The 128,560-nt window shown below is 37.7% G+C and overlaps 2 protein-coding genes and 1 long non-coding RNA gene across 9 annotated transcripts; 2 read left to right on the forward strand and 1 right to left on the reverse strand.

Annotated features, from left to right (window-relative positions):
* Positions 1–3,516: 3,516 nt before the first annotated feature.
* On the reverse strand, positions 3,517–4,991 carry LOC148079071 (uncharacterized). 4 transcript variants are annotated; one of them, XR_015711372.1, is made up of 4 exons: positions 4,958–4,991; positions 4,328–4,347; positions 4,252–4,287; positions 3,901–3,917 (listed from the first exon to the last, which is right to left on the reverse strand). It is a non-coding gene; the product is annotated as an uncharacterized LOC148079071 (long non-coding RNA). The 4 variants fall into 4 exon arrangements; XR_015711373.1 differs by having other exon boundaries at positions 4,328–4,355; positions 4,958–4,976; XR_015711371.1 differs by lacking the exons at positions 3,901–3,917; positions 4,958–4,991 and adding an exon at positions 3,517–3,538 and having other exon boundaries at positions 4,328–4,369.
* Positions 4,992–36,958: 31,967 nt separating this feature from the next.
* Positions 36,959–55,956, forward strand: opn4xa (opsin 4xa). 3 transcript variants are annotated; one of them, XM_087790533.1, is made up of 10 exons: positions 36,959–37,087; positions 47,688–47,823; positions 49,871–50,004; positions 50,074–50,277; positions 50,343–50,514; positions 51,467–51,628; positions 51,701–51,808; positions 51,871–52,042; positions 54,364–54,503; positions 54,577–55,956. In XM_087790533.1, exons 2-9 carry the CDS (start codon positions 47,690–47,692, stop codon positions 54,487–54,489), a joined length of 1,212 nt encoding a protein of 403 aa, XP_087646659.1. In that variant the 5' UTR covers positions 36,959–37,087; positions 47,688–47,689; the 3' UTR covers positions 54,490–54,503; positions 54,577–55,956. The 3 variants fall into 3 exon arrangements, with proteins under 3 accessions (XP_087646659.1, XP_087646660.1, XP_087646662.1); XM_087790534.1 differs by having other exon boundaries at positions 54,367–54,503; XM_087790536.1 differs by lacking the exon at positions 36,959–37,087 and having other exon boundaries at positions 47,750–47,827.
* Positions 55,957–60,167: 4,211 nt separating this feature from the next.
* pdlim5b (PDZ and LIM domain 5b) lies at positions 60,168–119,308 on the forward strand. Of its 2 annotated transcripts, none has more exons than XM_087790537.1 (13): positions 60,168–60,285; positions 67,289–67,394; positions 87,672–87,823; positions 102,343–102,376; positions 104,423–104,943; positions 109,503–109,648; positions 109,722–109,749; positions 112,630–112,781; positions 114,324–114,480; positions 116,055–116,235; positions 117,271–117,391; positions 117,451–117,566; positions 118,797–119,308. In XM_087790537.1, exons 2-13 carry the CDS (start codon positions 67,296–67,298, stop codon positions 118,884–118,886), a joined length of 1,797 nt encoding a protein of 598 aa, XP_087646663.1. In that variant the 5' UTR covers positions 60,168–60,285; positions 67,289–67,295; the 3' UTR covers positions 118,887–119,308. The 2 variants fall into 2 exon arrangements, with proteins under 2 accessions (XP_087646663.1, XP_087646664.1); XM_087790538.1 differs by having other exon boundaries at positions 104,828–104,943.
* Positions 119,309–128,560: the final 9,252 nt, after the last annotated feature.

The raw sequence follows: 128,560 nt of genomic DNA on the forward strand, positions 1-128,560 counted from the left end.
GGAATAACCTCCTTGGCAGATGTAACTCCTCAAAAGACTCTAAAACACTCGCCTGCACAACACGCTGCACGTTCTCAGCATCTGAGTTGCTTTGATCGAACAAGCTTCTGCGTCCTGCCAGTGCATGCTGGGTAATCCACGGGCTGGCGTTCGCCCTCAAGAAGACAATGAATGAAAAGATGTTAAATAAACAGCAGCTGAAGAAGCAAAGACTCTCAGACTCTTGAGCAGGTTCAGGTTCAGGTTCAGGTTCAGGTTCAGAAAGAAAAACTAAAACTTTTAAAGCTCGACTCGTGAAACATCAACAGAATTTCCACTTTGGAGCTAAAATCTGAGAAAGTTTCCAAGACTTTTTTCCTGGAGGCTGAACCACGACTGCAGGATTCATCAAGCTCACTGGTTCGGAGGCGGGACAGCTACCGACCTCACTCGGGTTCAGGCTCCGCTGCAGGGTCCGGACAAGGACCCTGGACGAGGACTCCGGACGAGGACCCTGGAAGAGGATCCCGGACGAGGACCCCGGACGAGGACCCTGGACGAGGAATCCGGACGAGGACCCCGGACGAGGAATCCGGTTTGGACCCCGGACGAGGACCCCGGACGAGGACTCCAGACGAGGACTCCGGACGAGGACTCCGAACCAGATTTTCTCTTGAATTGACTTCGACTCTGTGAATAAAAATGATTATTATGATAATAATAATTATAATAATGATTATTATAACTTCTCATTGGACTCGGAAACTATTGGAAAATATTCAACTTCAGATTTAAATTTCATTTTCAAAATTATATTATTTGTAAGTGTCTTCAATCAATACATTTAAAAAATAAAACTAAAAAGCTGCTTTCAAGTAAGAGAAATCCTTCCAGACTGTTGCTCCTAAGCTTTGGAACCATCTCTGTGTTTGATGATCTACTGACTCCTTCAAGAAACATCTGTGTTTGATGATCTACTGACTCCTTCAAGAAACATCTGTGTTTGATGATCTACTGACTCCTTCAAGAAACATCTGTGTTTGATGATCTACTGACTCCTTCAAGAAACATCTGTGTTTGATGATCTACTGACTCCTTCAAGAAACATGTGTGTTTGATGATCTACTGACTCCTTCAAGAAACATCTGTGTTTGATGATCTACTGACTCCTTCAAGAAACATCTGTGTTTGATGATCTACTGACTCCTTCAAGAAACATCTGTGTTTGATGATCTACTGACTCCTTCAAGAAACATCTGTGTTTGATGATCTACTGACTCCTTCAAGAAACATCTGTGTTTGATGATCTACTGACTCCTTCAAGAAACATCTGTGTTTGATGATCTACTGACTCCTTCAAGAAACATCTGTGTTTGATGATCTACTGACTCCTTCAAGAAACATCTGTGTTTGATGATCTACTGACTCCTTCAAGAAACATCTGTGTTTGATGATCTACTGACTCCTTCAAGAAACATGTGTGTTTGATGATCTACTGACTCCTTCAAGAAACATCTGTGTTTGATGATCTACTGACTCCTTCAAGAAACATCTGTGTTTGATGATCTACTGACTCCTTCAAGAAACATCTGTGTTTGATGATCTACTGACTCCTTCAAGAAACATCTGTGTTTGATGATCTACTGACTCCTTCAAGAAACATCTCAAGACCCTTTGATTTGTTTCCTTGATTCTCTGAGACTCTTGTGTTTGTCTCTGTGTTATCTTGATCTTTTAAGTATTTAGTTTATTGAATATTGTTTTGATTGTTTAAGCGCTTTGTGACCCTGGTCTGGAAACATCTTTACAAATAAACTTTACTTTACTTAATCGTAAACCTTCACGACTGGAACATTACCTTCACATGTGTGTATCATTGATGAACTTCTTGTAACCAGTGAAACTTTTCTTTCTCCAGTTCTTGTGACTTCACTACAGATTCTCAGCCAAAGCTTCGCCTCCTTCGTGGATAAAAGCAACGACAGCGAGTTTGATTCTGTGGTCGACGGTTAATGACTCAATAAAGAGGTTTAATGTTGAAGCTGCAGCTCAGAGTGTTTGGCAACACTTGACGAGTTTCTCAGTTTAATAATGACGACGAACATGATGCGTTCAAGGACACTGTGTTCATGTGAGGAGAAAAGAAGTCGAAGAATTTAATACTTTAAGATCGATTTGTCAAAATGTGTAAAAGCCTTGAGATGTTCAGTGTTTTTTTTTTAGGATTGTGTTGATACGTATAAATACAACGATATACAGTGATAGTGTAGTAACAAGTATATATGTGTAGTATTGTCCAGTACTTGACTCTGGTGTTGTGATAGTGTAGTAGCAAGTATATATGTGTAGTATTGTCCAGTACTTGACTCTGGTGTTGTAATAGTGTAGTAACAAGTATATATGTGTAGTATTGTCCAGTACTTGACTCTGGTGTTGTGATAGTGTAGTAACAAGTATATATGTGTAGTATTGTCCAGTACTTGACTCTGGTGTTGTGATAGTGTAGTAGCAAGTATATATGTGTAGTATTGTCCAGTACTTGACTCTGGTGTTGTAATAGTGTAGTAACAAGTATATATGTGTAGTATTGTCCAGTACTTGACTCTGGTGTTGTGATAGTGTAGTAACAAGTATATATGTGTAGTATTGTCCAGTACTTGACTCTGGTGTTGTAGTATTTACAGACCACATGACTCTTGACGAAGTCGTAACTACTTTTATTTGTTTTGAAATCAAAATATGTCCAAACATCAGCTGGAATTTACTGTATCCTCTCGTCCTCTATAATAAAATCTTGCTGGATATACATAATATATTTAAATATAAACCATTTAAATTAATGTGATGAAAAATGCAACATGATTTGAAACTTGAGTTTATCAAAATTAAACTTGTTTAACTATATTTATCTTTGTTTAACTAAATGTAGCTTTATTTAGTTATATTTATCCTTATTTTACACTTATTTAACTTGGTTTAACTTTATATATATTTTTTTACATATATTTATCTTTATTAAACTTAATTTATCTTTATTGAACTTTATTGAACTTTCTTGAACTCCTTCATTTTCATATGATCTGTTTTCACGAAGAGTTGTTTGTGTCTCATGTGTGCAGACAGGATGGACAACAGAGGTTTTGTGTGTAGCCATGAGCGGTGAGGTCAGACGACCACAGTTTGATCTCTGACCTCCTCAGTGTGTCACTCAGACAGTGAAGATAACATGGACTGAAAATATGGCGGCGTCTCTGAGACGTTCTTTCTTGAAGTGACGTCACCGTGAGCGAGACGGTCGAGCGTCGATGATGAACCTTCGTGACTCACGAGATCTCATGAGATGATTGAGATGATTGAGATGATGTCGTCATCACGTTTCGTCGTTTCCAGCCTTTGGCTTGATAACTTGTTTCCTAGTTCCCTTCCTTCATACCTTGTTTCCTAGTCTTCTTGTTTTTTTTGTAATGTGTCCTTTCTTGTGTCCTAGCTTCCTTTTCTGTTACCTTATTTCCTATCACATTTCCTTATCATCTAATCTCCTTATTTCCTATTTTCCTTCCTCGTTTACTAGTCTCTGTGCTTGTTCCTCAGTTTCCATTTTCATTTCCTTGTTCCCTTCTTTCTTTCCTCATCCATATTTTTTAGTTTTCTTCCTTGTATCCAAGTTTCTGTTTCTTTCTTAGTTTCCTTTCTCGCTACCTTGTTTCCCTTCTTGTGTTCTTGTCTTCGTTTTTGTTTCCCAAATTTTCTTTCTTTGCTCTTCTCCTCATTTCCTTTCCATGTCCTTGTTTCATGTCCTTTCCTAGCTCGTTTCCTTATTTACTCGTAATTTTGTTTCCATGTTTCCTAGCTCATTTCCTTATTTACTCGTAATTTTGTTTCCATGTTTCCTAGCTCGTTTCCTTATTTACTCGTAATTTTGTTTCCATGTTTCCTAGCTCGTTTCCTTATTTACTCGTAATTTTGTTTCCATGTTTCCTAGCTCGTTTCCTTATTATCTTGTTATTTTGTGTCCTTGTTTCCTAGCTCAATTCCTTGTTATCTTTTTACTCTGTGTCCTTGTTTCCTAATTATCTTGTTACTTTGTTCCCTTATTATCTTGTTACTTTTTTACTTGTTTCCTTATTATCTTGTTACTTTGTTCCTGGTTTCCTATTATACTACCTAGCTCATTTCCTACTTATCTTGTTACTTTATTTCCTTGCTTCCTAGCTAGTTTCCTTGTTATCTTTTTACTTTGTTTCCTTGCTCATCTCCTTATTTACTTGTAACTTTGTTTCCTTGTTTCCTAGCTTGTTTCCTTGTTATCTTGTTACTCTGTGTCCTTGTTTCCTTATTATCTTGTTACCTTGTTTCCTTGTTTCTTAGCTCGTTTCCTTGTTATCTTGTTAATCTGTGTCCTTGTTTCCTTATTATCTTGTTACTTTTTTCCTTGTTTCCTAGCTCATTTCCTTATTATCTTGTTAATTTGTTTGTTTCCTTGCTTTCTAGCTCATCTCCTTGTTACTTTGTTTCCTTATTATCTTGTAATCTTGTTTCCCTGCTTGTTTCCTTGTTATCTTGTTACGTTGTTTCCTTGCTTCCTAGATCGTTTCCTTGTTATCTTGTTACTTTGTGTCCTTGTTTCCTTATTAACTTGTTACTTGGTTTCCTTATTATCTTTTTACTTTGTTTCCTTATTAACTTGTAACTTTGTTTCCTTTTTAACTTGTTACTTTGTTTCCGTATTATCTTGTTACTTTGTTTCCTTATCATCTTGTTACTTTGTTTCCTTTTTAACTTGTTACTTTGTTTCCGTATTATCTTGTTACTTTGTTTCCTTATTAACTTGTTACTTTGTTTCCTTATCATCTTGTTACTTTGTTTCCTTATTAACTTGTTACTTTGTTTCCTTATTATCTTGTTACTTTGTTTCCTTATTAACTTGTTACTTTGTTTCCTTATCTCTTGTTACTTTGTTTCCTAATTATCTTGTTACTTTGTTTCCTTGTTTCCTTATTAACTTGTTACTTTGTTTCCTAATTATCTTGTTACTTTGTTTCCTTGTTTCCATATTAACTTGTTACTTTGTTTCCTAATTATCTTGTTACTTTGTTTCCTTATTAACTTGTTACTTTGTTTCCTAATTATCTTGTTACTTTGTTTCCTTGTTTCCTTATTAACTTGTTACTTTGTTTCCTATTTATCTTGTTACTTTGTTTCCTTGTTTCCTTATTAAATTGTTACTTTGTTTCCTAATTATCTTGTTACTTTGTTTCCTTATTAACTTGTTACTTTGTTTCCTAATTATCTTGTTACTTTGTTTCCTTGTTTCCTTATTAACTTGTTACTTTGTTTCCTTATTGTCTTGTTACTTTGTGTCCTTGCTTCCTAGCTTGTTTTCCTTAATATCCTGTTATCTCGTTTCCTAGAGTGTGACCCGGAGCGAGGTCATGAGTGGAGGGTTCGAGTCCCGCTGAGGTGGTTCATGTCATGTGATCGCGGCCACATTGTGACATTCATTCACTTCCATCTGTTTCGCTGAGACGCTCGGAGCATGTGTTGGCAGCCGAGGAGATGTTTGCTGAGATCCACGGCTGCATGTGTGCGAGTACGAGTGTGTACACGAGTGTGTGTACGAGTGTGTACGAGAGTGTGTACGAGAGTGTGTACACGAGTGTGTACACGAGTGTGTACATGAGCTCACCGGACAGAAGCAGCACTAAAAATAGAAGAGAGGAAGTGAGCGAGGCTGGATCTAAAAGTGGATCCATCTAAAGGTCTGTGTCTGTAGGACTCTCCACATTACAAACCTCTCCTGGACTCATTATTCCCTGTGATCCTCAAACCCACTTGGACTCTGATCTGAGTCTGTTTTTAGACGAACGTGTGAGAAGTTTCTAACTTGGACCAGAGGAACTTTGTTCTCATGAACCTGTGACTCATACTTTGATAATGGAGGAGAAATGTCTTTATTTTCTATCTAGGATTTATGCAGTTTTTCAGTCGACACTTGGAGATTGATTTGTATGAAGTTGGAGGCCTGGACGAGATGATGGTGTTTCTGCAGCCCCGTGGAAATAAATACATCTGAAAAACAAGGGAAAACATACTTAACCATTAAAATCTATACTAACATTATAATCTATATTAACATTATAATCTTTAGTCACAATAGAATCTATTTTAACATTTTAATCTATACTCACATTACAATCTATACTAACATTATAATTTATATTCACAGTATAATCTACACTCACAATATAATATATATTCACAGTATAATTTATATTCACAGTATAATCTATATTTACATTATAATCTATAATAACATTATAATCTATACTCACATTATAATCTATTTTCACAATATAATATATATTCACAGTATAATCTATATTAACATTATAATCTATACTCACATTATAATCTATACTCACAATATAATCTATATTCACATTATAATCTATACTCATATTATAATCTATACTCACATTATAATCTATATTCACATTACAATCTATAATAACATTATAATTTATATTCACATTATAATCTACACTCACAATATAATATATATTCACAGTATAATTTATATTCACATTATAATTAATACTCACATAATCTATATTCACATTATAATCTATACTCAAATTATAATAATTTATTCACAGTATAGTCTATATTTACAATATAATCTATATTCACATTATAATCTATACTCACATTATAATATTTACTTACATTATAATATTGACTCGCATTATAATCTATATTCACATTATAATCTATACTCACATTATAATATTTACTTACATTATAATCTTTAATCACATTATAATCTATACTCACATTATAATATTTACTTACATTATAATCTTTAATCATATTATAATCTATACTCACATTATAATATTTACTTACATTATAATCTTTAATCACATTATAATCTATACTCACATTACAATCTATACTAACATAATCTATACTCACAATATAATCTATACTTACATTATAATATGTATTTACATTATAATATTTACTCATATTATAATCTATACTTACATTATAATCTATAATAACATTATATTCTATAATAACATTATAATCTATATTCACATTTTTCTATCTGGTTTCCAGTCCTTTTCCTAGTTCCCTTCCTTCCTTTTGTTGGTTTCCTTTTTAGTTTCCTAGTTTCTGTTCTCTTGACTTTGAATCCTAGTTTTCCTTATTTTCTTTCTTGTTTTCTACTCTCTTCTTTCCTTTCTCTTTCCTTGTTTCCTATCTTGTCTTCTTTTCTTTTCTCGTCTCCTCATTTCTGTGCTTGTTTCCTAGTTTTTATCTGATTTCCTTGTTTCCGACCATGTTCCCTAGATTTTTGGATGAATATACTTGGGATTATTCTGGGAGCACCAAGAATTCCTTAAAAGCAAAACAACACAAACCGGGAAAAGACTCTTGTTTGACTTTTTAAAAAACTGCTCTTTTTTAAACAAGTTTTTCACTTTTCAAAAGGTTCTCTTCAGACACTAACATGTGACTCTTGTTTCGATCAAGTTCACGCAGAAGATTCACTGAAATAGTAGAAATGAGTGAAATAAAAACTCTACGACATCTTGTTGAAGAGAAACCAGTTCAGACGTCCTGCTGATTCAGCTTCAGATGTTTCTTTCATGAACTTCTTTCAAGAGAATTCTTATTTTTACCATTTTTCTTACGATGGTCCGTGAATATAATGTCGAAATGAAATGGTTCCGCGGCGCAAAAAAGGTTGAGGTCTGTTGCTGTTGAGGGCAGAGCCTGCATGAAGTAGAACCAGCATTACAACTGTTAGTAGAAACTGTTTTATTTGAAAAATAAACATTATAAAAAAAAAATAAAGACGTAAATCTGTTTAGGAAAAGTAAATGTAAAGTCAAAGTGTTTCAGTCGGATGCTAATGTTGAATCAGATGCTAATGTTGAATCAGATGCTAATGTTGAATCAGATGCTAATGTTGAATCAGATGCTAACGTTGAATCAGATGCTAACGTTGAATCAGATGCTAATGTTGAATCAGATGCTAATGTTGAATCAGATGCTAGCGTTGAATCAGATGCTAATGTTGAATCAGATGCTAGCGTTGAATCAGATGCTAAAGTTGAATCAGATGCTAGCGTTGAATCAGATGCTTACGTTGACTCAGATGCTAGCGTTGAATCAGATGCTAATGTTGAATCAGATGCTAATGTTGAATCAGATGCTAACATTGAATCAGATGCTAATGTTGAATCAGATGCTAATGTTGAATCAGATGCTAGCGTTGAATCAGATGCTAAAGTTGAATCAGATGCTAGCGTTGAATCAGATGCTTACGTTGACTCAGATGCTAGCGTTGAATCAGATGCTAAAGTTGAATCAGATGCTAATGTTGAATCAGATGCTAGCGTTGAATCAGATGCTAATGTTGAATCAGATGCTAGCGTTGAATCAGATGCTAATGTTGAATCAGATGCTAGCGTTGAATCAGATGCTAATGTTGAATCAGATGCTAGCGTTGAATCAGATGCTAACGTTGAATCAGGCGCTAACGTTGAATTAGAAGCAAACGTTGAATTAGATGCTAATGTTGAATTAGACGCTAACATTGAATCAGGTGCTACGTTGAATTAGAAGCTAACGTTACACCAGCGATTTATTTTGTAGCTTTATTTTTTGTTCTTTTTATTTGGTTGTGATCGCACCCCTTATCGGTTAGCGCCGACGCTAACGCGTAGAAAGATCGTCTGTCGGGAGTTGAAGCTACTGAAGCTATAAGTTAGTGGGAAAAATACAGCGTTAATGAACAACTTTTGATAAAGTTTAGAAATTAATGTCAATTTAATAAATATTTTCTTGTTTTTTGTGCTTCTTACTATTTGTCAGGTTTTATTTATTTTGTCTTATAACCGCATTTGTCGGCAGTTAGCTACGAAGCTACCGAAGCTAACGAAGCTACCGAAGCTACAGAAGCTACCGAAGCTACCGAAGCTACCGAAGCTACAGAAGCTAACGAAGCTACCGAAGCTACAGAAGCTACCGAAGCTACCGCATACGTAGTAGAAAGCTGGAACAATACACTCTATTAATCCACATTGTAAATCAGAATCTAATGCATTATTTCTATCAGCTTCAGGCTTCAAGTGTAAAGTTTGTTTTGCACAAATTATTCAAGTTTTTTTAAAATAAAGTTTGAGTAAAGTTTTAATAGTGAACTGAACACAGTGTGGGCGTCAATAGTTTAGTCTCTGCGTGACCTTCAGTATATTTTGAAATCTGCCTCAGACACGATGACACACACTGACCACTGCGACACACACTGACCACTGCGACACACACTGACCACTGCGACACACACTGACCACTGCGACACACACACTGACCACTGCGACACACACTGACCACTGCGACACACACTGACCACTGCGACACACACTGACCACCGCGACACACACTGACCACCGCGACACACACTGACCACTGCGACACACACTGACCACTGCGACACACACTGACCACTGCGACACACACTGACCACTGCGACACACACTGACCACTGCTACACACACTGACCACTGCGACACACACTGACCACTGCGACACACACTGACCACTGCGACACACACTGACCACTGCGACACACACACTGACCACTGCGACACACACACTGACCACTGCGACACACACTGACCACCGCGACACACACTGACCACTGCGACACACACACTGACCACTGCGACACACACTGACCACTGCGACACACACACTGACCACTGCGACACACACACTGACCACTGCTACACACACTGACCACTGCGACACACACTGACCACTGCGACACACACTGACCACTGCGACACACACACTGACCACTGCGACACACACACTGACCACTGCTACACACACTGACCACTGCGACACACACTGACCACTGCGACACACACTGACCACTGCGACACACACTGACCACTGCGACACACACACTGACCACTGCTACACACACTGACCACTGCGACACACACTGACCACTGCGACACACACTGACCACTGCGACACACACACTGACCACTGCGACACACACTGACCACTGCGACACACACACTGACCACTGCGACACACACACTGACCACTGCGACACACACACTGACACTTGTTATCTCGTCTCCTTGTTTCATGATCAGTTCACATACTCAGAATTGTGTGTATTTTAGGCACTATTTTCTAGGTTTAATGAAAAGTTTTCTGCTAAAATAACATCTCATCGACTCATAGAGTCAAGATTATCGGCCTTTATTTATTAAACTCATAACATTTTACACTTTTTTTAGCATTTGAAACATTGTTCGTATCAACAAGTGATCGGAGCTAAAGATTCTGACATTTGGAAAACAATCAAATCCGAAGTAGGATTTTCAAATAAACTATAATTATACCATGAAGTCGTTCATTTAAGATTTAAAATATTTTATACTTTAAACAATGTTTAGAACTATGTTCTCAATATATCAATATGATCCGACTTTTTTTTATGCTTTAATATAAGTTTTTCCACTTGAGAAACAGACAAAACAGAAGAAAATTCAACTGAAAAAACTCTAATTTCAAAGTGTTTTTTTTGGACTTTTCTCGTCTAATCCTTGAAGTTGATTAAATCAAAATGAAAGTATTTCAGGTCCTTCCAGTCGTCGCATCATGAAGATGTATCGATACAATCTTCTCCCAAACAACAGGTTCTTCCAGTCGTCGCATCATCAAGATGTATCGATACAATCTTCTCCCAAACAACAGGTTCTTCCAGTCGTCGCATCATCAAGATGTATCGATACAATCTTCTCCCAAACAACAGGTTCTTCCAGTCGTCGCATCATCAAGATGTATCGATACAATCTTCTCCCAAACAACAGGTTCTTCCAGTCGTCGCATCATCAACATGTATCGATACAATCTTCTCCCAAACAACAGGTTCTTCCAGTCGTCGCATCATCAAGATGTATCGATACAATCTTCTCCCAAACAACAGGTTCTTCCAGTCGTCGCATCATCAAGATGTATCGATACAATCTTCTCCCAAACAACAGGTTCTTCCAGTCGTCGCATCATCAAGATGTATCGATACAATCTTCTCCCAAACAACAGGTTCTTCCAGTCGTCGCATCATCAAGATGTATCGATACAATCTTCTCCCAAACAACAGGTTCTTCCAGTCGTCGCATCATCAACATGTATCGATACAATCTTCTCCCAAACAACAGGTTCTTCCAGTCGTCGCATCATCAACATGTATCGATACAATCTTCTCCCAAACAACAGGTTCTTCCAGTCGTCGCATCATCACGATGTATCGATACAATCTTCTCCCAAACAACAGGTTCTTCCAGTCGTCGCATCATCAAGATGTATCGATACAATCTTCTCCCAAACAACAGGTTCTTCCAGTCGTCGCATCATCAAGATGTATCGATACAATCTTCTCCCAAACAACAGGTTCTTCCAGTCGTCGCATCATCAAGATGTATCGATACAATCTTCTCCCAAACAACAGGTTCTCACGATAACGTTCATGGGAAATATCTTCGTTTTTCTCACGTAGAAAAACGTATTTTGTACAATTTACCTCCAAGATTTCACAAACCATTTCACTTTCTCGCTCTGCAGACGACAGGCTGTGGTAGCGTCGCTCCAGGTCCGTCCCGGGGCGTCCACCCGACACGACTCTCTGTTTCCTTTCTTTATTCCTTGTTTTATTTCCCCGTTTTCTTGTTTCCTTTCTTTATTGCTTGTTTTATTTCCCTGTTTCCTTGTTTTATTTCTTGTTTCCTTTCTTTATTTCCTTGTTTTCTTTCTTGTTTCCTTTCTTTATTGCTCGTTTTATTTCCCTGTTTCATTTCTTTATTCCTCGTTTTCTTTCCTGTTTCCTTTCTTTATTGCTCGTTTTCTTTCGTTTCCTTTCTTTATTCCTTGTTTTATTTCTTGTTTCCTTTCTTTATTTCCTTGTTTCCTTTCTTTATTGCTCGTTTTATTTCCCTGTTTCCTTTCTTTATTGCTCGTTTTCTTTCTTGTTTCCTTTCTTTATTGCTCGTTTTCTTTCTTGTTTCCTTTCTTTATTCCTTGTTTTATTTCCCTGTTTCCTTGTTTTCTTTCTTGTTTCCTTTCTTTATTCCTTGTTTTCTTTCCTGTTTCCTTTCTTTATTGCTCGTTTTCTTTCTTGTTTCCTTTCTTTATTCCTTGTTTTATTTCCCTGTTTCCTTGTTTTCTTTCTTGTTTCCTTTCTTTATTCCTTGTTTTCTTTCCTGTTTCCTCTCTTTATTGCTCGTTTTCTTTCTTGTTTCCTCGTTTTATTTCCCCGTTTTCTTGTTTTCTTTCTTGTTTCTTAGTCGACCACCATATTACCAATTTTCCTAGTTTCCTCGTTCCCTTCCTTGTGTCCTAGTTTCTTTACTCATTCCCTAATTTTCCTACTTCTTTCCTCACCTTGTTCACTACCTAAGCGTCGCTCCAGGTCCGTCCCGGGGCGTCCACCCGACACGACGGACAGCTGGACGCCGCCGAAGATGAGACGTTTGCTTGGGCGAGCGTCTTCCTCGGCGACACAGCAACAGGCGCCGCCGGCCTCAGGGTTTGAAAGCGAGGCCTCGAGTTACTGCGACGTCATAAACACTTGTGATGGAGGATCAGTGACGCCTGAGGGAACAAGTTGGAACTCAGTTGTTTTTCATCACTTTAGTCTTTTTTAGATCAATTCGATACTTTTAACATTAAAATGTTTTCTCTTTCGAATTATTTGACCAAGAAAATAAACTGTATATTAAAATAACAAAACATTTTTATTCAATTAATTAAGAAACTGAAACAAATTCAACGTTTAAATATTGAAATTATTGATTGATGAAAAAAAAAAAAAAAAAGCCTTAAAAAACAAAACATTTCATAAAAAAAAATTCAAAGATTTATCATTTGAAATGTTCTACTGACACTTTATTCATCCATCCATCCATCCATCCATCCATCCATCCATCCATCCATTTTCTGAAAATAAAATAAAACATTATTTACATGTTGCCTTGATTTCTTTCTTGTTTCCTTTCTTTATTCCTCGTTTTATTTCCCTGTTTCCTTTTTTTCTTTCCTTATTCCTTGTTTATTTCCCTTTTTTTCTTTCTTGTTTCCTTTCTTTATTCCTCCTTGTATTTCCATGTTTCCTTATTTTCTTTATTGTTTCCCTTCTTTATTCCTTGTTTTATTTATTGTTTCCTTTCTTTATTTCCTTGTTTTCTTTCTTGTTTCCTTTCTTTATTGCTCGTTTTATTTCCCTGTTTCCTTTCTTTATTCCTCGTTTTCTTTCCCTGTTTCCTTTCTTTATTCCTCGTTTTCTTTCCTGTTTCCTTTCTTTATTGCTCGTTTTATTTCCTTGTTTTCTTTCTTGTTTCCTTTCTTTATTCCTTGTTTTATTTCCGTTTCCTTGTTTCCTTTCTTGTTTAATTTCCTTCTTTTCTTTCTTGTTTCCTTTCTTTATTGCTCGTTTTCTTTCTTGTTTCCTCGTTTTATTTCCCCGTTTTCTTGTTTCTTAGTCGACCACCATATTACCAATTTTCCTAGTTTCCTCGTTCCCTTCCTTGTGTCCTAGTTTCTTTACTCATTCCCTAATTTTCCTACTTCTTTCCTCACCTTGTTCACTACCTAACTTCATGTTTTCCACTCGTTTTTTTTGTTACCCTCTTGTGTCCTTGTTTCATTCCTTATCTTCTAGTATTTTTCATGTTTCCTAGTTTCTGTCCTTGTTGCTTTGCTTCCTACTTGCTTCCTTGTTTCCTTTCTTCTTGTATCTTTGTCCAATTAAATTAAATAAAAAACAAAAAAACATCTCCATAAAAACACGTCATAGGTTCCATCCTTGAAGATGTTTCTGAACGTCTACAAACACAGTCGTGTCCTTGTGAAGCTCCTCTGGTGGAGCCTGAACTTCTTCCTGTTTCTCCCCGAAGCTCGTCCTGACCAACAAGGTCGCACTAATTGGAGAAGGAAGTGTTAAGGATGTCTCCGGATCGAGCGTCGGGCTTCAGAGTGACAGCAGCGAAGGCCTGAGATCCTGTTTCTCCTCCGGTTGCCGGTTCTAATCCCGCGCGGCATGTGTGGAGATCAGAGCAGCTTCTCTTACCGGCACATCCAGCGGTCGACGGACGGAGAAGAGAATCTCGGGCCCTTCAAGGAAGCGTCGGCCCCGGACAGCTGTGCGCTCGCCTTGATGTATTTGTGTCACTTACAGAAATACACCGTGACACACACACACACACACACACACACACACACACACACACACACACACACACACACACACACACACACACACACACACACACACACACACACACACACACACACACACACACACACACACACACACACACACACACACATGAAGAAGCGAGGATACGATGTCGCTCAGCTGACGTGAAAGTTGATCGAGACGCTTTGATGCGAGTCACCTTGAAACTCGAGATGTTTCGCTCGATCCACGTGTTTCTCATGAATACACAACTTTTGAAACATTTCTATCGACTCGCAAACTATGAAGGATTTCATCAACAACACAAGTTTGTCACTTTCTGTGTTGAAATGTTTTTTGTTTTTTTTATCATTGAATTCTAAACATTTCATTGAAGAAAAAATGTAATATTTTCAATATAAATGATTTTCTAATTCAACTGATTCAAAAATAAATGTTGTAAATTCAAAATGTATTCATTTGTATTAAATTCAATATAACATTTTTGCTATAATAGTCACCAGACATTATCAACAGAGCACCGAGATACTGGATCAAACTTTCAGCCAATCATGCGACACTTTCATACCGTTTTACCAGAATATTTATTAGAGTAAAACACACACATACAGTATATACAGATGCACGCACACAAATATACATCCACATATACCACGTGAACAGACACACAAAGGCACTAAACGCACACACAAAAGCACGAACATAAACACAAGCACGCACACATACATATGTACACACGCACACAAATAGAAATTACTTGCATAAGCAAACACACACTTACACAAACATAAAAGCACGCACAAACACACAAAAGTACACAAACACATATGTGCCCACACACTAACACACATGCACAAAAACGAACACATTAAAGTATGCACTAACACAAAAGCAGACAAACCGAAACGCACACACAAACATACATACATGGATATATGTACACACACACAAACCCAAGCACACAAATACACACACACATATATATGCACACACACACAAATACACACATATACTGTATATGCACACAAACCAAAACACACACACACAAATGTATACATGTGCACACACACACACACACACACACACACGCACACACACACACATATATATGCACACACACACAAATACACACATATACTGTATATGCACACAAACCAAAAAACACACACAAATGTATAGATGTGCACACACACACACACACACACATATACTGTATATGCACACAAACCAAAACACACACACACAAATGTATACGCGCACACACACACACACACACACACACACACACACACACACACACACACACACACACACACACACACACACACACACACACACACACACACACACACACACACACACACACACACACACACACACACACACACACACACACCTAGTTTGTAAGTCAAAGCAGAAACATGACGAACACGACGAGAAACTCACGAGTCAGCGTTTCTCTGAGCTACAGAAACACCGAGAGGTTCCTGTGTCAGAGTTGGAGGATTATTCTGGAACGAGAACGTGAATCAAAGCGACCTTGAACTTCGTTCCGTCATTAGCGTCGACGACGGAAACAGGAGCCGAGTTTACGAGGAGGCGATCGGTTCTAATCCCGCCGTGATCTAATCAGTCCTGCTGCGAGAACCTGGACCTTCAAGGTCACATGACTGGTCCAGAGACTGGTCTGTTGAAGGAGGAACTCACTCTGAGCTCAAAACATCTTTACTTTAGTGTTTTTGACCCATTTTTGTTGCCTTACATTGTATCTAAACAACCTGAACAAGGTTTGTCTTTAACATTTAAACATGATATCAATGAGCTCCAGAAGGTGGCAGTAGTGAGACACAACTTACTCCACAGGAGGCGAAGAAGAGTTGCTTGAATTCCGACGTAGAACCTTTGAAAGTTGCCTGGATCCAGATGGTGATTCTACACATCACTGACATGTAATCGTCAACATTTTTGAGTTTATTTTGTTTCTCGCAGACGATCAGACAAAATATAACTTGTCGTGATTAATAATACTATTATTTTACATTTTATAATATAATTATACTTACAAATATAATAATAATAATGTTCTTAACGTATCAAACTAGAACTTTTTGTGTTTTTATCTTTTAAGGTGTTACACTTTGAACAAAAACACTTGATCCTAAAAAGCTGAAGTAATATTGACAGTAATAATAAAGTTATTTAAAGATAAATATACGAGTTTATATTGACAACATTTACTTTACAAACTATTCCTAAGTATTTTCAACTCTGGAAATATTATCCAGGTTGTACTTGTGTTTATTGCCACAACTGACGTATACACTGTATATAAATATATATAATACAACACACGGACAGAAGACTTAATATCTCACTTCAGAGAAGTACAAAAACACAACTGTACAACGATTCATGTTAAAAAGTCAACATTTTCACCGATCGAGTGAGAAAGAAACACAACCTTTGTCGATATCTGTGTGTAAATGTTGTATTTATCAATCTTGTCTCACAAGAAAGAAAAACTATTTCCCATAGAGCTGCACGATATTGGAAATATGTGCGATATTTGATATTAGTGTCTTGAATTGCGATATTGATATTAATACAATATTTTTTCTTTCACGTACAAATGTAGCCGCACGCAGGTGAGTACTTCAGTGGAGGTCCGGGGGTTTAAGGAAAACTATGATATTTCCCTTTCGTTTATTTCCGCGTTTCGACATGATGGTAGAAAAATATCTCTTATAACGCTCAGTCTCGCGGGACTTGCATCGGTTTCCCGCCAAACTGAGCGACATCAGAGAGGAGCCACCGGCGCGTCGTGATATCACCAAATCAATAATAAATCCTTGTACACACACACATAACACTTTATAAATGATGCTTACAACTTAGCTCGTTAGCATACGGTGAAGACGGACACATAACACTTTATAAATGATGCTTACAACTTAGCTCGTTAGCATACGGTGAAGACGCACACATAACACTTTATAAATGATGCTTACAACTTAGCTCGTTAGCATACGGTGAAGACGGACACATAACACTTTATAAATGACGCTAACAACTTAGCTCGTTAGCATACGGTGAAGACGGACACATAACACTTTATAAATGACGCTAACAACTTAGCTCGTTAGCATATGGTGAAGACGGACACATAACACTTTATAAATGACGCTAACAACTTAGCTCGTTAGCATACGGTGAAGACGGACACATAACACTTTATAAATGACGCTAACAACTTAGCTCGTTAGCATACGGTGAAGACGGACACATAACACTTTATAAATGACGCTAACAACTTAGCTCGTTAGCATACGGTGAAGACGGACACATAACACTTTATAAATGACGCTAACAACTTAGCTCGTTAGCATACGGTGAAGACGGACACATAACACTTTATAAATGACGCTAACAACTTAGCTCGTTAGCATACGGTGAAGACGCACACATAACACTTTATAAATGACGCTAACAACTTAGCTCGTTAGCATACGGTGAAGACGGACACATAACACTGTTTAAATGACGCTAACAACTTAGCTCGTTAGCATACGGTGAAGACGGACAGGTTTGTTTGGAAGTTCACTATCTTATAAGAAAACAACTGAGACGAGATGAAAAGTTCTTACGATATGTTGCTTTAACAAAGGAGGTTGAAATTTTCACCTTTCAAAATACAATTTATTTAATTCAATTAAAAGAATATTAATAGTTGAAAAACAAAAAACAAAAAATCTAATTTTCAAAATTAGAAATGTTAAATTCCACCTCATCTTATCTTATCTTATCTTATCAATATTCTGATGACTTTCTTCCATAAAAGTTCTCTTTGCTCTTTGTCATGAAGTCTCTGTTGCATGAATGTTTATTTTAACATAAATATGAGACACTAGTTTTCTTGCTGGTAAAAAATTTGTAAATATCAATAGTTTTTCATGTCGTCTCTTCCCTGAAGGTCACAGGAAAGTTCATGCTAATATTACTGATATATATTTAATTGTTAAAGTTATTTATGTGTTTTGACCAGCGAACATCTTTTTAGCGTCACTAACCCCAACTTCAAGTCCCATGATGCAACACAACAGTTGACGAGGTCATAACAGCGCGACACCTCCGGGACACTCGACTACACAACTCGGTCAGCAGGTGTGTGTCAATGACTAGAACATCTTATCAGGTCCAGTCGTTCCGGAAGATAAGAGTGTGTTTGGACGTCGCCATGACGACCACAGAGACTCCAACTTCTTTCAGGTTCATTTTAAAATTCTGGTTCTTACTTTCAGATCTATTCATGGTCAGACCTTCCATCAGTGATCTGATCCAGACTTACACCCCAGCTCGGGCTCTGAGGTCTGTGGATCAGAATCTACTGATGGTTCCTGAACTTCTGGACCAGAGGAGAGAAATCCTTCCAGACTGTTGCTCCTAAGCTTTGGAACCATCTCTGTGTTTGATGATCTACTGACTCCTTCAAGAAACATCTCTGTGTTTGATGATCTACTGACTCCTTCAAGAAACATCTGTGTTTGATGATCTACTGACTCCTTAAAGAAACATCTGTGTTTGATGATCTACTGACTCCTTCAAGAAACATCTGTGTTTGATGATCTACTGACTCCTTCAAGAAACATCTGTGTTTGATGATCTACTGACTCCTTCAAGAAACATCTGTGTTTGATGATCTACTGACTCCTTCAAGAAACATCTGTGTTTGATGATCTACTGACTCCTTCAAGAAACATCTGTGTTTGATGATCTACTGACTCCTTCAAGAAACATCTGTGTTTGATGATCTACTGACTCCTTCAAGAAACATCTGTGTTTGATGATCTACTGACTCCTTCAAGAAACATCTGTGTTTGATGATCTACTGACTCCTTCAAGAAACATCTGTGTTTGATGATCTACTGACTCCTTCAAGAAACATCTTAAGACGTTTTTATTTGTTCAGGCTTTTCCTTGATTTTCTGGAACTCCTGTTGTGTTATCAGTTTTATCTTGACCTTTAAAGTATATACTTTATTCAATATTGTTTTGATTGTTTAAGCGCTTTGTGACCCTGGTCTGGAAAAGATCCTATAAATAATTACTTCTGCATCTATTATTTTACTCTCTTTAAACTGACTGTTTTTCCCACTGTGCTGTTTTATTGCGATGGAAAGATCTTCGTCCATCTTGTCTCAAGTTGTTAAATAAAACTACGTCTTGCCTAAGATTAAACAAGATCTATCTCTCTTAAAGGTCTGGGGGCCTTTGTTTATTCATTGATTGTTTAAAATCTCTGTAAATATCTCACTCTCTCTCTTGTGCTTTTGTTTTCTCTCCACACATTGATCTGTAAACACAGGTTTAGATCTTGACATGATTTATTTTTCATTGATCTGTAAACTTGTGACTGAAGTGATGTAATGATCTGGAAGGAAGCGAAGTTATGAGGGTTTTGTTCCTGAGATGTTTTATTTTAGAATTTTCTTAAATTATTATTTTTATTCATTGTGTAAACATTTCTTCCTCAGAAAAAGCTGCATTTGACTGATCATCTAAAAACGTGACACGTATGTGAAATGCTGCTGATTATTTCAATAAAAACGCTTTGATTAAAAAAAGAAGAAGAAAAGAAGAAACGTTTTTGACGATGAAATCTCATTTTTAAAGTTAAAACGTATAATAATGACTGACTTTGTTTTTATACGTGTTGTTGTATCAATACTCTTGAAAAACCAGAGCCGGTAACAACATACAGAAAAAAAGAACAATGAACTGGTTCATTTTCAAACTGCTCATCTGAACTTTGAACTTTGAACTTTGAACTAGTTCACGTAGAAAGTGACTCAGGCTGTGACTCATGACGAGCAGAGATTCACGACTCATGTCTTCTTGTCTTTCTGTCTGTCGGACATGAAGTCGTGTCGAAGTCGAGTCAAAATAGTCCAAACAGTGAAGTTATCGATCAAAGGTTCTCAGTTTATCGAGTAAAGAACAACATGTCAGAGTATTTTATTTAATGAATGAATTACCTTTAATGTAACTTGTTTTATATGCACTTAATTGATCATTTTATTTCAATTATCTTTTATTATTCATATTCTAGTGTCATCACCACAAAACCAAAAAAACGTGTGTTTACAACTCTGGCAATAAACACAATCTGATTAAAATTTTGATTTATTTAAGTTTATTTCAAGTTTAAGCGACAGTTTCTAAAGGAAATACTTGGTTTTAACTTAAATAACTCGTAGATTTTATTGTTTATTTCGCTGTTTGTGTGTGTGGTTCAGAGACAAGTTGCTGGTTCGACTCCAGCTGTCTCTGGACCTGCCACAGGTTCAAGTTACCGACGTGATGTTCGAGGAAGAATCGGCAGCAACAGTCGAAACAGCTGAGATCACTGGACCATGAATGGACAGACGTGGAGACGACACGTAAACACATCGACGAGGAGTGGGTGACTCACACACACTCACACACACACACACACAGACGCACACACACTCACACACTCACACACACTCACACACACTCACACACACTCACACACAGACGCACACACACTCACACACTCACACACACTCACACACACTCACACACTTTCAAGCGTAGTAAACAAAATCTTCAAATAACACATTTTTACAGGAAACTTTAACACAAATCTGAACAAATAATTAGGAAGTTAAAGCAGTTTCTCTTGAATTGAAAACTTTCATTTCACTTTATTGACGCAAAGAAAACTTTAAATCATTAGATAGTTTATTTTAAAATAGATTTTAAAAAGTTCAAAATAAATGCATTATAAAAAATAGTTAAGTAATAATAAGTTATTCAATAATTAATTAATTCAAATAATAAAATTAATCAAATAATCAAATAAAAAAACATATCAAGTAGATTTAAAACGTAAAAGTTCAAAGAAAACATTAATTTGAACGAATTATTAAGTCATCAGAAAAGTAATTAAAACATTTGAAATTATTTTCCCCAAAAGTACAGTAAGTATAAGTATTTTTAACTGGGATGAAATAAGTGACTAAACATTTTCAATTTTAATTTAACAAACGTTTCACATAAAAAAAGCTTTTTCATTAACATTTCGATTTTTTTTTTATATTATAAGTAAATTCAAATTGATGTTAAATACATCTTGTTGTATAAACAAAGCGAATCCATAAATAAAATTTGAATAATTGTATTGCTTTCTACTTACATTTCCATAGCGTCTAATAATTGATTCATTTATTATGATTGTTATTATTATTTTATTGTGATATTTGTATTGTTTCGTTATAATGTCGTTATCTTATTATACATTTTTACTCTGTGTGTTTATTCTAATACACATTTATGCTCAATATTTGTTCAGAATTGTGCGACAAATAAAGATTTACTTTATCTACACACAAAATTGTATTATTAAATTAATTGTATTAAATATTGTAAACATTCTTTAACATTTTGATTCTACAAGTAGATTAAATTAAATTCTTCTTCTCTTCATGTTTCACAGTTTCATCCGCAACAAACGCACAATAACGTCTAAAATGACGACAAAAGTACTTTGAACGATAAAAAAAAAGTGCTGAGGATCATATTTTTCAAACCTTCACATAATGGAGAAGCTTCTTTGATGCAGAAGCAGACGTGTCGCGATTGAAACGAGATCGTCGCGACGGACAAAAGGACAAACGGCTGCGACGGGATCAGAAGAAAGAGCAGCAGATGGGTCTGGATCACAGGGGCCTCGGGGCCTCGGGGGCCTCAGGGGCCACAGCAGCGACGCTGCAGACCACAAGAAAGACCTGAGCGTCGTGACACATGCTCCAGTTGTGTGTGTGTGTGAGAGTCTGTGTGTGTGTGTGTGTGTGTGTGTGTGTGTGTCTGTGAGTGTGTGTGAGTCACCTTTGGAGTGTCATCATGTTACCGGCTCGCCTGCACAGCATTGTGCGGCGCGGCAGAAGAATGGGAGGCAGATCAGGACGAAGAGCGAGACTCGCCGCCGCGACTTGACTCTTTTGTCTCCTGATCTATCTTTTCTTTGCTCTCCTAAAGTGAGGGATGAAGAAGAAGAAGATCAAAGGAGGAGGAGCCGACGCCGCAGACGCTCGTATCAAAGACCATTCTATGAACGACGCACCTGGACCGTCGGTCGACGGACATCTTTCATGTCGTGTCGCACCAGAGAGTTCGACGGATCTGAGGTTTAAAAAAAAAACACCTCGATACAGACTTTTGTTCTTCGGTTTTCAAGGTCGACTAGTTTAGTCGCAGCTCGACCTTGACGAACTTCATTAAAGAATGTCGTCAGAACATTGAATACGTTCAACGTCTCGAAACAGATTTATTTGAGGTTTTTTCTTGGTTTTCTAAGCATTTATTAAAAAAAAAACAACAACATTAAATTAAATCATTTCTATAATAACATTTGTGTTTTCTCAGGGTCAAGTGAGTAAGTAAGCAATAGTTAAAATACATACTTCAATCAGATCAAGATTACACTGAGACAAACACAAGAGTCTCAGAGAATCAAGGAAAAGCTCAAATAAAAGTGTCTTGAGATGTTTCTTGAAGGAGTCAGTAGATCATCAAACACAGATGTTTCTTGAAGGAGTCAGTAGATCATCAAACACAGATGTTTCTTGAAGGAGTCAGTAGATCATCAAACACAGATGTTTCTTGAAGGAGTCAGTAGATCATCAAACACAGATGTTTCTTGAAGGAGTCAGTAGATCATCAAACATAGATGTTTCTTGAAGGAGTCAGTAGATCATCAAACACAGATGTTTCTTGAAGGAGTCAGTAGATCATCAAACACAGATGTTTCTTGAAGGAGTCAGTAGATCATCAAACACAGATGTTTCTTGAAGGAGTCAGTAGATCATCAAACACACATGTTTCTTGAAGGAGTCAGTAGATCATCAAACACAGATGTTTCTTGAAGGAGTCAGTAGATCATCAAACACAGATGTTTCTTGAAGGAGTCAGTAGATCATCAAACACAGATGTTTCTTGAAGGAGTCAGTAGATCATCAAACACAGAGATGGTTCCAAAGCTTAGGAGCAACAGTCTGGAAGGATTTCTCTCCTCTGGTCCAGAAGTTCAGGAACCATCAGTAGATTCTGAACCACGGACCTCAGAGCCCGAGCTGGGGTGTACGTCTGGATCAGATCACTGATGGAAGGTCTGACCATGAATAGATCTGAAAGTAAGAACCAGAATTTTAAAATGATCCTGAAAGAAACTGGCAGCGAGTGAAGAGTTTGAAGGAGAAATGTGAGTTCTTCTACTAGAGCAGCCAGTGAAGAGTTTGAAGGAGAAATGTGAGTTCTTCTACTAGAGCAGCCAGTGAAGAGTTTGAAGGAGAAATGTGAGTTCTTCTACTAGAGCAGCCAGTGAAGAGTTTGAAGGAGAAATGTGAGTTCTTCTACTAGAGCAGCCAGTGAAGAGTTTGAAGGAGAAATGTGAGTTCTTCTACTAGAGCAGCCAGTGAAGAGTTTGAAGGAGAAATGTGAGTTCTTCTACTAGAGCAGCCAGTGAAGAGTTTGAAGGAGAAATGTGAGTTCTTCTACTAGAGCGGCTCAGAATTCTGGCTGCAGAGTTTAGTATGAACTGCAGGTGAGACACATCCTTCTGGTTTAGACACTAAATAAACTGTTACAATAGTTTTCTGCAGCGTTATCCCTTGTGTTGTCTTTGGGTCAACAACCTCCCTGGCTTCCATAAATACATATTCAGTGGTGCAGGTTGTTTATCTTTACCCTGAGACAACACAAGGTATACCATAAACACATTTGTTTTTCGGGGCCTTCAGGTCACTTTGACAGCGAGGTAACACAAGGGTTCAAAGGTCAACAGGGAAACTAGATCATAGACTTTTTAAAATCACCTTCATTTTCATTAATTTACAATATTTCTGTGATTCAAATACGAACTTGAAAACAAACACAATCTACGATCAGAATATATCTTATATGTAAAATCATTACATTTTTAAATGAGGTCAAACTACATTTTCTTTAGAGATAAAAAGAAGCAAAGAGAAGAAGAAAAGCTTTGGATATTTCTATATTTCTTTCTTATACTATGGATTATTATTAAAACTTTACATGTTTAAACACCAGAACTCAATAACATGATGCAATATTTATATAATAATACTTACGAGGGAAGAAGTACTTCCCCAGGAGGTAAATATTCCAAATAGAAATGAATAATACATCTAAAAAAAATAATTGCACGAAATGAAAAATACAAAAAGTCGGGAAATTATGAATAATAATAATAATAATAATAATAATAGAATAAAGAAGCGCAATTAAAATATCTATAAAACAAATAAATTAGAAATAAAACTTTAAACTGAGATTCATTCGATTCAAAATGTACAAAATACTTGAAACTCCTGAAATAAAAATAAAATCAATTTCAACATTTTTCAAATTCTACACTGAAGCTCATGAAGGCAGTACAATAATAATAATAATAATAATAATAATTATTATTTAAATTTTAAACTGAACACTTGGTTACTTTAATTTCCTAATGAAGGAGTTAAACATTAAACAAAGTGGAAGAATATCTGTGTTATAAGAATATTACATTTAACATTTACACACCAATTGAATTATTACAAAAATATGTATCGCTTAAAACAACCACAACAACAACAATTCAATAATAAAGTATTTAAAATTCAATCTCCAATATTCTTATGACGCTGAAATACCTGCCTTACACCACAGGGGGGCAGCAACTACAACATCATCGTCAGTATGTATGAATTTAATGTAATTCTGATCGACACTCTTGACTGTGCGCAGTAGTTCACGCGCGCACGAGACGCTCCACGTGGTGTCAGAGGTAGCATTGGACCACGAGGTTTCGGATGGCATCACCTTCAGGCTCCGGTTCAAGGTCAGATGCGGAGAAACTCGCAGAATGTTGGCCAGTAATCTTCAGCAACGCGATACTCGCTGTATTAACATGTCTGACATAGAACAACCCGCCGCAGTATCAGTGGCTCCCGGAGATCATTGGAGCCACAATCTGTGTCTGAAACTAACAACACTCGTGTGTGAGTCATGGTGTGTGTGTGTGTGTGTGTGCGTGTGTGTGTGTGTGCTGAGATCACACACGAGTCAGATGTCGTCATATCTCAAGAGTAGATGAAATCAAACGAGGACACATTTAAAAAACGTTATAAATCCTCGAAATTCAACTTTATTCAAAAGTCCATGTGAGACATTAAGTACTTTGCTGCCCTCTAGTGGTCACAGTCATCATGGTCGGTTACAGTCATAAGAAACTTCATTTTAAAACCCATTTATTTCAATATATATTTTATGAAATAAATGTCATTCAGAGGATATTTTCCTAACATTAAGCTTTAAAAACTAGTGTTTCTTATGTTGTATCACGTTAAAATTGGTGCAATAATTACTTGTGTACAATTACACTGGGATATTTACAGATATAGACTCACATTGAAATGCTTTTGTATTTCTAGAAGTACATATTCATGTGTGTATTTACAACTGTATGCACATCAAATGTATGTACTGCATCTTTCAAGAGTATTATTATTATTAAAATAAATCTACTTATTTTCACTTTTGTAACATAGAATAGTTTTACTTTAAGAAGATGTTACTGTCTCCAAATGTTGTGAAATAAAATATATAGAGTAATTTTCCCCGACAAGCATTTCTGGTGAAGCTTGAACACTGGAGATGAAAGAATGTGTTTTTCTGCTTCTCCTGGACTGTGACCTACTTTAAACATCAACTAGTATCAACTCTGGTGTCATTAAACATCAACTAGTATCAACTCTGGTGTCATTAAACATCAACTAGTATCAACTCTGGTGTCATTAAACATCAACTAGTATCAACTCTGGTGTCATTAAACATCAACTAGTATCAACTCTGGTGTCATTAAACATCATCTAGTATCAACTCTGGTGTCATTAAACATCAACTAGTATCAACTCTGCTATCATTAAACATCAACTAGTATCAACTCTGGTGTCATTAAACATCATCTAGTATCAACTCTGGTGTCATTAAACATCAACAAGTATCAACTCTGGTGTCATTAAACATCAACTAGTATCAACTCTGGTGTCATTAAACATCAACTAGTATCAACTCTGGCGTCATTAAACATCATCTAGTATCAACTCTGGTGTCATTAAACATCAACTAGTATCAACTCTGGCGTCATTAAACATCATCTAGTATCAACTCTGGTGTCATTAAACATCAACTAGTATCAACTCTCGTGTCATTAAACATCAACTAGTATCAACTCTGGTGTCATTAAACATCAACTAGTATCAACTCTGGTGTCATTAAACATCAACTAGTATCAACTCTGGTGTCATTATACATCATCTAGTATCAACTCTGGTGTAATTAAACATCAACTAGTATCAACTCTGGTGTCATTAAACATCAACTAGTATCAACTCTGGTGTCATTAAACATCAACTAGTATCAACTCTGGTGTCATTAAACATCATCTAGTATCAACTCTGGTGTCATTAAACATCATCTAGTATCAACTCTGGTGTCATTAAACATCAACTAGTATCGACTCTGGTGTCATTAAACATCAACTAGTATCAACTCTGGTGTCATTAAACATCAACTAGTATCAACTCTGGTGTCATTAAACATCATCTAGTATCAACTCTGGTGTCATTAAACATCAACTAGTATCGACTCTGGTGTCATTAAACATCATCTAGTATCAACTCTGGTGTCATTAAACATTAACTAGTATCAACTCTGGTGTCATTAAACATCAACTAGTATCTCCTCTGGTGTCATTAAACATCAACTAGTATCGACTCTGGTGTCATTAAACATCAACTAGTATCAACTCTGGTGTCATTAAACATTAACTAGTATCAACTCTGGTGTCATTAAACATCAACTAGTATCAACTCTGGTGTCATTAAACATCAACTAGTATCAACTCTGGTGTCATTATACATCAACTAGTATCAACTCTGGTGTCATTATACATCAACTAGTATCAACTCTGGTGTCATTAAACATCAACTAGTATCAACTCTGGTGTCATTATACATCAACTAGTATCAACTCTGGTGTCATTAAACATCAACTAGTATCAACTCTGGTGTCATTATACATCAACTAGTATCAACTCTGGTGTCATTAAACATCAACTAGTATCAACTCTGGTGTCATTAAACATCAACTAGTATCAACTCTCGTGTCATTAAACATCAACTAGTATCAACTCTGGTGTCATTATACATCAACTAGTATCAACTCTGGTGTCATTAAACATCAACTAGTATCAACTCTGGTGTCATTATACATCAACTAGTATCAACTCTGGTGTCATTAAACATCAACTAGTATCAACTCTGGTGTCATTATAAATCAACTAGTATCAACTCTGGTGTCATTAAACATCAACTAGTATCAACTCTGGTGTCATTATACATCAACTAGTATCAACTCTGGTGTCATGTAGTAAATGTTCTTCAAGACGAAGTAACTTCTCATCATGACCATCTTTTATACCTATTACTTTATAAAGTTGCTCTGAAATCTGGACGAACGAGAGGTTACGAGAGTCCATTATGACGTAATAATGGCTTCACTCTATGAATGTATGTTTTTGTGTCTCTGCGCTTGTGTGTATATTGTCCGTACATATATGTGTATGTTTTTGTGTCTGTGTGTATATTTGTGTGTACGTATATATATGTGTATGTTTTGTGTCTGTGTGTATATTTGTGTATACGTATATATGTGTATGTTTTTGTGTCTGTGTGTATGTATATATGTGTATATTTTTGTGTCTTATGTGTACATTTGTGTGTATGTATATATGTGTATGATTTTGTGTCTGTGTGTATGTATATATGTGTATGTTTTTGTGTCTTTGTGTATATTTGTGTGTATGTATACATGTGTATGTTTTTGTGTCTGTGTGTATATTTGTGTATACGTATATATGTGTATGTTTTTGTGTCTGTGTGTATGTATATATGTGTATATTTTTGTGTCTTATGTGTACATTTGTGTGTATGTATATATGTGTATGATTTTGAGTCTGTGTGTATGTATATATGTGTATGTTTTTGTGTCTTTGTGTATATTTGTGTGTATGTATATATGTGTATGTTTTTGTGTCTGTGTGTATATTTGTGTATACGTTTATATGTGTATGTTTTTGTGTCTGTGTGTATGTATATATGTGTATATTTTTGTGTCTTATGTGTACATTTGTGTGTATGTATATATGTGTATGATTTTGTGTCTGTGTGTATGTATATATGTGTATGTTTTTGTGTCTTTGTGTATATTTGTGTGTATGTATATATGTGTATATTTTTGTGTCTGTGTGTATATTTGTATGTACGTATATATTTGTATATTTTTTGTTCAATGTGTATATTTGTGTGTACGTATATATGTGTATGTTTTTGTGTCTGTGTGTATGTATATATGTGTATATTTTTTGTGTCTATGTGTATATTTGTGTGTATGTATATATGTGTATGTTTTTGTGTCTTTGTGTATATTTGTGTGTATGTATATATGTGTATATTTTTGTGTCTGTGTGTATATTTGTATGTACGTATATATTTGTATATTTTTTGTGTCTATGTGTATATTTGTGTGTACGTATATATGTGTATGTTTTTGTGTCTGTGTGTATGTATATATGTGTATATTTTTTGTGTCTATGTGTATATTTGTGTGTATGTATATATGTGTATGTTTTTTGTGTCTGTGTGTATATTTGTGTGTACGTATACACTGTAGACGTGTCTGTTTTTGTGTGTATAATCGTGAGTTACAAGGTTGTGTATTCAGTGACATGACTCTTCCCAGGTGTGTTTGCGGTCACACCTGTTGATGCTGTTAATGTCAACACCTGGATCATGTGACGTCTGAGCTTCAGAGTCTAAAAGAACACGACACTAGAGACACGTGGAATCAAAGATGAAAAACATCAAAACTGTCTCGACACACAAGCAGTTGATTGACGGAGGATCAGCTGCAGATTCTCCTCTGAATGCTGATGCAGCAGAGGATCAGACGGTGATGAAGGACGTGACAACGAGAAGTCACGAACACATCCAGACAAACAAACTGATTTTTACTGCATAAAAACACATTAACAACCTGTTAAAAAAATGACTCTGTATACAGTGTACGGCAGGACTTTGACAAAATATTGATACACACATATAACACTTTATTTTTTCAGGATACCTGTTTAACAGCACAGTTTAAAAAAGTACATTTTGGGATCAAACATCATTTTATTTTTCATCACCATTTTTATTTCAGTGGAAGGTTTGTTCATTTTTGTGCTGCAACTAAACTTACAGCCTACATGGCAGCAGTCTGAAGCTAAAGTAAGAATGAGATCCTGGCGATGACTGAGGACGAGAGGATACAGTGAGTCCAGCAGCTTTAAAAGCTGATGTTTGGACATATTTTGGTTTGAAAACAAATGAAAGTAGTTACGACTTCAAGAGTCATGTGGTCTGTAAATACTACAACACCAGAGTCAAGTACTGGACAATACTACACATATATACTTGTTACTACACTATCACAACACCAGAGTCAAGTACTGGACAATACTACACATATATACTTGTTACTACACTATCACATCACCAGAGTCAAGTACTAGACAATACTACACATATATACTTGTTACTACACTATCATAACACCAGAGTCAAGTACTGGACAATACTACACATATATACTTGTCACTACACTATCACAACACCAGAGTCAAGTACTGGACAATACTACACATATATACTTGTTACTACACTATCACAACACCAGAGTCAAGTACTCGACAATACTACACATATATACTTGTTACTACACTATCACAACACCAGAGTCAAGTACTGGACAATACTACACATATATACTTGTTACTACACTATCACAACACCAGAGTCAAGTACTCGACAATACTACACATATATAGTTGTTACTACACTATCACAACAACAGAGTCAAGTACTGGACAATACTACACATATAGTAATATATTTAGTAAGTAAGTAAGTCATATTTATTTATATAGCTTTTTTCGAGACCAGGGTCACAAAGCGCTTGACAATCAAAACAATACTCAAAAAAGTACATACTTTAAAGATCAAGATAATACTGAGAACAACACAGGAGTTCGAGAAATTCAAGGAAAAGCCTGAACAAATAGAAACGTCTTAAGATGTTTCTTAAAGGAGTCAGTAGATCATCAAGAGCAAAGAGAGAGAAGATTGTTCCAAAGCTTAGGAGCAACAGCCTGAAAAGATTTCTCTCCTCTGGTCCTGAGCCGTGTGCGTGGAACCATAAGTAGATTCTGATCCACAGACCTCAGAGCCCGAGCTGGGGTGTAAGGCTGGATCAGATCAGTGATGTAAGGAGGAGCCTGACCATGAATAGATCTGAAAGTAAGAACCAGAATTTTAAAGTTGATCCTGAAAGAAACTGGAAGCCAGTGAAGAGTTTTAAGGATCGGAGAAATGTGAGTTCTTCTACTTGAGCGGATCAGAATTCTCGCTGCAGAGTTCTGAATCAACTGCAGACGAGACACATCCTTCTTGTTAAGACATGAAAACAAACTGTTACAATAGTCCAGACGAGAAGAAACAAACGAATGGATTATAAGATCCAGATCATGTTCCGACAACATTTTCCTAAGTTTAGAGATTTTTTTTCAGTTGAAGGAAACAGTTTCTGGTCAGTTTTCTTCAGTGTCGAACAAGAGACATGTCTTTATCAAATACAACACCCAGGTTTCTCAGGCTCAGTTTGACAGACTGACCTAAGTCACCCAAGTACTGACTCAACCCTGGAATCTTATCATCAGGAGCAATCACCAGAGTTTCAGTTTTGTCCACATTTAGCTGTAGAGTGTTTTCACTCATTGTTTGATTTCTAGCAAACAATTGACTAAGTTCAGCCTCTGGGGCTCAGTTGGGTCAAAAGAGCAGTAGAGCTGGATGTCATCAGCAAAAATGTGATAAGAAACATCTGGAAATCTCTGAATGATTTTACCGAGGGGAATCAAGTACAGCAAAAACAATAAAGGACCCAGAACAGAACCTTGAGGGACTCCACACAACAGATCTGCCGATTCAGACCTCATTTGATTGGCAGATACACTAAAACTGCGCCCAGAAAGGTAAGATGAGAACCATTCTAACACAGACCCAGACAGTCCCACTTCATCCCTTAGTCTTCTCAGCAGGATCTGGTGATCAACTGTGTCAAAGGCTGAGGACAGATCCAAGAGAACCAGAACAGTGAATTTACCCGAGTCAGCCGACATCATGATGTCACTGGACACTTTCAATAAAGCTGTCTCCGTAGAGTGATGTTTACGGAAGCCAGACTGAAACTTCTCATGGATGTCGCTCTGATCCAAGAACAAAGACAGCTGCTCGGACACCACCTTCTCCAAGATCTTGGACAAGAAAGGGAGCTTAGAAATAGGCCTGAAATTACTGAGGTCAGTTGGGTCTAAGCCTGGTTTTTTGAGCAGAGGCTCCACAATGGCATGTTTAAATGCATTGGGAAAAACCCCTGTGGAAAGGGAGAGGTTCACCATATTGGTAACCCAGGGGCCAATTACATCAAATACTTTGATAAAAAGCCTACAAGGAAGGACGTCATCTGAGCAAGAGGATGGTTTCATCTTGTTCACTAGTGCTGAAATATCACCCAAAGATACAGCAGTGAAGGAGGACCAAGAGGAGGAGATGGGCTCAGAGACAGTAGGGGTTCCAAACAAAGGGGGAGAGATTTTCTCTTTGATCAATTTAATTTTGTCAATGAAAAATCTCAACAATGCATTGCTGTCAGCTTCACAGAAGACCGGCGTGATTTGAGGAGCAGGAGACACGAGAGAATTAATCGTGTCAAACAAAACTTTGGGGTTTTTCCTATTTGCTGTTACCAGTTTTTTGATGTAATCAGATCTAGCAGTTTCTACCATCTCATTGTAAGAAGTCATCAGATCCCTGAGGTGAAGTCTGTGCACCTCAAGTTTAGTGGACTTCCAGAGACGCTCAGTCTTTCGACAAAGTCTCTTCAGACTCAGGAGATCTTCATTTGTCCAAGGGCACAGTTTTTTCTGAATTTTCAAGTTCGATTTAACAGGTTTGATCCAGTATTTCAACACAATGACCAGTGAAACAGTGAATCAAACTGTCCACGTCTGTGCAGTCATCAAAGGAAAGACGGTCAAACATAGCAGAAAAACTGTCTGCAGTATCGGCTGAGATGACACGCCTCTGAGACCTAACTTTCAAAGGCTTAGGTTCAGGGATGTCCAGGTTAAACAAGACAAGAGAATGATCACTCAGATGGACATCATGTACAGATACATTAGAAATGTTCAGGCCAAGAGTAAAAACTAAGTCTTAAATGCCTTTTTGATGAGTGGGTTCAGAAACATGTTGCTCAAAATTAAAGGCTTCAGTTAAAGTTAAAAGTTCTTTAGCAGAACAAGATGTGACGTCATCAACATGAAGATTAAAGTCTCCAAGAATAAGAACAGATTCCATTTGAATAATGGAAGATAAGAAGTCACTAAAGTCTTTCAAGAACATCGCCGCAGGACCAGGCGGACGGTAGATTGACACACAATAGAAAGGTCTTGTAGAACCAACCAAGATCATCTGAGACTCAAAAGAAGTGAATTCCTGTGTCTGAATCACTTTGCAAGAACAACTCTCCCTAAAAACAGTAGCAAGACCTCCTCCACGACCAGAGAGGCGAGGCTTCCCCAGAACAGCGCTCCCTACTGGACAGAGTTTGTTCAGATGAATAAACTCTTCCTCTCTCTGCCAAGTCTCAGAAAGACATAATAAATCCAAATTAACTCTTGTGAAAAGATCATTAAGAATAAAGAATTTATTAGTAATGGAGCGAACATTAAGAAGTCCCACATTCAGCACCGATGACGTCACTGACGACGAAAAAATCTTACCACCTTTCGTTGAGGTCTGGACAGACGGCAGCGCTGATGTGTCATCATTCTCTTCAGCGAGAGGAATGTCGATCAAACATCGATGACGTTCGATGACGTCAGAGTTGTTCCGAGCGATCGCGACTGCACGTCTCATCCTGACCTGAACTCCAGACCGACTCCATCGCTTGTGGAAATCGCCCGAGAGATCAAACGATATTCCACAGAGTCCGAGTCGATGAGAAGCGGAGCCGGAAACACGTTCACCGGACGTTGGTAACGGTCGCGAGTGAAGTCCTCCATCGACTCTCTGATGTTGAAAAGAGCATCACGATCATAGTTCCGAGATGCTTGATACATATCTTAAGTGATATGAGCATAATATCCGGACAAGTAGTCGTTAAAACGACTGTTTTTGGCAATTATTGCAGGAGCTCACGTTTCAAGCAGCCGATCAATGTTACTACTTTGATACTTGTTACTACACTATCACAACACCAGAGTAAAGTACTGGACAATACTACACATATATACTTGTTATTACACTATCACAACACCAGAGTAAAGTACTGGACAATACTACACATATATACTTGTAACTACACTATCACAACACCAGAGTAAAGTACTGGACAATACTACACATATATACTTGTTACTACACTATCACAACACCAGAGTAAAGTACTGGACAATACTACAGATATATACTTGTAACTACACTATCACAACACCAGAGTCAAGTACTGGACAATACTACACATATATACTTGTTACTACACTATCACAACACCAGAGTAAAGTACTGGACAATACTACACATATATACTTGTAACTACACTATCACAACACCAGAGTCAAGTACTGGACAATACTACAGATATATACTTGTTACTACACTATCACAACACCAGAGTCAAGTACTGGACAATACTACAGATATATACTTGTAACTACACTATCACAACACCAGAGTCAAGTACTGGACAATACTACACATATATACTTGTTACTACACTATCACAACACCAGAGTAAAGTACTGGACAATACTACAGATATATACTTGTAACTACACTATCACAACACCAGAGTCAAGTACTGGACAATACTACACATATATACTTGTTACTACACTATCACAACACCAGAGTAAAGTACTGGACAATACTACACATATATACTTGTTATTACACTATCACAACACCAGAGTAAAGTACTGGACAATACTACACATATATACTTGTAACTACACTATCACAACACCAGAGTAAAGTACTGGACAATACTACAGATATATACTTGTTACTACACTATCACAACACCAGAGTAAAGTACTGGACAATACTACACATATATACTTGTTATTACACTATCACAACACCAGAGTAAAGTACTGGACAATACTACACATATATACTTGTAACTACACTATCACAACACCAGAGTAAAGTACTGGACAATACTACAGATATATACTTGTAACTACACTATCACAACACCAGAGTCAAGTACTGGACAATACTACACATATATACTTGTTACTACACTATCACAACACCAGAGTAAAGTACTGGACAATACTACACATATATACTTGTTATTACACTATCACAACACCAGAGTAAAGTACTGGACAATACTACACATATATACTTGTAACTACACTATCACAACACCAGAGTAAAGTACTGGACAATACTACAGATATATACTTGTTACTACACTATCACAACACCAGAGTAAAGTACTGGACAATACTACACATATATACTTGTTATTACACTATCACAACACCAGAGTAAAGTACTGGACAATACTACACATATATACTTGTAACTACACTATCACAACACCAGAGTAAAGTACTGGACAATACTACAGATATATACTTGTTACTACACTATCACAACACCAGAGTAAAGTACTGGACAATACTACAGATATTTACTTGTAACTACACTATCACAACACCAGAGTCAAGTACTGGACAATACTACACATATATACTTGTTACTACACTATCACAACACCAGAGTAAAGTACTGGACAATACTACACATATATACTTGTTACTACACTATCACAACACCAGAGTCAAGTACTGGACAATACTACACATATATACTTGTTACTACACTATCACAACACCAGAGTCAAGTACTGGACAATACTACAGATATATACTTGTAACTACACTATCACAACACCAGAGTCAAGTACTGGACAATACTACACATATATACTTGTTACTACACTATCACAACACCAGAGTAAAGTACTGGACAATACTACAGATATATACTTGTTACTACACTATCACAACACCAGAGTCAAGTACTGGACAATACTACAGATATATACTTGTTACTACACTATCACAACACCAGAGTCAAGTACTGGACAATACTACACATATATACTTGTAACTACACTATCACAACACCAGAGTCAAGTACTGGACAATACTACACAGATATACTTGTTACTACACTATCACAACACCAGAGTAAAGTACTGGACAATACTACAGATATATACTTGTTACTACACTATCACAACACCAGAGTAAAGTACTGGACAATACTACAGATATATACTTGTAACTACACTATCTCAACACCAGAGTCAAGTACTGGACAATACTACACATATATACTTGTTACTACACTATCACAACACCAGAGTCAAGTACTGGACAATACTACAGATATATACTTGCAACTACACTATCACAACGCCAGAGTCAGGTACTGGACAATACTACACATATATACTTGTTACTACACTATCACAACACCAGAGTAAAGTACTGGACAATACTACAGATATATACTTGTTACTACACTATCACAACACCAGAGTCAAGTACTGGACAATACTACAGATATATACTTGTAACTACACTATCACAACACCAGAGTCAAGTACTGGACAATACTACACATATATACTTGTTACTACACTATCACAACACCAGAGTCAAGTACTGGACAATACTACAGATATATACTTGTAACTACACTATCACAACACCAGAGTCAAGTACTGGACAATACTACACATATATACTTGTTACTACACTATCACAACACCAGAGTCAAGTACTGGACAATACTACAGATATATACTTGTAACTACACTATCACAACACCAGAGTCAAGTACTGGACAATACTACACATATATACTTGTTACTACACTATCACAACACCAGAGTAAAGTACTGAACAATACTACACATATATTCTTGTTACTACATGTATGATGATACATATCAACACATCCCTTTTAGTAATTTTCCTTTCTCAATTTCCCCAATTATCATAATAAGGGGCGTGGTTAACTTGACTGACATGTGATTGTATTGTATGTATGTATCACTGAAGCCTCAAACTAAACGACTGTCGTTTCATCAGCCAATCGTGATTCATTTCCATCACAGAGCCCAGATCAGAATGTTGTCTCGTGGAAGAAGTTTCAGGTTCAATCCCAGCTCTGGATAAATAACTACAGACTGGTTTACTGTGATATTTAACTCAAAATTCAAACTTCACTCATTTTCTACTCGCCCTCATGTTGACTAAGGGTTGGATTATTTTCAGAGTACAGTCTCTCTCTATATCCTGGTTCACCTAACGTAGATTTATTTTAGTGTAATTAGTGAAAACCGGATATTTGATCTACTGGGTCACGGATCGAGCGAAGGTCGTCTCACCAGTTTCTCAACGTCGACAATATTCCGGACGACGTGGACACAGATCTCGGTGATAACGATCCCTGCATCGAGGAGTCGGCGGCGCAGAGAACGCGAACGAACGAGGTGATGCTGCTGGTTTTTTTAAATCTGCGATAAGTTTGAACTTTGACAGCGTTTATACAAGAGAGAAAGGTTAATGCGTGTCTGAGAAAAGTGTATAAAAGTGTGTGGTTAGGAGTTTTACTGCCTTAAAAACATGTGAAGTATTTGTAAAAAATAAAGAGGATAACTTTGCGGATCTCGTCTTCTGCCGGGTTTTTTTGTATCCCCGGCGATAAACGAGGAACCATCTGTTCTTTTTAGAGTTATAGACAATAATGTCTTTACGCCGCCCTCGCAATGTATGATCGTGTAAAAATGGTTCTAATGCATTCAAAAGCGTATTTTGTATTTATTATTCATTTACATTTTCACTTTACAACACTAATCTACTTTTTCCCTCCTTTTTGTGTGTAATACTTTGAGTATATATTAATCCCTCAAAATATGTTTTTAAAGTTAGTTGAAGAAATGTTTTGAAAAAAAACTCATATATATACAAGAATAAACGTACAGCTTATCGTATTTTCTGGACTATAAGTGTCAGTTTTTTTTCATAGTTTGTCCGGGGGTGAGATTATACTCTGGAGCGATTTATGTGTGAAATTATGAACACATTATTATATCATTTCACATGTTATTTTCACACTAAGCCACCAGAGGGCGCTCTAGGCCTGTGTTGATCATTTCCACGTAGAAGAGGAAGCATCTTCTACCTCCGGAGTTAGTTAGTTGTTTAAAAGTGACACGAGGATGAAGAGTTATTTGGAGTTACACGGATGGTTTGGTAAACTTGTTAGTTATTGATGCTATAGTTCTCTGAATAACTCTTCATATGTTATGTTAACATACCAGGTTCTCACTTCATGTAACGTAACATTATTCTGTTGTTGCCTCTACTTTTATTTTAAATTGTCTTTCAAGATCACATGTCTGTTCTTGGTGTTGGATTTTATCAAATAAATTTCCCCCAAAAATGCGACTTATACTCCAGTGCGACTTATATATGTTTTTACTTCTTTATTATGCATTTTATGTCTGGAGCGACTTGTACTCCGGAGACACTTATAGTCCGGTATTTAGATTAAAAAAAGAAACGACATAATGACGAATATCCTTATTTTTTAGGGATTTTCTCGTCTTTCTTTCTGCTCGCCGGACCCTAAGAACATTCACAGAATTGAATGTGGCCCCTGAAGAATTATAATTACTGACCCCTGGTATAGACAGTAGACTGGAGCTCGCGATATATACCCAGGGTACTTCCTGTTTGACGTACTGTCATAAAATGGCAGAAAAAAACCCAATTGTAAATGTTTTGCAAATGTATATGGATTTTGTTGTCATTGGAAAAAGACCTGAAAACACGATTGTGTGGAATCAAACATTTGTGATCCGTTTAAAACATTCACGCAAACCTTCTTGTCCTTTCAAACGAAGGAAGTGAAAAAGTAAATACCGTATTTTCCGGACTATAAGTACAAGTCGCACCGACCATAAAATGCATAATAAAGAAGGATTTAAAATAAAACTAGAGGCAACAACAGAATAATGTTACGTTACGTTACATGAAGTGAGAACCTGGTATGTTAACATAACATATGAAGAGTTATTCAGAGAACTATAGCATAAATAACTAACAAGTTTACCAAACCATCCGTGTAACTCCAAATAACTCTTCATCCTCGTGTCACTTTTAAACAACTAACTAACTCCGGAGGTAGAAGATGCTTCCTCTTCTACGTGGAAATGATCAACACAGGCCTAGAGCGCCCTCTGGTGGTTTAGTGTGAGAATAACATGTGAAATGATATACCACTAATAATTTGGTAATAATTTCACACATAAATTGCTCCAGAGTATAATCTCACCCCCGGACAAACTATGACAAAACTGACACTTATAGTCCGGAAAATACGGTAAATAGTTCTAACGCACTTTTATTTTGTATGTATTATTCATTTATATTTTCACTTTTCCCCTCCTTTTTGTGTGTAATATTTGAGTATATATTAATCCCTCAAAATATTTTTTAAAAGTTAGTTGAAGAAATGTTTTGAAAAAAACTCTATTTATCCAAGAATAAAGTTGCGTTATTTTATTTAGCTTAATAAAAGTCACGGCCTAATGACGAATGTCCTTTTTTTGGGGGGGATTTTCTAGTCTTTCTTTTTGCTTGACGGCCCCTAAAAACATTGAATGTGGCCCCTTAAGAATTATAATTGCCCACACCTGTTTAAATGTACAGGCCTAGAGCGCCCTCTTGTGGTTTAGTGTGAAAATAACATGTGAAATGATATACCGCTAATAATGTGGTAATAATTTCACACATAAGTCGCTCCAGAGTATAATCTCACCCCCGGACAAACTATGAAAAAAACTGACACTTATAGTCCGGAAAATACGGTGAGTCTAGATTCTAGATTAGAGATTAGATTAGAGATTGTAACATCGTGTGTCGACGCTGCTCAAAGACACGAGTCGCTCTGGGCTCGTGGACGGAAGACGAAACCGACTTCGGGGAACAATGAACTGTTGAAGAAACGACATTCTTCTTTTTTTTCCTGGAAGTATTCCTACCAGAAGTGAGTCCTGGTAAAAGTATCATCTGATGCGAGACACAGACGGATCTCCAGAGCGAGGGGAACACTGAGGATGTTGTGTTGCCGACTCCTGCTCACTTGTGCATGAGATGATCAACATCGTGAGGCTTTTATCCGAGAGCTCTTCTCACAATCCTTCGTCCCTCGAGACCCGACGCTTCGCTCTGTTGCAACCGTGTAAAAGCTTTTCTGATTTTTTCCAGTTTTTAACAAATCACCTCCAACCCTCCGAGCCCCAGAGGACAGTGACCTCCGGGCTGTGGCGTCCAGCGGCAAATATTGAACTAGATCCACCAACACAATGGCAAAAATAAATATAAGAATATTTGCAATAAATAAACGTATGTTTTACGTTTCAATATTAATCAATTATTTAAAGTTGATTCATATAATTCAAATAAGTAAGAATAGAAGAAAATAAATCAATGTGTGTATGTATTTGTTTGTTTTTGTATTTATGTGTATGTATAAATGTGTATGTTTTTGTGTGTGTATGTTTGTGTGATTGTTTTTAAGTCTGTGTGTGTATGTATGTTTTTGTGTCTGAGTGTGCATGTTTTTTTGTCTTGTATGTTTGTGTGTATTTAAACATGCGTTTGTTTGTGTGTCTGTGTACGTTTGTTTTTGTATTTATGTGTATGTATAAATGTGTATGTTTTTGTGTGTGTATGTTTGTGTGATTGTTTTTAAGTCTGTGTGTGTATGTATGTTTTTGTGTCTGTGTGTGCATGTTTTTTTGTCTTGTATGTTTGTGTGTATTTATACATGCGTTTGTTTGTGTGTCTGTGTACGTTTGTTTTTCCATTTGTGTGTATGTACTGTATATATGTGTATGTTTTTGTATTTTTGTGTATATATATACAGTTTGTGTATGTTTTTGTGTCTGTGTGTGTCTGTTTGTGTGTATGTATATATGTGTTTGTTTTTGTGTCTGTGTGTGTACATTTGTTTTTGTACTTGTGTGTATGTTTATACAATATGTGTATTTTTTGTGTCTGTGTGTGTATGTTTGTGTGTATGTTTTTGTTTCTGTGTGTGTAAGAATAGAAGCTAAAATGAATCAACATGTGAGACATTTTTATAACTTATATACTTATAGTTATATTTGTTTTGTTCTTAGATTCATTTTACACGTTTGTATTTAAGGACAAAGAAATATAAGATGGACAGAATAAGCCTCTCCCACCATTAAACAAAAACAACAATGACAGTGATAAAAAACACACACAAATCAACACAAATGTAAACACAGACATACATAAGCGAGGTTAAATACTTATATAAAATAATAACTAATTAAACACAATCAATTCTTTCACTGAAGTGAATGAATAATACAGATCCTGTTTTAACACAAAACCACTAACAAAACACAAACGTTTTTTTTAATACAGATTTAACCGTCAGGTGTTTTTTATCCACTAGCTAATGTCAAATCTTATGACTATTTTCCATGCGATAATAACAACTATAATTAGTAAAAAAAAAAAGTTATTTTTTCATTCTCCGATTGACAAAAACTGCTATTTTTAAAGATGAAAGTATTTCCTTTAGGTTGACGCACACATTCACGCGTGAACGCACACATGAAGCCCTGATCGATGTGAGAGAGTGTGTGTGATGTGAGTGAGTGTGTGTGACGGGCAGTCAGCAGGGGATTGGTCAGTCGTCGCTCACACACTCTCTCAGGAGAAGATCTGCTCACTGTTGCTCCAGCATGTGAGAGAACGTTACCTTCTCACAGCTTCAGGACCTTTTTAAACTTTTACCAAACGAAGACCACGAAGGGAAAAACTATTGTGTTGCAGCTTCACTTCTGGCACGAGGTAAAAAAAGTTCTCTTTATGCATTTAATATTAACTGTAATATGTGACTTTATTAGCATCTTTTTCCTGCTAAAATGTTATCATAATTCCTCATATGAACAGAAGAATATTCATGTATATGAACCAAGAGAGTCAACTTTTAAACCAGTGGTCGTCAGGGTTGTTAATATTTTTAATAAATAATTAGTTATGTTGATATTTTTGGTCTGACAGTTCTTTTTTTTAAAGGTTTAAAGTCAGTCTGTGACTCTTGACATGTCAGAGGCTCCTCTCATTGAAGTTGACTCAAAAATACATCTAAAAATAATCCAGTATACTAGTGAAAATAAAACACAAACTCTCTATGATTTATGTTATTCCCGGTCTGTGAATACAATGAGGTCATTAAACACGTCCACGATGCAGACAAAAGGTTGGCGACTCCTGTTTTTATAACAAGAATATTCACCTCTAAAACCAGGTGAATTTCAAAGTTCTCCTCCCAAGTGTCATCACTTTCCAAGTATTTGTGGAGACCCTGCGAGGAGGTGAGAGGTTTGTTCTGAGCTCAGTCAGAGGTCCGTGACTCATAGCAGCTCTTCATTCGTTCATGTCGTCGCCTGCAGCTCAAGACTGACGTGATGTTATCTTTGAATTCTAAATCAACGTGGCATGTTGTAGACAGAACTGCTCTATTCTTAGACGCTGTAGGTATTTCTCCTCCTTCTCTGCGTGAAGCAGTTACGATGTCAACTTCATCCTGGATCGACACCATGTTCTCCTCCCAATTTGATGGACCTTAAAAAAACTGCAAGTGATCTTGTGGATTCAATTTGAATGAATGACATATTGTCAAGAATCCGTTGATACGATACGTTTCATGATACAGGGTAAATGATACGAAAAACATATATATATACAGTATATAGTGATACTGTAGTAAGGATATATTTGTAGTATTGTCCAGTACTTGACTCTGGTTTTTTGATAGTGTAGTAACAAGTATATAGTATGTGTAGTATTGTCCAGTACTTGACTCTGGTGTTGTGATAGTGTAGTAACAAGTATATATGTGTAGTATTGTCCAGTACTTGACTCTGGTGTTGTGATAGTGTAGTAACAAGGTATATGTGTAGTATTGTCCAGTACTTGACTCTGATGTTGTGATAGTGTAATAACAAGGATATATGTGTAGTATTTTCCAGTACTTGACTCTGGTGTTGTGATAGTGTAGTAACAAGTATATATGTGTAGTATTGTCCAGTACTTGACTCTGGTGTTGTGATAGTGTAGTAACAAGTATATATGTGTAGTATTGTCCAGTACTTGACTCTGGTGTTGTGATAGTGTAGTAACAAGTATATATGTGTAGTATTGTCCAGTACTTGACTCTGGTGTTGTGATAGTGTAGTAACAAGTATATATGTGTAGTATTGTCCAGTACTTGACTCTGGTGTTGTGATAGTGTAGTAACAAGTATATATCTGTAGTATGGTCCAGTACTTGACTCTGGTGTTGTGATAGTGTAGTAACAAGTATATATGTGTAGTATTGTCCAGTACTTGACTCTGGTGTTGTGATAGTGTAGTAACAAGTATATATGTGTAGTATTGTCCAGTACTTGACTCTGGTGTTGTGATAGTGTAGTAACAAGTATATATGTGTAGTATTGTCCAGTACTTGACTCTGGTGTTGTGATAGTGTAGTAACAAGTATATATGTGTAGTATTGTCCAGTACTTGACTCTGGTGTTGTGATAGTGTAGTAACAAGTATATATGTGTAGTATTGTCCAGTACTTGACTCTGGTGTTGTGATAGTGTAGTAACAAGTATATATGTGTAGTATTGTCCAGTACTTGACTCTGGTGTTGTAGTATTTACAGACCACATGACTCTTGGTTCTTCAAACCAAAATATTTCCAAACATCAGCTTTAAAAGCTGCTGCCATCTAGTGGCCAGAAGTTTAAATGCAACACAAAAATGTGCGTTAAACATTTTAATAAGAAGAAAATTCTAACAATAATTTACAGTTTAATTTAAATATAAACTATAAATTAACAATGATTTGCTTTTAAATGCTGATGATATTGATACGATATGATGAAAAATAACCCTGAAAGCAAAGGTGCCACAGAAAGTGTGCAGTAGGATTGAAGCCATTATTACATCAGACGATGTTTATAAAGTAATACGTTCAAAACATGGTCATGATGACAGAAGATTCAACATTTCAGTTTAACATTAGTCGACCTTAAGCATTATAAGCCTCTGAATAGTGGTTTTAAGATCAAGGAATATATTATCTTATCATAAAAAGACAATTCAAATTAAGATAAATAAAGTCCTTGTTAGTTTAATATTTATCATCAGAAATGTGATGTGATAAATGTAAAAAAAACAACAACAGACGGACACAAATGGAGGGAGTAGAGATAGAAGAGTCAGAGTTGAAGAGGCTCAGGTTGAGGGACTTAAGACCATGACTTGTTAAAAAAGACGGATAGATGGATGGATGGATAGATAGATAAAACTTTATTGATCCCTCTGGAGATATATATGCAGATGCATCGATTAAAAAAAGGAAGTTAACTAGTGAGGTTCAAGGAAGGCATGAAGAGAAAAGAGTGACGAAAATAGATGAAACATTTTTAACGTTTTCTCTGTAACCATGAAACAAAGTTTTCACACCGAGAGCTAACGTGATTTTTACTGGCAGTGTAGCTGGGACACCATCCAGGACATAAATGGGACAAAGTGAATGAATAGTTATTCTAATCCTCATGCTAAATAAAAGTAGTCTTTGGCTCACATTTCTATCCACCACAAGCTGACCCTAAAGAATCTACAACAGAAGGTTTGGTAAAGTTTAAAATCTAGATAATATAATATATATTATATTTGGAATTCAGATGTCCATGTTCAGGGAACTATTTGAACCAGCATTGAAAGTGTAGTAACAAGTATATATGTGTAGTATTGTGGAGTACTTGACTCTGGTGTTGTGATAGTGTAGTAACAAGTATATCTGTGTAGTATTGTGGAGTACTTGACTCTGGTGTTGTGATAGTGTAGTAACACGTATATATGTGTAGTATTGTCCAGTACTTGACTCTGGTGTTGTGATAGTGTAGTAACACGTATATCTGTGTAGTATTGTCCAGTACTTGACTCTGGTGTTGTGATAGTGTAGTAACACGTATATATGTGTAGTATTTTCCAGTAATTGACTCTGGTGTAGTGATAGTGTAGTAACAAGTATATTTGTAGTATTGTCCTGTACTTGACTCTGGTGTTGTGATAGTGTAGTAACAAGGATATATGTGTAGTATTGTCAAGTACTCGTGTTCAGGGAACTATTTGAACCAGCATTGAAAGTGTAGTAACAAGTATATATGTGTAGTATTGTCGAGTACTCGTGTTCAGGGAACTATTTGAACCAGCATTGAAAGTGTAGTAACAAGTATATATGTGTAGTATTGTCGAGTACTCGTGTTCAGGGAACTATTTGAACCAGCATTGAAAGTGTAGTAACAAGTATATATGTGTAGTATTGTCGAGTACTCGTGTTCAGGAAACTATTTGAACCAGCATTGAAAGTGTAGTAACAAGTATATATGTGTAGTATTGTCGAGTACTCGTGTTCAGGGAACTATTTGAACCAGCATTGAAAGTGTAGTAACAAGTATATATGTGTAGTATTGTCGAGTACTCATGTTCAGGAAACTATTTGAACCAGCATTGAAAGTGTAGTAACAAGTATATATGTGTAGTATTGTCGAGTACTCGTGTTCAGGGAACTATTTGAACCAGCATTGAAAGCAGAAGTTAATACAAAAACTCTGAGGACTTTGAGACACAAACTCTCAAGTCAATGTTAGCAACACAAGAATAAGTTTCCCGTCTTGTTCTCTCGAGCTGTGTTTATATATATATTTCAAATGTATGTTTCTCATGTACCTTCCGTCATTTCAATTATGCAGCTCGACACAATCTAAACCGTGTTTTTTTCCTCGTCTGTCAGTCAAATTATTAATGAGCGGCGTGTTTAAGAGCATCTACATCGTGTTATTCTCTCCATCTATAATTCATACGAGTGAAGGAAACTTGTTTATATACGATGAGCGTTGATAATACTCTGAGAAAACGTGTACTCCTGACTCCCATCACATTAACCAACCACAGAAATCCTCTTACAGGCGAGAACGTGCTCATACACACCAGTCCATCATCTAATTGCGGGAATTTAATCACAGCTTTTGAAAATATGTCAGTGTCAGAGTCATGTGCGATGTTTAGATTAAAAAGAAGGACTGGGATTCATTATGAATGACCTGGAAGGCAGGATACGATCAGAGAATCGGCTCCAGAGTTTATGTATTTGAGCCTCTGCCAAGGAGGTTACGGTATGTGTTCATTATCCTCTCTGTATTTGTTAGAAAATATCTTTAAAACTGACTGATTTCAACAAATTGTTAATAATAACACAAGGAACAAACGCCCATCTGGATCCACAAATCCTTTGAAGGATGTCTTCTTCAAGTGTGTGTCATACGAGAGCTCAGGGATTTTCTTCAAATGCTAGAAAAGAACAAGAAAATCTCCTAAAAATTATAATCAGACTTGTTGTTCAACTGTGTAGTATGTGCTACAGCAGCTCAGCAACTACCAAACCAATTACCGTATATTTCGTACTATTAGGTGCATCTTAAGTCCTTGGCTTTTTCAAATAATCGCCTTATGTTTTATTTCTGGTTGTGCCATTTAACCTTGAACCAAAATGCTCAAAGTTCTGTCAATATTGGTGAACTACGGAGCTCTGACAGGCTCTGCAGTATTACTCGAGGCACTGCGGTATTACTCGAGTCTCTGCAGTATTACTCGAGGCTCCGGGGTATTACTCGAGTCTCTGCGGTATTACTCGGGGCTCTGAGGTATTACTCGAGGCTCTGAAGTATAAGTTGAAGCTCTGCAGTATTACTCGAGGCTCCGCGGTATTACTCGAGGCTCTGAAGTATTATTCGAGGCTCTGCAGTATTACTCGAGGCTCTGCAGTATTGCTCGAGGCTCTGCAGTATTATTCGAGGCTCTGCAGTATTACTCGAGGCTCTGCAGTATTGCTCGAGGCTATGCAGTATTACTCGAGCTCTGATGTATTACTCGAAGCTCTGCGGTATTACTCGAGGCTCTGAAGTATTATTCGAGGCTCTGCAGTATTACTCAAGGCTCTGCAGTATTACTCGAGGCTCTGCAGTATTACTCGAGACTCTGCAGTATTACTCCTCAGCAACGAGCCTCGAATAAAACTAGAAGCCGTACTGCGCTTAATGCAACTTATAATTCAGTCACTTTATTGTCCATCAAAATACGTTATTCCGAGTCAAAAGATGGTTATAAAAACTCTCATTTATTTTAACATACCGAAGAGAATATCTGAATCTTTTTCCATCCTGTGACCGGAATAAAAGTAATTGTTCCTAATCAAACGGTTTCATGGCCCGAGAGAGCCCATTATTCTATATTTAACAGTAACCGACGACGATTGGAGGCATTTCATTCCAGGAGTGATTCATTTTTCTGAAGCGATGTACTTCATAACTGAACTAGCGGGAGGTTCTGAAGCCTAGTGGGGGATATTTCTATTTTGAAGGACTTATAAATGCTACTTTGTTACTGCACTATTGATGGCCTCCATGTTTTGAGAAGTGTTGACATGTGATTGATCCAATCGGACACATGCTTGAGTGACAGGTCTAAGAGTCAGACTCGGACTTCAGGACAAGCCAGACGAGCAAAACCAGAGATCCACGAACACAAGCCGCATGAAAGTAGTTTTGATACCAGCTTAACTTTCGAGGGGTCTGTTGTGTCTCCAAAAATTTCCTGTTTAAAAACCTCTAAAAAAAACGTTCGGCGAGAGGAAATGTGAGGATTTCCTTTTCTTTCAAACACAAGTGGAGGCAAGATTGTAGCATTGAAGTCAAAGCTAAACAAATACCGTTGGATGAAGAAAACATTTCTCAAGTCATGAAGATAAACTGAGAATATGTGACGTTAAAACAGAACTGGATCTGACCCGAGGGAGAGTTGGAAGAAGATATGAAAGAGTAGACTGTGTGCTGGTCCTGGAGGGAGGGGGGTTGGATCAGATGAGCCGTCTCAAGGAAATGTCCTCCAGATCTCCCTGGATGCTGACATGCACGTGTGGTGGTTTCAGAAATGGACCTGGATCGAGGATTCTATCGACGGGTGGACGTCTCGGATCACGTTCACTACATCGTGGCCTTCTTCGTGCTGGTGATCGGAGCGGTCGGCGTCTCAGGCAACGCTCTGGTCATGTACGCCTTTTTCTGGTAGGTAAGCTCGCCGCTCTCTGGCACGCAACCACATCCTCACACCCGAAACCCACCGACCCTCCTGGGTTTTTACAAGCTTATCTGCTGCGATGAGTTACTCAGTGAGTTCACTTCCACTTCGCCACATTTGCTTCTTCTAACTGAAGGATCACAAGACCTTTCAAGACCAGTGTGGTTGCATAATCCCTGCACCTCTGGACTTCAACATGTCTTCCAGGTCCTCTGACCTGCAGGACCTTCAGAGTTCAACGCATTTCAGCGTTTGTAAGCAGAGCAATGGTAGCATTTTTATCGGTGCCAAATCAATCCTTTTGAAAACTTTCCAGACATGTTCAGGTGCAGATCTGACTGTTTTTAAATACATGTTGAAGGTCAGTTTTCCAACATATAATGAACGTTTCTTCATGAGGGAAAATAAATGTCATACTGTAATGCAGCATCACACTGAAGCTATGACCTCTGCCCTGCTTTTTGCTCCGTCTATATATATATATATATATATATATATATATATATATATTCATATATGAAACCAATTTTTATTGTTTATATCAACACAGAAAAAAACACTTTCTAATGCTCCGTTGGTTAAAAATCATGCAAAATATGAATCGTACATTTAAAACTATAAAAACATTTTCTTCAGGTTTTATTTCCGCTGCTAACAAACCGCCTCTGGCTATATTATATTTATGTCAGCGAGTGTTTCTAAATGTCATCACAGCTGTCACAGAGTCGTGACACAACATTGTTCACGGAGACCTGAAGGAGTTCAATACGAGGAAGCAGACCTAATGATTTTCTAACTGCCACAAATAAATCAATGTGCTTATGAAGCACCTTGTTAACAGGACTGGAGTAAACAACACGTTTAAACTAAATAATATAGAAATAGAAATGTTTTGGGGAATTGTTTAGGAAAGTTCAATCTGCTGTAGTAGTAGGTTTGGGTATCAATTGAAAATGTTCAGGACCGGTTCTGATACCTTCACTACGATTGTTCCTGAACTAAGATTCTAACAGAAATAAAATGACAAACACATAGTACCTAATCTTGAGTTATATTTTGCCGCTTTGGTAAATTTTCCTTTCCAAGCTGTTTTTCTTGCAAAAAAAACGTTACATAGGAATGTTGATAACAAGTAACACATACATCTGATGTTCACTGGCTTTATTACTTCTCACTTTTCCTCCTGAAAAATCCACCATATTATATTAATTTTGGGTGGGTAAAGAAAATTGGCACCAAAAGACGAAGCATGTTCTGATACTATGTACAGCTGAAAGGCTGTGTACTTTTGGTCGGTGCTACAAAAGAAACAGAGTTCGATACCCAGCCCTCTATGTAATAGACACAAAACGTTGGAACTATGCAACTGCTGGTTGTATTTCTCTCGGATGTGGTGGCATTACTTCCAGGGACCAGACTTTCAAATACAGTCAAAATAAAACAGCGGACTGGTTTGAGATTTGAATCATCTGCAATACATTTCCTAAATTTGCTTGAAAAGGCAAGAAAGCTAATACTGTATTTTCACTTTACTTATGAAATTTGATCGACAGAAGAGCTCAAATATGTCATCATACAGAAAAGGATTTAATTTTAATGCTTTCATTTAAGCCAACATTGGTAAAACTCCCAGCAGGTCACCGGGTCATCACAAGGTCACTTGACAATCACTCAGTTGAATGGAATGCTAGCATGCAGGTGAGATTTAAATAGAGGACTTCATTTTAGAGGTCTGCTTCCTGTATTTTATTAACTTCTCGTTTATCTACTTAAAAGAAACTGATTTTCTGTGCTGGAGGCTTTCATCCTGACGTCATGTACGACCAGTACAATCTTTAAACTCTGATAAAACAGGTTCCACTGATTCTTTCACCTCAGGGTTAAAAGATAGTAACTCAGCTACTTTAATCCCATGATCGATACCAGCGGCTTCAAGGCTGGCGAATATTATCATCTGTGTGTGATTTCATTGATACTTCAGAGACATTTAAATCCATAAGATTGTTGTTGCTGATCTGCACGTATCTTCTGCAGCAACAAGCGTCTACAGACCCCTCCCAATATCTTCATCTTAAATTTGGCAGTCAGCGACTTCCTCATGGCCATCACACAGTCGCCCATCTTCTTCGTCAACTCCCTCTACAAAGGATGGATTTTTGGGGAAACAGGTATTTGTAACCTTTGAGCAAAACCCCATTGTCCGGATTGACCTCGACTTCCTTCCCCGTCACCGGCAGGTTGCAAGATTTACGCCTTCTGCGGAGCTTTGTTTGGAATCACGTCCATGATTAACTTGCTGGCCATCTCTGTCGACCGCTACATCGTCATCAGCAAACCCCTGCAGGCCCTGCACTGGTCCTCCCGGAGGCGGACCTTCTTGATCCTCTCACTGGTTTGGCTCTACTCGCTGGCGTGGAGCCTGGCACCACTTTTAGGATGGAGTGAGTAGGATCGATCGCCGGTCCGTTCTAATCGTTCTCATTTGGTCACATTTGATTTCCCACAGGTTCGTATATACCCGAGGGGTTGATGACTTCGTGCACGTGGGACTACGTGACGTCCACGCCGTCGAACAAGAGCTACACGTTGATGTTGTGCTGTTTTGTGTTCTTCATCCCTCTGGGCATCATCTCCTACTGCTACCTCTGCATGTTTCTGGCCATTCGACAAGCTAGCAGGTGAGTGACCGAAAGATAATTCCAACGATGGCATTTCTTGACTAGAAATCTGAATGGATTTTTGTACTTTTCTTCCCAATTATTCTTATTGCACTGTTATTAATTGTATTAACCGTTTGTTTAGCAAACATTGTATTGTAGAGTAGATTTGCCAAACTGAATTGCACAGCACACAGCAAAAATGAAATTGTGATTCCAATATTAAACACCAACAAAAGATTCCAAATCTCCCTACTATTTAATGCATTTTAAATTGTATTTATTTCAGGTTTTGCTGCACAGTTAAAAAAATACTTGATAAAAGTGGTCAGTGTGTAGCTGTTTACCGGTGCTGTGTCTCAAATCGCATACTTGTGTACTCAAAGTTAGTATTTTTAGTGCAAAAGTGCGTCTCAATTCATAGAATGCAAAATGCAGTGCTCCATACACACTAAATTGTCACTAAAATGCCCACAAAACTGAGTATAGATCGATGGACACCATCTACCCTAAACGGCTCCATCTTAGTGACGTTGTAAACGTTGGAAGTTACGTCATATATACCTGTATATATATATATATATATATATATATATATATATATATCTCGCGAATATTTCGATTCTCAAATTTTTTCTTTATTTCTTTTTCCAAACTTGCAAAACATGCTGCCAGCAGGAGGCGATAGTGTTCAAATAGCTGGTTGCAACTATCGTTAAATAGTAGTAGAAGAAGAAGCTGTTTGTCTGTGGAGAATTAGTTACTAGTTAGTACGTACACTATCCTGATGTATACTTACTTCTAGTATACTAAGAGAAATATGTGATTTGAGACATAGCACTGGTCTTACTTTATGTAGCTGTTGCATGTCTGCTTGTTTTCCTGTGAGCACATATGAGTGACACGTATTTAAAGATTTTTTTTAAAAAGGATAAATAAACATACAATTAACAAACGTTCTTGATATTGGCAGGGACGTGGAAAAGTTAGGAAGCCAGGTGAGAAAGTCTACTCTGATACAGCAGCAGTCCATCAGGACTGAATGGAAGTTGGCCAAGATCGCCTTCGTGGTCATCATAGTCTTTGTGCTTTCTTGGTCACCATACGCATGTGTCACCCTCATCGCCTGGGCTGGGTAAATACACAACCACAAACTTTGCTGCGGTAAACAAACACCAGCTTTACTATACTTTTATTTTTCTTTCAGGTACGCAGGCTCCCTTAATCCGTACTCCAAGGCAGTGCCAGCAGTGATCGCTAAAGCCTCAGCCATATACAATCCCTTCATTTACGCCATCATTCACTCCAACTACAGGTGAGAACCTTCATCAACCAGATTTTTCAAAGAGTCACCGAGTGCGTTTTCTTTTCTTACAGAAAAACTCTGGCTGAAAATGTGCCTTGTCTCCACTTCCTGGCGCAGCCACAAAAAAGAAACTTAATGGCGGTGTCGCACAGTGAAGGCTCTTTCAACCTCATGATGAGTCGACGGTCTTCAGGTTCCAGAACCAAGTTCCAAAGGGTTTCGTCTCTCTCCACAACAGACACAGTAAGTCACACCAAAGGGGGTTTTCAACGTCAGCTCAGGTCAGTTGGGTCTCTAGTCAAGATGTTTCATGGAGATGTTTCATAAAAAAAGAAGAAAAAAAAAAAGAGTTAAAAGGATCAAAACACGGAGACACTTCCGTCGGGTCCGGGTCTTGTACTTCATGTCGTGGAGAAAGATGAACAATCCAGAGTGTGTAACGGGTCGTTTATTCGCCGCTCGAAGTCATAAATAAAATACAAGCTTTCAATTAAGATCGACCGGACCCACGATCTCTCGGTAACTTTACATATCAATAGCCCCGGACAGAAAAGGTACCGAGCTGTAGAAACATCGCTATATTTAAGGCAAATTTGCCGTCCGGGAGGTCGTCTCTTTCCGGCCAAATAGTCCTTTCAAGTTCCTTGTGTCACGATCACCCGCAGATAGACCTCCTGATTTATTTTCTTGTAATCTAATCATTCAAATGTTTCTTGGGCGGGGGTTATCTTCTCTTCCGTCTTTTAACACCCTTTCCTGGGTGTGTCTTGCTTCGTTCTTTGATCTACAATTTAAGATGTGATTTGCAGAGTTCACCGGGTTTCTATTAATATTAGAACCATCCCCATGTTCTTTAGATGTCCTGCGAGGTCATTCAGTAAAGCATGTGCTTAGTTTAGAATCTTTATTTCTATACAAACCTCTATTTATGCGAGTACAATGACAGGCATTCATGTTTTAAACACACACCATTGTGCTACCAATACATTAAGATGCTTTAAATAGACCAGCACAAGACACACTTGTGTCGTAAGACCCCTGAGGTATCAAGTAATAATGTATACATTCCAAAAATGGATATGGAGATATTATAGATATGATCTAGGAAGAAGCCCAGGGGCCACACCCATCTCCCTGAATCCCTAAAAAGCAAAAAATAAAGTAAAAATAATCTGTTTGCAAGCTCATTGCTGATAATGTACTCTTGCTGGTTTGTCGGGTATGTTCGACTCATCACTGATATATCACAGATGCCCAAGACACCTCCGCTGACACCACTCAACGCAGAGGCTATACTCTTAGCCTGTCCTGGATGGAAATACTTCTCAGCCCATCTTTAAGGGAAAGACCTGGGGCGACAAATTTCCGAATCTTCCGCAATCCTATTTTCCAGTCGGTCTGCACTAGGGCGGAACTTAATTTCATTTGGGATATAATCGCGATTTAAAAAAATGTGTTCATTATATCGCAAGGCTTGCAATTTTACTTCATTTTATGTCAATTTCATTTTGGGGCCATCATGAGGTCACGTCACTTACGAGCGGCGCCGAGCAGAACAAGAGAGCGTCGTAAACACGCCGCCTTAACCCGTTGATCAATGACGTAGACAGAAGCTAAAGAGCAGCAGTTTGTGACAACAGTGTGGATAAAATGCTACCAATGTCTCGACAACATGTAGTATCACAAGCAAACTCTTCAAACCTCTGTATGGCTGAAAAAAGTAGTGAGTCGATAACACACGAACAACGAATATGATGATGGCAGCTCAGATGAATGTGTTTTTAACACGTTTACATCCGGACATCGGTTCGTAAATTTGAAATGAGACGTGATCTTGGAGAGACTGCATTTGCGAGCGCTGATGGCAACCACACAATTCAAATTGTATACGTTGCAATATATTAATACATGAATATACTATTTCAGGAGATGCACTTATATATGACAGAGTAACAAGAGCAACTGTCCAAGAATGACCAGTTTTTGCACTTTTCTTAACTCTGCACTGAAGTTGGAATATAAATGTTTACACCACACCTTTAAGCACGTTTTTTTGCAGGAGTTTTAAAGGATTTGCAGTGAATACTTACAAGGCTTCAAGTTATATATTATGTTTGTTTACAACTGTAATTAAAGAAACAATATAAACCTTCTTATTTCAATGTATGCTTCATCTTAAAATCTCTTTATAACTTTATCTTAGCATCACAAACATTTTATTATAAAGTTAATTATTTAATTGCATTAGGGAAAAATGTATGAAGAGAATCTATATTATATACATATATAATCGTTCAGCCCTATAGCGGCACAGAGAGCTTTACTTTTTGCTTTAAGATACAATAAAAAGTTTGATAATGAATTAGCTTTCCATGAGACCCGGAAACTAACATATAACTTCATTACAACACATTATTCTACAACTATTATTAAAATAAAGTGGCAATCATGCAAGATTTAATGAACATGACATGCACCTCACAATGACTTCAACTGACATCTGAAGCACAAATGAATTAAAAATACACGCAATGTACAGAAAAATAATCATTCATCTCTTTCAGCAGGTCTGGAGCGACGTGGAGCTGGACCTAGTTGACCAGAATAACAGTTTAAGGAGTCAGTCTTTCGAAGCCCTGCAAGAAAACGATCCTTCGGGTGACAACGCGCAGGAAAAGAGACCTCAATGACAGGAAGGAGTGAGGTAAGTTCACCCATCAGGTGATTTATTACATTTACAAAGGTTGGCACAATGGCCCTAATTTCACCTTTTTCAGACTGCCGTCCCAGAAACAGGCTAACTGAGGACAGCAAGGTCAAGTCCAGTCCAGTCCACCCCCCCCACGACCGCACCGAGAGGGATAAAGAGTCTTGATGGCTGGAGTGAAGGACAGGAATCGGATGAAGAGGGTGGACATAAGGGGGTAAAAAGAAGTCGGTGATATATGGCCAGTGAACTCAGGACACCGCATGTGTGTGCCAGGATCCCACACAAAGGCTGACCCGCCGGTGAGCTGGACGACACAGAGGCCGGCATACTTGTTTATTCAAACCCGTGACTGCTAACAGGAACCTTGTTGGGACAGACGTCGCCCACCACCAGAGGAGCTGAATGAAGTTTTTCACACATGTCTGAGATGTTTACGGCCAGGAATGCTGTGTTGACCACCATAGCTTTACCACATGTCATGTTGTCCCACTGTTTTAACACAAGCTTGGTCTTTACTCGTGCAATATCAATACTTTAAAATGGACAAAAAGGTTAATCAGAGAATTCTATATATGTCACACTTTCATTTTCATAGAGATCTTTATGTCTGGTTGTGATTCAGCAAAAGTGTGATTGAGGATCGAGTGCAGAAGGTCCCTTGACATTTCTGTTCAACTATATTTAGATATTTCTCCGTAGAACTTGTTCCCAGATCAATTTTGTCACCAAGTGCTGTACTTGTCATTGTTGCTCTCGTCTGAGATCCCCTGAAGGCCAACAATCACCAGACAGCCGTCCACGTGCCAAAGCCATCAACGTGATAACGACAACAACAACAGAAGTCAGTTCAAGTCTGGGTAACATCTCTTGTCGTAACGGTTTATCATACATCGTAATTTATTGGTGTATAAAAGATAAAACATAATAAATCCATAAATAGTCTCTAAATATGACCCTAGGGTTTTTGCATTAGGACTTTTATCCTGTGAGTATTTATTGCCACACAAAGAGATTTAAGAGAAAATAAAGAAAAGTTTGGGAAAAAGTGCCATTATATCAAATAAGAAAAGGTACATCAAATACAATAAAATAATATTTTTAGCATATTTAGCTCCATTTCATACGTTTTTTTTTTACCATTACTCTGAGTTGTTATTCAAAAAAGAGCAACAACACAAAATCCAAAGCAGGCACTATGTAACATCTATTAAGGCAAAAGGAAAAGTCACTTAAATCTACCTGACATCAGCTACACAGTCTTAAACAGATTCATATCAATCAGCAAGTCAAATAAAATAGGCAAAATATCTCAAAGAATTGTCTAAATTACATAATTTTAATGTGATATGCGAGTATACAGAATGGATACATTTTTTTGTGCTTAAACATCTGCTGTGCATTTTCAAATAAATTATTTATTTATTATTTATAAAAATGAAAAGTATAATGGGTCTGTTGGATTGTATGCATAACAGCAAACCTATATGGTCTTAACAACACCAACCGGTGGATTAATATTGTTGGTAGATACATTTTAATAAAGAGGACCATCTTCGCTTTTTCAGTCATGGAACTATTCCTGGGTTCGTCCACATTAACAGGCGGAGGAACCCGGTGTCTTAAACCAGTAAGAAGAATGTCTGGTCCGATGAATTCATTTTTTTTAATCATCTCTGCCTTCTCAACATCATATGTGCATTAACTCACATCTTACTGTTGCTGCTCCTCTTCTTATTCTCTGCCAAGAGCCTAGAAAACGACCCATATTCTGCCACATGTTTGTTCTTTAATGTTGAATAAAATGATCCGTGTTAATGCCTACATGCATGCTTCAACCGAGAGGTATTTCTTTTGTTGCATGTGTTGCAGGAAACAACATTTAAATCGCTCTTACACACAGTATAACACTTGCAAACAGCAGATATGTTTGTAGTGGTTTTGTCTGCCAAGTGTGAGCCACCAAAGATCAATGTTGGTGTTGAAAGGAATTGGCCAAATTTGATCAGTGGCCGATCGATCGGGCTCCACTGATCAAAAAAATATATTATTATCAGTGTTTAGTAAATTTTAAATGCTTTAAGATGTGAATAAAAATGACAGAATTCATTCATTTATTTTCTACCGCTACCATACCTATGGACAATTTCCCCAAGTTCTCAATCAACCGCTGTATGTTTTTTGACTGTGGGAGGAAACCGGAGTACCCGGAGTAAACCCAGGCAACACGGGGAGAACATACTAACCACACACTAAAAGGACAAAAGTTGGCTCGGCCTGGAAGCGAACCAGCAACTCAATATTAAATAAATTCAGCAACCTAAATAAACTAAAAAAAAATGCTAATATTAATTATGTCTTTAAATAAGGAACATTAGATTACAAAACTCCACCGTAAAGAGAAGGTAACGTTGTTGAGAGCAAGGATTATTTGGAGTGATTGTTTCACACCAGAAGCTCTTCAATATTCTGGATTTCCCATTGTTGTCTGTCGGACGTTCGCTAATGTGATGGCTTTAGTCGGAGCGTCATACCCGGGATTAACCTGAATAGCTGAACACACTCTAATATAAAGTCAGCAGGCTGGACAGAACATCAACATTATTGACCAATTGCTTGTGCAACTCCATTATTAAGGGTCAACTGCACTGACCGCCACGTTCTTACTCTTAAAAATCATTTGACGATCATTTGATTGAAAGCTGCTGCTCGAGCTTTGAACGTTTAATCGCTTCAACCACCCCCTGCTGAACTGCTTCTGAACTTCTGCAGGATTTCCTGAGCGTTATCCCGTTATGTAAAGATGATCTGAAGGTATGCACGGCAGCCGAGGATGAAGAACGAGCACACTTGAGTTGTTGTTGTTGCGCTGGGAAGTCTGCGGACGCCTCCCGTGGTTTCATGACCATGTATTGACATGACACATGACCAGAGCAGCACAATGTAAAGATCTAATGGCAGCAGCCTTGACCACCCTCCACTGGAATCCATATGGTCGAGCAGACCGTATGGTGTCGGACATTGATCGATCTTCCTAAAATAGATGGTAGGTTAGATCTCAAAGTGGTACGTGGTCCATTATGTGGAAGAGAGCTTTAAAAATATTCTACTTTTTTCTTCAAAATAAATATCATATAATGAAATTTAGTCAAAAGGGGTATAGAGAAAGAACTTATTTTACCTCTAGATATAAAAATATATAAATGACAAACCTATAATAGGAAAACATATTTATCAAAAGTATACATCAAGATGTTTCCAGTCTGAGTGAAGAGAATATACATTGAGATGTATTAATAAATGGATTTTAAAGGCTTTTAGCTGGAAATAAAACAAAACGTGATTAAAAAATGAAATAAAACATGCAGCAACCTCTGTAAACTAAAAATATATATCTGCATTTGTTTAAATCGAGAACATCAGTCAACTCTTATGAAGTCAACTCTTGAAAATATCTGGAAAGAGAAGGTCTTGTTATCTCCCAGGTGAGGAGAAGACCAATTAAACCATCACCCCAGGGCTTTATATTCGAGTTGTTGCAGTAAATCAATCTTACGGACAGAAATGCATTAATCTAATTGGCCGCTAGAGAGCGCCACTATTCGACTAAATCATCGACCCGAGTCGCCAAATCACTAAAAAAGGATCCGAACTGAAACAGATCTAACAATAAATAGGTAAAAAGTTAGTTAAAAAAAAACAACCCATTAAAGTGGTCACGATAAGATCTCCAAACATTACCAATAAATGTGTCATTGTTTTATTCTGTAAGAGATAGATAGATAAAATGTTATTGATCCCTCAGGAGGTCTCATACGGGAAATATTGTTAATGACACCTGAAACAATTCATGTAACTTTGACAACACTGGCAATAAAGGATTCTGATTCTGAAAGTCGAGTCAAGACACACCTAATTAAAAAGGTAAGGTAAGGTAAAACTTTATTGATCCCTCAGGAGGTCTCCTTCGGGAAATTGTTTTTTTCCAATACCCAGCAATTTTTCATAAACAATAAAAACAATAAAAAAATAAAAAACCTGACGTCTTCAGTTTCGTTTGCTTGAATTCCAAACGCTGGAACAAATGACATCATTGATGCAACACCTGATGCCTTGTCACAGGTGAAAGATATTTCTTCCATAAAACTATCGTCTCCAAGTCACATTCCTGAGGATGATGACATCACATGTGTCGCACTAAAAATGCTCTCGGCCGTGCAAAAATAAACTCAAATATGAGAGTCACATGACTCTGTGTACCGTGTACTGCTAACACACGAGGATGTCAATACTTACGTAGGGTTGGTAGTGCTGTAGGAAAAGTTGTTTGATGGAGAGCGAGTCATATTTATAGTTTACAAAGACCGTGAGTCAGACCCATATAAGGTATAGGTATGAAGGAACATTGACAACTATGAGTGACGTAACCGTCTACTTGACCTTTTAAGTATATATTTTATTCGGTATTGTTTTGATTGTTTAAGCGCTTTGTGACCCTGGTGTGGAAAAGCTCTCTACAAATATAAATTACTTATTTACTGGCTTGTAGTTGAGGAAAATGAGTCCAACTAGAAAATTGTTTGTTTATATCCAAGTAAGTATAGAATGATGGTGAAAAACTAGGTGGGAAAAATAGATCTAAATCAGTGGTGAGTTATTACATTTCCTCAGGGTCCAAATAATATAAAGTGACTGTTGTGAGGGGCCATAAAGAAAAGTAAAAAAAAAGAGAGAAAAAAAGCTAAATAAAATGACAAAACAAAAATAAAATAAAAAGTTACAATTACATCTTAAATAATCTAGAAAATTATTATTTTAATATTTTTCTGGCATAAAGAAATGTCCCTAAAACATTAGTTATTTTAAAGAAATAAATACTGTACTACTAGGACAGTGGTATGAAAACAAGACCCTATGAACAAATGAGTCTTAAATTCATAAGTGCCTTCCTGCAAACCAACAGGTTGGACCGCTCAGTTAGTAGTGAAGAGTTTTAATATATGTTTGGTGGTTAGACATGATGAACTTAACTTAACAACTTCAAAGGGATTTAAAAAAGGTTGTTTAACGAACCCCTGAAGGTATTCTTTAGCATTTACGTAAATATTGAAATCATTATTAGAATAAAAAATACTTTTTAACAAGTGTTTTTTTTTTATTAAAAAGGTTAATAAATATATTGTTAAAAATGAAGGTTTATGTTAAATGCTTCCCCCCTTGTTTTTTTAAAAAAAAGTTTCTTTATTTTGTTCTTTGCTCCTTTATTTTTATTTGCTCGACGGCCCCTGACAATGGTCACAGTGTGAAATGTGGCCCCTGAGGAAATGTATTTGTATAACACTGACTTAAAAGATAAGCTATTCTGTAAAAACGAGTGTTAATGTATAAAGTAAACAAACTTATGAAGTTAGCGTGTAGCCTGGTTGCTAACTATTAGTTGCTAACTAATAGTTGCTAATATTTAGCAACTAATATGCATGAATTCAACTTAGCAGAGCCAAGAGTTCCTCACGAGCAGAACCATGTGGTTCTATCAATAGTTCGTCCTTGAGTCTGACCTCCTGTCTTCAGCCTCGTGAAGAAGACGTCAGTCCGCCTCACCTGCTCCGTGTCGCCGCTCCTCGTCCGCCTCCAGGTTCCCGCCCTCGCCCGCGTGTGCACCGCCCACAGCGGTCCCTCTACACGCGGAAGTTTGGTTCCGCTCAGAACAGTTATTGAACTGAAGCCTCGACCACCTCCGACCCGCTTCTCCTCCCGACACCAGAACCGGCTTCACACGGTAAGACCCCTGCGAATAACTTTTTTTTTAACCCTTTATTATATTCGTGTTAAGATTCTATATATTCTTTAAATTATACCAATAATAATAGATCAATAAATTGAATTGACACGACTGTCTCACACCCTCTTTGACTGACATGTTCATCACCTTCTCTGGTCAAATAATAAGAGTAACGGTGTGTTTTCTTCAACAAAGTCAACACAAATGTCTCATGAAGTTCAGCTGATGATGGAGGAAGTTTGTTTTTTTCACACGGACGTGTTGAATGTGAGAAGTTTGAGTCTTTCTGTGAGTTTTTTAAACTTCTGCTCTTATATAATCTGCTATAAAAACTTCCACTTCTGTTATTTTAGGAGATTCATATGGTGGATATAAACATGTGAGTCCCAGCAATAAACAAAACCACTGTTGGGTGAAACCTCAGTTGCTACTGGATCACTTTTCCACTTCGATTTATACACATGTAGTAAAAAAAAAAGAAGGATTTATGTTCAATTAAAGGCTCAGTTCACGTCTGGTTCATGATTTATTGAGTCTCTTCACTACAATAAACCAGAAACAGCAGTAAATCCAGAATATTTTCATATGTACATGTAATGTCCATTAAAAAATGAACTTTATACTTTTATTTTTCAATTTGAAGTTCCAACAAATACACCTCGACTTTATTCGTAATATTTTTTAAAGATGGGCTATGAAGGGGATATACTAGGTTAAGGTGGATAATGCTGACTTGATTTTGAAACGACTGAATGACAAAAACATCTTTAAACTATTTTAGATTATTGTAGAAAAGCTTTATTCAAACTATATTCCTTGTGATAACGTTACCCCTAAAATTGTGTTAAGAATAATTAAGCAGTTAAGGTTTTTGTGTAGTAGTAGTTGATATCAGACACAAGCATGAAATATAAAAAAAAAAGTTTTTATTCCACCAGACCTATTTAAAAAAAACATTTTATAAAGAAGTAATGATTTGCGTCTTCTACATCTGAAGTGTTTCACTGCAAACTTATATTTAATTTCAGGTGTTTAAATGCAACAGGGTGTTAACTGGGAGCAGAAAACAATTTAAATTATATCAATACAACAATACAACAATTATTATATAATGTTTTTAACACACAGTCTAAGAAATCAAAGCTTGACCGGTTTTTAGCTTATCTTGACTGGTGGTGCGAACACTGTATGTGTAATTGTGCACGCATTGCTGTGGTGAGAAAGAGACATGGGTGCAGATAAGGATAAAGTCAAGCAATAATTTTATTATTATTAAGGTTCATTTAATATGTGTGTCTTGGCAAACTACCCTCCTGGACAGTTACTTTTAATACCTCCTTAACTATGATGCATGATGGGATTTCTTAAGAAGTTGAACAACATGAGTAGAAAAATCTCTTTATAACCTTCAAAATATTTGAATCCGTCTGGTTTTCGTCGTGGCTCTGATAAGATATCTCTGGAGGCTTGTCCACAGTTTCCTTGAAGGTGTCTTGACTGTGTTTTAAGCATTTTTCCTCGCAGTTCAAGTGCTGAAATATCTCCAGCGCTTGAGTCCAATTACAACAGGAAAGTCGTTGATAAAGAGCCGAGGTGGTGAAATAAAAGCAGAGCCGGGTTTGAACGAGCTCTGGGACGTGTTGACGTGAGTTCTGCTGATAATAACCAGGCCTGAGCCCCGTGTGCTCGGGAACATCCAAGGTGTGTCGGCTCATGTCGATGCATGATAGCGTTGGAGTGCGAGACAAGCAGTAACTTGAGATCACGACACTATCTCCATATTAGGAAATCAAACTGTGCCACAGACAAAATAATCGTCGTATCACTGCTGGTGCAGTTTTCGCCGTGATATGAAATACAATCCTGATGGAATCTTCTGGGAACTTCATGATTTCCTCTTATCTGATCACAGTTTTTTCTTATCAGATCATTTTTTGGCTCTTGGACAACATTGTGAAACGAGTGCGGGAGTGTCCTGACGAAAGTTTTCAGTAAAATTGATATGTGTATTATTAGATCAGGGGTTGGCAATTAGATTTGCACAAGGGCCACAGTGTGTACTGTGAGTGTAGAGAGGGGCCATCAGGCCAAAAGAAAGACAAAAACATGAAAACATGTTTTTAAATATATAACGGGAGGTACTGGATCGTGGGTCCGTCCAGCTGTTTTTTCACCGTCCACACTATCACTTTCACAAGCACTTTTATTTCACCGGCAGCAGGTCTTTAAAGTCTCGCCCTCCGGGCTCAGAGACTGACCAGGTGAGGCTCCGGAGCAGATGTTGACCCCGAGGGGATTAGTCACCGACGACGAGATGCTGCTTCAATTACGACTTTTCTGGTGTAGTCGTGACTCACTGATCAGGAAACTATGTTTAATCTGTACAGATATTTCTCAATTTACAAAATAATAAATTTGATCTCATAGATAATAGACAATTTTAGCAAAATATAACAATAATGCATGTACGTATATATACATGTAACACATGGTGGCTTCATTGATGCGCTTTACTGTGATTAAGTATTTATAATTAGTCAAGAATCTCTTGATACGTATCACGATACAGGGACAACAATATGATATACTGTATAGTGATATATAGTGATAGTGTAGTAACAAGTATATATGTATAATATTGTCCAGTACTTGACTCTGGTGTTGTGATAGTGTAGTAACAAGTATATATGTGTAGTATTGTCCAGTACTTGACTCTGGTGTTGTGATAGTGTAGTAACAAGTATATATGTGTAGTATTGTCCAGTACTTGACTCTGGTGTTGTGATAGTGTAGTTACAAGTATATATGTGTAGTATTGTCCAGTACTTGACTCTGGTGTTGTGATAGTGTAGTAACAAGGATGTATTTGTAGTATTGTCGAGTACTTGACTCTGGTGTTGTGATAGTGTAGTAACAAGGATGTATTTGTAGTAGTGTCCAGTACTTGACTCTGGTGTTGTGATAGTTTAGTAACAAGTATATATGTGTAGTATTGTCCAGTACTTGACTCTGATGTTGTAGTATTTACAGACCACATGAGGAGTCGTAACTGCTTTCATTTGTTTTCAAACCAAAATATGTCCAAACATCAGCTTTAAAAGTGGCTTTAGTCACTGTATCCTCTCGTCCTCAGTCATCTCTGCGATCTCACTGGATTTCATTGTTCCTCTAGTTGTGGAGATCGTGATGACTGCTGCCATCTAGCATTGGAAGTTAGAATGCAACACAAAAATGAACAAATTCTTAAAAAAAGAATCAAGTTATTTTATTGCAAACTTCATTGAAATATAAACAATAAAAGAACGATGATCAATACAGTGATGTTAATTATCCATACAGTATCATGAAAGTAAATCCTTTGATATTTAAGTCTATCTAAGCAGAAACAACTCTCAAGTAACTTCTCAACACAAAAATTAACTGTGAATTTCATTGTATACAAATCTTTCATTTGAAATAGTAAATAATAGCATAATCTAAGGAAATAAGGAATAATAAAAATAAGTTGTTCACTTCTGTCTGTGTAATTGTATAATGATAATTATTTTCATGTGTTATCTTACAGTACTTTCTATATGACTGTTTTTGTTTGTATTTTCTACACGTTTCTGCATCTTGTAGAGAATACACGACTTTATGAAGAAACTTTTTTCTTATTTTTTCCTTATTTTAAATGACATGATAAACAAATATTTTTTCACTTCATACTAAAGATAGGTTTGTGTGATCGACCAGTGACGGGAGTGAGTTAATATATTTAACAGCACTAATAACACTGAGGCTGGATCCAGCGTCTAAAGAAACTAAACTAATTATTCCATGGACTGAAATATAATCTTTTGAATTCCCATCATCCACTAAATGGACTCAAAACGGCTTCTTAAACATTTATACATTTTTCTCATTTCCAAGCTGTCCGTCTCTCATACTCCATCATGTGTTTGAAATATTGATTTTGGCTGCGATGTCAAGGTTCCGTGTCTGAATCCACCCTTCCTGTCGGGCAGGCCAGAGGTGACACATTTCCATGGGATCTGTTTGCTCTTGTGATCTCGTGCTCCGAGGCTCACATGGTGACATTACACCAACACAACATGTTTTCTTGTTGCCGATTCCTCGTCCAGAGGACGTGTATTTATACGAGGTTTCCAAGGAAGTCGACTCGGTTCATTACGTCGCAGATTCATTTTATGGTTTTGACTCATTGTTGGATCCGTCTGTTTGATTTTCACGCACTTGTTGCTAACCTGGAGTCCGTGTTCTGATCCAACGGTGAAGTAATGCAGCGTACTTTAAACTGCTCTTAAGAGTTTATCAGTTTCATAGACATTTTATCATTATTTACACAAGACGCTTGATTTTATTCTTACTTTGAAATGGCAGCTTGTCCCAGTTTGAGCTCTCGTGTTGTCGGCGGCAGGTTCATGGAGAGGTCGCTGAGATTTGGGGTTCAAAGTGCAGCTGCAGGGGAGCAAGTTCTGAGAAAGTCTAAAGTCAAAGAAGGAAGAAGTACTTCTCGAAGTCCTGAACTATACCATCATTTATATTCAACTTCATCTCCTTAACGTTTTGTCTCTTGTTACTCTTCTTGTTCTCGACAGTGTGAGAAGTTATTTGACAATTGTTGTTCTATTATCTGCTTAAATAAACTTAAATATCACAACAATTACTATCACACTCTATCGATAATTAACAGCAGTGTATCCATCATAGTTCTTTGCTGTTTTATATTTCAGTAACATCTTTTTAATCAAATAATCGTATTCTTTTTTTTTATTACAAATAACATTAAATTTTTCTACAGCGTTGGTTCACTTTTGTGTTTCAATTCAACTTCCGACCATTAGTTGGCGGCAGTCATTACATCCTCCGCAAGTAAAGAAACAATGAAATCCCGCTGGATCCCGGCGATGACTGAGGACGAGAGGATACAGTGAGTCCAGCAGCTTTTAAAGCAGATGTTTGGACATATTTTGGTTTGAAAACAAATGAAAGTAGTTACGACTTCGTCAAGAGTCATGTGGTCTGTAAATACTACAACACCAGAGTCAACTGGACAATACTACAAATACATCCTTGTTACTACACTATCACAACACCAGAGTCAAGTACTGGACAATACTACACATATATACTTGTTACTACACTATCTCCAACACCAGCGTCAAGTACTGGACAATACTACACATATATAGTTGTTACCACACTATCATAACACCAGAGTCAAGTACTCGACAATACTACAAATACATCCTTGTTACTACACTATCACTATATATCGTATCATTGCCCATGTATCGTGATATGCATCGTATCCCAAGATTCTTGAAAATACACAAGTACAAGTACTTTATTTGTTGAAAAAAAACTTCTTCTTTACAAAGCAAATGAAAAGTTGGTTAAAAGGCCCTAAAACAAAGATGAATTTCAAGTGTAACTCCAGGTGATCATTCCCTTCATCACCATTTGGTTCTCTGAGGCAACTAGTACTAAGTCAGACCTATCGCAACTTTAAAAAGAACATAGTCAATGTTACAATATGATGCCTTAATATCTATTAAAAACAACTTTTCGGGATGTAAAATATAAATATTTCTTGTCATATTTCTGGATGTAATATTGAATTACTTTTACTCTTCATATCATCTACTAAAGATTTGAGTTAAAGCAAAGAAATAAAGCTCTGATCCCTAACAAAACAAGCATGGAGTGCCCCCCCGGTGTGCCCCCCCGGTGTGCCCCCCTACCCCGAGTCATTAGTCCAGAGTCGACAACCTAAACAGACCTCAACAGTCGAGCCATACATTTGAGTGGATCTGTTACCGCGTCTGTGAAAATCTGTGAAGGACTAATTCAAGTGTGAACAACAAATCATTCAAGCTCAACGTCGGGGAACTTGTTTATAGCGGATCTGTGCCGGTGCCAGGACTGAGATGTGGATTCATGCGAGCCGGGTCGCGTGAGAGTCCCGTCAGCGTTTGAGCAAACGATGCGGTTCTGTTGCCGGGTTTTTACTTCCAAACTCCCGGTCCCACCGGATGAGTTTTCCAAAGAGCGGCGGCTGAAGATCAGCATCTTGAAGTAGAATCCTGGGATACTGTGTATGGAACACAACAGAACCAGGTCAAAGTAAACTATTAGATGATCATATGGTATTTCTGACAACTAAAGAAAATATTTATTCATTTTGGAGTATTTCTTGTCCAGTTAATTTGGAAACTTATTATATTATATCAATTATTATAGCATGTATACACTTGAAATTGTATTTATTTGCTGTTAAAGAGTTTTTATTTTATTTTTCCTTCTGTCTATCGGCTTGACGGCCCCTTAAATTCACGGTATATCACGTGGCCCCCGAAAATAAATTGAAAATAAACTGTTACACAGAGACGGAAAACAAGAGTGTTGTCGGGATGTATAAAAAAAAGCTCAACAATGTGTTCAGACTCAATATTAAACTTGATTTCAAACACTGTACATAAAGAATAACATCAATGAACAACTTCACAACACAATTTATTAATTACATATGCATTTATTATAAATACTACTAATAGAAAAACATGGATTTTAGAAGAAAACAAATACTAACAAGCTCAGTTTTACAAAAAAAAGGCATCACTGAACAGTTTATAAATGAACCAACTGTTCAAGAGAAACAAAAATAATGTTCTACCTAAAACAAATGCATTGAAATACTTACTATAATCAAGGAATATCTAAAAAAAATTCAGAGTTTCACTGGCCACACTTTGCCGTGGAGTGGTCTTTGGAAATAGGAAACGAGCAATATTTGAAATTGTATTTATTTGCTGTTAAAGGGGAATAATATAAGATACATTTTGTAAAACTTGGTGATTTGTTGGAGTCGATCCTGGACTCCTTCACAGACGTGAAGAAGAGACAGAAACAAACACAGTTTATGTAATAATGGAGTCAATTCTCGTGTTTTTATTGCTGTAGAATCAGTACTAAGAGATGTTTTCTTCACCTGCAGGTGAATCATGAGCAGCAGCTACAGCGTCTCCCTGCCTGGACCTGCTCCGTGGGGCTTCAGACTCCAAGGAGGGAAGGACTTCTGTCTGCCCCTCACCATCTCCCGGGTAAGTTGATCCACATCAACACCGAGACCTCGTTCCCGTCCACGACGCCGACCTTTCGAGCGTGTTGTCGACGAGCGTGTCCTCGCGTTCCTGTCGACACCTTCCAGAAGCGACGGTCCGGCACCTGTCACTCACGCCGACCTCGTGGTGTCAAGGCTGTCGTCGTGACGACCAGTGTTTTTGTCGAGTTAAACGTTAACTGGAGACGAACATCTGCTGCTGAGATGAAGTGAAACTTGTTGGTCTGGAAGTTAAACACACGAGTGTGAAAGTATATCAGCGTCAGAATTTAAATCGATGTAACATTAAACTGTTGAGACTTGTTTTCTTAAAATGTTGTTTAATTTAAGCATTGATTATTTTTTTTCAAATAATTCAATTCAATATTTCTTTATTGAAAGGTTGAATTTGTGTTTTGTTTTTTAATTAATTAAATGAGTGAATATTTTTTAAATGAATGTTTTTTAAACTATTAAGTTTGATATTCTAATTCCAATAATAATAATAAAAAAAACATTTCAAAAATACAATATATATTTTTAAATTTTTAGACTTTTAAATTCAACATAAAAATGTAGGAATAATAGTTTGACCAGACAATACCGTTGGAATACGACATGATTCATTGACGCATCAGTTAAGTTAAGTCGTCACATGATCGTCTGCCCGACGCATGATTGGATAAAGCCTTTTGGTTCGAGACTCTATTGTCTGGTGACAATATTATACCAGCATTTTAATATTGAATTTAAAAGGCTACAAATAAAACAACTATTGAATTTAGAACATTTATGTTTCATTAATTTCTAATTAAAATATATATAAATATTTGAAAATATCGTATTAAAAATTAAATTTTTAAAAGTCAACCTTTTAATATCAAAAAATATTGAATTAAATAATAAATCACAAATATATTTTTTGAATTAAATGGTAAAAGTATACAAATAATCCAATGTTTAAAAAAAAACATTCCAGTAAAAAATAAATAAAACATAGTTTCAACATTTGAAATGTTAAATTCTATCATTCAATAATCTGAAGGCCAAACTTGAACTAAGTGTTTTGTCAAGTTAGATATAGACGTTCGTGACTAACATTTGGAGATTTAAGTCTCCAGCTCTGACAGCTACTCAGTGTTGGAGTTAAAAAGTCGCCTCAAACCCGATGAAGTCGTCCTGAAGGTGCGACGCTCGAGCATCTGTGCTCGTCTGAACTTCTGTCAGAAGCATTAGAGATCTGCGGTGCTTCTCTAATGACTCTCCAGAAGTTGAGGTTGTGTGAAGTGAAAGTGATACCGGAGCAGGTTCTGCTGCGTCGACAGACTCACCGCTACATTCCTGGAGTCGTAATAAGCTTCAGGATATTCATAACCGTTTTTTCCTCAAACCTACAATCATAGAAACGGATGAAGCTCGGTGTGGGCACGACGAACAATCGGAGTTCGTGCCTCGACCATAATGAGAGCAGATCTCTTGTTGTGGAACCGAACCCTGGAGAGCGTGACAAAGGTCAACAACACTTTGTTGACATTGGCCAGATCGGTTGTAGAGGGTTTGAGGTGCAGGAAGGAAATCACAACATCTGTGTTTGGATCTGGTGAAGAGAGACGCAGACGTGCGGGAGCTTTGATAAAGTACTTTGTCGGCCATGTTTGTTTGATTTGGCGACCGATGGTTTGTACATTTGTGGTGACTTTTGGAATCCGAACAATGTCACAGACATCGATCCGGGACTTTTTAAAGGTTTTTTTTAACCAATATTGCGATAAAAGGCATTTATTTAATTTCTTTTGTCATAAAAGTCATTGGATACAATTATATACAACATATATCACTTCCTGTCAGGCCTGCATATTATAATGAGATGAATTGATTGATACATAAATTGATCTGAATAAAAATAACCGTAAAAATAAAAAAATTGACACAGAATTACACAACAAACCTGGAACGGAGACTATAAGTAAGTTAGTAAGAAATATTTTTTTGCAAATCGCCCTTTATAGACCAGGGTCACAAAGCGCATAAATATCAGGGACGGTGACGTAAACAACAACGAGACATAGAAGTACAAATTTACAACTTTACAGAACCTGACACTGATTGGTAGAAGTGTGTATTTAAGAAATGCTTGATTTATACAATAAAAAATGATAAATTATCACATGTTTTCGATGCATATCACACGTGACAATATCGCGATATCGATATTTTTTCGATATATCGTACAGCCCTAATTGATTGATCAATAAAAACATGATGATTATAAGTTGTATAATCATGTGATTGTATGCATTGATTCTTTGCTGATGTTTGATCTGAACAGTCGGATCTGTTGTCATGTTGTTTAGGTGTAGATTTGAGCTGCAACGTCCACAGTTTTCTGGTAGTTTATTCTGACAAGCAGGTTTTGTACAAATGATTTATTGGTTTAGGAACTGATCATGTTCTAAAAAAACAACTCTCTGAAGAGCGAGAAGAAATCCATCGTGTCGTGACGGAGACATAAATCATACAATCCTGACTGGAAGCATTAAAGGCTCATGTTATCGAGGTGACGTCTGATCTGGGATCAGGATTACATGATGGGAAAGACGCAACAAAAGACTCTTGACGAACATGACATCTGATCCAGCGACGGGTCAGAACCAGTGACGTGACAGAATCATGTTGAGAGGCTCCGGGTCGTCGACGACTCCATTCAAGAGTCTGAACTGAGGAATTTCACACTCATTACTGCGTCTTTAAAAGTTACTGGTCGACCATAAAGTCCGTCTGCATCACTTCCGTTTGGAAACACCTGCGAAATGAGTCACTTCAACTGTGTTTCCACCTGAAGTTCATTAATACAACGAGTCACTTTTCACACTCTTTGAAACCTCATTTTCCAAAATCTACAAGGGTTTGTTAACCAGTGTTTGAATTTAAGAAAATATACTCGATAATCTGGTAATAAGAGAGATGGTGAATAATGGGATTAAATGTCATTTCGTGGTCCTAGAAAAATACGTACTCTCGTTCTCAGGTTTCAAAAACCGACTCTGTTTTTAGACGTCAAATTGGAGCTCTTAAGCCTCCGGGGTCTCTTATGAACCATGAAATGAGCCTGTGGCGAACAAATTTCTCTCCTGTGATGAGGGAACTGAGGTAATGGTTAAACTGTTGGCAGATGTTTCCTTCTGTGTGCCGTTTACTTGCTCCGTCGCTTACAAACAAAAAGAAGTCCGACTCCTCTCCGGGCATCGCTCATTTTAGCATCTTCTTTGGAGGTTAACCTACTGGTTATAGCTTATTTAACATAGTAATTAACTTGAACGTAGCATTTTTCATTAAACTGAGGTAATTATCTACAAAAATGGCACCTTTTATTATATTTTCTTTTCTTTTGTCAGTTGTATTATTTGGTTGCTGCTATGCTAGGCATTACTAATCTTAGCAAATTTAAATAGATAATTTCTAATATACATAATCATAAACTTGAACGCAGAACTCTTATTAAAACTTGGCATTAATTTGTACAAAATTCCACCTTCATTATTGTTTTGTTTATTGTCATTTCAATTATTAAGTTTCTGTTATGCTAGTGTGGCTAGTTTTAACGTTTTTTGAAGGGAGGTTAACTTACTATTAATGGTTGATATACATAATAATCTACTTGAATTTATCTTTTATTTTTCCAATCGTGGCAACAATCTGCAAAACATCTGCACCTTCATTATATATTTTGTTGTGGTTGTGAGTTGTAAGTGAGTCATTTGTATTTATATAGAGCTTTTCCAGACCAGGGTCACAAAGCGCTTGAACAATCAAAACAATACTCAATAAAATATATACTTTAAAAATCAAGATAACACCGAGAACAACACAGAAGTCTCAGAGAATCAAAGAAAAGCACAAACAAAAATGTCTTAAGATGTTTCTGTTATGCTAGGCGTGGCTAATTGTAGTTTCTTGTGAGATGTACTTACCAGTAATGACTGATGTAAATAATAATCACTTTGAATCTATCTTTTGATGAACCGTGCAACGTTTTTTCATCAGTTGTATCTTTAGGTTCCTCGTTAGCTTGGCGCGGCTAATGTTAGCATCTTCTTTAGAGGTTAACTTACTAGTAGCAGCTGATTAGCCTTAATAATTAACTTGAACGTAGCATTTTTACTAAACTGTTGCAATAATCTCAAAAAGTAATCCACTCTTATCATTGTTTTTTGTCAGTTGTATTATCTAGTTTCTCTTATGCTAGGTGTGGCTAGTTTTAATGTCCTTTGAAGGGAGGTTAACTTACTATTAATGGTTGATATATATAATAATCTACTTGAATTATGTTTTTTTTCCAATCGTGGCAACAATCTGCAAAAAATCTGCACCTTCATTATATATTTGGTTGTAGTTGTAAGTAAGTAAGTCATTTATATTTGTAGAGCGCTTTTCTAGACCAGGGTCACAAAGCACTTAAACAATCAAAACAATATTCAATAAAATATATACTTTAAAAATCAAGACAACACCGAGAACAACACAGGAGTCTCAGAGAATCAAGGAAAAGTACAAACAAAAATGTCTTAAGATCTTTCAAGTTGCTATTGTTAGCATCTTCTTAAGAGGGTAACTTACTAGTAGTTGAATAAATATTTTTTATTCGATGGCGTAGTTATAGTTATAAAACTTTTTTATACAGAGGCAATAATCTGCAAAAATACTCACCCTCATTAAAAAAAAACAAAAAAAACAGGGAATCTCTCAGGGAACATCTCAGGGAACGTCTCAGGGAACGTCTCAGGGAACGTCTCAGGGAACATCTCGGGGAACGTCTCAGGGAACGTCTCAGGGAACGTCTCAGGGAACGTCTCAAGGAACGTCTCAGGGAACATCTCAGGGAACGTCTCAGGGAACGTCTCAGGGAACGTCTCAGGGAACGTCTCGGGGAACATCTCGGGGAACGTCTCAGGGAACATCTCGGGGAACGTCTCAGGGAACATCTCGGGGAACGTCTCAGGGAACATCTCGGGGAACGTCTCAGGGAACATCTCGGGGAACGTCTCAGGGAACGTCTCAGGGAACGTCTCAGGGAACGTCTCAGGGAACGTCTCCATGGCGTCGGTTAAACAAACGATTCATATTTTAGTTGCAAAGACTGTGAACACAAAAAGATCAACAACTATTATTATTTTTCTCTCAGCAAAGCTGAACAAAAGCTGCAATAACACCTCATGGATGAAGTACTTTCTTCTCTCCCTCCATCTTATTACAGTTGCTTCACTCAGACGTCGATGTGTCGACGAGCAGTTTTCTTCCGTGTGCGTCCAAGCCGAGCGCGATGAGGACGATTCCTGCATCTGTTTCCCATCCAGATAAATCCTGGTGGCGTGGAAATAAAAGGCAGCTTTTGATTAAGATCTCCGTCACTCACACGCTTCTCATCCGATGCGTCTTCATTTTCACGGTCAGCGCTTGTGTCAACAGTTTATCTGCGGTCGGTGCACCAGAGACGAGTGACATGTGGGAGAGAAACCTCTCGGATGTCGACAGCAGCAGACGCAGAGAAGGAAAAACGACAACTGGAATTAACGCTGCCTAACAATGAGAGGTTTTCCAGCCAGACTTCACCGTTTTCTTAATTCTAAGAACTACCGTGACTTTAATGTGATGCTTAAGGTAGAAAAAAGGAAAAAGTACAGTAAACTTTTGCTTTTAAGAAAGAAAGGGGGACCATTACAAGCAGAAACTAATTTGTCTATTAATACATTTTTGTAAGAAAAAAATAATATTTCAGGAAATATGTTTTTAAATGTAATGGAAAAACAACTAAAACATGTCATTTAAATACATGAATTATAGAATTCAAAGCTGATGCTATTAAAAATATTTGATTATTCAACAGATATTCCAAAGAATGTGCAATAGGTTTCCATTAAAGTGCTTTACTTTCATTCTTAAAAGAAAGATTGGAAATTGTTAAGAAGATAAAAATATAAAGGTATGCATGAAGAAGCCGGGAAGGAAGTGACGAAGAAAAAAGCGTTTCAATTTAATCAAAAAAAAGTATTTAACTCTTTTTGCAAAGTTTTAAAGACACTCCTTCAAAAATGGTGCAGAGGTAAAAAACATTATTATTGACAGTAAACCTGTGTCTAAAAATACAAATATTTTGTACACCTGCAGAGGTGTTTTTGAATTCCTTATTAACCACTTTAGTTTAGTGTTAGGTAAATAAGTTTAAATAATTTTTTTTTTTATTTCTTTACACTCATCAAACTTAAAACCATTACATACAAAAATTTAAAGTGTAATTAAACCAATTGAATTAAACTTGAACTTCTTTTAATGTAAAGAGACTGTTTTGGAGGAAATGTTTATTAAAATGTTTATTGAAAAAATCCTATTTTCTCAAAACAATATTAATAAATAGTTAAGGTTGCCTCAAGTTTAAATAAAGACATACATGAAGTACATCAATATATATCGAAAAGCCGTTAAACTTATTAAACTTTACATGATAAGGTACAAAGAGTTTATATAATACATTTAATAAATCGTTTTATTTTTTGTTATATATAATAAAATATTATAGTGTTATTGACTGAAAAACCTTTGTACTAACAAATTAAAGTACATTTTACAGGAGCGATCATCAAGTAATATTTATATGAGTATTTAAGTTTCTACCCCAAAACTAACAGATTCAGAAAACCTTTATTATGCTTTTTATTGTTAACACAACAAAGGATTTTTCAAGGTGATGAAGATAAAGATGAAAAATAATGAAATAATAAGTCAAAATAAAATACGATAAAACAAAATATGAGGTATATCTTTAAAGTGTAATATAAAATAAATAATTCAATGTCAGGATATTCATGTCTGGTCCATGTGAGTGAATGACTGGAGTTTCTAGAATTTAGCTCAACTTCTCAGGACTATTTCACGGCGCATGACTTGATGAAGACTCCACGCGACTCTGGTCCACGAGGACATGAATGGAGGCTCAGACCAGAGACTCACACTTGGCTCGATGCCTCTATTCAAGTGATCCGCCTCAGCGGTTCGGCCCGGTCGCTCCCTGAAGTGACTCAACATCGTTGGGTATTCTGTGCGGAGCCGGTGCCCCCTTTGTTAGCTTTGTTGGTGTTGCCACGGCGACGTGAACGAGGGCCACCATCAGGGTCTGCTGGACATCTTGTTGTGTGTGATTGATGCAGCGAAGAGCTCCGGGTCGGACCTCGACGGCTCATTAATTGGGGTGTTTGGTGATTTCCTTCCTGCGTCCGTCGTCCTGCAGCGTCTCTGTTGCTCGTCGCTGACGCTGAACTCAACCAGGATGTGCCCGTCCTGTCCCTCCTGTCCCTCCTGTCCCTCCTTTCCCTCCTTTCCCTCCTGTCCCTCCTGTCCCTCCTGTCCCTCCTGCCCGTCCTGTCCCTCCTGTCCCTCCTTTCCCTCCTGTCCCTCCTGTCCCTCCTGTCCCTCCTTTCCCTCCTGTCCCTCCTGTCCCTCCTGTCCCTCCTGTCCGTCCTGCCCATCCTGCCCGTCCTGCCTGTCCTGCCCGTCCCACCCGTCCTGCCCGTCCTGTCCGTCCTGCCCGTCCTGCCCGTCCTCTCCCTCCTGTCCCTCCCGCCCGTCCTGCCCGTCCTGCCCGTCCTGCCCGTCCTGCCTGTCCTGCCAGTCCCGCCCGTCCTGCCCGTCCTGCCTGTCCTGCCCGTCCTGTCCGTCCTGCCCATCCTGCCCGTCCTGCCTGTCCTGTCCCTCCTGCCCGTCCTGCCCGTCCTGCCCGTCCTGTCCGTCCTGCCCGTCCTGCCCGTCCTGCCCGTCCTGTCCGTCCTGCCCGTCCTGCCCGTCCTGCCCGTCCTGTCCCTCCTGTCCCTCCGTCCCGTCCTGTCCCTCCTGTCCCTCCTGTCCCTCCGTCCTGTCCTGTCCCTCCTGTCCCTCCTGTCCCTCCTGTCCCTCCTGCCCCTCCTGTCCCTCCTGCCCGTCCTGTCCCTCCGTCCCGTCCTGTCCCTCCTGTCCCTCCTGTCCGTCCTGTCCCTCCTGTCCCTCCTGTCCCTCCGTCCCGTCCTGTCCCTCCTGTCCCTCCTGTCCCTCCTGTCCCTCCTGTCCCTCCTGCCCCTCCTGCCCCTCCTGTCCCTCCTGCCCCTCCTGTCCCTCCTGTCCCTCCTGCCCCTCCTGCCCCTCCTGCCCCTCCTGTCCCTCCTGTCCCTCCTGCCCCTCCTGCCCCTCCTGCCCCTCCTGTCCCTCCTGCCCCTCCTGTCCCTCCTGCCCCTCCTGCCCCTCCTGTCCCTCCTGTCCCTCCTGTCCCTCCTGCCCCTCCTGCCCCTCCTGCCCCTCCTGTCCCTCCTGCCCCTCCTGCCCGTCCTGCCCGTCCTTTCCCTCCTGCCCGTCCTGCCCGTCCTGCCCGTCCTGTCCGTCCTGCCCGTCCTGTCCCTCCTGTCCCTCCTGTCCCTCCTGTCCCTCCTGTCCCTCCTGTCCCTCCTGTCCCTCCTGTCCGTCCTGTCCCTCCTGTCCCTCCTGTCCCTCCTGTCCGTCCTGTCCCTCCTGTCCGTCCTGTCCCTCCTGTCCCTCCTGTCCCTCCTGCCCGTCCTGCCCGTCCTGTCCGTCCTGCCCGTCCTGCCCGTCCTGCCCGTCTGTCCCGTCCTGCCCGCCCTGCCCATCCTGTCCCTCCTGCCCGTCCTGCCCGTCGTGCCCGTCCTGCCCGTCCCGTCCTGCCAGCCCCGGGCGCTCGCCGGGATTAGAACCAAAACAACAATTTCTTTGAACAGAAGCTTAGCTTCACGCAGTCCTGCTGACTGAGGGGGATTATTATTATGGGCTGGCGGGGAGAAGGAGGCGCAACATTGCAGAACCACCGCGGCGTCTCAGGGAAGGTAATTGGATCTGAACGAGTCAGACTCATTTACTAATTAGTGGAAACAGCAGGTCCGGCTGCTGGTACCGACTGAGCAGAGGAGAAGATGCACATGTGGGCACGATTCTTGAAATGATGGGATGTTAAATATTTTTTTAAATACTGGTGAAGAAAATGTTAAAGAATACTAGTGTCAGATAATAAAATAATATAACATTTCAAACCATCAGTCTTAGATTGTATTACTTATTTAAAATGTATTCACTTGAATAATTGAATTACATTTTCAATTGGTCGAAATCTACTATTATTATTATTATTATTATTATTATTATTATTTATTTTAAGTCAATTTGAATTGCTGGGATCTGTTTTTACTTTCTCCACTTTAGTCTTACTTCAACTGTAAAGTGTCTTGAGATAACTTTGTTATGATGAGACACTTAAAATAAAATAAAATTGAATTGAATTAAAAAAAAAAAATTGAAATTCCAATAAAATAATAATAATAAATGTTCTAATGAATCTTACTTTGTATTATGTGTTTTTATAAATACATGAGTGAAGTGGGTATTATTGACTGTGGTATACATTCTCTCTGTGTTGTCCTAGATACTATTACAATATCGGCCTTCACATGCAGTACAATCCACGATTTGCCTTAAAACTATGTCACACTTCAAGACGAGGACTCAGTTCTAACGTTCGTGTCTAAATGAGGATTTTTCGTCACAGAGACTTCAGAACGTTTCCTGAAACATGTAACTGTCTGACAACAGGAAGTTACTCACACGAGCTAAAAGTAAGTTCAAGTCAAAGATGACTAGGATGCAAACAGACGACCTTCCGGCTCGATGGTTGTGCTTTTATTACAAAGAACGATTGTGTGTCGAGAAAACAAGTTTAACAAGTTAAATCTCAAACATCTTCTTGTTGGACCCTGTGAAGGATCCACGTCAGCACCGGAGAGTACCACCCGTGGGACCCTGTGGTCGACCCGACCCAGACTACAAATAGCTTGTTGCTGAAACCTAGAGTTTCCTGCGTCAAAAGAAGTAACTGGACAGATGAACCTCGATAAGATGAAGGGTTTCTGCGCTCGTACACGATCGAAGATGATGTACTTTCTCACTACAAGTCATGAGATGAAACCAGTGATCGTTAAAAGCCAGGAGATGTTTTTCTTTCTGGGTCGGAGCGAGTTAAATGGAGGAGTATGTTTGTATGTAACTGGGTTACATAACGATAAACTTGAATTCCCAAAAACAACAGTGAAATCTCAGAAGTGCGTCACGTTCTGCCAACAGCTACAAAAGTTGGAGTCCATTGTGTACGATCTGCTAACTCTGTTCGGTCCATAAACTGGACCTCGTGGACCAGTTTCCTTCGCTGGGCTGGTCGGGAATCAAAGTCATCAATTATCGCTGATGCACGAAATCTAATGTTTGAGAGTTTAGTTGTAGAAACACACATTTTTATCAAGAAATAAAGAAACTTTGCTCAGTAATGTAATCTAAAGGTTTAATTTAATAGGATCCGGGTTTTCATCTTTTTTTAAATATACCTTTATTTTTCACCTAAAAATGTCGACTTATCCTTATCTTTTTGTTTTCACTTCGTCCTCAGAAACAGTTCAAGGACACACTGGACGTCAAATCACACTAACACCTCAAATCTGTTTCAGTGAATATCACAAAACTGTTTTACGTACTTTATTTATGAAACAAAACTCAGATGAAGTTGTGCACAACAACAAAGTTGATACAACATTTTACGTTTAAATGAATATATTCAAAGATCTGATTAAATGTTTTCTTTCAGAAAAAAATAAACTTCAGTCAGTTCAGTAAGTGAGAACATGTTTGTTAAATAGCTTGTATCTATAATAACTTTAATTTTAATTTGTTATTAGATTAGATTAGATAGACACCTTAAGACTTTCTTATTCGTGCAGGCTTTTCCCTGTTTTTCTGGGACTCCTCAGTTTTATCTTGATTTTTTTAGTTTATATTTTTTGAGTATTGTTTTGATTGTTTAAGCGCTTTGTGAACCTGATCTAGAAAAGCGCTCTATAAATATATATACTTACTTAATTAATTTCTGTGGAAATTGGGTTTCCAGTTCATAAAAGCAAGAATAAGTGCAAAGAGCAAATAAAAGAACAAAGTGCAATTATAAGGAAAATAGATAATTATAAAGAAAATGATAACACAGAATAATATCATTCCCTCACTTTGCTTCTGCCCCCAAACTCTGTCTAAATAATAAAGAAAAAGTCTAATAACACGAGGAATGAATAAGTCCCTGAGTCTATTAGTGTTGCATCTATTAGTGATATAATTCACTTTATAACATTACACTTAATTTATTCTATTTTTCACTTAATGTAATATATTTTATACTTCTATATCTTCGAATTAAACTATCCTATTAAATATATATAAATTTATAGAAGATAGAAAAGAGCGTTTTTTTCAACACTCAAACAAACTGTCCTTTAGTGGGAAAATAAGTACATTTAAAACCCAAACCACTTGACAGTGCGAGGAAGATACGATTTGACCTGCAGTGTTAGGAAGGGCCACTTTTAAAAGCGCGACATATTGAGACAAACCTTCAATATTCCTGGAATCATCCCAGGCTCGGGTCCAACGGTGCCGGTTCAGTAGAAATCCCTGTGGAAGCTGGAGCTCAGAGACACAACTGTGGGTAAGTGGTGCTGAACTTGAGTTCCTCTGATGTTAATGAGTCTCTTTGATGGTGGATGTTGAGCAGACAGATTGAAGTTCTCCAGAGGGAATAATAAAGTCAATCTCGTCTCAGACACATGGAACCCATAAAGATAATCAGCTTGAGTAAATGCTCTCCGTACTTCAGACCGTTGTGACAGTTAAACTAAGACCTAGAGATCCGAGTCCATCCCTCGCGAGTTAGCAGTTTCTGATTTGAAACATTTGTTTTCAGTTGGAATAATCCTCGCCGTTCGGTTGACAAGTTGTCTCGTTCAGATGTGTTTGGATGAAGCCGACGCCTCGTCTGTGTTCGCAGCACGACTGGTCGTGACCACAAACTTCACGGCAGTAAAGTCGGCGGCGTGTGGACGAACCACAGGAACACAGCGACCAGTTGGCTTCACGTGTCGTCCCTGACGTCGGCACCATGAAGCCCTCTTTGTTTAAACATGGATTATGTATTTAAGAAAATAGTTTGTTCAGGAAGAACAGATTAATTCAAAGACAAAAGAGACTTTTTTTTCTACATCAAGATTCTGTCGATTCAGTTTCGCTGTCGTCGTGGATCTGATGATGATTACGTTACGATACGTCTCGTTTTAAATGGAACCAAACATTCTTCCATCAACCCTTGTTGCAACTACGATTCTACCAAAGACTGGTACGTAAGATCAGAAGATAATCGATGAACTCAAATCTGATTAGACAAGAAAACAATCCAACACACACATTAGCATCATTAATACCACACAATAGGATATTCAATGTGGGTTTGCAGTCGACATTTAACCTCTATATTAAAAGAAAATAACTGTTATCTGGTTTATTTTGTGCCGTCAATTGAACCTATGAACCCTTTTAATCTTTTCCCTGTAAAAGCATAGCTATTGATCTTAAACTTTAAACTTTTATTTGAGTTATGTTCTCTCAAATAAGATTTAAAGTTTGTTTTTTAATCTGAGCATCTGAGACGGTTGTAAATAATAAACAATGTTAAGTAGAGACACATTAGTGTGTCTGTGTTAGAATGGTTCTCATCTTACCTTTCTGGGCGCAGTTTTAGTGTATCTGCCAATCAAATGAGGTCTGAATCGGCAGATCTGTTGTGTGGAGTCCCTCAAGGTTCTGTTCTGGGTCCTTTATTGTTTTTGCTGTACTTGATTCCCCTTGGTAAAATCATTCAGAGATTTCCAGATGTTTCTTATCACATTTTTGCTGATGACATCCAGCTCTACTGCTCATTTGACCCAACTGAGCCCCAAAGGCTGAACAGCTTAGTCAACACCATCCAGCCGGCGCTGCTAAGGAAGAAGATGGAGGACGCAGGAGTTGGGACACAGCTGGCAGCATGGACGATGGACTACCTCACCAACAGGCCGCAGTATGTGAGGCTGCAGGACTGCAGGTCTGAGGTGACCATCTGCAGCACCGGGGTGCCTCAAGGGACAGTGCTGTCACCTTTCCTTTTTTCCCTCTACACGGCGGACTTTACCTATGACTCCAGCAGCTGTCACCTCCAGAAGTTTTCTGACGACTCGGCCATTGTGGGCTGCGTGTCTGGGGGGGGTGAGCTGGAGTACAGGTCAGTCATCAAGGACTTTGTTGACTGGTGTGAGAGCAACTACCTTTGCTTAAACACTGGTAAGACAAGGGAGATGGTGATTGACTTCAGGAAAAAGTCCCCACCACATCAACCGGTGAGCATCCAGGGCTCGGACATTGAGCTGGTGGACAGCTTCAAATACCTGGGTGTTCACCTCAACAATAAACTGAACTGGTCCACACACATCAACGCCGTGTACAAGAAGGGCCGAAGTCGCCTCCACCTCCTGGGGAGACTGAGGTCCTTCGGAGTGTGCAGACCACTTTTAAGGACCTTTTATGACTCCGTGGTAGCCTCTGCTATCCACTACGCTGTGGTCTGCTGGGGAGCAGGCAGCACGGACCGGGACAGGAAGAGACTGAACAGGCTGGTCACGAGGGCCGGCTCTGTCCTGGGCCGCTCGCTGGACTCGGTGGAGGAGGTGGGAGAGAGGAGGACACTCTCCAGACTCTCCTCCATCAGGGACAACGCTCTCCACCCACTGCACCTGACCGTGGAGGAGCTGGCCAGCTCCTTCAGTGGCTCAGGCACCCCCAGTGTAGGACGGAGCGTTATAGAAGGTCCTTCATCCCAACTGGTGTCAGGATATTTAACTCTCTACTTTAAATATCCTGATGCTAATCCGTAGCGTGTTTTTCTTCTTGTGTGCTTTTTATTTTATTTTTTTTCCGTTTTTTATTTCTATTTTATTTTATTTTTTATTCTATTTTATTTTGTTAATAGTGTCAATTTCTAATTTTGTAAATAATTTGTATATTTTTAAGATCGTTTTTATTTTATTTTGTATTATCTCTTGTACTATTTCTTTCTCCTTGCACTTTATTTTCTTCCAACTGCGCTGTTGTGAAAGTGTGTTTCCCCTCTGGGGATGAATAAAGCCTTTCTATTCTATTCTATTCTATTCAATTGTTTGCTAGAAATCAAACAATGGCTGAGTGAAAACACTTTACAGCTTAATGTGGACAAAACTGAAACTCTGGTGATTGCTCCTGATGATACGATTCCAGGGTTGAGTCAGTACTTGGGTGACTTGGGTCAGTCTGTCAAACTGAGCCTGAGAAACCTGGGTGTTGTATTTGATAAAGACATGTCTCTTGTTCAACACTGTAGAAAACTGACCAGAAACTGTTTCCTTCAACTGAGAAAAATCTCTAAACTTAGGAAAATGCTGTCACAACATGATCTGGAGCTTGTAATCCATGCGTTTGTTTCTTCTCGTCTGGACTATTGTAACAGTTTGTTTTCTTGTCTTAACAAGAAGGATCTGTCTCGCCTGCAGTTGATTCAGAACTCTGCAGCGAGAATTCTGACCCGCTCTAGTAGAAGAACTCACATTTCTCCGGTCCTTAAAACTCTTCACTGGCTTCCAGTTTCTTTCAGGATCAACTTTAAAATTCTGGTTCTTACTTTCAGAGCTATTCATGGTCAGGCTCCTCCTTACATCACTGATCTGATCCAGCCTTACACCCCAGCTCGGGCTCTGAGGTCTGTGGATCAGAATCTACTTATGGTTCCACGCACACGGCTCAGGACCAGAGGAGAGAAATCTTTTCAGGCTGTTGCTCCTAAGCTTTGGAACGATCTTCTCTCTCTTTGCACTTGATGGATCTACTGACTGATTTAAGAAACATCTTAAGACGTTTCTATTTGTTCAGGCTTTTCCTTGAATTTCTCGAACTCCTGTGTTGTTCTCAGTGTTGTCTTGATCTTTGAAGTATGTACTGTTTTGAGTATTGTTTTGATTGTTAAAGCGCTTTGTGACCCTGGTCTCGAAAAGCGCTATATAAATATATATTACTTACTTACTTACTTACTTATTAACAACCAAGTCAAGTGTTTTCCGAAAGGATGTTTATCGAAGAGTGTCGACCTCGTACTAAGAATATAACGCTAGTAAAATCAGATACTTTATTGTGTATCCCAGTTTTATTCCTGTTTAATCTGGCATTTGTATCTATTGCTCTTTGTCTTTGGTTTTATGTTCTCTTGCAATTCTACAACCGAGTCGGGTTTAAAGAAGGTTTATCAGTTGTAACGGCAGATTTGGTGTTTTTGGATCGATGGATTGAATCGATCACATTCATCAACCATTGTCTGGTGCTTCTCGTTACCTCAACCTCCTTTCAAGTACATGAAGTGAGAATACTAGGCACTCTGCTTTGGGAGTAATGTTATGAAATAAAAGTAATTTAACGTCTTTAAATAGTGTTTTCATCTTGTAAATTCACCAGACTCGTGTTTCGTTCTTTCATGGTGTCCAGCCTGGATGTGGCGCCACAGATGTCGGCCTCGTGGTCGCTTCCATATTCCTGCTATTATTTCTGTTATGGCGCCACAACAAAATTCCTGGGTTCACAACGCTGGCAACAAAAGTCTTTCTGATTCTGAACGATACCATCAACGTCAGCGATGCAGAAAATAGATCATTTTCCCGCTTCGTGCGAGTTCTCCGCGGGAAGGAAAATATAACGAATCCAAAGCCGGTAAAAATGAAGCTTTCGGTGAGAGTCGGAGACGAGCAGCAGAGATGGAAGAGTCGGTTTTACTTGTGAGTGAAACGGAAATAAGATATAAGTTTGTCAGGATACGACGGATGGTTTGGACACAGCGAGAGAGACGGGATCAAGACAATGAGGCCCTGAAGAGACCAGTGCTGTGTCTCAAATCGCATACTTCTCTTAGTATACTAGAAGTTAGTATGCATCAGGATAGTGTAGTACTAACTAGTATGCAAATTCTCAACAGATAGTAAGTCTCAAATCAAACTCTGCTGCTACACACTAACAGGAAATGACGCGACAGCTTCTTCTTCTTCTACTATTTAACGATGATTTCAACCAGCTGTAGGAACACTATCGACACCTGCTGGCAGCACGTTTTGCAAGTCTAAATATTGGCGAGATATTTAAGCTGGTATCAGCAGCGAAGACGTGTCATCCTTTTACTTCTACTGAAAATGCTCCTGTAAGTATATCAATATATATGCATTTATATATGACGTAACTTCCGTTTACAACGTCACTAAGATGGAGCCGTTTAGGGTAGAAAGTGTCCATCGAACCATACTCAGTTTTGTGGGTGTGTTAGTGACAATTTAGTGTGCATGGCGCTCTAGATTTCACATACTAAGAATCGAGACGCACTTACGCACTGAAAATACTAACTTTGAGTACGCAAGTATGTGATTTGAGACACGGCACTGGAGAGATGATCAAGTGTCAAGGAGTCGTCGGAGCCTCTCGATGAACTACAAACTTTTTATTCATAGAATTCCTGCTGAGTTTGCTTCGTGTCCAAGTGAGACAGACTGATGGTGTTTGACGGTTAAACTCTTGATTTCACATTATAAAAAAAGAGAAGCAGTTCCGTGGAGACCACGTACTTGATTGAGTTCACCACATATTTAAAACACAGCCTCCTGCATATTTATCTGCAGAACCTGCCGAGGAATGTTTCTGGAGCGACTATATTTAGTCGTGAGCTCTATTGTCAGTTGGCAGCTCCCTATAAGGAGACGACTCTTACCCTCCGGCTTCCTCTGCAACCCTTTGACAAACATGATGAAAATGCTGGAGCCCGTTAAAGACGGCGCTGAGGAGCCGTAAAGTCTTTTTATTGACAATAAAAGCACCAGGACACAGAGTACGGCGGCGACTCACACATGCCTTCGCAGTCGTACACTGGCGAGCAGCTGCAGGTTTGCCCGTCGCCCCGAGAGATGCTTCCCGCCAACGATGTGACGCCGCCGTGACTCAAAATGTGTCACCGAGCCGGGAGTTTGTCCGACGCTTCCTCATTCTCTCGCTCCCGTCGCCACATTCTTGTCGCTCACGTTGTTATTACGAAGATTAGCACATTCTTTGTGTCGCGCGGGTTTCAATTAAATACCTCGGGAAATGGCTGCGATAACAAACAGGAATGTTATTGTTCCTTCTGTGGGTATCTGAGGGTTTTTAATGCTCCGGTTCTGGAGCAGTAGAAACAGACTTTACTCGAGTAGAGTTGCTTCATACTTTAAAGTTAGAACCTTTTCTTTCATGATTTTAAGGTAGAATTTGACAAGTGGGTTGTAAATGAGAAGTGAAACAAGCCTGGACAGAGTTTACAAATTATCTTTTATTAGGAAAGGTACTTTATATTTCCACCAAAAATCTTTCGTTCAAATCCCTCACGAGATACATTTGATCACATCATTGATAGCATTAGTGTCGCCTGCACAGCAGACGTGAAGTCAAGGCTCCTTAAAGACATACATCTACATGGAATTCCAGAAGACCAAGACAATTTTGTCCCGAGATGATCTGATGATTGTTAATGCTTTAACACACAACAGTAAACTGCCATGTTGTGCACAAGACTTACATTCAGACATTTTTGGATCCAAAACTGGTTCCCAGAGATGTCTGCGGGTCTGAATCCGGACCAGCATCGAAAGCGAACCAGTGATGATGATTTATGCGAGTCGCTCTGAGACAAAAAGCAACAAGCTCCGCAGCTAAACAATCATGAAATCCTGTGAGGACCCCAGTGATGACTGAGGACGAGAGGATACAGTGGCTCCAGCAGCTTTTAAAGCTGATGTTTGGACATATTTTGGTTTCAAAACATCATATCCTTGCTCCTACAGTATCACTATATCTCACAATATATCTCATCTTTGACCCTGATTCATGATATGTATCGTATCAACAGATTGTTGACAAAACACAACACTATTACAACACTACTGCTTGATAAAAGTAGTACTTTATTTGCACTCAAGAAATGGTTCATCTACGAAGCGAATGAAACGTTGGTTAAAAGGTCCTAAAACAGAAGCTGAGGAATTTCAAGTGTATCTGTGACCGTTCTCATGACCTCCATCACCGTTTGGTTCTCTGAGGCAACTAGTTTCCAGTCAGACCATAGTATCAATTTTGAGAGGAACATAGTCAACGCTACAATGTAATGCCTTAATATCTATTTTTAACAACTTTTTGGGATTTAAAATATATATAATTAATTTCGTAGTCTGTCAAGGTTTGAATGCAAACGTCTAGATCAGGTGATATGAACCCCATTAGCCATTATCTAGTTTTGGGTGTATATGGAGTATTATATTTGATTTTGAGGCAACTATATGTATTTAAAAATCTTGATAATACACACCCCTACTCTGTTTACTTCTTCTCAAGTGAAGAATTGTGTTTCTAACCAGAAACGATGCTTCTAAAGTTGGACTTATTTTTTTGTATAGATTTTCCAAGTTGATAAATAAACTTCAGTGTAAACAAATGGTTCTCAAATAAATCAGTATTTAATGATCCATGTTATGTGTTTGAGAACCTGAACCTGTGAAGCTGTGATCAATGTTAGTAAAACATGTGTTTTCCGCTCCGTTAGACAGGAGCTGGAGAGGGAGGAGCCTGATGATCTGTGCCTTTATTGTTCTGGACGAGTCACGACCGTTCAGATGTTTCTTTCTCACACTCATGAGTCATGACTCGCTCCAGTGATGATGTCATCCTCCACGGCTGGGCAGGTCTCGACGGCGCGAGAGGTCGTCGAGTCTGATGTGAAACTGCTTGTGTAATCGCAGCCTCAGGCGTTTGAAGATGTCATCGAAGAAGCCGTCAGCGTGACGAAGTCAATAAATGTCTGAAGGAAGTTTACTTTCTACTGGAACACGTCCTTTCTCAGCGTACGCTTCCTTATTAGATCTATAGATCGTGTTGTAGCTTCGGCCGTGATCAGGTGTAAGAAACGACTGTTTTGAATTTGAAGACAATAATTTCTAGAGTAAAGCATTTATATTTCGATTGATATGTAGGTTTTTTTCAAAGAGAGTTTTGTCAAGTGATTCAAAAATGATGTGTAAAGGGTTGGAAGGTTAGATTAAAAAGTATATTATTGTTCTTGTTTATTTGTTGACCTGCAAAGATGTCGATATTTAAGATATAGAACAAAGATTCTTGACGGCAACAGAGATTCAAATAACAGTAAAACTGACGTTCAAGGGAAATACTTTGATCATTTGAAACTCCCTGTTAAAGACGGTTAAATAAATGAGTAAATGTGTAAAAATGAGTGCTGAGGGATTTTAAAGGTAAGGTAAGGTAAGGTAAAACTTTATTGATTGAAATAGTTTTTTTCCAGTAGCTAATACATACAGCAAAAGAACAAGAGAAATAAAGAGAAAGAACACAATTACACAATCTAAGTCTAAAGATAAAGACAAAGAACATAGATCAAAGAAAAACAACAATTGACGTTCCCCGTTGTGATCTTTGGGATCATTGGTCTGTGACGTCTCCGATTGTCCGTTAGCTTAGCCTTTAGCCTCTTTCCTGCTCGACAGCCTCGGTAGCGGCGCTGAAGTTCGATCGGGATCTCGTGGCGATCTCCAGCCCGTGCCATTGGCACCTTGTGTGAATTTTTTGTTTTTTTTTCTCGAGTTAATTACATGTTATTCCAATTTCTAGCTTTTGTTAATACAATTAATAGTAGAGATGATTACATTTACACCATTTAATTCTAGACGGTCATTGTCGGTTCTTTGTTTTTAAATGTATTTTATAAGATTTTAATTTCTTGTTTACCAGTTTTTGCTAAATTATTTTTTTGTGTTGTTCTTCTTGCGTTTGAATTGTTGAAAAGAAGGATCAGTCACACGTTAACTGGTGAATCAAATGACACTTGTTTTCTGTCTCAACATCCGTCACTTTATAAACATGTGTAACTGACGTTTAACTTAGATTTTTTATGCATTATGACAAAAGAACAAACCAATATTCAGCTCTTCTGGTGTAAAATAAAGGTTCCGTTCAAAGACTTTATGAAAAAAATTACATATATTTATGTTTTTTTTAATTTGGTTGATCTGCCACAATAGTAATTCAAATAAAATAAAAATAATGAATTACTTTTTGCTGCAGTTTTTAGGTGAGGTTTAAAATATGAATAGATAAATGAATTGTGTATCAACATTTTTAAATCTGTTGACTGCACTTGTATTATTATTATGAATAAAATTCATGATTTAAATCTCAGTAAAACTGTCGAGTCCTTCACAAACAAGTCATCAACACACCTTTTAACGACTTGATTTTCTCTGTTTTGTTGCAGTTGACGGACGGAGGCAAAGCAGCCAAAGCCAAGATGAACGTGGGAGACATTATTCTGTCCATCAACGGCATCATGACCGACAGCATGAACCACCTGGAGGCGCAGAACAAAATCAAAGCCTGCACTGGTCAGCTCAGCCTCACGCTGCAGAGGTCAGTGATCGACTCAACCGCACACTTGTGTGACACACTTGTGTGACACACTTGTGTGACACACTTGTGTGTTTTCTCATGACTGATCCTCCATCTTACGTAAAATACACTGTAGTTCATGTCGTTTCAATCATAACACAATTATTACCAGCATTGAGAAATCAACATGGGATTTATTTTTGGTGTCGCCGGTTTAGAATTGAATTAAACAAATAATAATTAATAAATAATTAATAAATAAATAAGTGAGTCATGCATCAAACCGAAAATATATCATGTAATAGTTAAACAAACATAAAATATTAAATAAATGATTAAATTAAAATTGTATTTTTATATTATAAGGAGAAGAAACCTTTGTATACACTCGACATTTTTGATCATTTTAAATAAATGTATAGAACTATAAAAATAATACTGTAAAAAAGTAAATGAGATTAGAGTTTTATTCTTCCCACATTTTGGGGAAAAGCAGCTCATAAAATAATAATTACTATACACACACAATATATTAAGACATACTCTACCTAAATTATAAATGATTACAGAACTATAATACAAACACTTTAGGGAAATGAGCACAATTGTGAATCAAGTAATGATAATTAATTTAACAGTAATGCAATTAATTACACTTACAATGGTATTTGAAAACATTATATATCTATTAAAAATCACAAAGAAAAAGCTTTTTATTTGTTATAGGTAACTCCCTTTTAATTCTAATCCCAGTTTTCATCTTTGGCAAATACACAATATTCAAAGTTTAAATTGAAGAAGCCGCAACATTCTTAAGCACTCAACAGTTGGACGTGTTCCCGAGCGTATCCAGCAGAACCAGAGTCTGTAGAAACCATCAGGTTCGGTGTCAGATCGCGTCGAGCTCGAGCTGCTGCTGCTCCCGACAGGAAATGAGGGCGACCGTGGTATTTTTGGGGCTCCTGAGAATATTAAAGCTCAGCAGCAGCAGCTTCTAAAGAAGCTCTCCAAGCCTTTGTTGGGTCTTAATATACCTCAGGGGGCGAAGTGAAGAGTCTTCTGCACGAAGATGAACGACATTTAAAGACGTATTCAGTCCACACGTCCTCCTAATGATTACTAGGGTTCAATACTTGTTGAGTTAATTTTTGATTTTTTTTCCCTTAATTATAATACATTGCTATACATGCTACTTGTTGTGATGCTGTTCATATATATTTTTTATCAATATTTTCAGTGATTTTCAACAATAAAGACAGAAAAACAATTAAAATAAATGAAAATACAAATAAAACCCCAAAGTTCACTCTTGTAAACATGAAATCCGTGTTCACAGTCAGAGATGGAATAATACAAATGTAATAATAATCGATAAAAATACATTTATATGTTTGTAAGTACACATGTACACAGACGTTAATATAGAGAAATTATGTAATGATCGAAAAAGATAATGATGATTTGTTCACATTTTTATCTTGACTTTACTGTGAGATCTTGACAAATTACATTTTATACAAATAATTCAACATTTAACCTTTGACTTTTAAATGAATTTAAAAAAGTAAACTACAAAAAGTTCAGAATATATTATCAACAGAAATATTCCTGTATATCTGCATGTAATTTATCATGTAATTGTTATTGTAAAACAAACAAAAAAAATCAAGAAATACAAACATTTATATCTATAAACATAATTGGATGTATTGATCACTATCCTTAAAATGGTTCCATTAAAAGTAACATTTTTGCCCAAATGAAGGCATTTCTTAAGTAAATATATATTTAATGTGATGCTGACATGTTTTTATTAAAGAGGAATAAAAGGTTTTCATAAAAACAGAAACATTTCTTTCCAAATTGTTGGATAATGTTCAGAATAATAATGTTGATTAAATCATTTAATAGTGAAATAGTGAAATTACCATATTTAATGTATGATTTATGTTTATAAATGTTAAACTTGCCATGATTAACTGTATTGAAATAAATTATTGTATTCCAACTGTTTTCCTGAAAAAAAAAAAATATAAATATATATATATATATATATATATTGATTATTAGGAGTAATATGTCTTCGGACCTATTTTCGTCATTTGTTTTTTGTTTGTTTCCCCACAATTGAAACTTGCAATATTTTAAGTTATAAATTCAATTATTTTCACACGATCGTCCCAGCTTATATTTATTTATTTATTTAGAACATTCATTACGTGTGTGCAGAGATACTCTGGCGATGTCACACGCAGTCATTTCAGATCAACAAACATCTAATCACGTGTTCATGAATCCAAGAACTTCCTCCTGAGTCGGTGCGAACGAGAAAAGTCGTCTCAAGTTCGTAGAAGACGATGAAATCAAAGCAGGAAGATTGTTTCCCGGCTGTAAAACATGTCGACAGTGAGGCGTCTGAGTCTGCTCTACACGTCCTCGTCCTTCCGTCAACACATGAAAGTCTCTTGAATCGTGGGAAAATGTTCCTTAAATAGCTGCGTCTCACAGGCGCGTGTGATCCAACGGAACGTCAGGCATGTTGTTGTTGTGAGCGACGACAATAAATGACGTGTTTGAACGACAATGAACGATCGATGGTTCCACCTGCTCGGGTCAGACAGAAGCAACAGAGTCAGAGCAGTCGTGGTGATTGAATAATTCCATCTGAAAAGGAAGGTCCTCCTTCAACGCCGTCTCTCCGTCTCCAGGCGTTTGATTTACGATGCTGATCATCTGCGATAAGAGCGACTGGGTTACCATAACATTCGAGCCCGTGATTAATGAGGCAGCAGTTTATTTAGCCGCTCGCTGTCCTGGAACTCTTACGACCTGTCAATATGCACTTGAAAATATGTCGCCATCAACATCCTCAACGCAGACTCTTTATCTTCGTGGCATCACTTCCTGAAACATCTTCCTGTTTTTTTGGTCCTTATATTTCACCTTTTAATACCTTCTATTGTTTTGACACATGTTCTTCGTTTTATTGATCAATACAATGGGTGTCAATGTCTACAGTGGTGAAACGATGAAGTTATTTCTATTTTTTATTATCCATATTCAACAGCACTGTATCGCTATTTATTTTTTCTTTATTAAATTATCATTATTACAATTATAATGCAAATATCCAAGACTATTGATCAGTCTTGTGTTGCCATTAAACTTTCGGACTCTAGATGGCAGCAATCATTACATCCTTGGCAGCTAAAGGAACAATCCAGTGAGATCCCAACAACTGAGGACGAGAGGATACAGTGAGTCCAGCAGCTTTTAAAGCTGATGTTTGGACATTTTTTGGTTTGAAAACAAATGAAAGCAGTTACGACTTTGTCAAGAGTCATGTGAGTCGTATATACTTGTTACTAATCACCACACAGGAAGTAGCCCTGTGTGAGGTCATCGCCAAACAGGAAGTAGCCCTGTGATATCTGTAATACTCAGAACTCTACCAGAATATACGCGGGTTACACGAGGATCTCTGCAGTTATGCTAACCAGGCTTGTAAGCAAAATGAATTGGAGAATTTTCTAGTTTAATATCTTGGATTCATGATGATTTTAAGTTCTCCATAAGTCCCATAATGCAACAGCTGAAGCTGAGATAAGAGGTCTAATAACTTAGTTCAATACTAGTGTATCCCCAATAACAGTAAAAGTTAAAATGTTTTCTTTAGAAAAGTACTTGAATACTTGTTTTAAAAAACTATTTCATTGATCATCTTTTAATAAACAGTACTTGTCGAAACACTCTCACACTCTCACAGTACATTTTTATCCTCAAAACCTTGAACTTTTTTCACAAAACTGCAGAAACAAAGACTGATTTTCATTCTCATGCTGAACAAACCGAAGATAAAACCAATAACAACGGCTTTGGCTCGTGTCCGCGGCCCCACCAGTGAAGTCTTGATGACACTTTGTTGTTTCCTGGTTGCCAGGTGACGAGAAATGTGTTTTCATCAGGGAGGAAATTTCGTTGGGTTTTGAAAGTGATCTCCGTCCTGTCGCCCGAAAGTCGGAGCAAAGAGGAACCTTTTGTGGCTGAAATTATTCTTTTCAAGCCTCAACGAAAATGATTTCTTCGTGCCCGTGAAGAAGCCACCGTTGATTCCAAGGAATTGTGTTTTGTTTTGTGTTCCAAGAAGTTTTCTTTTCCCGCCAGAATTCATCTTCTTGTTGGTCAGATTGAGGGCGGCGTGTTTACTGAAGCTGCCACAGCCGTTTAGATCACGGAGGCAGCTTTGTTTTCCATATGTTGCAGCGAGGAGACGATTTAGAACATTCTTCATGTCAGAAATATGAAGAAATACCACCTGAAGGTTCCTTGTACGGCTCGGCTGGTTAGTACTTCATCAGATTGTAGTTCAGTTCGTTCATTACCTCTCGCGCTAATCTGTTGATACGATACATATCACGATATATGGTAAATGATACAATATATAGTGATATATAGTGATAGTGTAGTAACAAGGATATATGGGTAGTATTGTCCAGTACTTGACTTTGGTGTTGTGATAGTGTAGTAACAAGTATATATGTGTGTAGTATTGTGCAGTACTTGACTCTGGTGTTGTGATAGTGTAGTAACAAGTATATATGTGTAGTATTGTCCAGTACTTGACTCTGGTGTTGTGATAGTGTAGTAACAAGTATATATGTGTAGTATTGTCCAGTACTTGACTCTGGTGTTGTGATAGTGTAGTAACAAGTATATATGTGTAGTATTGTCCAGTACTTGACTCTGGTGTTGTGATAGTGTAGTAACAAGTATATATGTGTAGTATTGTCCAGTACTTGACTCTGGTGTTGTGATAGTGTAGTAACAAGTATATATGTTTAGTATTGTCCAGTACTTGACTCTGGTGTTGTGATAGTGTAGTAACAAGTATATATGTTTAGTATTGTCCAGTACTTGACTCTGGTGTTGTGATAGTGTAGTAACAAGTATATATGTGTAGTATTGTCCAGTACTTGACTCTGGTGTTGTGATAGTGTAGTAACAAGTATATATGTTTAGTATTGTCCAGTACTTGACTCTGGTGTTGTGATAGTGTAGTAACAAGTATATATGTGTAGTATTGTCCAGTACTTGACTATGGTGTTGTGATAGTGTAGTAACAAGTATATATGTGTAGTATTGTCCAGTACTTGACTCTGGTGTTGTGATAGTGTAGTAACAAGTATATATGTGTAGTATTGTCCAGTACTTGACTCTGGTGTTGTAGTATTTACAGACCACATGTATATGTCCAAACATCAGCTTTAAAAGCTGCTGGAGTCACTGTATCCTCTCGTCCTCAGTCATCATTCTTTCTTTAGCTGTGCAGGACACAATGACTGCTCTCATCTAGAAGTCTGTAGTTTAATTGCAACACAAAAATGAACCAAAAATGTTAGAAAATGTATTTGTAATTATTGTTTTTTATACTTTATTCAAATATATAAAATAACTACTGTATACACACTGTGTATAGTTAAAGTACTGTTAAATATATTAATGTTTTTCGTTCATGATACCATATTGATACTCAATAGTATACTTTTTTTCACTCAAACCACTACTACAAACAAACCTACCAGAGGATGAAGAGATCATATGCCAGTAAATAACCTGGGAATTTCCAAAACTAAAGCAGGTGGAAGAGGATTTATGAAAGTGGGTTTAAGTTTCTTATGCTACGAGCTCGTGTTGGTGGAAGTATTTTGAAGAATAACCACATGATACGCTGTAATTAGTGTAGTTTTGACCCAAGTTTTGAGTTTGGCTCGTACACATCATCAACCTCCTGTTTCTCGTGGATTCATTTTTCTCTACAACGTGAAATCTTTGGCATCAACAAACATTACTCACACGTTACTCACACGTTACTCACACGTTACTCACACGTTACTCACACGTTACTCACACGTTACTCACACGTTACTCACACATTATAGTCGCAGTCTGTGATTAAAAAGCTCGGACGCAGCGAGTTACACATGATATCCTGGAATCTGAAGCAACGATTCACTTGGAAACCTCTTCAACTTGGACTCTTTAGGTGAAAACCCAGCAGCTGGACCTCGAAACACGAGGACCACACTCGCCTCGACACACCGAGCAGCTCCTGCTATAAATATATCATGTAATCTCTTGATTAATAATCTTAAACCGCCGGCTTTAAGGAAATTGAAGGCATGTGTTTGATGGAAACCCTGTCGCACAGGAGCCAGACTGTGGGACGTAGCCTTAGGAAAGAATGAAAATGACGGTTTATTTATTGTCATTGAAATACGCAGCGCGGCGTAATGAAGTGTGGTCGTCTGCACCTGGTTTTTAAAGACCGCAGAAATAAAAAATGATACACAAGCAGTCGTGTCAAGTGTGTGTGTTTTCGGCGCGCCGTGACCTTTCGTCGGTGCGGTTTCGTCCGATGTTTAATACGAGAATCCATTAATCTCACCACATGTTCGGCTGGAGGAGCGAGAGTGCTTTTATCTGATCTTCCTGGAACGACACAAACATGCTAAGATGTTGCTTCAGTGTTCAATTACAAATTATCCACGGAAACTTAGCCATAAAAACGAGCGAACTCGCAATTTGAGGCCAGACGTTCATCCTTAAACTACCGCCGTAGGTCAGGTCGTGTCATGTGGGATTTAGATTCGGGGATTCTTCCACAGTTTTATCATTTTATTTCATCTTTTGTGGTGTAATTCAAGGACGTGGTTCGTATAAACCTGCTTTAATAAGAAACTGCTGAATTTATACTTACAATCTCGCACACGACGAGTACGATTTAAAATGTTAATCTTAATCCAAACATTAAAAACTAGATGATTATGTTTGTTTTTTTCATTCAAAACGATCACCCGTCATTTATCATATTACAAAGTTCAATATGTTTCATCTTTTATAAAACTGTTGGTACTGATGAGCTCAATATTAAAGTGGGTCGCGGCACCATTTTACAGACTCGCCTGAACAACATCCTTATGGTAGAGAAGGAATGAATCCTCAAGATATTTGTAAAATTAGTTTGGACCTTTTTGAGTTATTTTCTTGACACAAACATGACCTCCTTGGCAGAGGCAATGTGCTCATTGGCTAAAGGTTAAAGGGCAAAAGGCAGCAACAGTTTGTTTATCTACTTTTTATCTGTTTAGAGCAGCAAAGTGTAACATTCGAATTATTATTTACTTCACATTTTACTGTAATAGTTGTATTTACTTTGAACAATCATCACTAAATCTCTGTGACGACACGCCAGTGTCATGTGACCACAAAACGTCTTTACATCAGTGGGTTTTTTATTTTGTGAAAGACTTTTGTTACCAGGAAGATGAAACAAGAAACACAACAATATTAACGTTAATGTGTGTCGTCACAATATTTAATTATTGAAAATGTACTTTTTCTAAACATTGAATTTTTAAAAATTGAATTATTGAATATGACATCATTTCTTCCATCATTATTTTTCTGCCATTTTCTACATTTATGTTTTTTCAATCAACCTGTGTATCATTGCGGACTGTGGGAGGAAACCAGAGCAAAGGCAACAAGTTGCTTCCCTTCAAACCTGGAAGCGACCGCTGCACCATTTTGTGTATTGAATATTTGATTTAATCATTTGAATATTGAAAGGTTGAATTATTGTTTTTTTTAATATATATATATATATAAATAAAATATTTTAATCTAATTGTATTTAAAATGTACAATATTTACACGTACAGTTTAATATTGTAATTCCAAAAATTCAAATGTTAATGTTTTAAATTCAATATTTTTTAATTGGTTGACTTTTAAATTCAACATGTAAATGTTGGTGTAATAAAGTCACCAGACATTACCAATAGAGCACAGAGATACTTGATCGAACTTTCAGGCAACTGTGGTGACACTATTGTAGCAACTTTTTAATATTGAATTTAAAAGGCTACACATGTAAAAATATTCAATTTATAAAATGTCCTTTTCATTCGAAAATGTCTCGTAAAAAAACAAACTATTATGAAGTAAATATTTGATTGAAATTGGCTTAGATATATGTAAGTAAGTAAGTAAGTAATTTTTATTTATAGAGCACATTTCTAGACCAGGGTCACAAAGCGCTTAAACAATCAAAACAATATTCAATAAAGTATATACTTAAAAGATCAAGATAACACAAAGAACAACACAGGAGTTCCAGAATATCAAGGAAAAGCACAAATAAAAGCGTCTTAAGATGTTTCTTGTTGAAAGAGTTTCATTTTCACGTCATATTTAGCCTCTTTTTTAATTTTGCCAGTTCATTAGTTCTTGAATATTCACTTTAATATGTGTTTCATTTGAGTTTAAAGATGAAGATGAACCAACAGTTTGACTCATTTTAATCTCGTTGAACTCAATGAACATTAAAAGACTGAACTGAACTAAATGAAGCTAAAATAAATCCTGTCTTGATGTGTCGTGTCTGACTTGTGTGTCGTGCACATGATGAAGGTGTTCAAACGTCATCGACACTCGGGCGTGCACGTTCCCTGCTGGACACGTGCACGCCACTGAGCATGTTGGACGCCGGCGTGAAAAGAACCTTCATGTCAGCGACGTGTCTTTGAATCGCCTCCTCATGAACCCTGGGCGACCGTGAGGCTCCGTCTGGGAACATCTCAGGAGGCGACAGACGCGTCGCACACAAGCTGTGAATTATGCCACCGGGTTGAACCGGTTCAACGGAAAACCAAACGTAGAATGAAAGAAGCTCTTTCTACACCCGCTGACTCCCTGACCTTCTGCTGGAACTCTGTTGACGTTCCTGCCTTATTTCTTCTTCTCTCACTGTTTTCTTTCACCGTGGTTGTAAATCCGGGAAACAGTTTTCTCAGAGTCCCTCGGAGTCTGAAGATTTTGTCTCTCACTCATGCTGTTAAAGATGTTTTCAGCTCTGGTTCGGAGCGAGTCGATGTTATTGTTGTGACGTCACTGTTGTGACTTGAGATGATCGCTTGAGGACAGACCAGAGTGTGTGAGTCGACCAGCGAAGCCTCCGTGAGATGAGCCTCCGAACACTTCTGAGCTGAGACTGTAAAACTTTCTTTAACATAATATGTTTGTACGAATACCTTTACCTTAATGCCAGTTAAATTTACTCTGTCCAAATGTATGGATTTAGATATGATACGTATCACGATACAGGGTCAAGGATACAATACATAGTGATATATAGTGATACTGTAGTTAACAGTATATATGTGTAGTATTGTCGAGTACTTTACTCTGGTTTTGTGATAGTGTACTAACAAGGATATATGTGTAGTATTGTCGAGTACTTTACTCTGGTTTTGTGATAGTGTACTAACAAGGATATATGTGTAGTATTGTCGAGTACTTTACTCTGGTTTTATGATAGTGTACTAACAAGGATATATGTGTAGTATTGTCCAGTACTTGACTCTGGTGTTGTGATAGTGTAGTAACAAGTATATATGTGTAGTATTGTCCAGTACTTGACTCTGGTGTTGTGATAGTGTAGTAACAAGGATATATGTGTAGTATTGTGGAGTACTTGACTCTGGTGTTGTGATAGTGTAGTAACAAGTATATATGTGTACTATTGTCGAGTACTTGACTCAGGTGTTGTGATAGTGTAGTAACAAGTATATATGTGTAGTATTGTCCAGTACTTGACTCTGGTGTTGTGATAGTGTAGTAACAAGTATATATGTGTAGTATTGTCCAGTACTTGACTCTGGTGTTGTGATAGTGTAGTAACAAGGATATATGTGTAGTATTGTCCAGTACTTGACTCTGGTGTTGTGATAGTGTAGTAACAAGTATATATGTGTAGTATTGTCCAGTACTTGACTCTGGTGTTGTGATAGTGTAGTAACAAGGATATATGTGTAGTATTGTCCAGTACTTGACTCTGGTGTTGTGATAGTGTAGTGACAAGGATATATGTGTAGTATTGTCCAGTACTTGACTCTGGTGTTGTGATAGTGTAGTAACAAGTATATATGTGTAGTATTGTCCAGTACTTGACTCTGGTGTTGTGATAGTGTAGTAACAAGTATATATGTGTAGCATTGTCCAGTACTTGACTCTGGTGCCGTGATAGTTTAGTAACAAGTATATATGTGTAGTATTGTCCATTACTTGACTCTGGTGTTGTGATAGTGTAGTAACAAGGATATATGTGTAGTATTGTCCAGTACTTGACTCTGGTGTTGTGATAGTGTAGTAACAAGTATATATGTGTAGTATTGTGGAGTACTTGACTCTGGTGTTGTGATAGTTAAGTAACAAGTTTATATGTGAAGTATTGTATAGTACTTGACTCTGGTCAATATGTCCAAACATCAGCTTTAAAAGCTTGGAGTCACTGCATCCTCTTGTCCTCAGTCATTACAGAAATCTTGTCATTCTTCCTTTTGTTGCAAAGCCCGACTGCTAACATCTAGACGCCGGAAGTTTATTGGAACCCGAAAATGAACAAATGCCTAGAATAAAAGCATGTGAATTGTTTATAAAAAAAAATATATATATATATTTTATAGACACTTTAGCAAAATTAGAATACAGTATAGCTATAGTTAAGTTAATCACCCTTAGTTTTCAATGGTTTAGTTATTAACTTCACTTATTAACAGCTTTTACCAACTGCTGCTCATAGACCTAGAGTTGTTCAGAACCAGCAACACAACTGTTTAACTTGTTAACAACAAACTTACATACTTGTCATTCAGTTCAGTTCACATAAGTCATGTAATTGTAGTGACATAATGTGGTATTAAACAATAAGGGAAGCCCCTTATTTTCTATTCTTTTTGCCACAGGCGAACAAAAAATGAAATCTTCAGTTGTTCTATTTGATTGTATACTGGTAACATTTCGATGAAGTCTTGTGAATTGAGCTCCTTGGCGGAGGTATGGGCTGTGCCGGTGCTTTTTCCAGTTGACCACGATCCTCCCTAAATCCTACGATAAGCTCAGAGTTCCTCACATGTTCATCAAGTGAATGATTTCATGTACGTCTGTGGTCGAGCGCAGGAATGTGGAGACGATCCATCAGATCGACGCCTCCTGCCAGACTGTTGCTCTTGGCTCGCGAAGAGACGGCGGCGTGGAAACCTGTCGCTCCCGGTTAACCTTCCTCGCGATGATCTTCGTGGAGCCGTCGCAGATGATCAGGGTGTGAGCGCCAACATCATCCCATGATCTGTGGCATGTTTTGGACGAGACCCCCGTAACCTTTGACCTACACGTGTCTTATCTTTGACTGAGATCATCATCGTTATTATTATCAGACGAGGACCGTGAAGTGAAGTCTGTGCTGCTCAGTAACTCATCCTCAGTAATATCTCACAAGTACATGGAAATGTTTGGCAGAACGATCTTAACAACTTGTTTGATTTATTACCCAAAACACAAAAGAGTGTTAAATAAATATGGAATAAAACCCTTAAACTAATGATACTGTCTTCTTCAAAAGTATCTCCGGCCACAAATAAACCAACTGTTGCAAGATGTTTTTTATTTGGATGCCAGTTGTAGCTTCAAAATAACAACGTGAGCAACTCAACTTTTTTTTCATTACAATTACAGGAGTCAACGTTTACAATATTTTGTAAATGTAAATGTTCGTCTAGTAATCAATTACACAATTGGGATCTATGAAGTTATATATGCAATATCTCTATTTCAGTTACACTATAAAACCACTAGAGGGTTCTGTCTCCATCCAAACACCTCCTAATCTCATCACAGCAAAGCCCTTCCAGTAGTTACACAAAGATGTTAATTATTGTAGAGCTACTTCAAATAGGTACTAAATGGTAACATATAAAATATAAATAAACTTTCTTTACTGATTTTACGACTCACTTAAAAGTATTACTCGGCAAATCTCCCTAGTATTACTCCGCTACTCTCTGTAGTATTACTCCACGAGTCTTCGTAGTATCAATCCGTGAGTATCCCTAGTATTACTCGGCGAGTCTCCGTAGTATTACTTCGCTACTCTCTGTGGTATTACTCGGCTACTCTCTGTGGTATTACTCCGCGAGTCTTCGTAGTATTCATCCATGAGTCTCCCTAGTATTACTCCGGGAGTCTACCTAGTATCACTCCGCGAGTCCTTCCTATATTACTCCGAGATTCTCACTAGTATTACTCCGCGAGTCTCAGTAGTATTACTTTGCGAGGCCCAGTAGTATTACTACGCGAGTCCTCCTAGTATCATTCTGCGAGTCTCAGTAGTATTACTTTGCGAGGCTCCATAGTATTACTCTGCCACTCTGAGAAGTATTACTTTGCAAGGCTCTGTAGTATTACTCTGCAAGGCACCTATGTGTACAAAATACAAGTTCCTTAACAGCCGAAGAAAGGTTCAGTGTATATTGTCAGTATATTCGTGGCTTTAAAGCTGGTTCTGGTTCTGGTTCTGGTTCTGATGCGCCTGCTAATCAGAGCTCATGCTGTTCCTGGGGTCACGTAAATAGTTCTGGTTCCTGTTGTCGTCTCCGCTCAGGCGTGGTGCCAGGTTGCATCAACTGATCCGTAGGTTCGTCCGTTCACATGGAAACAAACGTGTTCACATGTCAGGAGCAGATGTTCCAGGACCACCCTTCACTGTTTGTTCAGGAGATACGAGTGAACCCACCCGCACCCTCGTTGGCAGACCCACTCTTTGACTTCTCAAAACAAATTCATGTTCCTTTCTTTGGCTCCGTGTTCCTGCCGAACACTGGAGAGTGTGTCCGACACTTGTGGAGCTCCTTAAGGTGGAGCCGCGGCGACACCAACATCTGGGCGTCGTGATCGTCCGGTGCCAGGCTCGGCTCGGCCCGACAGGAAATGCTTGAGTGTTTGTTGACTGATTTCCTAATATGGCAAACAAAGGATGGGGGCCAGCGGACATACCGGAGCTGCTGGTCTGGAACCAGCTCTGCTGAATCACTCGCTGTTTTGTGTCTCGCATTTTGTTTTTAAACCAGGAATAAAGAGCACATTGTTCGCACGACTGGACCAGATATAGTCGAGGCTCATTAGTGACGACGACACACTTGAGGTTCGACTGTTTTATTTACGTTTGTCAGAAAATCTTAACCTTTGCAAAAACCTCAACTCTATGAAAGCACTCAGAGAGCGCAGACCTCTGCCAAGTCTCTCAGTTCCACAACTTTCTGATATTTTGTAACAATATTTAATTCAAAATTATTTTTATTTCTATTTTATTTTAAAACAACATCCCCAAAAAATATTTTTTATTACTTTTGTGAAGTAATACTACGAAACTTTGTGGAGTAATACAACGAAGCTTCACGGAGTATTACCATGGAGCTTTTTTAATTCTAATGAGCTTTGCGGAGTAATACTATGGGGCCTCGCTGAGTAATACTATAAAACTTTGCGGAGTAATACTATTGAGCTTCGCAGAGTAATACTATGGAGCTTCGCTGAGTAATACTATAAAACTTTGAGGAGTAATACTATAGAGCTTCGCTGAGTAATACTATAAAACTTTGAGGAGTAATACTATAGAGCTTTGCGGAGTAATACTATGGGGCCTCGCTGAGTAATACTATCAAACTTTGCGGAGTAATACTATTGAGCTTCGCAGAGTAATTCTATGGAGCTTCGCTGAGTAATACTATAAAACTTTGAGGAGTAATACTATAGAGCTTTGCTGAGTAATTCTATGGAGCTTCGCGGAGTAATACTATGGAGCTTCGCTGAGTAATACTATAAAACTTTGCGGAGTAATACTATGGAGCTTCGCAGAGTAATACTATGGAGCTTCGCTGAGTAATACTATACAACTTTGCATAGTAATACTATGGAGCTTCAAGGAGTAATACTATAAAACTTTGCATAGTTATACTATGGAGCTTCAAGGAGTAATACTATAAAACTTTGCATAGTAATACTATGGAGCTTCACTGAGTAATACTATAAAACTTTGCATAGTTATACTATGGAGCTTCAAGGAGTAATACTATAAAACTTTGCATAGTAATAATATGGAGCTTCACTGAGTAATACTATAAAACTTTGCGGAGTAATACTATGGAGCTTCGCAGAGTAATACTACGGGGCATCACCCGATTGAAATCTGAAGTGCCTTATAGTCTGAAAAATACTGCTAAACTTCCAAATGTCCATCATAACAAAAACCTCGCTGTGATGAGAGATTGTTAGAAACACTTTCTGAAAAAAAACACCAGTGGTGTCGATCCAATATTGTGAGTCTGATGCTGTGCAGCTCAGCCTGGAGTTCTGGTGAGTACTGCAGTGTTTCAGTGCTTCAGTCCTCGCTTCAAACCACACGGTCTTGATGCAAAACAGACGCCACCGAAATAAGAGCGTTCATTGGGCCACATAAGAAAACGATACTTCATAGGTGACTGGAACCCACCGCGGACCACAAACCAATCCCTCTCCAGAAGTGGGTCCCTGTACTTTACCATCCATCACACTGATTTATTTTCCTGTCAAGACTTTTGATTTTTATGAGCACAAATGCATCTCATTGCTCTTTAATAACAAGTTGTTTTTTTGTGTTTCCACAGACCCCTGGTCAGCAACAAGGACGCTCAACCCAAGGTAGGAATTAACTCTGAGAATCAACATTTCCGTTCGATTCATTCATGTATTTTCAAATGCGGGCGAGAGTCGGTGGCTCTTCTGAGAGGACGTCGCGTGACACCATTGCATGATCACAGTGTGTTGCTGCTGCTCTCGTGGAGCTCCTGTGTTCACTCGCTGTCCACGACCAGGAAGATGCTGACGTCCTCATTTATGGTCAACGTTAAGTGATTTGGGAATCGATTGATTGGCTTCATCATTTCATTAATCCATGAACTGATCTCAGGAAGTGATTCCAGTTGAAGATACGTTTGAGAAGTTCTTCCATGAAGTTTGATGGTCAGTCGAGCAGACATACGTCTTGTTTTTTCAGCGTTGTTACAGATTTTTAGAGTCTCCTAGATGTTCAAGTATCTTTGGATATTTTCAGGTGAAGAAAAAAGGCTGCTTGTGATTGACAGACTGATCAGTTAAGAATGAAGGTTCAGTTTGGTTACGACAGAGCTGAGATAAAAGATAAAGTTCTCGTTTGACTTGTGGAATAACTTAAGTCGCTGTGTAGAGTTTAAATATAGTAACTTTCTTAAAGTGATAGTTTAACCCAAACTTTACTCATTCTCTACTCACCCTCATGTCGACTAATGTTGGATTATTTTCAGAGTAATCTGTTCTTTTTAGAGTTATAGACAAAAATGTTTGTTCATTTTAATGTAGCGACTGGAGCTCAATCGTCTTCATCTTCGTCCAAAAAGACACTTAAAAACATCCAAATACCTCTATACTGCTCGTCTGTAACGTCCATCTTGGATTATATTATCTATATATCTATATATATTATAGACCTGAAAAGAGAAACTGTTTGGAAAAAAAGTCCCTTTTCCTCATTTTTAATTTTATGGTAGGTTGTTGCTGTCAGAAGCTAAAAGGCTTAAATGCTACACAGAGAGTAAAACACACAGTTACACATTAAACAAGTTCAATAGTAAGTGCAGTAGTACATGAAAATAGCCTTAAATAACGTTTATTTGTACAAAGAACTGCCTGTCACTCCAAAAAGACTTAGAAAGAAGAGAATCCCAACCATTAGTCGACATCATGGTGAGTAGAAAATTAGTGAAATTTAATTTTTATCACTTTAAGATTTGTTCACAACCATTGTTTGGGTCTGAGGCGACTGATGGATCAGGTCGACGTATTGCTACGATGTGAGGTTACATTTATCAATGAGAACAAGACGCTTATACCACGTTAGATAAAAGAATTAAACTAACTTTAGATCCGCCAATAGTGGTTTCACTTGTTTTTTTACGTGAGAACCAACAGGAAATCGTTTGGTCACCAATGAGTATTTGGTGTGAGTGTAGTTTTAGACATTTGTTCATGAGCTCAGTCGTTGTAGAGATACTCGGAGTGGAATCACTGCTTCACGAAGCCTGGGTATTAGAATTCATCAGGAGCATCTATTCTTATAGATATTATAGATATTATAGATATTCTTATAGGAGTTCATGATCTATGTTCTTGTTCTTTACCTCGGACTTAGATTATGTTCTTTCTCTTTATTTATCTTGTTCTTGGTCTTATTTTTATGAATAATTGCTGTATTTGATGTGGCTAATTGGAAAAATGCGAGACCTTTTTAGAGACCTCCTGAGGGATCTACCTATCTTCCTGGTCAGGTAGTCTACCTGGGACGAGGTGCCGGACCTTACCCGGGACTTGTTGAAGAGCCTGTTTCTTGTTGGTCGAGTCAGGGATGGATCTAGATAATGTTTATGTGGCAGGAACTTCTGAGGCGTCGCAATATGACAGAAGTATTGACTGAAATGAATCGGTTCCCAAAGCGAATTGTGGCGACAAGACTTTCTGTGTCTCCCTGGAAGATCCACCCATGAGTGAGGAACTTTCACGGAGGTGTGTCTTAAGATTTAAAAGGCCGTTTGTCGACCGAACCAGGAATCTTTGCTCTTGGGTCGTCGGCACCGAGTGAACAGATCTTCACCATCCAAGCGTTTGCTGTGACTCTGAGTGGAATGTGCATGTTGTGTCTCCACCTCCCGCCAGGACGACCACCAAGAGATCTTTAAGCCTGTGCCGTTAGCTCACGCCGCCTCTAACCCCACGCCGGCCAATCACGCCTCGCCGGCAAATCACGCCACGCCGGCCTACAACAAGACCGCGAGGCCGTTCGGCGGCGGCGGCGTGACGGCGGCGCCCTCCGCTCAGACCCCGCCCAGGGTCGCCTCCATCCCCTCCGAGTCCTCGGCTTTCATGGCGCCGGCGGCGTCCTCTCAGCCGCCGTTCCCGCTCAAGTCCGGCCTCGCCGCCCCGGACGCGTCTCCGGCCAAAAGCTTCGCCGCCAGGCCGAGCCCCGCACGCTTCACCTCCCCCTCCGCCTCGTCCTGCTCCTCCTCCAGCTCCTCGTCCTCGCCGGCGCGACTCACGGCGCCGTCCTCCGCTGTCCCGCAGTCGTCCGTCTACAACACGCCCATCCACCTCTACTCCGACGTCAAGGCGGGCGAGGTGGCGGCGGGGCAGAGGCGAGGTCTGCTGGAGAGCCAGGGCCCGCCGGAGCAGCTCAACGGGTAGGTGGTGCTTTTCTTTTGGCTCGCTGGTGTTCCCCCGTCTCGTGGCGGGTCGTCGGAGGTCCTCGTGACGCCGAGCGCTTCTGTCGGCGCGACCACGGGGAGCTTCTTCCTGGAGACGATAAGACGAGGAAACGTTTGGCTGCGTGGCGAGCTGAAGTGAAGCAGCTGCTCGTAGATGTTCCGAGGCTTCGCTGCAGAATCTTCTGCTGAAGAGTCGCACGGAGGCGAGAAAACAAATCGACGGCGGGGTCGAGACTTTCCCCCGAAACTAATTATCTTCACACGAGGAGGGGATTCGTTTAGCGGAGGGTTGTCGAACCACTTCACACGAATAGAGACGTGAAAGAATCGAGAAATAATACAAAGTGAGACGTTAATAACAATAACAGATCTAGAGACTCAACATGAACAAACAGGTTCACTATAAAGTAAACAATGTAAAGCACAAAAGGCCCGAAAAATAACACGAAAACATGAATTCATTCATTCATTCATTTGGAGTCTATCCCAGTATCATAGGGCGAGAGGCAGGGGACACCCTGGACAGGACACCAGTCCGTCTCAGGACACACAAAGACAGACAACCATTCACACACACACTCATACAGTACCTACGGATGATTTTCAGCAAGTTCCCAATCAACCTCTGTATGTTTTTGGACTGTGGGAGGAAACCGGAGTGTCCGGAGTAAACCCACACAACACAACACGGGGAGAACATACTAACTACACACAGGAAGGTCACAGGTTGACTCGGCCTCGTGCACTCACAGCAACATCACAACAAAACTAATTCATCTCAACATAATCATAAAAACCAACAATACCTCAACAAAAAGACATTAGAACAAATACACAAATATTATTGTAACACACAATGAGACACACACCACAGTTTTGCAGGTTTTTACAACAAAACAAAAACAACTAGTGTTTACACAAAAGTTTAGAAGTAAGGTTGAGTTGAGTAGGAAATCTTTCCCAAGAGCAAATTTACTTGTATATACTTTTAAAATAGATTTTATTTTAAAATAAACAAATTCCCTAAAATGCCATTTCATCGTAGAATCTTAATCTTAATGAAAACTTTGTTGTTGTTAAAACGCAGTGAAAATGTTCTTCATTTTATTTTAGATGATCGTATTATTAGGATGTATTTTGTTCAACACTGAATATTTATACACAACTATTACAGTTGTTGAGGTGATTTAAAGTTTGGTCATGATTGTATTGTTAAAATAATAAATTGTTGACAAATCCAACCTTGTTTTCAAAGATTAAATATCATTTTAAGGATTCAAAATACGAGTTTAACTGAGTTAGAAGCAAAAAAAAACACTCAAAAGTTAACACTTGTTGATTTGGAACAAGATTACATAAAACATAAATCACACAAACAGAAAACATCTTCATAAAATTGATGATGTTGCTCTAAAGTATAAACAACAACAAAACAACAGGATAACTTTCTTTAACTTCACTCTTTCTTTCTTCATTTACCTCTGAATGTTTCTGCTTCTCACCTCTTATGTGACTTTGTTCGACTCACAGCATGTTTCTCAAGAAGATCTTTTGTGCGTTTGTGTGTTTGTGTGTTTTTTACAAATTCTCTCAGAAGAGCCGAGACTTTTTCAAGACTTTTCTTCGCTCTTGTGACTTTTCTGCTGCTGCTGTATGGAAGTGAATCAGTGACAGAATATTAATGAATTAAACATTTCAAATGTTGAGTTTAATATTGTATTTACAATAATCCAAAGTATAAATTTCCTTTTTTTTAATTAATAAAGAATTGTTTTCTTACATTTTTTAATCTGTTTTATTCCAAGTAGCTTTTTAATTCATTATGAAAAATGTTAGAATAGCGTCGACTTTTATACCAATATTGTTTATATTGAATTTAATATTAAACAGATTATAAAATATTGAAATTATACGTTTTATTTCTTAATTATTAGAGTTATTATAAAGTACAATATTAAACTCTATGTGTAAAAATATATATATATTTTTTCATTTATGAAAATACCTTTGCCTTATTGTCTGTAATATTTTAAATGTACTTTACTGTGTATTTTCAATGTTTTTAATTTGCTGCTTTTATTCTTTGTAAGGCGTCCTTTGGTGTCTTGAACGGCTCCATCAAATAAAATGAATTATTATTATTATTATTATCAATATTTTAAAAAACTTCATCATTAGAAGTGTTTAATTCAACAGTAATGTTCTTCCACTGAAGCTTCTCCTCCTCATGTTCTTCTTCTTCTCCTCCTCACGTTCTTCTTCTTCTCCTCACGTTCTTCTTCTCCTCCTCACGTCGTTCTTCTCCTCCTCACGTTGTTCTTCTTCTTCTCCTCACGTTGTTCTTCTTCTTCTCCTCCTCACGTTCTTCTTCTTCTCCTCACATTCTTCTTCTCCTCCTCACGTTGTTCTTCTCCTCCTCACGTTGTTCTTCTTCTCCTCCTCACGTCATTCTTCTTCTCCTCACGTCGTTCTTCTTCTCCTCACGTCGTTCTTCTTCTTCTCCTCACGTTGTTCTTCTCCTCCTCACGTCGTTCTTCTTCTCCTCCTCACGTCGTTCTTCTTCTTCTCCTCACGTTGTTCTTCTTCTCCTCCTCACATCGTTCTTCTTCTCCTCCTCACGTCGTTCTTCTTCTTCTCCTCACGTTCTTCTTCTTCTCCTCCTCACATCGTTCTTCTTCTCCTCCTCACGTCGTTCTTCTTCTTCTCCTCACGTTCTTCTTCTCCTCACGTTGTTCTTCTTCTCCTCACGTTCTTCTTCTCCTCACGTTGTTCTTCTTCTTCTCCTCCTCACGTTCTTCTTCTTCTCCTCACGTTCTTCTTCTCCTCACGTTGTTCTTCTTCTCCTCACGTTCTTCTTCTCCTCACGTTGTTCTTCTTCTCCTCCTCACGTTCTTCTTCTTCTCCTCACGTTCTTCTTCTCCTCCTCACGTCGTTCTTCTTCTTCTCCTCACGTTGTTCTTCTTCTTCTCCTCCTCACGTTCTTCTTCTTCTCCTCACGTTCTTCTTCTCCTCCTCACGTCGTTCTTCTTCTCCTCCTCACATCGTTCTTCTTCTCCTCCTCACGTCGTTCTTCTTCTTCTCCTCACGTTCTTCTTCTCCTCACGTTGTTCTTCTTCTCCTCACGTTCTTCTTCTCCTCACGTTGTTCTTCTTCTTCTCCTCCTCACGTTCTTCTTCTTCTCCTCACGTCGTTCTTCTCCTCCTCACGTCGTTCTTCTTCTCCTCCTCACGTCGTTCTTCTTCTTCTCCTCACGTTCTTCTTCTCCTCACGTTGTTCTTCTTCTTCTCCTCCTCACGTTCTTCTTCTTCTCCTCACAGGACGGAGAGACGGAGAACAAGTCAGTGTCATGAACACAAACTAATCTCTGACACTTTCTCCTGCATGTGATGCAGCTTCTGGTTTACGATCAGCCTGAGCGTGACTCGAGTTAAATAATAACATGAACAGACGCCGCCATCGCTGTCATGTGATCATCCAGACCTCGTCCAATCACAGCCAAGTTTACTCAGCCATGTTCAAATATAGACCCGAGTGTCGTCATCACGAAATCTACTTTTATTCTCACTTTATTGAGCCATAAATGTGAGGAAAATCAAACATCATTTTAAAGCCAGAACAAAATCAATAATGTTTTCACTTTTTACATCAATACAGTTCTGTTGAATATTAATACACTTTCAATATTTAATTGCATCTATGTTTTCTCGCACAAAGATCCCAAGTTAAATGAATAAAATCAAATAAAAAAAGTTAATTAATGTGTCATTTTAATTCAACAACTTAAGTGGAATATTTGTCTGTGTTTACCTTCATAATAATTAAAATCTTTAACTGTTAATAAACTTCTTCTTCAGAGCGAAAGAAAATTCAAAATACTTATTATTTTTAAAAGGCGTTTTTTTTATTCTTGAAACTTCTTCACTCACTATTGTGACGACGACCATCAAGTCTCGAGGCGCTTCGCTGCCATCTTGTGGTCAGACACCGAACTGACAGAAAAGCATTTGCGTTAAATACATGTTGAAAAAAAACAACATAATAATAATAACGTAATAATTAAAGTTAACATAGAATCACGAGCGGCCTAAACAAAAAAAACACAAAAATATATTGAAGTAAAAACCGAATGTTGATTTTACAGCCAATATTTGCTTCAACGTCAGTTGATGCTGATGTTTAAAAGCTTTTATTCATATTTTTAACATCGCATGTGTTTTGTTGCCATGGTTTGAAATTCCTCACTTTTTTTATTTCTCTGTGACTCGAACATGACTTGAGTTCAAGTCTGTTGTGTTTTGCATCATTTTATTCGAAAAAATAATAAAAATAACTTAATTAAAATGAATTTGATTTAGATTTAATGACCAGATGTTGTTTTGCTTTGTTAGTTTTGTCGTCTCACGTTTGTTTGTGTTTGTTTTGACGACGTGTTCATCTGCGAGTGAATAAAAACCATTTGATCTGAACGAGTGTCAAAAGCTCCTGAGTCGTGACTCGACTGATGACCTCCGAGTGACTCTCTGGTTCTGCTGCAGGAAATCCGACGCCGACCTCCAGGGATCGGCTCTGAGCGACAGTAAGAAGCGTCTGATGGAAGACACGGACGACTGGCATCCTCGCTCCGGGACGTCGCAGTCGCGCTCCTTCAAGATCCTGGCTCAGCTCACTGGGACGGAGAACGGTCAGTGGAGTCGAATCAATTTAAACGTCGTTTGTTGAGTTTTCACTGATGATGTTCGTCGTTTTTCTTACAGAAAACTCTGCAGACAACGAAGGAAAAAAGTGAGTAAAAATGTTTCTGATTTTTATGAAAGTAGATTTTTTTTTCTTTATCAAATTCAAATCAAATTCTTCAACCAAAAAAACATTTTTAAAATAGAAAAAATGAATATTTTTCAAGAAAATAAACTTCTTGAAGATGTTTTTCACTTCATTCTAATAACAAAAAAAACATTAAATTGAACTAATTTTTCTGGGATTGAATCATGAAGACATTTATGTCGACAGTATTTATAATAAAATGTAAAACAAACACATTAATACAGTTTATTTTAAACATTTTCAAGAGTCTCGACTATATTTTTTTCATCCCAAACTTTTTTTTTTCAGAAAATATTTTTCTTAAAAATATTTATTTGATTAAAGCAACTTTTGAAAAGAAAAAAAAAGCTGTATAAATAAAGATCTGTTTGACAACGTTTTACTAATAAAATAAAAAGTCTCTTGTGATCAAAGACAAAATAAAAAAAGCTCATATTTAGGATTAAAGACGACGATGATGTTTTTCACGTTTTTTCTTAATTCATGATTTTAATTTACACGGAAGATTTTGATGTTAGAATTCCAATAATTCCAAAATATATTTTCTAAATTTTATGTTTTTTGATTCATAGTCTTTTAAGTTCAATATAAATGTTGCTATAATAGAGTCTCCAGACAAAACCAACAGAGCACCGAGCGACTGATCGAACCTTCAGCCAATCACGTGACACGATTATACACTTTTGTATTGATTTAAAAAGTCTATGAATTAAATATAAACTAAATTGGAATCAAAGTATTACATTATATTTGTAAAAAAAAAAGAAAAATCAGTTCAGAAAATATTTAAATTAAATTATTCAAAAAGCAAATTTTACTTTTCAATATAAAGTGATTAAATTCAATTTTCAATTAAAAAAGAAAAAAATCTAAAAAAAACAACATTTCAATTACATTTAGACGTCTGAAGGTTAAAACTCCTTCTTCTTTTCTTCACTTTCCTCCGGATTCCTTCTCTTGACTTCCTGTTCTTGCTCTTGACTTCCTGTTCTTGCTCTTGACTTCCTGTTCTTGCTCTTCTTCTTCATCCCTCGCTCGCGTCGTCAGAGTCAACAGGTTGGATCAGGAAGAGATGGAACTCAAGTACGAGAAGCTGCGACTCTGGCATCACGACTCGTCGGCGCGACTTCTCAACGTGCTTTAGTTGAAATAATGTTCGACTCCAACTGTCCTGCAGTGACTCTCGTTCATCTTCGTGAGAATGATTTATTTATTTTAGTGTAGAAGAAGTTCTTCACCGTGTTCTTTCAACTTCCTGCTCTTTGACTGTCTCTGTCTTTTTTGTCTCTTTTGTCTTTTGTTCATCTTTGTTTCTCTCATCAATAAACTTTTTCATCCTGTTTTCCTCTTTTTATCAACGACACGAACACATCTGACCTCGAGTCTGAAGAAAAGATTTAAAATCTCGTGAGAAACGTATTATTTTATTGAATCTATATCTAGTTTTTGTTTTTTAATAGTTTTACTTTTATTTTGAAACATTTTTATTTAGACTCAATAAAGTTTCCAATATTTTAAACTGCAAACGAAGAAGAAAACATAATTATTAATGATCAACAGTGTCGTTAATGACAGACGTTTTAGTTCATATTTGTTCAAATAATATATTTTTAGAAACTTTGTAAAAGAAAAAGAATAAAAGTTCTGAACGAAAAAGTCTAATTAAAAATATTTCCATGAATCCTGTTGTAAATTTCACGTAAAATTTAAAATGTTTTTTTGTTATTTCATTTTTTAAGATCTTGTGTTTGAAAAAGATTTAAAAAACAAAGGTAACAACGATGATAAAAATAACTCTTGTAAATAAAACATCAACAAAAATTAGGTCAATAAAAGTTTGATTTGTTAATGTTACAGAAATACATTTATTTCTTGTAATATTGGTAATATTTAAGGTTTTTGTAAAACACAAAATCAATTAAATAAACAAATCTGAAATAATAAACACATTTTTAGATCTAGTGAGAAACATTTTTATCATTTTGTATAAAATACACGTTTTTTTGTGCTTGTAGTCACATGACAACATCCGATATTGAATTGAAACAAAAACTAGAATAAAAAAATTGCCAAAGTTACTGAGGTCAAAGATATAAAGTCTTGTGTTTTTAGTTTAAAGATATAAAAAAGTTTTGTGTTATTATTTGAAATATATTAAAGTCATGTGTTATTATTTTAAAGATATAAATGTATTTTATTATTATTTTAAGGATAGAAAAGTATTTTTTATTATTTTTGAAAGATAAAAAAGTATTTTATTATTATTTTAAAGATAATAAAGTCTTGTGTTATTATTTCAAAGATATGAAAAAGTCTTGTGTTATTATTTTAAAGATATAAATGTATTTTATTATTATTTTAAGGATAGAAAAGTATTTTGTTATTATTTTTGAAAGATAAAAAAGTATTTTATTATTATTTTAAAGATAAAATAGTATTTTATTATTATTTTAAAGATAATAAAGTCTTGTGTTATTATTTCAAAGATATGAAAAAGTCTTGTGTTATTATTTTAAAGATATAAATGTATTTTATTATTATTTTAAGGATAGAAAAGTATTTTGTTATTATTTTTGAAAGATAAAAAAGTATTTTATTATTATTTTAAAGATAAAAAAGTATTTTATTATTATTTTAAAGATAATAAAGTATTGTGTTATTATTTCAAATATATGAAAAAGTATTGTTTTATTATTTTAAAGATAGAAAAGAATTGTGTTATTATTTTAAATATATAAAAGTCTCATGTTATTATTTTAAACATATTAAAGTATTGTATTATTATTCTAAAGATATAAAGTCTTGTGTGTGAATAAATATTTTGAGTGCATCTTCTTACAGCGAGTCTCTGGATCAGACGACACACGTCCAAACTTCTTCTGCTGCCAAACCATTTTCCAAACCTGCTCCCAGGAATGGAAACGTTCAAACTTCTTCCACCTTCAAGAGTCCAGGAGCCCAGAATAAACCCTCGTATCCTGGCAGTCCTGCAGGTAACACCTGGCACTTCCTCCTCTCGCCACCAGAGGGCAGCATTTCTCTTTACACAGGACAGAAAAAGGACAGAAAAACAACTAAACATTGATGACGTCAAGATCTGTGATGACGAGTTTTTAACGTTAATGTCTTTTCACGAGATCCTCGAATAAAAATATACTTATTTTATTCAGTTTAAAAGCTGACACAACAACGTTTTAATCATTTAAACTCGATACTTTCTATACTGAAAAGTTACATTTGTTTTTTTATTTATTTATCAAAATGTTTTACACATAGAGTTTGATATTCTAATTTAAATAATTCATAATGTAAATTCAAAATAGTTTTAATTCATAGACTTTAAATTCAATATAAAATGATGGTATCATTTATTGGCCATTAGATCGAGAAGTTTGTTCACTGTAACTATTTTACCAACTTTAATTTATTGAATTGAAAATATGATAAAAAATAGAATTTACAAAATTTACTTTATAATTATTTAAATTACATATTAAACATTGTTTTGCAAAACTAATTGTAATTCACTTTTTTAAAGAAAAGAAAAGAAAACTATCAACGTAGAAATGATTGAATGTAATTATTTAAAATAATAATAATAAAAACACGTCAGAGTTTCAACATTTTCCATTCATACATTGTGACGACACTGATCTCTTATTTAAATTTTCAATTATTTAAAAAACAGACTTTTTAATACAGAAATTACAAAAAAAGAAAAAATTCAATGCTTAAATAATTTAGTGCTTAGTAAAATAATAAAGGGTTTCAACAAAATACTACAATATTCTGTGGCTCTGAAATACTTCCACGATCAAGCAAAATTTTTATCAACCTGTGAAAATGTATAAAGAAGATTTTTTGATGCAAAAATAAACGTGAAGCTGAGAGTAAAATAAGTCTCATGGAAACATTGAGAAGATCGGACCTTCATGGACATACATGAGTACACAGAGTATTTTCTTGACTCGTGTTCTTCTCTCTGCTGAAACTGATGGAGGCACTTGACCTTTGACCTCCGAACCTTTTGAAAACACTGCAGTTTTTGTATGGTTCGTGACCCGAATCCAGGTTTCCTGCAGGGGTCAGTGTGTCGCCTCAGTGCTCGCAGGAGAAACTCTTGTTTTTCCAGGTGTTCGTTCTTAATTTTTTTAAATTATTAACATTTTATTAAAAAAAATGTGTGTGTGAGGTGTGAGGGCGTTTGTTTGTCGATTGTTATTAAAATAAAAAAAATAACATAGTTTTCCATCTTAATCCTAAAACTTTTCAAAACATTTTTATTTATAGTAATGAATTGACTAATAAATCTTTTAGTGGACACGTGTGTTAGGGATGTGAGAAAATGTTGGTTTACTAGAATATTGAAATGTTATTTTGTCGACCAGCTAATGAATAGTACATTTTAAATTAAAATTAGTGATTTATTGACGATGTTGGCGTAAATGAAGATTCTACGTTAGAATAAAAGATTCTGACGAAGGCAATTGTAAAACGTCTGATCTTGAGATGAAACATAAACACTTTGGTTTCAGCTGCTCCTTCGTTTGGAAAAGTCTCGTCACCTAAAGGTCCAGATCGTCCGATTCCTCAACCTCACCCTGAAGATCTGAACTCTCTGGTGCAGCGAGCCGAGCACATCCCGGCCGGTACTCGCACGCCCATGTGCAACAAGTGCAACACGGTCATCAGGTGAGGCTCGCCCGCTCTGACGTCATCGATGACATTAATGACATCATCGCTGACATCATCACTGACATCATCGCTGACATCATCACTGACATATATGACATCATCACTGACTTCAAAACATCATCGCTGACATTAATGACATCATCGCTGACATCATCACTGACATATATGACATCATCTCTGACATCATCACTGACATATATGACATTATCACTGACTTCAATGACATCATCACTGACATTAATGACATCATCGCTGACATATATGACATGATCACTGACTTCAATGACATCATCACTGACATTAATGACATCATCACTGACATTAATGACATCATCGCTGACATCATCACTGACATATATGACATCATCTCTGACATCATCACTGACATATATGACATGATCACTGACATCATCGCTGACATCATCACTGACATATATGACATCATCTCTGACATCATCACTGACATATATGACATGATCACTGACATCATCACTGACATATATGACATGATCACTGACTTCAATGACATCATCACTGACATCATCACTGACATCATCACTGACATCATCACTGACATATATGACATCATCTCTGACATCATCACTGACATCATCACTGACATCATCACTGACATCATCACTGACATATATGACATCATCACTGACATCATCACTGACATATATGACATGATCACTGACTTCAATGACATCATCACTGACATCATCACTGACATCATCACTGACATCATCACTGACATATATGACATCATCTCTGACATCATCACTGACATATATGACATGATCACTGACTTCAATGACATCATCACTGACATCATCACTGACATCATCACTGACATCATCACTGACATATATGACATCATCTCTGACATCATCACTGACATATATGACATGATCACTGACTTCAATGACATCATCACTGACATCATCACTGACATATATGACATGATCACTGACTTCAATGACATCATCACTGACATCATCACTGACATATATGACATGATCACTGACTTCAATGACATCATCACTGACATCATCACTGACATCATCACTGACATCATCACTGACATATATGACATCATCTCTGACATCATCACTGACATATATGACATGATCACTGACATCATCACTGACATATATGACATCATCTCTGACATCATCACTGACATATATGACATGATCACTGACTTCAATGACATCATCACTGATATCATCGCTGACATCATCGCTGACATATATGACATCATCGCTGACATCATCACTGACATATATGACATGATCACTGACTTCAATGACATCATCACTGACTTCAATGACATCATCACTGACATATATGACATGATCACTGACTTCAATGACATCATCACTGATATCATCGCTGACATCATCGCTGACATATATGACATCATCGCTGACATCATCACTGACATATATGACATGATCACTGACTTCAATGACATCATCACTGACATTAATGACATCATCGCTGACATCATCACTGACATCATCACTGACATCATCTCTGACATCATCTCTGATCACTTCTGTCTCCAGGGGTCCGTTCCTGGTGGCCATGGGTATGTCGTGGCACCCCGAGGAGTTCAACTGCTCTCACTGTCACTCCTCGCTGACTGAAGGCGGCTTCGTGGAGGAAAAAGGTCACGTTTACTGCGAGCGTTGCTACGAGGAATTCTTCGCTCCGACCTGCAGCAACTGCAGCCAGAAGATCCTCGGAGTGAGTCTTCACTGACGCTTATTTGAACATTAACAACAAATAATAAACACATTTACAAACTTTAAATTTAAAAAATGAAAAATTTCCTGAAACAAACTTTGAAAAGAAAAATATATTTCCTGAAACAAATGAATGAACTTTGAAATTAATTAACAATGTCCCGAACAACAATTACACAATTTGAAAAGAAAAGAAAATTCCTAAAACAAATTTACAAACTGTGAAAAAAAACAGTTTCCTGAAACACATTTTCAAACTGTGAAAAAATAAATTTCTCTAAATACATTTAAAAACTTAAAAATATATATTATAATAATATAACGTATAAATTATAAATAATATAATTTTTATAGTATAATTATAAATTTCCTGAAATACATTTCAAACTGTGAAAAATACATTTAAAAACTTAAAAATATATATTATAATAATATAACGTATAAATTATAAATATTATAATATTTATAATATAATAATAAATATCCTGAAATACATTTCAAACTTTGAAAAGAAAAATCTATTTCCTGGAACACATTTACAATCATTGTCTCACATCGACTCGCTCTCAAACAAATGAACATTTTCCTGAAATACAATTAAAAACTTTGAAATACATTTAAAATTTCCAGAAATGTATAATTACTTTGAAGAGTTTGTGAATTTGTTTCAGGAAATTGTTTTTCTTTTGCGCTCGTGGGCCGTCGTAAAGTTTTAACTGTAGCCATTAGACTCGCAGCCGTTAAACAAACCAACAGCTGATCTAATAAACCTCGAGTCCGAAGCCTGGTGTCTTTAGAAAGTGTGTGGAGTTCCTCAGGACTAAAGTCAACGACTCGTGAAGACAATTTGTTGGTTGAAACATTCCAACAGCTGAATGGGTTCACTGAGAGGGGGTGAGACAACGAGAGGCAGAAATTAATATCATGTTTAAAGTGACTTTTGTTTCTGAATTCTAGAGTAAAATTGTGGTGAAATGTTGATGTTCTTAGATTCACGACGTAGATTAAAGTGTGTTGATGAAGATCTTCTCTGCAGGAGATCATGAACGCTCTGAAGCAGACGTGGCACGTCTACTGCTTCGTGTGCGCGGCGTGTCAGCAGCCGATCCGAGGAAACACCTTCCACATGGAGGACGGGCAGCCGTACTGTGAGATGGGTCAGTGAGGCGCCGGAACCGAGTCCAGACGAGTCAAGTGACGCGTGTTGTTTCTTCAGACTATTACAAGCTGTTCGGAACCAACTGTCACGGCTGTGACTTTCCCATCGAGGCAGGTGACAAGTTCCTGGAGGCTCTGGGCAGCACCTGGCACGACACCTGCTTCGTGTGCACGGTAGGTCCATGCAGGTTCATGTTGGTCCATGGAGGTCCTTGTAGGTCCATATAGGTCAACAGAGGTCCATGAAGGTCCAAGCAAGAACATGAAGGTCCATGCAGGTCCATGCAGGTCCGTTCAGGTCCGTGTAGGTCCATGTAGGTCAATAGAGGTCCATGTAGGTCCGTGCAGGTCCGTGTAGGTCCATGTAGGTCAATAGAGGTCCATCTAGGTCCATGTAGGTCAATAGAGGTCCATGTAGGTCCATGTAGGTCCATGTAGGTCAATAGAGGTCCATGTAGGTCCATGTAGGTCCGTGTAGGTCCGTGTTGATCCATGTAGGTCCATGTAGGTCAATGCAGGTCCATGTAGGTCCATGCAAGAACATGGAGGTCCGTGTAGGTTCGTGTAGGTCAATGTAGGTCCATGTAGGTCCATGAAAGTCCATGTAGGTCTGTGTAGGTCCATGTAGGTCCATAAAGGTCCTTTAAAGTCCATGTAGGTCAATGTAGTTCCGTGTAGGTCCGTGTAGATCTGTGTAGGTCTGTGTAGGTCCGTGTAGGTCCAAAAAGGTCAATGTAGGTCCATGTAGGTCTGTGAAGGTCTGTGTAGGTCCATGTAGGTCCATAAAGGTCCTTTAAAGTCCATGTAGGTCAATGTAGTGCCGTGTAGGTCCGTGTAGATCTGTGTAGGTCTGTGTAGGTCCATGTAGGTCCATAAAGGTCCTTTAAAGTCCATGTAGGTCAATGTAGTTCCGTGTAGGTCCGTGTAGATCCATGTAGGTCCATGTAGGTCTGTGTAGGTCCAAAAACGTCAATGAAGGTCCATGTAGGTCCGTGAAGGTCTGTGTAGGTCCATGTAGGTAAATAGAGATCCATGTAGATCCATGCAAGTCCATGTAAGTCCATGAAGGTCCATGTAGATCCATGCAAGTCCATGTAAGTCCATGAAGGTCCATGTAAGTCCATGAAGGTCCATGAAGGTCCATGAAGGTCCATGCAGGTCCATGTAGGTTCATGTAGGTCCATAAAGGTCCATGTGGGCTGCACATTTACAACAACTATGATACACATTTACAAACTCACAAACTATAAAGTAATCTACACTTTTTACTGATTCTTTTCCTGAAACATATTTTCAAACTAGAACCAAATCTAAAACTTCCTGAAAACAAACGAACAAACTGTGAAACAAACTGTTTGGTGTCAGGAGCCAGAACGAGTGAAATAAAAACGTCTGTCGTTGCAGGTCTGCAGCACCAGCCTGGAAGGTCAAGCTTTCTTCTCCAAGAAAGACAAGCCTCTGTGCAAGAAACATGCTCACACCGTCAACATCTGACGTGGATTCCACCTCGTCATCATGTCGTCGTTCGCTATCATCGTGACGCATCTCTCACCCTGACCTTTGAGCAAGTTTTCCAACGTGTCGAGAAAACCTTCATGTCTTTTTAGATCCAGTTTATTTATCGGAACAACATATTTATTTGTAAGCACCGACAACAAATTCACTTTTGGCAAACAGATTTTAACTTTAAAAAAAAGAAAAGACACGTTTTTATTCCTGATGTATTTCTGATGATAATATATTTTTGTAGTATTTATCCGTCGGTGATCGGGATCAAGACTCGACAGCTTCAAGTTTTTCTTGTTTAACTAATAATTTTGCAGTTTTAAAATTGTATTTCTGTTTTTTTTCACCCTCTTCTGCCTGAGCTCGCTTTTTTGTTTTGTCAACAGTAAAAAGGTTGAATTTGTGATGAATTTTGAGTTTTTTATTCCTCATCCTTTTTTCAATCCACGACACAAATTTGTATCTACAGACCACATGACTCTCGATGAAGTCGTAACTGCTTTCATTTGTTTTTAAACCAAAATATCACTGTATCCTCTTGTCCTCAGTCATCACCGGCATCTAGCTGCTAAGGATGTAATGAGTGCTGCCATCTAGAGGCCTGAGGTTGGATGCAACACTAAAATGAACAAACGTATTGAATTTGTATTTGCAAATACATTTTTTAAAATTATTTATTTTATACTTACTTTATCAAAACATAAAACATAAAAGAACAATATTAGAATAAAATATAGAGCCAAAATGAAAGTAGGTCAATAGATTACTGTTGAATTTTGATTTTGGTGTTGGGGGGGAAAAATAAAATTGGTATATTTAAATGTGAACTAACATGAAAAAACAACTCTGGTGTCATTAAACATCAACTAGTATCAACTCTGGTGTCATTAAACATCAACTAGTATCAACTCTGGTGTCATTAAACATCAACTAGTATCGACTCTGGTGTCATTAAACATCAACTAGTATCAACTCTGGTGTCATTAAACATCAACTAGTATCAACTCTGGTGTCATTAAACATCAACTAGTATCAACTCTGGTGTCATTAAACATCAACTAGTATCAACTCTGGTGTCATTAAACATCAACTAGTATCAACTCTGGTGTCATTAAACATCAACTAGTATCAACTCTGGTGTCATTAAACATCAACTAGTATCAACTCTGGTGTCATTAATCATCAACTAGTATCGACTCTGGTGTCATTAATCATCAACTAGTATCAACTCTGGTGTCATTAAACATCAACTAGTATCGACTCTGGTGTCATTAATCATCAACTAGTATCAACTCTGGTGTCATTAAACATCAACTAGTATCAACTCTGGTGTCATTAAACATCAACTAGTATCAACTCTGGTGTCATTAAACATCAACTAGTATCAACTCTGGTGTCATTAAACATCAACTAGTATCAACTCTGGTGTCATTAAACATCAACTAGTATCAACTCTGGTGTCATTAAACATCAACTAGTATCAACTCTGGTGTCATTAAACATCAACTAGTATCAACTCTGGTGTCATTAAACATCAACTAGTATCAACTCTGGTGTCATTAAACATCAACTAGTATCAACTCTGGTGTCATTAAACATCAACTAGTATCAACTCTGGTGTCATTAAACATCAACTAGTATCAACTCTGGTGTCATGTAGTGAATGTTCTTCAAGACGCAGTAACTTCTCATCATGAACATGTTTTAAACTCATTACTTTATAAAGTTGCTCTGAAATCTGGACGAACAAGAGGTTACGAGAGTCCATTATGACGTAATAATGGCTTCCCTCCTCCAGCTGGAACAATTTTTTCACTTTTCATCTTTTCAATTCAAGGTCATACAGCTGAAATAAATTGAATTAGGAAAAAAAAGAAAAACTATAAAAAACAAACAAACTTTATTTTACCATAATAACAACTGCAGTCACTGTTAGCGACAAGCTAACTTAGCATGTATATTATTTAGTTGTTTTTAAATCAATTTCCATCTTTCATGAAACATAAAAACATTCAACTTCTCTATGAATTACTTGTTATTAGTTGATAACGACAACTTGTTTTAAGTATAGAAAACATTCACACAACAAATAAATTAATCTAAACCTTTAGCAAACAAAATATTCTAAATCTTAAAACTGTTTTAGGTGAATATTCAAACCCTCGTCACAAAAGCTCATCGTTTATTTTCTTTATATTCTTTTGATTTTTTTAAAAACACTTTAATTCAAGCCACATTTGTTTCAGGGGCCACATTTCATACACTTTCCTGAGGGCCCCTTGAAGCCAAAACTGAGAGTGAAAAGTATAAAGCAAAGTTATAAAGATAAGATAAGGATGCAAAATGTTTTATTTTATTCTATTTTATATAACTTTATTTAAAATAAATCTGATAAAAGGTTTTGTCCTCAATTTATTTTATACCCACATCAATATTTTTGAGGGACTATAAATAAAATAAAATAAAAAAAACAAACATTTATTTACATGCAATTTTATGTTGTGTTATTGTAATGTTTTGTTTTTAATTAAATGAATCTACTTTTCTTTCATTTGTATTATTTCATTTTCATGTATTCTGTAACGACACCACGACAAATGACTATGTTGTGTTTGCAACTCAACTACCAACTTTTTTTTATGATTCTGAAATACTCGGAAAAATGACAAATATAGTATTTAGAGACAAGTAATGGATGAAATACATAAATGCAGAATAAACAGTTAATTAAACAAAAATCATTGTTAGTTTCTACGTTCTTTGACGTCATAAGGGCCACAGGAACAAAGACGAGGGCCCGCACACTTTGATAGAACAAATATACTTTTATTTACTTTAATAATACAGTATATTTTAAACATCTTGAAAGATCGATGGCGGGAAAGTCCTGCAGGTAAACCGAGGAGAGTGAAGTTCTTCTGGTGACCGGCGGGGGTCGCTGTGCGCGGAACCTCTGACTGGACCGGACTCTCAGGTTCTGCTCAAAAGCTCGTTTGGACGCCAGACTGGACCAGACGACGGAGGGAGTCCAGGCTGCAGCGAAGGTGGATCTTCTGGGACCCAGTCGTGGATCTTCTCAGGCGGTGAGTGACGTTCAATGTTCCCGCGGCTTCACTCACGGTCTCTTAGTGATGTTGTTAACTAGTCGGTTTAACTCGTCGACCGGTCGCTAGTTAGGCTGCAGTCAATAACATGTGACTAGTCCTCAGTGATGGTGATGAAGTTGTTCTGCTAAACAAGTGGTTATTGTGAGAAGGATTCACGTTTAAAAACTAAAGTAGTTACTTTTTATATTCATATTATTTTTCAACAACACAAAGCCTCAGAAAAACAAACATGAAATAATCTGAGCAGAGATAAATATTGAGGTAAAATATATATAAAAAACTGGATTATAAAGTCATTTTAAAAAGTTATTGCTCGCTAAAGTGTTATCAGCTGCTCAGGGGCCAATTGTGGCCCATCAAATGTTTTTTAATGGACCAGCAACAGGCGCACGACTGATCAAACCATGTTGAATATCTTTACAGTTTTGTTATGTTTTTTTTCATAGTTTCTTTTTATTTACTGTTGCCAACAGATGGTGAAGAAGAGAGTGCAGGTGTGATAGGATTATTCAATGGTTTAATCTAACGATTCAAATAATCATACATTTGGTTGTTGTTGTTGTTGTTGTTGTTGTTGTTGTTGTTGTTGTTGTTGTTGTTGTTGTTGTTGTTTTTAAATATTAAATAACATTTTTGGAATATTTTCAAAATAAATGCTTTTTAGAGTTGGATATTCTGAATCAAATGACTCAAAATAAATGTTTTAAAATTGTATATATTTTTAGTATTTTCAATTCAATATATAAATGTTGGTATAATAGAGTCACCAGACAAAACCAACAGAGCACAGAGATACTTGATCGTGTTCTTCTATTTCATCACATGATCGTCTAAATGTCACATGATTGGCTGAAAGTTTGATCCAGTATCTCTGTGATCTGTTGGTTTTGTCTGGCGACTCTATTACACCAACATGTATATATTGAATTGAAAAGACTACAAATTAATAAATATTACATTTAGAAAATAGGTTTTTGATTTATTGTATTTAGAATATCAAATTATATTTGTAAAAAACATTCATTTTGAAAATATTAATTAAAAAAAATACATATTGTTCATAAAGTAATTAAAAACATTTCAATAAAAAATGTAAGGTTTTGAAATTTGAATGACACTGATTTACTTGCTCTTGTGTTGAAGCCTCAACATGAAGAATTGATCCAAATAAACTTAAATAACTTTAAAGTAGTTTGTAGCAGAAGCTAAAATGCTAACATGCTACAGCTCGCAAACTAAAGTTCAATTGACGTGTTTTTAAAAGTCATGGTCAGAGAGACGAGAACATTCACTGTTCTATGAGTTTAAATCTCATTGTAAATCAAAATACGTTGTATTTATGCCTGATAAACGTCCAGTAAAGTTTTAAGAACGTGAAGTTTTCAACTGTTTATTGTTTATTTAAGCATTTAACTGATAATTGTTGTAATTGACGAAGTCGTAACTGCTTTCATTTGTTTTCAAACCAAAATATGTCCAAACATCAGCTTTAAAAGCTGCTGGACTCACTGTATCCTCTCGTCCTCAGTCATCACTGTATCCTCTCGTCCTCAGTCATCACTGTATCTTCTCGTCCTCAGTCATCACTGTATCCCCTCGTCCTCAGTCATCACTGTATCCTCTCGTCCTCAGTCATCACTGTATCCTCTCGTCCTCAGTCATCACTGTATCTTCTCGTCCTCAGTCATCACTGTATCCTCTCGACCTCAGTCATCACTGTATCCTCTCGACCTCAGTCATCACTGTATCCTCTCGTCCTCAGTCATCACTGTATCCTCTCGTCCTCAGTCATCACTGTATCCTCTCGTCCTCAGTCATCACTGTATCCTCTCGTCCTCAGTCATCACTGTATCCTCTCATCCTCAGTCATCACTGTATCCTCTCATCCTCAGTCATCACTGTATCCTCTCGTCCTCAGTAATCACTGTATCTTCTCGTCCTCAGTCATCACTGTATCCCCTCGTCCTCAGTCATCACTGTATCCTCTCGTCCTCAGTCATCACTGTATCCTCTCGTCCTCAGTCATCACTGTATCTTCTCGTCCTCAGTCATCACTGTATCCTCTCGACCTCAGTCATCACTGTATCCTCTCGACCTCAGTCATCACTGTATCCTCTCGTCCTCAGTCATCACTGTATCCTCTCGTCCTCAGTCATCACTGTATCCTCTCGTCCTCAGTCATCACTGTATCCTCTCGTCCTCAGTCATCACTGTATCCTCTCATCCTCAGTCATCACTGTATCCTCTCATCCTCAGTCATCACTGTATCCTCTCGTCCTCAGTAATCACTGTATCTTCTCGTCCTCAGTCATCACTGTATCCTCTCGTCCTCAGTCATCACTGTATCCTCTCGTCCTCAGTCATCACTGTATCCTCTCGTCCTCAGTAATCACTGTATCTTCTCGTCCTCAGTCATCACTGTATCCTCTCGTCCTCAGTCATCACTGTATCCTCTCATCCTCAGTCATCACTGTATCCTCTCGACCTCAGTCATCACTGTATCTTCTCGTCCTCAGTCATCACTGTATCCTCTCGTCCTCAGTCATCACTGTATCCTCTCGTCCTCAGTCATCACTGTATCCTCTCGACCTCAGTCATCACTGTATCTTCTCGTCCTCAGTCATCACTGTATCCTCTCGTCCCCAGTCATCACTGTATCCTCTCGTCCTCAGTCATCACTGTATCCTCTCGTCCTCAGTCATCACTGTATCTTCTCGTCCTCAGTCATCACTGTATCCTCTCGTCCTCAGTCATCACTGTATCCTCTCGTCCTCAGTCATCACTGTATCCTCTCGTCCTCAGCCATCACTGTATCCTCTCGTCCTCAGTCATCACTGTATCCTCTCGTCCTCAGTCATCACTGTATCTTCTCGTCCTCAGTCATCACTGTATCCTCTCGTCCTCAGTCATCACTGTATCCTCTCGTCCTCAGTCATCACTGTATCCTCTCGTCCTCAGTCATCACTGTATCCTCTCGTCCTCAGTCATCACTGTATCCTCTCGTCCTCAGTCATCACTGTATCCTCTCGTCCTCAGTCATCACTGTATCCTCTCGTCCTCAGTCATCACTGTATCCTCTCGTCCTCAGTCATCACTGTATCCTCTCGTCCTCAGTCATCACTGTATCCTCTCGTCCTCAGTCATCACTGTATCCTCTCGTCCTCAGTCATCATTTTTCCTTTATCTGCAGAGAACGTAACGATTGCTGCCATCTAGTGGCCACATGTTTAATTGAAACACAAAAGTGAACAAACTCAGTGAATACTGTTTTTATTCTTAAACGCCCACACACTGAACCGAGCGAGATGCGACCCCTCACCCAGTTAACGACAGGAAGACGTGGCAGCCAATGGGAGCGAAGATACCGGGTCGACATTAACAAGCGTAACAGCAGAAGTATTTCTCGCCCACAGGAGTAACTTCGCGGATCGAAGGAAGTACAAGAACCGCCGCAGCTTAAGATCTTAACGGGAGTCGATCACATGACACGTCGCCGCTGTAACGCGAGATAGTCGGATCGAGGGAAACGGCTGGAAGTGCAGTCGGCGTCGGGATTGTGTTCCAGACAGACGAGCGTTAACGTGTTCTCCAGGTGTCGGCTCATATTTTCTCGAGACTCGTACGAAGAGGCTCATCTCGCGTCGATACGACTTCAGCAGCTGCCACTGGCTTCACTGGCTTCACTGGCTTCACTGGCTTCACTGGCTTCACTGGCTTCACTGGCTTCACTGGCTTCACTGGCTTCACTGGCTTCACTGGCTTCACTGGCTTCACTGGCTTCACTGGCTTCACGGGTCGACACATTGTTTGCTTTTCTACTTCCTTTAATGTTCGCTCACAGTAACGACATCAGCAGAAGATGAAACCTGTTGATATCATTGATGGATTATTCAGTCGATCTTGATAAAACATGAGTTTTTTACGACAGTATTAGAGCCACAAACTTTTTTATTCTCATTTAATCCATCAGAATAGATTAGTAAAACAATTTATTACGAGATTAAAGTCAAGAATGTGTTGATATACAGTATATAATATCACAATACAAGGGTCAACAATACGATGTATTGTGATAGTGTAGTAAAAAGGATAGGTTTGTAGTATTGTCCAGTACTTGACTCTGGTGTTGTTTTAGTGTAGTAACAAGTATATATATATGTAGTATTGTCCAGTACTTGACTGGTGTTGTGATAGTGTAGTAACAAGGATATATGTGTAGTATTGTCCAGTACTTGACTCTGGTGTTGTGACAGCATAGTAACAAGTATATATGTAGTATTGTCGAGTACTTGACTCATGTTTTGTGATAGTGTAGTAACAAGTGTATATATATGTAGTATTGTGGAGTACTTGACTCTGGTGTTGTGATAGTGTAGTAACAAGTATATATGTAAGTAAGTAAGTAAGTAAGTAATATATATTTATATAGCGCTTTTCGAGACCAGGGTCACAAAGCGCTTTAACAATCAAAACAATACTCAAAACAGTACATACTTCAAAGATCAAGACAACACTGAGAACAACACAGGAGTTCGAGAAATTCAAGGAAAAGCCTGCACAAATAGAAACGTCTTATGTGTAGTATTGTCCAGTACATGACTCTGGTGTTGTAGTATTTACAGACCACATGACTCTTGACGAAGTCTTAACTACTTTAATTTGTTTTCAAACCAAAAGATTTCCAAGCATCAGCTTTAAAAGCTGCTGGACTCACTGTATCCTCTCGTCCTCAGTCATCATTCTTCCTGTAGCTGCGGAGGATGTAACGACTGCTGCCATCTAGAGGCCGGAAGTTTAATTGCAACACAATATAAAAAAAAACAAATACAGTGTTGTTGAATATTGATACAGTATCCTGGACAAATGTTTGTGATATTTAAGTGTATTAATTAATATTTTTAAAATCACTATTTTTTAATACTCAAAGTACACATTCCAAACGTGTGCTTTGGTTACTGATATATTCTCAGCTCATCAGATCCTGTACTTGCCACGAGTATTTTATAAAAATGAAACAAACCACTTTTAGATCGTTAAACATGATAATCAATATCTTCAACTGTAGTACTGGTGCAGAGTATAGAAGTATCGAAGTAACTTCCTGCTCCATCTTAAGAGTACTCTCGGCTCACCAATCATCTGATGTGACGACGATGCAAAAGTAACTTCCAGAGCGACGTGTTCACAAATGCAAGCGCCGGGAATTACTTAGAGCTGCTGCGCTCTCGGCCTGAAAGGTCAGCGAGCGTCGGAGAGAAAAGCCGACTTCCTGTTATTAGAGAAAGAACGAGGGGAAAAGAGAAGTACAGGATGAGTGGGGGATGATTGAAGATCGAAGAACAGACGGGGAGACGGATACTTTACACCGTTGCTTGAAAGTGGGGAAATGAGCTGAGCTTGAAATTTAGACTCGGATGGAGATGGAAGACATATGAGACCCAGGTTTTTGTGTTTTTTCATTTTTTAGTATCGCAGACGAGTCCTGGTCGCCTGTCAATCATAACACGAGTGTGTTTTCGAGGTTTTATAAGTTAATTAACTTCCTGTTGTTCTTGACGTCTGTTTACGTTGAACAAACGGGAGAATGTTGTGATGTTGTGACGTGTTTGTGTTTGTTTACAGATACCACAGAAAAAAGGACAGTACTGAGGCAGAATAGTAATGATGTTTGTATTTGTTTTTTGTGTAACTCCGTATTATTACTCTGTGACACTAGTACAAAAATATATATATCATTTTTTTTTATACAAATGGAATTAAAAAGCTCAACAGAATAAAATAAAAAGCTAATCTTCGATATGAAGGTTTGATTGTCCAGTACTTGACTCTGGTGTTGTGATAGTATAGTAACAAGTATATTTGTGTAGTATTGTCCAGTACTTGACTCTGGTGTTGTGATAGTGTAGTAACAAGTATATTTGTGTAGTATTGTCCAGTACTTGACTCTGCTGTTGTGATAGTGTAGTAACAAGTATATATGTGTAGTATTGTCCAGTACTTGACTCTGGTGTTGTGATAGTGTAGTAACAAGTATATATGTGTAGTATTGTCCAGTACTTGACTCTGTTGTTGTGATAGTGTAGTAACAAGTATATATGTGTAGTATTGTCCAGTACTTGACTCTGGTGTTGTGATAGTGTAGTAACAAGTATATATGTGTAGTATTGTCCAGTACTTGACTCTGGTATTGTGATAGTGTAGTAACAAGTATATTTGTGTAGTATTGTCCAGTACTTGACTCTGGTGTTGTGATAGTGTAGTAACAAGTATATATGTGTAGTATTGTCCAGTACTTGACTCTGGTGTTGTGATAGTGTAGTAACAAGTATATATGTGTAGTATTGTCCAGTACTTGACTCTGGTGTTGTGATAGTGTAGTAACAAGTATATATGTGTAGTATTGTCCAGTACTTGACTCTGGTGTTATGATAGTGTAGTAACAAGTATATATGTGTAGTATTGTCCAGTACTTGACTCTGGTGTTGTGATAGTGTAGTAACAAGTATATATGTGTAGTATTGTCCAGTACTTGACTCTGGTGTTGTGATAGTGTAG

This window comes from Callionymus lyra, chromosome 5 (assembly GCF_982586985.1).
Source record: "Callionymus lyra chromosome 5, fCalLyr1.hap1.1, whole genome shotgun sequence".
Taxonomy (NCBI): domain Eukaryota; kingdom Metazoa; phylum Chordata; class Actinopteri; order Syngnathiformes; family Callionymidae; genus Callionymus; species Callionymus lyra.

Excerpts from the sequence above, each read along its gene's own strand:
- opn4xa (XM_087790533.1), top strand. The coding sequence starts at position 47,690 with ATGGACCTGGATCGAGGATTCTATCGACGGGTGGACGTCTCGGATCAC. Across the intron at positions 50,278-50,342 it reads GGCACCACTTTTAGGATGGA|GTTCGTATATACCCGAGGGG; the intron begins GTGAGTAGGATC and ends GATTTCCCACAG. Across the intron at positions 52,043-54,363 it reads CTCTCTCCACAACAGACACA|CAGGTCTGGAGCGACGTGGA; the intron begins GTAAGTCACACC and ends CATCTCTTTCAG.
- pdlim5b (XM_087790537.1), top strand. The coding sequence starts at position 67,296 with ATGAGCAGCAGCTACAGCGTCTCCCTGCCTGGACCTGCTCCGTGGGGC. Across the intron at positions 87,824-102,342 it reads CTCAGCCTCACGCTGCAGAG|ACCCCTGGTCAGCAACAAGG; the intron begins GTCAGTGATCGA and ends GTGTTTCCACAG. Across the intron at positions 117,567-118,796 it reads ACACCTGCTTCGTGTGCACG|GTCTGCAGCACCAGCCTGGA; the intron begins GTAGGTCCATGC and ends CTGTCGTTGCAG.